This window comes from Leucopleurus acutus (assembly GCF_964270905.1).
Source record: "Leucopleurus acutus genome assembly, chromosome: 8".
Taxonomy (NCBI): domain Eukaryota; kingdom Metazoa; phylum Chordata; class Mammalia; order Artiodactyla; family Delphinidae; genus Leucopleurus; species Leucopleurus acutus.
The window spans coordinates 62848394-62992572 of NC_139151.1; the positions used below are offsets into that span (position 1 = coordinate 62848394).

The 144179-nt window shown below is 38.6% G+C and overlaps 1 protein-coding gene across 3 annotated transcripts; it reads right to left on the bottom strand.

The window, feature by feature from the left end:
• Positions 1-8129: 8129 nt before the first annotated feature.
• STK33 (serine/threonine kinase 33) lies at positions 8130-90303 on the bottom strand (the record flags this gene model as incomplete). Of its 3 annotated transcripts, XM_082844131.1 has the most annotated exons (14): positions 89844-90303; positions 88668-88781; positions 84782-84895; positions 82019-82123; positions 77170-77308; positions 74831-74919; positions 72893-72977; positions 62480-62555; positions 58303-58415; positions 57762-57847; positions 31053-31247; positions 13077-13164; positions 12613-12735; positions 8130-8239 (listed from the first exon to the last, which is right to left on the bottom strand). In XM_082844131.1, the coding sequence occupies exons 1-14, from the start codon at positions 90066-90068 to the stop codon at positions 8130-8132; spliced, it is 1662 nt and encodes a 553-aa protein (XP_082700257.1). In that variant the 5' UTR covers positions 90069-90303. The 3 variants fall into 3 exon arrangements, with proteins under 3 accessions (XP_082700257.1, XP_082700258.1, XP_082700259.1); XM_082844132.1 differs by lacking the exons at positions 8130-8239; positions 12613-12735; positions 13077-13164 and adding an exon at positions 13714-14186; XM_082844133.1 differs by lacking the exons at positions 8130-8239; positions 12613-12735; positions 13077-13164; positions 84782-84895 and adding an exon at positions 13714-14186.
• Between the last annotated feature and the right edge of the window lie 53876 nt (positions 90304-144179).

Here is a 144179-nt window from a genome sequence, read left to right on the forward strand (position 1 = left end):
CCTGGGCTGATGCTTGGCCTGGGAAGGAGTGGGTGGGAGTGGGGCAGGGGAAGCTTGCCCCATACTTTGCATTCTCACTATGCCTGGGCTCCAACGCGAGCAGTAGACACCACGGTCTGTCAGGAAGACCCTTGCCACCTTGCCTCCCAGTTAGAAACTAGTAGAAATGCAGGCACTCGGAAGAGGGGTCTGGAGACAGTGTGCCTTTCTTTGGTGCCGGGCATTGGGGTTTGAGGCCTGCTCCTCACGCAGCCCGGTCGCTGCAACCCCACAGGCCTGGGCGAAGGTCAGCCGGTCTTGCGCCCACGGTCTGCACGACTCGGACAGGCGCCATCTCCCCCACTGCCCCAAGCTGCGCTCAGGGTCACCCACTGCAGGCTCTTACGATGGCCTCTCACAGCCAAGAGCACCTCTTCACTTTTAACACCTTCCTCTGGAAAAGGCGCACCAAGATCACATCTAACTGAGCTTGCCCTGGTAACTGCAGAGAGCGTGCAGGCCAAGCGGCCAGAGAGGCGGAGACCGTGCCAGACCAGCCTGGGTGCCGGCCCCTCCACATGCTCTGGGACCCTCTCACCGGCCAGTCACTCTGGGAAGCCCTGCACGGCCCTTGGGAAGATGAGGGCTGGCATGGAGGCAGCCAGGAGGGCTCACCAGGAACCTGAAGGTCAGCGGGAAAGATGGCCCCAGAGCAGGGGGTTTGCACAACAAGTGCTCTGACAGCGGCAGAGTCTGTGTGTCACTCCCCCCGCCAAGAGCCCCGTAGGCAGGCCCAAGTCTGAGGGCCTCCACTGACCTTGACTGGGCCCTCAGCTTAGATGACTGGGCTCCATGCCGCGTGGTCTCTCATCCTCCAGGAGGCTGATCTGGGCTCGTTCTGCTGGGAAGGCAGGGGAGCAAGAGTGTGAATGGAAGCACACGAGGCCTCTGGAAGCTTCAGCTCAGAAATGACATGAGTCACTTCCAGCCACATTCGACTGGCTGAAGCCACATTCACAGGCCAGCCCGGGCTCAGGGGCGGAGAGATAGACAGTAAAGCCACTGTGAGGGTGTGGCTACACGTGGAGAGCCCAGCCACACATGGATGCTGAGAAAGCTTCCCAGGTGATGTTGGTAAGACATCCCTACTGCCACCCTCCTGGGAACCCCGGGGATAAAGGCACAGGGATGGAAGGGGGGCAGTGTCTGGCAGAGGATGGCAGTGTGAGGGCTGGGCTGAGGCCAGGCATGGCTGGGAAGAATATGAGGGAAGAAAGGTAGGGAATGGGCGGGGGGTGGGCTTGCCACAAGGAGCCTAGGATGGCCTCAGGTCCGATGGCTCAAAGCATCACCAGGTCACACTGGCTCCACTGCCACTGGGACAGACCCTCTTCGCAAGTGGCTCATCCCAGCGGCAGAGGCCCAGGCAGCAGGAAGTGGGGCCTGGAGCCCCTGGAAAAGCACAACTGTCCTGAGCTAGAAGAGCCCAAGCTGCTTCCCTCCTAGGTACATCCTGGGACTCCTACCTCCCAGCAGTGGTTGTCAAGCGGGGCTGTGACTGTAGCCTCGGGAGCTCAGGGTCCTCCTCTTGCCACCAGTCCAAGCGCGCAGGCCCTTTTCTGGCTCTTAGCCACGAATCACATGCATTGCCCTCCTCCCTGTCTTCCTTCACCCCGGGCTTCTTCACCAATGCGAAGCGATGTAAGCCTTAGAGGTTGCTAATGCTAATACTTATGTGTGCCTCCTGGCTCTCACCTGAGCTCCCAGCTGCCTCACATTTCAGTTACATGGCCTGTGGGAGGGATTCCAGAGCCCTCTCCAAGTTCCCGTGCCTCTCTCTGCCTCTGGGCTCCCACCACCTCTCACTCTGCTCTTGGGTCTACCTGAGCCCACCTCAGGGGCACTCAGAGCACAGAGCCCAGCCCGTTTGGCTCCATCCCCACCCCTTGCACTCAGGCACTTTGCAAGTCGGGAGGAGGGGTAGATCAATAGAGGCAGGGGATTGAATTAGTCTGCTTGGGCTACCATAATGAAAGAACACAGACCATGTAACCCAAACAACAGAAATGTATTTTCTCACCGTTCTGGAGGCTGGGAAGTCCAAGATCAAGGCCCAGCAGGGTTGGTTCCCAGCGAGGGCCCTCTTCCTGGCTTGCAGACCGTGCTTTCTCACCGTGGCCTCATACGACAGGGAGAGACAGGGAGTTCTCCTATGTCTCCTCTTATAAGGACCTCCATCCCATTGGATCAGGGCCACACCCATATGACCTCATTTAACCTAATTACCTCCCTCCAGACCCCACCACCAAATAGTCACATTAGGGATTGGGGCTTCAATATATGAACTGGGAGGGGGGATACAATTCAGTCCATAACAGGGATGTTGACGCAGAGGTCACGTTACAAATGCAGGGTTTCGACCATCTCGTGCACCTCTCACTTCCTCTCTCAGAGCGATGGGCGCTCCTCCCCGACCCCATAGCTCCCTCAACACTTCCCTCTGATTCAGGCCTGTCGCTCTCTTCTTCTAGTCAAGGACCCACCAAGCAGTGTTTTGCAAACAAGTGGAGGACTTTCAACGAATAACATCTTCCCCATCACGTAGCCTAAATGAAATTTCTTAGTGTGTTTCCAGAGTCTGTGGAAGATCCTGACGCCCAGCCCCCCTGAGAGTCCGCGGCACCTGAGTGCACTTGCAGGGTCCGAGCTTTCCTGAGTGGTTGTGGTTTTAATTAGCTACAGGCTACTATTAATTTAGCTTCATCATTATCCACTCAGTTGCTTGTTGGTTAACCCTGCAATGTGTAGGGATACATAGTTGCAAAAACAGGGTTCCCGGCATAAAACTTCCCACTGCCGAGGGCTGGAGGTGGGCATTCACGTTGGTGCAAACATGGAACATTTCCGTCCTGTTCCTACCTTGGAGGTACATGTTACTCACCATCCCTCCCCACATTGCAGCACAGAAAGAAACTCATTACTGGTGATGAACCCCTAGAATCTGTATTGTTGAATAACTGGCAGTGCACCATCAAGGTAAGAATAATAGAACTACTGCATGATTTTCAAGTTCACAGAGAATTGTTTTATAATCTGTTTAAGCTTATATTCATTAATAGTAAATATGCAGTTCATACATGCTGCCAGCAGCCAGCTGTCTGCAACTTACTCGAGAATTCTCTTTGTCTAGAAAATGGAAGCAGGTGGGTGAGCCTTGAGGGGAAATTCAGCTTGGAGAACACAGTCCACTGCCTGGGCACTCGGGCCACTGAAATTTCCAGACTTCCATCAGGACACGTGCACCCCCTTGCTTCCTTCCCGAGCCAGCCACCCATAAAAGTGTCCAGAGAGGCCGTGGGGGAATGAGCAGGGTCAGTGTTGTGGTTCCAACCCAGGCATCACTGAGTGATACCCAGCTGGGGCAGGGCTCTTGGGAACAGGAGTCTCGGCTGACTCTCGGGCACCTGGGTCCTGGGCAGGTGGGGCAGACAGTGAAGTCATCTGCGTCTAAGCCTGTCATGTGAGCAGCTCAAACCCGTTCCCCGAGGCAGTGAGGGTCAGAGATTGCACACGAGTGTGTGTGCTTGTGGGGTGTTACGTAAAACCTTTAGCCCGAGCCAGGAGAAGGCAGGAAGTTGCGGCACAGTTGAGAGCTCCTTCCTCCCACCTGGGTGCTTACGTCATCAGCTGGGATCTCTGCAAGTGGACGAGGTCTGCCCTAACGGGTTGTCTGGCAGCCCTTGCTTTTCATCTCTTTTAAATAAGCCATATCACGTCTTCTGGCTGCCACACACTGGCTCCTACAGTCCTTGAAGTTCCCAACACTCTGCCCGGGTAGGAAAGGCCCCTCCGTGGCAGAATCTGAAGCTGTTCTGCTAGCGTCTGTTCTCTCCTCCTTGGTGTCCCATATCCCTCGGAAGGTGGTCCATTCATCAAAATCAGTGACCTGACTGTGCCCTTTCACACCCTGTAAAATCCTCCATTTTCCTTTAAACATGTCAAATCCAAAGCAAAACCTGGAAGGTAGAAATGGTGTCCTCGTTAACCCAGAATGACCAGTAAATACCCCACAGCCCTGGATTGATGCAGTTGTCCTGCTGCCAAGGTGGGAGCACTGCAGACCCCTCAATCTTCACAAATCCTCTCTAAAAAACATTCAATCTCATTTTAAATCTCTTAACCCCCAAAGGCAGTGATGGGGACCCGTGCATGATTGATAAAGGGTATTCCAAGAAACCCAGGTCAGCTGAGGGTCTCCTGCCGGCCCCGCCCCCTGAGGGTTAGGCTCCTGCTGCAGCCTCGTAGGGAAGGAGGAGGGAAGCTGCTGGCTGAGGAGATGCTGGAGCCGCTGCCTGCTCTGCCTGTCCTGGATCTGGAAGGTTCGTCCCATGGGAGACATCCTGAATATAGAGTCCTGAGAGACCACCCAGCTCCCAGCTCCCACTTCCAACTGGGACACCTGCCTGGCTTCTAATCCAGTGGCGGCCGAGCAGCCCTTTCACTGAGCCTTGCTGTACTGAGAGGGGCTGGACCACATCCTACCCCTTTCACCCCAAAGGTGCCTTTTATTATTTCTTTTATGGACTCTGTGTTTTGAAAGATTTTGTCACCCAGAAACTTCAGGTATGAGTGTGGCCAGAGCCATTCATCACAGACAGAGATGCTCTCTCCATGACGTTCCTTGACATTTGGAAATAGCCTGCAAATCCCATTACCAGCTTTGGGGCCCAGATAGGAAGCGGAGCTGTTGTGTGTCAGGATTACCTGGGGCGCCCTGAGGCCTGGGAGAGGGGAAGGCCTGAGAGGTCTCCGAGGGCCCTCCCACCGAGTCCCTCTGTGCACAGTGACCCTCCTCCCACAAACTCCACCCCCTCCCCGCCCAGCAGCTCACATCCCACATCCCAGGCACCTCGGCACTCATCACCACCCACATCCACCACCACACAAGGCTGAGTCCGCAGCAGGGGCTACACGAGGAGGTGCCCGGGCTGCTCCGTCCCACCATGTCTCGGTGGGACACCTGCGATGTGGGCCTGGCTCTCATCACTTTGGACACATAGCATCTTGCCGGGCAGCTGCTGCCACAGCCCCTGGCTCCCCAGGAGCTGCACAGAAGCTGGGGAAGCAAAAGCCCTGGAGAGAAAAGTGAGGGGCAAGGGCCTCAGAAGTTATGGCCTGGTTTCGAGGGTCACGTCTGAGCCTCTGCTTCAGGCAAAGGGCAGCACGTGAACAAGAACACACGTGAGCAGCCCCAGGAATTTTCACGGAGGTCTGGGGAGGCAATCCTCGGACAAAGACTCAGGTTCCTGCTGGTACCAGGGGGGACGGCTCAGAGCCATTTAATTTAGGCATAGATGTTCCTGTGTCCCTGTGCTCATCCTGTTGGGAGGGCCCGGGACAGGTCCCGTCTGAGGCTGCGAGCCTCTCCTGCCCCACGGTGCCACCCAGTAGTGGGAAGCCACTAACGCATCCTCCGGCAAGCAGCCTTACGATTCAGTTTGCGCCTTCCCCCCTCTCCGTATAACTCAGTGGGTAAATAGACAGACACTTGAGGAAAGTGAGTGTCTTCCCGGCTAATCTCAGGGCTCCGTGCCACAGACTCAACCCAGGTGCACTCTCTGTCGCTCCCTGCTGGCAGCCCGCTGGGAAGGGGCTCTTCCGTGGTCACCGAGAGTCTGCCACAAGGACATCGATAGGAAAATAAAATGCTTCAGGGACACATCGTCATTAAAGCCTGTCCTAGTAAACTCAAACCAGACTGCCCACAAATCCTTGCTAATAGGAACATGACGGGCCCCAGGGATGGGGGCCCCGTGTCCAGAGGACTGGGGGTGGCAGCCACACGTGGAGGCCTGGGTTCATTTTGGATGAGCCAGAATGAAGGGCCAAGACACATGTCATCTGAGGAGGAGTCCAAGAGAAGTGGAGGCATTTAGACTAGAGAAGGCCCACAGGGCTATGGGGATACCTTCAATTCCTAAGGGGCCGTTACGTGGCAGAAGGAACAGACTTTAAATAGTTCCCAGGGGGCAACTAAGGAGCAGGTGTCAGTTAATATGAAGACTCTTCTAGCACTTGTGTGTTTCCGCGGTGGAATTCATCTGCCTTGAGACATAGGGAGCCCATCCATCCCAGGGAGCGTGTCCCCTGAGGCTGCAGGTCGGGATCCCTCCCCTGGGGGAGAGTTGGGCAGAAGAAATAGAGCAGATAGTCCATGATTCTGCAAATTTGGGCTTCAGGAAAGTATCTGGTCCATCATCTTCTCATTTACTGCTGATGCGAGCCTATCGAATGATGATTTAGCTATTGAGGGTGTTACCTATCACTATCCAGATTCGCCTAATCAACCTATAAGGAGGTTTGGCCATATCCCCTGGGGATACTTCTCCAAATGGCATTCATGTCATCCCATTCCATTCTCATCCTTGTTCTTGCCAAAGCACAGTCACTGCCCAGTTCCTGAGCGAGGGACACAGGCTGCTGGGTAACCAAGATGGTGCCTTGATGCCTGGGTCTCCCTTGGGCCCTGGGTTCTGTGACCCCTGCCCAGTGTCCAGAAGCCCTTATGCAAAAACTCACGATTAACTCTGGGTCTCTCTTCACATACTTTCTCTCCTCTAGGCCACTTTCCCCTCTCTCCATCCACCTTGATCCACTCCAGACTTTAAGTCCATCTCACGCAGCCATCTCCACTTCAAGGTCTGATGGCGTCTCAGCTTAGCCCTCTTCGGTCCACTGCCACCCCTGACTCGGTCCTCCTCAGTGAGTGAAACCACCATCAGTCTGGTTACTGAAGCCAGAAGTCATTCTTGACCCCCTGCCCCCTTTTCTTCACACTTCACATCTACTCATCATTTGATCCCATCAATTCTATCTCCAAAACATATTTCATATCCACCTATTTCTCTCCATCTTCTCTGCCACCATCTTACTCCATGTCCTCTAACCAATCTCCCACCTCTTGCTCCACTTGAGTCATTTGTTACAGAGAAGGCACAGAGATCCTTTAATCAGATGCCATTCCCCAGCTGAAAACTTGTTGATGGTTTTCTGCTGTGTTGAGAATAAACAGGTTCCTTCCCGTGGACCCTGAAGTCGTGCAGCACCTGGCCTCTGCCTCTCCCTCACCCGTGTTGTTCTGGCCTTTGGACCAAGTCCTAGAACCCAACAAGCTCTTTCCCCTTTCCTTCTTCCTAAAGCATTCTTCCCTTTAGCCTTCAAGCATCCTCAGAATTGCTCTCAGATAAGGTTTCTCTTCTGTTATTCTCTATTACATTACTCTTTCCTTTATTGCTCTAATCACAATACACAGCTATTCTACTATTTGTATAGGTCTCAATCATCTTTCCCTCCCTCTTCCAAGACTGCAAGCTCGTTAAGGGCAATGACCTTGACAGTCTTTTACATCATTTTCTGTCCAGTGCCTGTCACAGTGCCCGGCCCATAGTAGATGGTCAATAAACACTTCTTGGATGAAGGACTGAGTCTCTCAATCCAATTCTACTGAGTTCTTGGTGCAACTCCTGGTCCTTCGTGCTGGTGCTGCAGAGTGTGGTGCTGGTCAACATGGAGGAAAAAGGAGACGTGGGCAGTGGTCAGACTGCTCTTCCCCTCCAGGCAAGCAGAGTGTACTGCGGGCAAGACATCCCTGCTGAGATTGAATACGGGGGTGGGGCACCCAACAACGGTTCATGGTCAGGGACTGTGTTAAAAAAAGAGTCAGCTGAAAGTTGCTATAAAATTCAAGTGCCTGAACGACTAAGTTCTCTACTGATGGGAGGAAGGACGTCAAGCTACAACCAGGTAACTGCTTCTGGAAGGAAAACAACTCTTGTAAAAAATTACCCATTTCAATGGGCTTTGGGATCTTTTCCATTAGAAGCCCTTTCTATCAAAGTTCCAAAACAGCAATGAGGATCCTGTGTAAGAACTCCCTCTCTCCTCCGGGGACCAGCCACCGGCAGCAGACTCAGAGATGGGCGGCGGCTGGCAGGTGGCATCACCCTTAGCTGCTGGGCTTCATTCCAGAGCAGATGTTTGCCTCACCCTGTACCACAGAAGGGGTCCAAGCCTTCAGAAACAGTCTGTGCTCCCTGAAGCAGGGAGCTGTCTGTATGACGAGGAAAATCATCACTCCACCTGGCATTATCTTAAAGTGGTAAGTGGTGGCAAATGCTAGAGATACTGGAGAAGGGCGAGGTGGAGAAATGGTCCAGCAGCTGACTTGTGAACTCCATATTTTCACAGCTACATACACTACCTGATGAAGAAATATGGGAAATCAAAACATTTATAGTGATTCTTAACCCCCACTGCCCTGCGATGGGAATTACAGCACTTGGCGCCTGGTAAGCATCAATCTATCATGTTTGCACAGACAGGGCGGCTTGCGTGAATTCCTGAGGAGGCAATGGTGCCCCTTTTCTTTCTTCTGTCAAAAACATATTCAAAGGCTTCTAAAGACTGTTCCTGACAATGACCTGTTAGAGCATTTAGAACTTATTTTTATTATGCAAAGTCCTGCAGAATGCAGCTCTCCCTGGCTGCGGGTGGGTCTTACTCAAATTTATTAGCAGGCAAAATAATCCTACTCTGTTCCGAAACCTCAAGGCCCAACTTCACAAAATTACCTCGACTTTTGCTGGAAGACAGAATGTTCAGGAACCACTCGGCCTTTTGGAACTCTGAGATTGAACTTTACAGCAGTCTCAGGCCTGAACTACAAATGCCTGGAGACACACTTGAGCCTGTTGCCTACGTTCAAATCTTGGTTCTGCTACTTCTTAGCTGTGTGACCTTGGACAAATTTCTCAACCTCTCTGTGCCTTAATTTATTCCTCTTTAGAGATAAAAGAATTAGAAGAATACATGTAAAGGGCTCAGGATGGTGTCTGGCATGTGGCAAGTGCTCTGTAGATGTTGCTGCTATTATTACATTATGACCCTGAAGAGGGGCTTTAGTTAAGAGACAGTGATTGCTTCCACTAATACAGCTCAAAGTCCAGCTAACAAGGGGACTCTGATCTCTAGTAAACTCAGTGTGAACCAGTGCCTGGACCAGGAAATACTGGCTGCTGCTGCCTTGTCCCTGGTCAGACTGGAAATGCTGACTCCTGGGACGGTACAGTTGCCCCGCGGATGGAGACAGCTTTCTGTGCTGATGAGAAGAGTCTCTCCTAAACAACAGGGTGATGTCAGGATCCTGTCTGCAGACCCCGCCGTGGGTGAGAGGGTCAAAGCTGTCTCAGTCCCCCAAGGGCAGGGAGATTTATGTAACCTCTGTATCAATGCCAAGGATATGTCTGGTCTGGAGATGCTGCAGAGTCCACTTAGGAGAAGTTCATACTGGGGGGAGGGGCCTGCACTGCATCTGTGGGTCTGTCCTCTGTGCCAGGCCAGGAACCACTGCATGTTTTGTGGAGAAGGTCCTCTGAGGTCTTCACCTTGAGTTCACTGGGTCCCTCAAAGATGTCTGGGGTGGCACCAGGCAACCAAGAGGGGAAGGCTCTAAGAGAGCCAGTGGTGACACTGCCATAGCCCTATTAATCTTCCCAGTGTTCCACTGTCTCCTGTGTGTTGCTGCTTGAAGTGAGGCCACTGGGGCAGTGGTGGGAATCCGCATGGCTCCGGCTGAGGGCTGCTCTGGATAATTTAGGGAACAGAGAGAGCTGATTATACCAGCAACTGAGGAAGGCAGCCACAAAAAAGCAAGACAGACATTGCTTATGGTCTTCCTTTGAAGAACAAAAGCAAAGAAAATTGGCTCACCCATGAGAGAATGAAGTGGTAACCATGTGCTGAGCAGAAATCACAAGCCTGAGCCTGTTCACCCAGGAAAGTACAGGATCCTGAAGAATAAAACTGAACTACGCGAGGCCTCCGAATAGCGAGAAGTTTTACTTTAAAATGCTTTGTAAAGTGACGTTAGCACTTGTAGAGAAGAAACAAATGCACAGCCCAGGGAGACGTCTTGTCTTCAGGCTGCCTGTGCTTGCCCTGGAAGCCTCTGCTGAGCCCTGAGTCCACAGCCAGGAGACGGCGAGGGTAGCTCCCGTCCCAGCCTGTAGGTCCTCTTGGCTGTTACAAGTCAAGTGTGGCTTTCTTTTAGGCTCCCAGAGGCCATGGTTGGAATTTAAGACCTAAATTTCAGCCTTCTGGGTCCACACAATCTCAGATCCACCTGGGCAATGCTAGATTTATCTCACTGGGTCTAGGTTCCAACCTCAGAAATATCTCCCCTGTCACCCCCTCGCTCAAGCCCCAGTGACCACCCAAGGGCATCAGTTTGTTTCAGGAAGAACCCATTTATGCTCTCTGCTCTTCACTTTACTGTCATTTGGTAGGAGATTGGCAACCATAGACAAAGCTGCCCCAGGTCAAAACAATGCAGAACTGACAAGGGTCTGGATCACCTTGGGTGTCAGGAGGAGACAGATGGTACTCACTCAAACGGGGTAGTTGAGAATCTAACAAAGAGGCTACTTGTAAAGGTACCAGAGAGTTTAGGGAAACCCATGAAGGAAGACACAGTCCCCAGGGCAATAGCCCTGGTCTTAGCCTGAAGGGGCAGGGAACACAGCTGTGAGGGAGCGCTGCCGGCAGGAGCTCAGGTCTATAGAAAGAGAATGCAGTGACTTCCCAGTGGCCCAGCACTGGGGGAATCAAGGCCTAGACCTCTCCCCTCCCTGAGTGCCTGTTGGTGTCCCCCACTGACAGAAGCCCAGCAAAGCCAGAGGCCAAGGGAGCCTGTTAATTCACTCCTGAAAGATCACTTCTCTGAGTGGAGAGGGCAGAGCAGGGCAGAGTGGTTCTGGAGGGGCAGATGGAAAATATCCAGCCCAGGGTCATTTCCCAGAGGCCACAGCTTCTTGGTCTCCAGCCAAGTGCAGCCATTATGGAACACAACTTCCCTGGCCAATTTCAAAGCTCTGCTTACTGCTGGGAATGCGTGTTTGAACAAAGCCTTTATTCTCTATTCCAACAGCAGGGCTGGAATTTAAAAAGCTTCATTTTCAAGACTGGCTGCTTTCAATCTTTCTAACCTGGAACTTACATTTTGGAGTCAAACAGAATTATTTAAACAAAGCATTTCAGTGATAAGCACAAAGTGTTTTGAATTTTTTCTCCTTTCCCCTCCCTATGCAGCATAACATTCCTACTCAAAATGTCAGGACTATTCTGTGGCCACCTCTTACAACCGGCCTCTCTCAGCTTCCATTTCCCCAGGTCTTTGTTCTTCAGCCTGTGTCCTCACCCAGGTGTGCTGCTGTCCAGGCCACGAGAGGCCAGTCCTAATGCAGACTGGCCTAGGACAGGGACCTCTCTAATTACCCCAGGAGCACTTTCGTCCTCTGACTCCTGCTTCCGGGTTTGGCAGAACCATGTGCTGTTATCCAACCAGTCTTCCTTATTAATTACACTTTGTTCTCGTTTTGCTCCCCTGACCCCAACCCATTTTCCTGTCTTCTGTGATTTAAGTCCGTCTCTGCCATCCTCTTGTTCTCCTCGGCTGAACTTCTCCCCAGCCCCCGGCCGGCATTTATCTTTTATCATATTCCTACTGCCTTGACCTGTCTTTTACTCAAGTCAGAGTGTTGATTGGCATTTGCATTCCTTGGAAATAACACCTGCTCTGCACTGTCCTGGGCAGACTGTGTCCCTGTGGGTCATAACGAAGCCCAGCCCTCCATGCCGTGGTGCACAGGAGGTGTCAGAGTGATTATCAGTGCCCTGGAGTGGGCCTAGCAGTCACTGAAAACACATCTGAAACAGAAGAGTAACTATTTTCACAGCCATGAAAGTAAATGGAGAAAGCAAGGCCACAGATCCCCAGATAGTAAAGAGGTACACAGTTGGAAAACAAAGCTCACATACGGCCTGGCCCAAGTGTGTTCCATACAAATAAATAACAAATAGAAATAATACGAATATTCTCTTTAGAAAGAGTGAGCTAAGTCCCGGTCAAAATGATTCCATGTAGATCAAGCGAAGGTCTGCACAGAGGACAGCTAATAGAACGCATTTTCTGGTAGATGGACAGCTGGCCTGGCCTGGTGCTGGGGTGGGAAAAGGTACAGATGTACTAAAACGTTATAAAATGACTTCACCTTTCACTTAGTGCTTAGTTCTGGACCTTTGCTCAAGTTTACTGAGCAGAATCACTAATTTAAGACTGAAGAGAATGGTACAGATGAACCGGTTTGCAAGGCAGAAATAGACACAGATGTAGAGAACAAACGTATGGATACCAAGGGGGGAAAGTGGGGGGTGTGATGAACTGGGAGATTGGGATTGACATATACACACTAATAAGTGTAAAAGAGATAACTAATGAGAACCTGCTGTATAGCACAGGGAACTCTACTTCGCTGTACAGTAGAAACTAACACAACATTGTAAAACAACTATACCCCAATTAAAAAAAACAAAAAGACTGAAGAGAAATGTGGATAGAAATTTGGATACTATTCAATTTAACAAGAGTTCTCCAATACATGATAGAGAAGAAGGTATCACCATGAACGTAAGAGCAGTTTTGAACACAGGAACTATCCCATTTTCGGGCCCAGGGGAAGGACAGAATCCAAGCCACTGTCTCGGTTGGCTTTTCTGCCGGGAGACCAGTCACCTCACCTCTGCCTCTGGGAGCACCTCTGGGAAACGTAAATCTCCACTCAGCTGAGACTGGCTTCTCTGTAGGTGAACAGAATACGCTCCTCAAAGATGGCTCACTAATCCCGGATGGTTTACGGGCTCCTGGCAGGATTGGAAGTAATAGTCAGGAAGGAGAAAGACCTTGAAGAAGCTTCAACTCCAGTTTTAAAGTAAAGCTGGCAGATTCCCCCGGGGAAGCACATTGAAGGCACTGAGAAAATACTGGCCAAACTACTCAGCCAGGGGCAACATACGTCAGTGTTATCTCTGACCCATTTGGAGGCTGGACGGTGTCTTCCAAATTGATCACTAGAAGCACATCTACTACCTTCAGCCATTGAGGGGATTTATGTGCAACTAGGACCTGCTCAGCTGGCCAGGTGTGGGGCATTTTGGAGGCTTAAGTGACAATCCCACGAGGAGCTGGAATGAACCTAGGTTACTTACTTTATAAAGGCAAAAGCAGATGCAAATTGCTTCCTCAGAGCTTGTCTGTGAGGCCAAGGGAAGCATCTCTTCACCCAGTGTGACCTAGAATGACAAAACTATTTGTCCAGCTGCAAAGGAGAGACCTATAATACTAAGAGGAATGATGTACCTTCCCCTGTGTCCAGCCTCATGACCATCCCCAAAGATGTGTGCCTACCTTTGCAGCAGCAGGCCAAGCTCAAAATTTGCTTTTTAGGGCTTAGAGGACCTGATTATAGTCACCTCTTGTTCACGTAAAAATTAACGTGCGTGGGTGACATCTGGTTTTTTATTGATTCGATCGATACGTTGGGAATTTAGCAGCATGTTAATGGCAAACAGTTACAAAATCTATTTTTCTACATTTAAAATAAGCTGTCTTAAACCATCTACAGCAACCTAAAATTACAAGAACACACGTGAATGGCTGAAGCACTTCTGCTGTTACGCTTATAGACAAGTTTATTAGTAATTTCCTAACAAATCTTCTAGTGCAAAGTGCACATAATCATTTGGAACCTCCACTGAGGTTCTGGCTCTCAGTTTCCCCTACAAATAATTGTGCCTAAATGTAAGAATCTGAAGTACAACCGGACAAGTGTGCCCACAGCCTTGCTTTGAGGGCATCCACTCCTCTGAACAACTCTCGAAAACACCTTGAGTTGATTTCAGCTGCACAAGCCATCAGGCCTGTTGCTGGCTGTCCTTTAACCCCACTTTGGAGTTGACTGCTTCAATTTTAAAACTGGTGCAAACACTTGGCAGGGCTCAGGGCGGCTGAAACGCTGAAAGCTCGGCATACTATTGTCCTTTTCCCCTCCTAAACCCTCATTGCACTAGAAAGAGCAGCTCTGTTTCTGTACTGTTCAGCGTTGTTTGAGTTTCTTTTTGGTTCTAGGCAGGGCAATGGATTTAGCAGTGCCTCTGGGTGCTGTTCCTTGCCCTGAAGTCGTGGGGGGTTTCTCTATTTCTCCCTTGAGTTCAACTGAAGGGAGTCTGCTAGATATGTAACTTGAGTAACTCATGTCCGAGTCATCCATGTTTTCCTTCTTACTGGGCACAGAAGTCTTTTCATAAGCAGTGGGCTAGAAAAAAAAAAAAAAAAAAGGCCTGGATTAATTTTGCAGACACAAAGCAATCTACATCAATTCAAAGAAGCGAGGGGCTACAAAGTTGTCTAGGATGTGCAAGTTGGAGCTCTCTTCGGACGTAAGATATAAACTAATCACACTGTGAAACTGTTATTGAATGCCAAAGAAAGCTCCTTTAGCATCTTCAAGAAAACGGAATTGTTTAGTGTCTGGGATAGAGCAAACTACAGGCACAACTTCAAATCCACTGCCCTGCAAAATGAAAGTAAATACCTGGTACCATTCACAGAGGCAAGTCCATCTGGACACAGTTGTAATCATTCATCTTTCCGGATTTCTAGATGAGCTTTGACATGTGTGTGGATTCCCTGACAAGCACATCATGATTATTCTTTCTAACCTGGGTATAAAGTTGCTGCATGTGGCCCACTCCTCACATGCTCACCATTCTCTGCATTGATTCCAGGGACTGGCTTCTAACCCCAGTCACACCACTTGGGCAGGTCTGAAGACCTTTTGTAGTCTTGATGCCTCACTGTTAAATGAGGAAAATGGTATTTGCACATTTACTACATGGGCTTATTATGAGAATGAACTAAGGTGGTGGCCACGAAAGTACTCTGTGAGCTTTAAAGCACGAAACAAGTAGAAGGAATTTTAACAGGCAACTGTGTTTTCTCAGGTCACTGCACCCCACAGTGGAGGAAACGGTCTCTAATCCTGCTGTTGTGAGGGAAGCAGAGTCCATTTTGACCTTAGACCCATTTTAGAAATGCTCACTTCCCATTAAATGAAGCTGGGCATAGAGTTCTAAAATAGCAGAGAACGTCTCAGGAGACCGGCACAAGCAGGATGGGGGATGAGACAGGAGCTATAGATGCAGCGAGTTCTCATTTATAGCAGGAGCTATAGATGCAGCGAGTTCTCATTTACACAGAATGAGCTCGGAAAGGGCTCGTAAGTTTAATACTGGTTAACTGAAAGCATACACATGAGTTAATAATCAGGTTAACAATTTTCAAAGAAGGTGAAAAGATTACATATAACACAAAACAAATAAACCTGGTGTGTGCGTGTGTTGTTTTTTGATCACTCTTGTGATACAAGTGACCATGTTTTATACACAGTAGCAGTACGTATTTGTCCAATGAATAAATGAACTCCCAGGGCTGCAGCAAAACCTCAGGTCATTTATGGATTTTTGGTACCTCTATTTCGAGAAAAGAGAAAATTTACCAGATGTTTGCTTACTGCAGACAGTCCTTAAATAGGTGCTTCTTCAAACTATCATTCTTGTATGACCTTATAACAGTATATGCTAATTCTTGAGCTGGTAATTTTGCACATTGAAAAATTAATTTGTATAAATTTGGAAAAGTAAAAAGGTCCTTTTCTGTATAGATGCATTTTCTCAGGAAAATTTCTGGGTTGCTTCTCTGTGTATTCTTTCAAGAAACAGAAAACAAAATGTGTTAGCCTTCAGTAATACAGGTTGTGTCTTCTTGAAAACTCCTTACGTTTAGTAACAGGGTGAGAGTAAAACACCCCTGATGTTCCAGTGTCCAGCTAAAGACAAGCTGCTCTGTTTAGTACAGAACTGGTCCCTAGCTTGGACATTTCAATTCATAAAAATTTAAGTCACTTGACATACAAATCATTTGAAAAGGTGAATCTAAGTTTAACCTTCTCTCTTGACATTTCCACCTCTTGAGTTATCACCTGAGTAGTTGAGGAAATGGTTTTCATCATGTCCACTACAACAAATAATCTATAGAATAGGAATAGAGACTCAGTCATTTTCTTTTTAATGTGTTCATATTCATATCTGGTTTAACATTTCCATTCTTCTTCACTGTTCCATTTGCTAATTAATGTACTTGAGTCATTAAAGTAGACTCAGAAGTTGAAGTCACTGGGAAGAAATACTCAGAAAGTCTCTATGGGCAGGATTAGTGATATAGATATTGTCTTCTTTTTTTCAAAAACACTGAAGGCTCTGATTTCTTCCTGGATAAGATATCTTAAGATAATTTGCAGAATCTTCTGGCACAGTGGAAGGAAAAAGGAAACTAAACTAAACTAAGCTTCAGTGTAGGAACATATTTCTCAGTTTCATTCTAGAGCAAGATGAGAAAATGATATTACTCAGCCACATTTATCTATTTTATTTACTTATATATAATTTTTAAGTGAATCAGTTTTTAAATAGGTAGTACATCCCCATGATTTAATATTCACAGTGTTCAAAATCTCCTCCTTGCCCCCTAGTTAACTCAGCTCTGCCTCCCATCCAAGACAACGAATACTATCAGTTTACAGTGCACATTTCTGAAGAGATTTTATGGAACTTCAAGCAAATATTAGGCGGAACCAAATGGAAGTCGTCATCATTTTTGCAGGTCAAAACAGCCTAATAATGGCAATTTCATATGGTTCAATCTAATCCATATATTGACGCACTTTACTCTCACTTTTTTACACAAATGGTAGCCCACTGTAAACACTTTTTTACACCTTGCTTTTTTTTTTTTTTTTTTTTTGCGGTACGCGGGCCTCTCACTGTTGTGGCCTCTCGTGTTGCGGAGCACAGGCTCCTGACGCGCAGGCTCAGTGGCCATGGCTCACAGGCCCAGCCGCTCCGCGGCATGTGGGTTCTTCCGGGACCAGGGCACGAACCCGTGTTCCCTGCATCGGCAGGCAGACTCTCAACCACTGCGCCACCAGGGAAGCCCCCTTGATCTTTTTAAACTAACAATTATCTTGAACATCATTCCATGTCAATACATAAAAGAGCTCTCATTCTTCTTTCAGCTATGCAGTGTTCCCTTGTTTGAATGTACCATAATTTATGTAGCCAGTTCCTTGAGAATGGACATTCAGGTTGTTTCCAATCTTAACTAGTAAAAATAATGCTGCTGTGAATAACCTTGTACTTGTGTCATTGTGTACATGTGTAAATAATATATCTACAGGATATACATTTTAGAAGTAGAACTTCTGAGTTAAAAGTTGTATGGATTTGTGATTTTGCAAGACATCACCGTATTGCCTTCTACTGCAGTTGTACTAACTTATACTCTTACCAGCAACATTATGAGTACCTATTTTCTTATTTCTTTTTCAGTTTGGTATTTAATACATATTAAAACTAATATAGTCAACCGCTTTTTTGTTATTATGAATCTATTTTTTTAATTGAAGTATAGTTAATTTACAATGTGTTACTTTCACGTGTATAGCAAAGTGATTCAGTTATACATATATTCTTTTTCAGATTCTTTTCCATTATAGGTTATTACAAGATATGAGTATGGTTCCTTGTGCTATACAGTAGGTCCTTGTTGTTTACCTATTTTATACATAGTAGCATGCATGTGTTAATCCAAAACTCCTAATTTGTCTCTCCCCCTGCTCCGAGTATCCCCTTTGGTAACCCTAAGTTTGTTTTCTATGTCTGTGAGTCTATTTCTGCTTTGTAAATAAGTTCACTTGTACCATTTTTTTAGATTCCACATATAAGTGATATTACATATTTACCTTTCTCTGTCTGACTTACTTCACTTAATATGATAATCTCTAGGTCCATCCATGTTGCTGCAAATGGCATTATTTCATTCTTTTTTTATGGCTGAGTGATATTCCTGTGTGTGTGTGTGTGTGTGTGTGTGTGTGTGTGTGTGTGTGTGAACCACATCTTCTTTATCCATTCATCTGTTGATGGACATTTAGGTTGCTTCCACGTCTTGGCTATTTTAAATAGTGCTGCTATGAACATAGGGGTGCATGCATCTCTTCGAATTATGGTTTTCTCTGGATATATGCCCAGCAGTGGGATTGCTGGATCATATGATAGCTCTATTTTTAGTTTTTTAAGGAACCTCCATACTGTTCTCCATAATGGCTGCACCAATTTACATTCCCACAGTGTGGGAGGGTTCCTTTTTATCCACACCCTCTCCAGCATTTATTATTTGTACACTTTTTAATGATGGCCATTCTGACTGGTATGAGGTGATATCTCATTGTAGTTTTGATTTGCATTTCTCTAATAATTATTAGTGATACTGAGTATCTTTTCATGTGTCTTTGGCCATCTATATGTCTTCTTTGGAGAAATGTCTATTTAGGTCTTCTGCCCATTTTTTGATTGGGTTCTTTGGGGGGTTTTTTGTATTAAGCTATATGAGCTGTTTGTATATTTTGGAAATTAATCCCTTGTTGGTAGCATTGCTTGCAAATATTTTTAGTCAACCATATTTTAATTGAGCTTCAAAATCAGCCTAAAACTGGCTGCATGGAAACAAATCACAATGTTCGTTCCTTAACTCCCTGGTAACATCAATGAAAGCCTATTTACCTAAATGCAAATACTTATTGCAAATGCTTAAAAGCTTCTGTGTATATGTGTGTACCTTGTAAAATATTATGTATGTACTTTACCATTTCTCTTTGCTAATTTGCAGTTTCATTAAGTTTAGGGTGCCATTATTTAGGAATCAGAATCCTAAGAGCTTTCCTAAAGACTGAGTCTCCCTACTTAAATATCCCCTCACTAAAACCGTTCTCTGATGCTAATAAAACACGGATGAAGGCTGGCCCACATGATGCCCTTCAGGCCAAGTTACAGCTTTCTTCACCAAGAGCCAAGCCTCTCATCTCCTTGGAATATAAACAGCCAAGGCGAATTCCAACTTCCAGGCTTTTCTCTAGGATTTTTAAAAGGATTTCTTCTGTAAGTGATAGGCTACCTAAATTTTAAGTTTGTATTTTTCTTCTCTCATAGTTGATGGGATTCTTCAGGGATCTATGCTGTAACTGATGCAATTTTACAGTTTTGTAAGAAATGGAAAGTGAAATTTCCAGAGAAATGGAAAGTGAAATTGCCAAGGCTATAGAAGTTACTAAGATCTTCCAGGTCATGAAAGGCGTATAGAAGGTGATGAGCTCCCATAAGATTGTACAAAGCGGGAGAAAGATGAGAGAGGAATTTCAATATTCAGTTCTAGGGGGAAAGAGTCTATCTAAATGATCATTATCAGACTGTTGGTCATAATTATCAGTCCAAAAGAGGATCTAAAAAACACTGTAGACTGTTTTCCAAGAGAGGATTTAAAAATCATTGTAAACTGTTCTCTAAAGATACTGTTGTAATATACCATTTCACAGTGACCAAGAGAACCTGGCTATCATCAGAAAGCATCTTAGAAATCAAAGAAAAAAATTCTTCTATCCTTATTTATCATGAAGAATTCATATCTGAAATACTGCAACCAGTCTGAATAGATATAAAGGGACCAGAGAAGGTTTACAGACAGGCTACTGATGTGCTAGTGGAGGTTCACACACACACACACACACACACACACACACACACACACACACATATATATAATCACAATTTTAAAATGCAGAAGGGGTAAGATTTCAGCACTGGGAAGCTAGACAGCATCTCTGAGTGCTACAGTCAGGATGGTTACACCAGGGGTTCCCCCAAGCAGCATTTCAGTTGTTCCTCATCTTTGACAGACTCTTACCATGTGGGACTGCTGAAGAATAGTCATTCCTACTAGAGGCACAATGATAGAAAAGATGACCTTACAAGGTTCCCTCTGGTTCCATCTTTTTGTGGTTTAGCACCCTGGGCCTGATTTCTCCAGATGATATTATTAATCTTGAAATGGGGGTTCCATGTGTGCAAGGGGAGATATATAACCAGAAAAAATGGGCTAAACACAAATATTTCATTATTCACTGGCATAACTTCAACTTGATGAACACATCTGGTGATAATGGATGCAAAACCTGTAAGCTCTAGGCATATCCCTGCAAGTTAATACCAGTGCACAATTACTAGAAACTGTTACCATTTCTCTAAATTTTGAGTAAAATACATGCTATTTAAGTCAAGTGGTTTATCACCATAGCAACCATTTCTAGAGTCACACATTCAAATTATAGGCCTGCACAAGGTCCAAGTGACAGAATATTCGGATATAAGTTTTCAGCTATAGTTTTACTTGCAATGGTCACCCACTTTCTTTCACATTCCTGTGGTTTTCGGAAGGAAGAGGAAGGGGAAAAAAAAAAGCAAAGGGAAGAAGAGAAATTGACTTCCAAACATAGATTTCTTATATAAGCCTACCCACATAAAGAGCAGGGCCTTCTATGGCGTTAATGAAAACAAAATCTAACTTGTAAATTAGAGAAAGATATAAATATCTCTCTTTTCTTTTTAATTAAAGTATAATTTACATACAGTAGAATGTGCAAATCTCAAAAGTATAGTTTGATGAGTTTTGATAATGCATAGAGCTATATAACCAACACCCCAATCAAGAAATAGAACAATTACCCAAGAAGTTCCTTCATGCCACATTCCAGTCAATTCCCTCCCATCCTGGGGCTATAAGTGTTCTGACATTTTTCAACATAAATTACTTTTGTTTTTTCTAAAACTTCATATAAACAAAATAACATACAGTATGTACTCTTTTGTGCCTTGTTTCTTTTGCTTAACATGCTTTTTAAATTTTGTTTTGTTTTGTTTTGTTTTTTGCGGTACGCGGGCCTCTCACTGTTGTGGCCTCTCCCGTTGCGGAGCACAGGCTCCGGACGCGCAGGCTCAGCGGCCATGGCTCACGGGCCCAGCCGCTCCGTGGCATGTGGGATCTTCCCGGACCGGGGCACGAACCCGTGTCCCCTGCATCGGCAGGCGGACTCTCAACCACTGCGCCACCAGGGAAGCCCCAACATGCTTTTTTTAATTGAAATTTTTATTGAGATAGTTATAGATTCTCATAGTATTATACCATTTATGAGATTCATCTGTGTATTAGCAGTTCATTCCTTTTTACTGTCAAGCAGTATTCCATTGTATGAATATGTCACAATTTGTTTATCCATTCTTCTATTAATGAATATTTGGGCTGTTCCCAGTTTGGGGCTTTTTTTATATAAAGCTGCTATAAACATATTCTACTAATCCTTTTTTGAACTTACATTTGGGATTGCTGGGTAAATGCTAAGTAAATGCTTAACTTTATAAGTAACTGCCCAACTGTATTCCAAAAGGACTGCACCATTTTGTATTCCCACCAGCAATGTAGGAAAATTCCAGTTGCTCCAATATTTGCTAAAATTTCGAGTTGTCAGTCCTTTTAAATTTTGGGCATTCTAGAAAGATTGTAGTGATATGTCATTGTAACTTTTCCTGATATCATTTGCATTTTCCTGATAACTAATGATGTTGCACTTTTTTTATATGCTTATTGACTACTGATACATCTTTCTATCTGAAGTGTCTGTTCAAGTCTTATGGCCATTTAAAAAAATTAGTTGTCTTTTTATTATTGAGTTGTAGGAATTGTCTTTATATTCTGCATACAAGTCCTTTGTCAGATATGTTTATTGCAAATATTTTTTCCCTGTCTGTGGCTTGCCTATTTCTTTTCTTAATATGCTTTAGATGAGCTAATATGTTTACTTTTGCTGAAGTCTATTTTATCCATTTTTAAAGGGCTTTCTGTGTTTTAAGAAATCTTTGACTACTCTCTGGTTGGAAGATATTATCCTATGTTTTCTCATAAGAGCTTTATAGTTTAGCTTTTAAACTAATTTCTGTATACAGTGTAAGCTGGGGGGGGGGTCAAAGTTATTATTTTCCCATATAGATGTACTATTATTCTAGCACCATTTATTGAAAAAACTATCCTTTCTCCATTGAATGGCTTTGAAATATCTGTAAAATATCAACTGACCTCATAAGTGTAGGTCTCTTTCTAGACTCTCGATTTTGTTTCATTGATCTATTTATCTACTCTTAAACCAATATCACACTGTATTGATTACTGAAGCTACACAGTAAATGTTGAAATCAGATCATATAAGTTCTCCAACTTTGTTCTTTTCATGTTATTTTGGCTGTTCTAGGTCTTACATATTCCCCAATAAATTTTAGAATCAACTTGTCAATTTCTATCAGAAAAGCAAAAAGCCCTAGATTTCACTTGGGGTTGCTTTAAAGTTATAAATCAGTTTGGGGAGACATCTTAATAGTATCAAATCTTCCAATCCATGAACATGGTATATCTCTCCATATATGTCAGCCTTCTTCAATTTCACTCAGCAATATGGTGTGGGGGTTGGTATATATATTTCACATATATTTTGTTAGATCTATCACTAATATTTTATGTTTTACAATAATATGTTAAATGGTTTAAAAAGCTTTTGTTTTCCAATTGTTCATTGCTAGTATATAAAAATACAATTCATTGTTTTGTATACAAATCTTGCATCTTGCACTTTAAGTTCAATTTCTGAAGATTCCTGGGGATTTTCTATGTACACAACCATGGCATTTGCAGGTAGCCACAGTTTTATTCTTCCTTTCCAATCTATATAATTTTATTTCTTTTACTTGCCTTGTTGCATTGGCTAAGACCTGTAGTACAATGTTAAAAAAAAAAGTAGAAAGGACATCCTTGTCTATCTCCTATCTTCAGTGGAAAAGTGTTCAATATTTCACCATTAAGAATTATATTAGCTTTAGAGGGGTTTTCTTTTCTTTTGGTAAAAATCCCTTAGTATGTAAAAGAAAGTTCCCATCTGTCCCTAATCTGCTGAGGGTTTTTCTCATGCTTGAGTGTTGAATTTTATCAAATGTTTTTTTCAAAATTATTGAGATAACTATATGGCTTTTCTCCTTTACTTATTAATATGGTACATTACATTGATGGATTTTTGGATGTTAATCCAAACTGACATTCCTGGAATATACTATACACTTGATCATAATGTTATGCCTTCCTTATAAATGAGTTGGGAAATAGTCTCAATAGTTTGTGTCATAAGCTTTCTCCTCTTTCCTTCTTAAATATTTGGAAGAACTAACCAGTGAAATCATTTGGGACTGGAGTTCTCTACACCTGCAAGTTCTCAATTACAAATTCAGTTTTTAAAAAATAAGAATAGAACTATTTAAATTTTCTATTTTTGTGTATCTGTTTTGGTGTATTTTAAAGGAATTTGACCATTTCATATGTTTTCCAATGTATTAGCATTAAATGATTCATAATATGTTCTTTTAAAAATTATTTCCTTCCTACTATTTTTGTTAGGAGGGTGCTTAATTTGATGTTCTTTTTCTAGCTTATTGAGATGAAAGCTTAGTTCTTATTATTATTGCTACTGTTTTAAACAGTCAACATTATTTTATATTTACTCACATATTTACTTTTGCCAATGCCCTTCATATTTTCCTACAGTTACTTTCATCTGGGATCATTTTCTTTCACCTTGAAACTTTTCTTTTAGTATTTCTTATAGTAAGATAGGCTGGTAAAAATTCTCTCGTCTTTTACATATTTGAAAACCTTTTCATTTTTATCTTTGAAGGAAATTATCACCAGATACAGAATTCCAAGTTGGCAGGTTTTTTGTTTTGTATTGTTTTCCATTTAGCAGTTTAACAATATAATTCCTTTGTCTTCTGGCTTCCATTATTTCTGTTGAGCTGTCAAAAGTTGCTCCTTTGATGACAACGTGCCCCCACCCTCTACCCCAGATGCTTTCACAACTCTCTCTCTCTGATCTAAAGAACTAAAGGATGGAATTCAAAGCAACCACAGACACCAAAGAATAGTGAGGGAATTCCTTAAAGGAGATAGCCAGAAAGGGGGAATCCTAAATTCTGCTCAGCTAAAGATAAATGAACCAACCTAAGATTTGAACTGCTGGCTAAGAGGCAATATTCAGTTTTTATCCAATCAAATAATTGCCTGCTAAAACAGAAAGGTCAACACTTTTTGGAGGAACATAGTCAAATCAAGAGCCGGTACAACACAACTTTTCCAATGTCTAGGATACAATCCAAAATTCCTCAAATTCCTCAACAGAAATAACAATCAATAGAGACAGACCCTGAGATGACCCAGATATTGGAATTAGCAAACAAGGATTTTAAAGCAGTTATCATCACTATTATCAATGATGTAAAGTGAAAATTTATTTGGTGAATAAAGCAGCTCTCCATAAATAAATAGAAATAATAAAAAAGAACCAAATGAAAATTTTAGAATAAAATATAATATCTGAAATTAAATATTCACCAGATAGGTTTAACAGGAACATGGAGACAACAGAGCAAACAGTAAAACTGAAGACAGATCAATAGAATGTATCCAATTTAAAGAACAGATTGAAAAAAATCAATACAGCCTCAGGGACTTATTCAACAATATCAAATGGTCTAACATACCAGTAATTAAGACTCTCAGAAAAAAATAAGGAAAAAGTAATCACAAGACTTCCTAAACTTAGCAAAAGACAGAAATACAGATTCAAGAAGTTCAGCAAATCCCAAGCAAGATAAATGTGAAGCACATTCCTAGCAATATGATTGTCAAACTGCTGAAAACCAAAGATAAAGAGAGAATCTCGAAAACATTCAGAGAAAAGTGACACATTACATATACGAAAAGAACATTTCAAATGACCAGTGACCTCTTATCAGAGAATCTGGATTCCAGAAGGCAGAAGAATAACATCTTTAAAGTGTGGACCAAAATTACCTGTCAAACCAGAGCTCTGTAAACAGAGAAAACGTCCTTCAAAAATTAAGACAAAATAAAGACATTTTTAGATAAAAGAAAACTGAGCGAATTCATCACTAGCAGACATGCAATACAAGAAATGCAAAGGAAGTTCATAAGGCTGAAGGGAGATGATACTAAATGGAAGCTTAGATTTTCAGAAAGGAAAGAAGAGCATCAGAAATGGTAAATATCTGGGTAAATATAAAAGACAATTTTCCTTTTAATGTCTTGGAAATACAACTATTTAGGGCAAAAATTAAAACATTGTTTTGTAGGGTTTATAATTACATAGATGTAATACATGTGACAATTATAGCATAAAGGCAGGATAAGAGATGAGTGGAACCAAATTAATACATTTGAAATTGAAGCAATATTTTTTATAACCCAACCCAATGGGTTGGTTCTCCACAGGGGAAAATATACATAGCATATACTAGAAGCTATAATCTCTAAGGGGAGCTGAGCAGAAGCCAGGCTTGGGAGAGCAGGGAAATGATTTGAAAGGATTCACTAATATATCCCTTCAACCATAGACGTCTGGCTAAACCCGTGGTGAAACCTAAGCCTTACACGGGAGATTCTACTGGGAATAGAAGTACAGACAAAAGCCTTATTGTTTACGGAAGCCCATGAATCCAAACTAGCAACGGGAATTGCCAATAGCATTAGATCAAACAACAACAGGTCAAAATTCATGTTAGCACAATGAATAACTAGTACCTGTATTAGTCAGCTATTGCTGCAGCTATGCTACTGTGTTTGGGAGGTCCCCAGGTTCCATTATTCACTAGGAGGACTCACAGAACTCAGCATATAGTTGTACTCATTGCTATGATTTATTATAGTGAAAGGATGCAGAGCACAATTAGCAAAGTGAAAAGACACTTGAGGAGAAGTCCAGTGGAAACCATGTTTAAGCTTCTAAGAGTCCTCTCCCAGGAGTCACATAGGATGCACTTAATTACCCCAGCAAGAAGTTACGACAACACATGTGAAATGTTGTCAACCAGGGAAGCTCTAAGAGACTCAGCACCCACGGCTTTTATTGGGAGCTGGTCATGTAGGCAACCTCTGCCTAGCACCTAGCAAAATCCCAGACTCCCAGAAGGAAAGCAGGTGTTCAGCATAAACCATATTGTTTGCACAGTTTAGGCACAATTAATCATTCTTATCAGTTAATGGTAGCCACTGTTCCAAAATCTAAGTTCCCAAAAGTCAGCCAAGGGCCAACCTGGCAAGCAGGCCTTTTCAAGGATAGCAGTTTAGGCCTGCTATGTTAACTCTTTTCTGTACAACTACCTAACAAAGAACTGTAAGAGTCTCAGTATGTTATAACAATAAACATTAATTTTTGCTTGGTGGTGCTAGGCTAGACTTCAGGCTTTGTACTGGGTTCAAGTCTGTTCACAGATCTTCATAATTCCAGGAACTGTGGCTTCTGCAGTCATGTTCTTCTCACGTCAGGTGGCAGAAATACAAGAGAGCAAGCTAAATCATGCAAACAATTTTAAGGTCTCTGCTTACATCACACCTCTTAACATTTCATTTGCTAAAGTCAGTCATATAGCTAAGATCAACATTAGTGAGGTGAGAAAATATACATCTACTCTAATAGGGAGAAAAACCACATGGCAAAGGGTATGAATGTACAGATCCCTTACAGAGGTTTTAAATAATTGGGAAAAATAATCCAATCTACCACAGTGCCCTAGGGATCTCACCAAACTCAGAGGGCAAATGAGGTTGGAAGCATCATCTTACCACTTTTGAAAATGATATTTCTTAGTTTGTTCATTAGTTTATTCCCACACCTATGCCCAAAGGAGCCTTAAAGCAGACAAGAAAAAACATGGAATTTTAGCAATATTCTATGCAAGTTCTTTAGCAACATAATAATAAAATTAATAATAGCTAACATTAATGAGTGCTTACTATATGTCAAGAGTGTTACATGCATGATTTCATTTAGTCCTTGGTTGATGTCATTATTTTTCCCATTTTAGATATGAGGAAACAGAGGCCTAGAGACTTGCCCAAGGTCCTAAAGCTTATAAGTGGTGAAGCCAGGATTTGAATCCAGGCAGCCTAGATCTGGAGCTTGTGCTTTTAACCAGTAGGATATTTTAAATGGAATGCTTGGGCATATATGCTAGATTACAATGCTTCAATATTGGAGTGTAAAAGTGTGCCAGAAACATGGAAGCACCACCAAATTTTCACATGATTCACATGTGCTCGGGGAACTAAGATTTAATATGTTAAGAAAAGAAAATTTTTCTCTTACTCAACTAAAATACTAAGAAAACTTGACTTTTTCCTCACAGCAACAGGTCAATATACCACACAGTTCAACCGTTTAATTTCAGTCTTATTTAAATTCAAATATTCCTTGACTTTGAAGAACTGCTAATGAATACATTTCATTGATCAAAATAATTTTCAACGTTTCTAAGCCAGCTTGCCTTTCTACTTTCTAGACTAGATAAAGTATCTGCTACACATACCATCTCCTATGATTCTGTAAAGGCCATGTTTTTTCAGTCAAGAAAAATGATCACAAAAATCTTCCATTTTCACTAAACAAGTATATTCAAGACTGTGTTCAATAAACAATTTAACAACTAAGAAGTTTTTCCTTTATGAAGCAAGAATTCTGTAATGCAAATATACTTCTATCACATCCAGAGTTGCTAGTCCCTCCCTCTATGGTTATGGGGGGGTGCATTTTAATTACAGACATTCACTTCTCTTCAATTGTCTTCTGAGCTTAATGAACAATGAAAGTACCGTACTACTTATCGGAAATCACTAAGAATCGAACGTCGAAAGGCATGTTCCTGCAATAAGCAATGGTCTGCTAAGTGTCTCATTTGAAGATGAGTAAATGCTGCTATAGGCATTAAGTCTAGGGTCTGTCTGACAGAATAGATTAAGAACCCATTGTAGGGAATTCAGAGGGTTACCAATAACACAAAACGTTATCTAGATGTACTCAGCCTGTAAAAAACAAGATATATAAGAGAGAACACTTCTATCTTCAAAAAACGCAATTACCTAAAACAGACTAAAGGTTGAAAATGAAAAGATAAAAAAAGGACATTAACAAATGTCAACTAGTCAAAAATAAGTTTGAAAAAGTGAAGTGTGATACCTTAGTCCAAACATGAAAAATGAGGAGATACACACTGTATTTTTCCATAATGCCCAGGGCATTTGGAACTAAGGAACAGTTACTCAGAGAAAGAGGAAGGTGCTTAGTTCAACTGTTTTGGTTTTTAATAATTCCTCACTTTCTCTGCTGGTTTTTCAAGTGTTTTGCCACTTATCTAAAAAATATGATGACACTGGCTTGTGAGAAATACAAAATCAGGAGCTCTAAATGGATTTATTAGATTCTTCAGAAGAGAGAACAATGATACAATGGAAAGCAGGAACTGCTGGCAGATTTCCATTTAAAGTAAAGCCAAATTTCAAATATTTTAATGGAAAAAGAGTCATATACACCTCTTTAATTTCGTAAGTATAAATTATTTATATCAAATTATCCATATAATCTAATTTTAACAAATAAATTTTTCCCATGAGAAATATTTCAATATTCATAGAGTGATTTTTTTCTCTTTTTAAAAAATTAATTAATTAATTTTTGGTCTTTGTTGCTGTGCTTGGGCTTTCTCTAGTTGCGGCGAGCGGGGGCTACTCTTCATTGCGGTGAGTCGGCTTCTCACTGCGGTGGCTTCTCTTGTTGCAGAGCACGGGCTCTAGGAGCATGGGCTCAGTAGTTGTGGCTTGCAGGCTCTAGAGCGCAGGCCCAGTAGTTGTGGCACACGGGCTTAGTTGCTCCGCGGCATGTGGGATCTTCCTGGACCAGGGCTTGAACCCATGTCCCCTGCATTGGCAGGCAGATTCTTAACCACTGAGCCACCAGGGAAGCCCTTCATAGAATGATTTTTAATAAAATTAAAATTTCACCCTTAAGAATATTAGTTACTATATGAATCCTGTGTGGACTCAAGACTAAATGGCCTACGCTATTTTCAGTTATCACGTTAGGCCTTATACTCTACTATTTACTGTTAATGAAGATTTGAAAAAAATAAAAGAAGTAATTTCTTAACATAAACTCAACTTCAATATAATTAACAAAGTAACATATTTATTCATAAAAATCAGTGAAAAATTTAATATGGATGAGAAGTCTTTCTTTTAAGGGGTAACAATTTTCAGAAAAATTCCCAAATAAGGTAAGGTATTCCTCCCAAGATATCACAGCCAAAACCTAAGCATAGGAAAGTCCCTTAGAGGACATCCAGGGCAAACTCCTACCCGTCTTGGAGAAATTCCTGCTACAGCATTTATAACAAGTAGCTTTCCAGAGTCTGCATGAATGGTTCCAATGATTGAAAGGTAGGGTTTATTATCCATGGCCCAGCCTGTGCTATTGCAGGTGAGCTCTGATTGTGGAAAAGTTCTTCTTGTTGATGAGTAGAAATCTATATTCTTAAATTTTCAATCCTCTGAGTATAGTTCTAGCATCCACAAGAACCTCAAATTCCAATTCTTCTGTTCCCTAATTGGAAGTAGCTGAGAACAGCATGGCAAGTCCCATCACTCTGTGACTTGCAGGGGAAAGAGGAGGAGGATGGTGGAGACAAGTGACAGAGCAATGAAAAAGGAGATGGAAGACAACCAAACATTTGGTTCACAAGGATATTTTATGTCAGATTCAGTGCCAAACAGAATCCAAGACTACAAAAGACAATGTGCATATGCATGTGTATGTATGGATTTGTGTTTGTATATGTGTGAGTATACAGTAGATGCATGTATGTAATACGTGTAATGTATGTGTATACATGTGTGAGTATATATACATGTGTGTATGTATATGTGTGTGAGTATGTGTACGTATGTGTGCGTGTGCACATGTATATGTGTGTATAAAATGCCAAGTTAGCTAACAGGAAAATTTTCCAACTATATATGAGGAAATGCAAACATTGGGTTTTTAGGATATTTTTAACAAGAATATAAAATACACACATCTGCTAAGCACTGCAGGAGTTGTTAACAGACTAGAGAGGATGAAAGGGAGTCAATAAACCTATGTTTATATTATGGTAAAAATATGGTTATTTCAAAATATCTGAATAATTAAATGTCAAGCTTATTATCTAGACATTTGCTATCAAGTAGACAAAGAAGTTCCCAATGAGTAAATAAAAATCAACCAGATCACTCTACTGGGTCTCTTTCTGCAAATTTCTGACAGGATTCTTAGCATGGCACGGTGTGGGCCAGCCACGCTGCACCTTCCTGGCTGGGGGTCAGGATTTACCCTCTCAGTTCCTTTCTCCACTTGCCCCTCTCTAGGCCTTGGAGAACTGAAAGGCAGCAACTCCTCACAAGAAGTCTGGGCTCTCTGGAGGTAAATACAGCCCCCACTGGCAGCATGTTCAATCATTAAAGAAGAGCGAAGATATGCTGATTAGATCTCAAGACAAGAAAGAGAACAAACATACAGACAATTTTTCCTCAAACACAGAAATGAAAGAAAAAAAAGGGTTTGGGTAAATTGTCAGGATATCAATTTAGCAGAACACAATCTAGAATTAATCAAAATGTTACTAAATTTTATTCACCAAAAATGATAAAACTATATTCAGATCTAATAAGGTAAAATAATAAAACTATACAAACAGTTTTAGCTACCATAAAATTGGAAACGACTAACTGGATAATTTAGTAAGTCTTTTTCTAGGTAATACATAAACCCATTCCAAATTGTGTAGCCTGGTAAAATACAAAAATTATTCATCGTGACTCATTAGGCAAAACTGGCACACCACCTGTCTTTGTAAATAAAGTTTCACTGGAACATGGCCATGCTCATTCATTTGTTGCCTATGCCTATTTTCATGCTATAACATCAGAGTTGAGAAGCTGTGACAAAGACTATTACGGCCCACAAAGCCTAAAATATGTACTATCTGTTCCTTTACAGGAAAAATTTGCAGACTCCTGCCCTGTATAATCATGGATCCTAAAATAAGCATGTAGGCCACATTGCTAAATCATGATAGTTTCAAGGGAGGAAAGAACTTTACTGTCTTTATCATGCAGGTCTCCTTTGTCACAAACCATTAAAAACCAACAATAAAAAAGAGTTGCAAAAGAATGTTCCAAGTGTTGTGAAGGTATTTTACAGTTTGGAGAAATGGAACAATTGGTTCTTCCTACTTGTTTTGTTGGTTCTTCCTACCTGTTTTCCTTCCTCTTCATCTGAAGAGTTCCTGACATGGATACTTCTGCTGGGTTGGTAACCTTTCAGCTTTTCTTGACCAGACCAGTTGTTCTTTTGATCTGTTGTACTTTCCTCATCACTTCCTGGGTTATTTTTCCATTCTTTCATCATTTCTAGCACATTGGTTGGTCTCGCCGAAGAAAGTATATTGCCCTAATGTTAACAATGAATTTTTGGTGTTATAAACAGTTTAGAAAACGGAAGACTCTTACATATTTTAGTAATATAGTCTCACAAATTCAGTAAGTCACATGGAAAAATTATAACGCTGAATAAATAGCAAAACTTTGGATGCCCTTTTGAGCATACTCCTTGTACTGGCACGTCTCAGACCTCTTCACTAATACTTTTACAATATGCCAAAATTTAGGGATGGGAGAATATTCTGGTTTAAAAGAATAGTGCAGCATGCTTGTGTGAAAGAACCACTACATAGGGCAAGTTCCTGGAATCCAAAGACCCCCTTACAGTGCCGTTCCTAGAAAATTAATAGGGAAGCTGAAAGAATGAAAGAAGTTGCCCAAAGTCTACTGGGTAAGCCTATATAACATCAAAATGTTTAGGTAAAAAATCTAAATTCAGTTGATTAGTCCGGTGCCATGTCCAAGAATATAGATGTTTGACTTGAAAGCTCTTGGTTGACTGGAAGATTTCGATATAATGTGGTCATTTGATTATAATGGATTCCGTGCACTGTTTTAACCCCAGATGTGGCTATACCATACTAAAATTGACCATTTTATATTAACTATATTTTTCTCAAATATAATATTCCATTTAATGCCAAGAAATGCATGAATGCATTCTTAAATGCCTCCTGCTAGACTAGGTATGCCTTAAATAGTTTTGCTCCTAACTCAGACTAGTAGAGAAAGTTTGGACAAGAAGTTTGGATCACATTTAGATTAAAACAGGACGTTTAGGTGTGGGAACAACTATGGAGTGATCTAAGTTAATTTGATATGTGGGTGGATTGAAGCATTAAGCAACAGTGATACAGAATAGTATGAGGCCAGGCATCTTAAGGGCAGCCATCTGAGTACACTGTTGAGGATTTGTAGAGTTCAATATATTCGTGGTTAAAGACACAGACAAATATTAAGCATGGAATAGTAATAATTAAATGAGGATCATTATGCTATTCGTTCCCTGTGGTTCTTCTACGTCATCCTGTTTTAAGAAGGTCTATATTCTTACTACTTTTATAGCATCCTACTTTTGGTTGCACTTCTGCAGCCTCTACCCATTTACTCCCAGAATGCCTTTACTATGCCTTCTGCCAACCCGTAGCCTACATTTCCGTCAAGGCTCAAGTTGACAGTCATCTCCGTCAAGTATCCCAGAACTTCCAAAGATGTTGTCAACTTAAATGAAGCACAGATGAAGTCTCAGAGAGCAAAAAGTAGTTGAAATTGTTTAGAACAGCAGATAGTCTCAGAGCTCTCATCTGAATGAGTTCTGATCTTCAGGGCTCTGTCAACAGCTCTGCTTGACCCCAGTGATTCATCTAGCCTCTATTATAACTTCCTGGCTTCATCATGACCTTGAACACTAACCCACAGTGTCCAGGCTCCTGGAATACTAGTACACACAACTTTGCCTCAACTTAATTCTTTCATTAGAAAACAGAGACAATCTGACATCTATGTCTGTAATCCCGGTCCTCAATTTCTCTTCCCTGATAAACTCTCTACAAGTTAACTCTTTGGATCGAGAGTCATTTCTTCTAGGCACATGGTAGAACTTTGCTTCTCCACCTCTTTTGGAACATGATGATATGACTTGTTTTGACCAGTAAAATGTGATTTGAAATAGTGTGTATCACTTCTGGGTAGAAACTTGAAGAAAGAGTGTGTAATTTACATGTTCTCAATTTCTGCCTTAGTAACTATAGAAGCACAGAGATGGAGCCTCCACCAGCCTGGGTCCCTGAGTGAAGACAAAGTAAAACAGAGCTTGCTCCCCTCCTCCCAGCCAATGTGCAATGGAAGGCATAAACAGCACTGAGATCTGGGGGTCACCTGTTACCACAGCATAATCTAGCCTGTCCTGATATAGACAGAAGATTAAATATTTACACTCTGTAAGTCACCTCCAAAAAGCTTTATAAAGAGTGAGCCCACTACATAATCAGCATACCCAACAAAGTTGTAATTACTACACAAATCATATGCAATCAGTACCATGTGATAGCCAATTTATGTAGGCAGTCTTTGCTTTGCACAGTCCTGATATGCATGAATTTTACTCATCATGACTTAAATAATATCAGTCCCTCAGCAACACAGTTCAAATTTCAGTCACCATGGTACATTAACTATAATTGCATAAAGTTCAAACTTCACTGCTAGCTCTTCAATCCACGATCACCAGGTAAATTACAGATCTGCATCACAATCAGTGACCAATCACATCACTTCTTTCACAGTCTGTTGGTGATTGGACACTGTGCATCTGCTATTCAGTTCACACACAGACAGCAATGTGTGCAGTTGTGCTGCCTCCTTGTCTCGCAGGGAATTTGCCAACAAAAATGAAACTGCAACAAAGAAATTAAAAGTGATAATACTGGGGAGTAAAATTTGAATCAAATGTAAATGGAGTAATAGAAGAAATAGCTGACCATGGGAATGCTGCCACTGCCACTGTGAGAATCTAGATGTGCAACCAAAGGAACTTAGTGAAGGCAAACTTATCAACATAAATGAGGAAGGATGAAGATGCTTCAGAGAAAATGACACCCACAAAAAAACTTGACATTTAAAGAATTTTCAGAGATATTCAAGACATTGAAAAGACAAAGGATACAATGTTAGAAGTTGATCCAAACTTGTAAAACAGTATGACAATTCACCAAGGCATAAAAAAGATGCTCCCCTCTGTATGATAAGAAGAAGGCAAGCACTGTTTAAACTAATCTTGATAAGTTTTTAACTCCAAAATAAGATACTTTAACTCTCAATATTTCTCTCAATATTAAATTACAGCGCCAAAAATTTAGCTTTACTTTTATTTCATTCTCTCTCTGTATTTAGAACCAACAGGGAGTTTTTAATGTTTAACAAAAAATTTTAAAGGGCATGGAAAAATCACAATTTTTCCCATTGATTATTAAAATCATTTTGCACAGCTTCAGTCTGCACTATTATTATGGTTCTGCACTCCTGTGCAAAGCAAGGATTACCTGTACTATCTTGAATCTGCATTTCTAGACAGCTTTCAAGTGCTTGGTTCACATATATCAATATATACACACAAAAGCATGGTGACTGACACGCTACAAATGACTCTATTTCTTATTGCAAAGAGACTGGGGAGAAGAGCAAAAGATCTAGAATAGGGTCATTATCCCATCAAAAACACTCTACCATTTATAAATTTTTAACTATTTGCTTCCTATATTCCCTTGTGATATCAAACAGGGCACAAATGTTGGTATAGATTCCAGACTTTCCCTCTTGTCTGAAGTCCAGCCACTAACTTACCAGACTAGCCCCTTCTTGTCTGCTAACAGTTGGAGGAAGAATTGCATCAGATACTTGGACTGACCAATGAATAAGTGGCCCAGAGCTGTGTGTCATGAGCCTTCTAGGCTCAAGAGAAATTACGCATGAACCAACCAAACAAAAATGGGTGGAATTGTTAGGGCAGACACTGGAGATTGTGGAGACACCTCACCACCAAAACAGTAACCTCTGAACTCCCTTTACTGGCTGTATTAAGAGGGGTCACACCCTGAACTCATCAACCATGAAGCAGCAAATGGCAAGAAGGCAGCAGTAATAGGCTGATAATCTGAGGCTATCATAAGTAGAAAACAAACCTTTTTGTTAATAAATTTCCACTTGTTTAACTAACAGTTTGAGATGACTTCATTTTGAAAAACTGGAAAAATGAACACTCACAGAGGAGAAGCATTGGTCAAATACTAAGATTTGGATTTAATCTTAGTAGACAGGTCCTGCAAATAGGAACCCAAACATATATCCTCATCTAACAAAATTTGCCTTTTCAAGGACAGTGCCTATCAGTATTCTGTAAACAATAAGTCTTTTACAAGTATTTTTTAATGAACGAATGAATGATATGTATGAGTTGGGGTAAGATAGTATAAAACATAAAATCAGCAAAGCGAAAAGGAAACATTTTGGGTCTTTAACTTACGGTCATCATTTTCTACTTTCGTAAGTAGCTAGAACTCTTTATTTTGTAATGTTCCGAGGAATAAATTTTTTTAATTAGAAAAATTTTTTATATCTTTATAAAAAAGATATAAAAGGATGCTCAACTTCACAAAATTAATAAAATCCAAATCAAAAACAATGAGTTGGCAATTTTCACCTAATAGATGGACATAAATTTAAGTTTGATAAAACTGTGTTGGTGAGGGTATGGGAAAACAGGCTCTCTCATTTACTTGCTTTTTATGGGAGGATAAATCGGCAATAAACTATCAAAATATGTAATGCACATTCTCACAAACCAGTAATTCAACTTTTAAGAATATATTTTATAGATATGCTGACAGAGTATGCAAACATATACTTACAAGAACATTTGTGGCACCATTGTTTGTAACAGAAAAGACCTGAAACAATTTAAATATTCCATATTCATAGGGGCAAAATAATAGTGTATCCATAGTTTTGGATACAATACTGTTTTTCAAAAAAATAAGTGTATCTTCCCAAAATACATTAGATGAAAAAGAATAGTTTGCATAATATAAACCCATTTGTGAAAAGTGAATAATAAAAATGTTCAGAATGTATTTGAAAGAATACATAAGAGACTTAACAATGGTTATCTTTAGTAATTGGGAATGAGGGAATAGAGAGAGAAAGTTATTTTTCCTGCCTTGTTTACCATTTAAATCATTTACTAAGGGTAATGACAACTATTATATGACTAAAAATTAATATAAACTATGTAGGAAAAGAAATAATGTAAGTTGCAGATACTCACAAAGGACTGATAGCACCCAGTAAGATCACCAAACATGCTCTCATGGGTCTCAGTGAGGCCAAGGCAGCAGCATAGAAAGGTAGTAAGGGCTGCTGAAGTAAGCAACTCTGCACCACTTTAAAATTTTTCCTAACAAAATCATCTCAGTGATTTAGTTTTCACAAGTATAGCAAATAATGAGAATAGAGAAAATTGGTGTTGATATTCTTATTCTTTAAGAGGAAACAAACTGAGAAATTTAGTAATTTACCCTTATTCCAGAAGTGCATTTCCATTGTCTGCTAAGAATTTCTAGGTAGAGGTGCTGCTGAGCCTTCAATACTGTAATGTATATTTGAAAACTGCTCAAAGAGTTTTTCCCACCACAAGAAAAAAAATTTAAACTATGTGAGGTGATGGATATAGTAACTAAATTTATTGTGGTAATCATTTCACAATATACACATATATTAAATCACTATGTTACACATCTTAAATTTATACAATGTTATATGTCAAATTATGTCTCAATAAAGCTGGAAAAATAAAAACAAAATATATTCCAAACCAACATTCTTCAAATGGTTATGTGTACACCTCGCTGTACACCAAGAACGAAGACTTCCTAAGGGCTGTACGGGCAGGGATGGTTTGCAGGGAGTCAATTTCAAGACCCTCAATTTCCAATGACCTACTCTTTTTCAAAAGTCACCTGCTTGAGCAAGGATCTGCAGTAATTCTTTCCATGTTCTTTTCTTAAGTCAGCTTCTTACAATGCTTGTTATTGTACATATATTTATTTGTGTGTGTGTGTGAGAGACAAAAGGCTCACATCTAGAATATACAACAAACTTCTACAAATCAATAAATAAAAAAAAAACTAATAGAAGAATGGAGGAAAGACTTGCACAGACATTTCACAAAAGAAGATATCCAGAAGGCCAATAAGGATAAGTAAAGTAAAAGTGACCAATTTCATTTGTCATTCAGGAAACGCAGATTAAAACCGGACTTGAGGATATGGGGAGGGGGAAGGGTGAGCTGTGACAAAGCGAGAGAGAGGCATGGACATATATACATTACCAAACGTAAGGTAGATAGCTAGTGGGAAGCAGCCGCATAGCACAGGGAGATCAGCTCGGTGCTTTGTGACCACCTGGAGGGGTGGGATAGGGAGGGTGGGAGGGAGGGAGATCAAGAGGGAAGAGATATGGGAACATATGTATATGTATAACTGATTCACTTTGTTATAAAGCAGAAACTAACACACCATTGTAAAGCAATTATACCCCAATAAAGATGTTAAAAAAATAAAACCACAATGAGATACCATTATATATTACCAGAGTATCTAAATTAAAAATATTGATAATAACAAGCACTGGAGAGGATGGGGAGCAAAACTAGAACTCTTACACATTGCTGGTGAGTCATACAGACTGCCAAGAGTCACATGAAAAGATGCTCAAAAGATGCTCATCACTAATTATTAGAGAAATGCAAATCAAAACTATAATGAGATATCACCTCACACTGGTCAGAATGGCCATCATCAAAAAATCTACAAACAATAATGCTTGAGAGGGTGTGGAGAAAACAGAACCCTCCTACACTGTTGGTGGGACTATAAACTGGTACGGCCACTGTGGAGAACGGTATGGAGGTTCCTTAAAAAACTAAAAATAGAACTACCATATGATGATCCAGCAATCCAACTCCTGGGCACATATCTGGAGAAAACCATAATTCAAAAAGTACATGCACCTCAATGTTCATTGCAGCACAATTTACAATAGCCAAGACCTGGAAGCAACCTAAATGTCCATCAACGGAGGAATGGATAAAGAAGATGTAGTAAGTAAATAGAATGGAATATTACTCAGCCATAAAATAGAATGAAATAGTGCCATTTGTAGCAACATGGATGGACCTAGAGATTGTCATACTGAGTGAAGTCAGTCAGACAGAGAAAGACAAATATCATACAATAATGCTTATATGTGGAATCTTAAAAAATGGTACAAATGAACTTATTTACAAGACAGAAACGGAGTCACAGATATAGAAAACAAACTCATGGTTACCAAGGGGGAAATGGGGGGGAGGGATAAATTGGGAGACTGCGATTGACAGTACACACTACTATATATAAAATAGATAACTAATAAGGACCTACTATATAGCACAGGGAACTCTGCTCAACACTCTGTAATGACCTATATTGGAATAGAATCTAAAAAAGAGTGGATATATGTATATGTAAAACTCATTCACTTTGCTGTACAGCAAAACTAACACAACACTGTAAATCAACCATACTCCAGTAAAAATTAATTTTAAAAAAAGATACTATTTACCCACACCTATTCCAACACCGGCTACTGCCAGACTTCTTTTTTGCGGTACGCGGGCTTCTCACTGTTGTGGCCTCTCCCGTTGCGGAGCACAGGCTCCAGACGTGGAGGCTCAGCGGCCATGGCTCATGGGCCTAGCCGCTCCACGGCATGTGGAATCTTCCCAGACTGCGGCACGAACCCGTGTCCCCTGCACCGGCAGGCGGACTCTCAACCACTGAGCCACCAGGGAAGCCCCAGACTTCTTAATTTTTGGTTTATCTCACTGAGGTCTTGGTTTGTATTTCCCCAATCGCTAATGTGACTGAACATCTTGTCACATGTTCATCAGCCAAATGTGGGTCCTCTTCTGTAAAAATGCCTGGCCCTAAAGCAACTATACTCCAATAAAAATTAATTTTAAAAAATGCCTGGCCCTGTCTCTTTGCACATTTTCTACTAGGTTGTTTGTCCACTTTTCATTGATTTGTAACAATTATTGAGATTTCATGATATTAACCCTTTTTTGGTTTTTTGGGTTACAAAAGCCTTCTCCTAGTTTATAACCTATCCCTAAAGTGTTGTTTTATGAACAGAAGTTCTGAAGATTCATATTAAGTCAAGTTTATTCACCATTTCTTTTATGTTAGTGCCTTTGGTATCTTGCTTATAAAATCCTTTTCTACACAGTCCAAGGTCCAAAAGATTTTCACCTATATTTTCTACTAAAAGTTAAAAATAAATTTTATTATTTAAGTCCTTGATTGATTTGCAGTTGACTTTTGTCTGCAGTGTGAGATAGGAACCCAATCTCTCTCTTTTTTTCATATGGACAACCACTTATTCCAGCTCCATTTATTGAATAGTCTCTCCTTTTTCCACTGATCTGCCATACTACCACTGTCATAAAAGTTCCAGATATGCATGGATATGTTTCTGCACCTTCTATTTTATTCTACTGGTCAATTTGCTTATTACTGCAAATGATCACACTATGCTAACTAATACAGCTTCATAAGTCTTAATATCTGGTAGAGCAAAACATTCAGAAATGTTTTGGCTATTTTCCACCCTTTAAGCTTCGATACAAATTTTAGGGTCAGGAAAGTTTGTGGAATTTTGATTGGATTTGCATCATGTATGTACATCAACATGAGGAAATCAGTTTTTATGATATTAAGTCTCCTGACCTATGATTATGGTATAGCTTTACACTTTTCTTCAATGTTTTCCAATAAAGTTTCATAATTTTCCCCAAATCTTATCTTGAATTTATTTCTAGAAATGATATATTCTTGAATATTATTTTACATCTTCATTTTTTTACATTTTATATTGTTGCTTGCTAGTGAAAAGAAATACAATGTCAATCTCTTTTTTCCAGGTTTACTGAGATATAATTGATATATAACATTGTGTAAGTTTAAAGTGGACAATGTGTTGATTTGATACACTTATATATCGATGAGTATCAACCTAAATCCAGCTACCTTACTCAGCTCTTCTATTATTTCAAATAGTTTAATAATTTGTCTAATAATTTGTATATTACTGCAAATAATAAAAGTTTTCTTTCTGTTTTCCAATTCTCATGACTTTATTTTCCTTGTCTTAAGTTGACTAAGATCAGCAATGTTGGGAAAAACTATTGAAAGCTGATTTCCTTGACTAGCTTCTTATTTTAAAGAAATGCTTCTCACATTTTCCATTTAAAATGATATTTGCTGTAAACTTTTATCAGGTTAAGGAAGTTTTCTTCTATTCCTAATTAAATTATGAATGTATACTGAGTCTTATTACAAGTGTTTCCATTAAATTATCATATGCTTTTTCTCCTTTAATATATTAATGTGTGAATTTATATTTACAGATTTTTTTCCAAAATTAAACTATCATTGTATTTTTAGGGAAAATCCAACTAGATCATGACCTTTTTTATAAACACAGTTGGATCCAACTTGCTAATATGTTGTTTAAGGTTTTACATCTATATTAATAAGTAATATGGATCATTTTCCTTTTTCATAGGTTTGGTTTACAATGGTCTAATTTTGTTATACTAGAGTATACAGAATTAATACTAGACTCAAAATAAATCAGGAAAATTCTCTCTTTGGGGGCACAGGAGGAGAGTTATAAATTTGACATAAAAGTTTGGTAGAACTAATCTGTAAAATCATCTAGGCTTGGTGTTTTCCTGGTGGAAGATTTTAAACTACTGCTTCAATTTCCTTAGTAATTATATAGGACAATTCAAGTTTTCTATTTATTCTTTTTTTTTTTTAGTTTTTTTTTGAGGTGGACCATTTTTTAAAGTCTTTATTGAATTTGTTACAATATTGCTTCTCTTTCATGTTTTGGTTTTTTGGCCGTGAGGCATGTGGGATCTTAGCTCCCCAACCAGGATTGAACCTGCACCCCCTGCATTGCAAGGCAAAGTCTTAACCACTGTCCTGCCAGGGAAGTCCCTTCTATTTATTCTTGAGACAATTTTATGAAGCTGTATTTTTTGAGGAAAATATTTTTTATGAAAAGAAATTTTGTCCATTTTTCCTAAGTTTTCAGATTTATTAGTATACAGTTGGTGGTGGTATTCCCTTACCTTTTTAAGATTTATCCTTTTAATTTCTGCTTTATCTGTGCCTGTATTCCCTTTTTCCTATTAATACTATTTTTGTCTTCTCTATTTCTTTCTTATTTTTGCCAAAGATTTATCTATTTGTTGGTATTTTCAAAGAATCAAATGTTGGTCTCATTGATCTTCTCTTTTCTACCTTTCCTTTCCATTTAATTTATTTTCACTTTTACTTTGTTTTATTTTTCCTACTACTTTATTTGGGTATATTCTGTTGGGATTTTTTCCTGAGATTTTAAGTTGGATATGTAGTTCCTTTTTTAGCCTGCCTTCTTTTTTTTTTTTTTTTTTTTTGCGGTATGCGGGCCTCTCACTGTCGTGGCCTCTCCTGTTGCGGAGCACAGGCTCCGGACGTGCAGGCTCAGCGGCCATGGCTCACGGGCCCAGCCGCTACGCGGCATGTGGGATCTTCCCGGACCCGGGCACAAACCCGTGTCCCCTGCATCAGCAGGCAGACTCTCAACCACTGCGCCACCAGGGAAGCCCTTTTCTTCTTTTTTAATGTGAATACTCCAGGTGATAAGTTTCTGCTGAAACACACTTTTACTGCATCTCACAGGTTTTGATATGTTGTATTTTTATTACCATTCAGTTCTACAAATTAAAAATTTGTTCTCATTAGTATTTATTCTTTAACCCATGACCTATCTAGAAGCATGTGATTTAATTTCCAAATATATACAGATATTTAATCTTATTGGCATTGACTTTTAACTTAATTGTGCATTGTTAGATAACATAATCTGTGTGAAAGTTATTGAGACTTGCTTTCTTCCTGGCCAGTTCAATTTTGGTAAATGTTCCTTCCACATGTGGTTAAGAAAAATGTATATTCTCTAATTGATGGATGCAGAATTGTATACATGTCCACTAAAATAAGCTTGTTACCTGTGTTGTTAAAATACCCGTTTCTGTTTTCATTTGCTTTACATATCAATAATTGAGAGAAGTGCATTAAAATCTCCCACTATGATGGTGAATTTTCCAATTTCTCCATGTAATTTTGTCATTTTTGATGTATATTTTTGAGGTTATCTTATTAGTTGCATACATGTTTAAACTTATATATTTTGTTTGGATTGAACTTTTATCATTATAAAGTGACCTTCATTATCTCTAACGATGATTTGTTTGTGGCAAGGTATATTTAATTGATATTAATTCAGTTACTCAGGCTTTTTCTGGTTGGTGTTTGCCTGGTATGTTCTTTTCCATTCTTTTTCTTTCAATATTTGTGTCCTTATGCTTCAAATGTGCTTCTTGTAAATAGCACTTAGCTAGATTTTTAAAAAGTCAACCTGACCTTATGTCTTTTAACAGGTATTTCTTTTTTAAAAATATTATTTTTTCATGTTTATTTATTTTTATTTATTTATTTATTTATTATTTTTGGCTGTGTTGGATCTTAGTGGCGGTATGCGGGATCTTTTGTTGTGGCACGTGGGCTTCTCTCTAGTTGTGGTGCGCAGGTTTTCTCCTCTAGTTGTGGCACGTGGGCTCAGTAGTTGCGGGACGTGGGTTTAGATGCCCTGCAGCATGTGGGATTTTAGTCCCCCAACCAGTGATCAAACCCACATCCCCTGCATTTGAAGGTGGATTCTTTACCACTGCACCACCAGGGAAGTCCCTTAACAGGTATTTCTAACCCATTAACTTATTTGAAACTGTTTCTATCATTTAAGTTTGTTACTACAACTGTCTCACTCTTTGTATCTTTGTTAATCCTTTATTACTTTGAAAATCCATTGTCTACATCTTCCATTTTAGCCCCCTCTTGTGTACCCATGTTCTCTCTCCGTTCTCAACACTTGTCATGTGTATATTATCTCACATTTTAAGTCTGGGTTCTTATGAATATACTTTCTCCTCTTCTTCTTTGGTCTTCTTCTCTTTTTTTGGACACCAACACACTTTACTAAGGTATTTGAAGACTCTCGGTTCACATAGCTCTTGCAGTATCTACTGGATTTCTTTGACCTCCTATTTAATTACTTCTATCAAGTGTTTTAAATCTAGGACTTGTGTGGCAAACCTGAGGCCTTGTATATTTGAAAATATTTTTATCATTCCCTTTCACTTGAATGACAATTTGGATGGATATAAAATTCTAAGTTTACAGTTGTTTTCCCTGTAACACATTTAGAATTATTACTCCATTTACACTTGCATCCAATGTTGCTGCTGAAAAGTAAGATGTCAATGTGACTCTTGTTCTTTTTTATATGATATTGCTCTTTCTCTCTGGGAACATTTAGAATTTCCTCTTTGTTTTTGATGTTCTTAAATCTCATTATGTCTATTTTGTCAGTTTTTCCTTCTCTCTCCTATTTGGTAGTCTATCATCTATTTAGAGCTGAAGTCTTTCTTCTTTCTTTAATTCTGATGAATTATCTCTATTATTTTTTAAAAGATTTCCTTCTCCCTCTTTTTACTTTTTTTCCTGAGACTCCTATTATATGGATTTTGTAACTTTTACTTTCAATTCCTTATAGCTTTTCTTTATTTTTTCAATTTGTTTATCTTCACCTGTTCCCTTCTATAAAGTTCTATTAAAGTCCCACAATCTGATCATCTAGTTTTTTTAATTCATTCTTCAGCTGCACCCATTTCACTACTTATCCTATATAACTGTATCTCTATTTTAACTATTATACCTAAATGGTTCTACCTGGTTTTGCTTTATCATTTCTTGCTTCATATTATTAACATCTTCCCTTATCTCTTGTAGCATGTTCATTTTGTTGACTTCTAAATTCTTGAACTGCCTATTCTAAACTCTCCTAATGGTGTGTGAAATGTGGCCTGTTAGCTCATACTCCACAGGGAGTACTGGCTCCTCAGGAGGACAGACCAGAACCAGGCCTTCAGCCCCAGGAGCTCAAAATCCCTAGGCACCAAAGATCTGCCCCCACAAAGCAACTCCTCAGTTCAGGGTTTCAACCTTATCAAACTTCTCCTCCAAGGAGGAACAACCCAAGGAGGAGGCACTTCTAAAAGTATAACCCACCTGTCCTAGGGTGTGGAGGCCAACAGGTAAGTCAATGCCTAAATCCAATTCGCACCCATTTTCCTTAGCTTCTCACTCATGCAGGGCCTCAGTGCTGCTCTGATTTTACTTTCTACTCCTGTGAGAGGACAGGCATCAGCGTCCCGAGGCAAAGGGGAACTTGGGTTGTTTTTGTCTTCCTATTTTACTTCCTTCCCTGGCTGTAACCTCACTCATCATACATGCCAGCTCAGAATATCCCCTTATCGTCCCAGGGGTTTTGCACACTATTCTCTGAATCCTGGTATCATGAGGTTTCTCTCTAAAGTTACTCTAGGTTTAATCTTCAGAGAACATGCAGAAGTCTGTGCTAATTCAGTACCTTGTCAGGAACCAGAGCCTCCTCCAGCTGGCCTTTCACTAGGTGGTTTTTGACATATAACCCAAACAGATTTAAAGAAATGAGTGACACTGCTACATCAAAATTCCTTCTACTTGTTTATAAGGTTCTCAGTGCTTACATCTATGAAAACTGAAAACAATAATACAGTTGATGCTGAACACTGTCTCTCTCTAACATTAAGTAACATTCAATCATGGATGGATGGCTATTTGGGGGGAAATGTAGCCCTATCCATCCACTAAACAGATATTTTTCCAATACAATTTGACTTATGTTTGATAATTATTAACAATTATAATTACATTCCCTTGATCAATTATAAACAAATAATTAAAGTCACTCTTAAATAGTTTTTAAAAATTTAGAGCCCTAGGGTCACGAGAAATAAAAACAAAAATATAAATATATATTTGAGCTGTTTTTTGCAAAATGAAACAAATGATAGGGTGATTAGTAAAAAGTCTTTCATGCAAAAATATATATTACATTGGGATAAATGCAGTGGAAGAAATGCAATACAAAAACAAATTCAAAGAAATGAACGAATAATCTAAAGTTTCTTTTTTAAAAAAAATTTTTTAATTTTATTTATTTTTTTATACAGCAGGTTCTTATTAGTTATCCATTTTATACTTATGAGTGTATATATGTCAATCCCAATCTCCCAACTCATCACACCACCCCCCTCCCCGCCACTTTCCCCCCTTGGTGTCCATATGTTTGTTCTCTATGTCTGTGTGTCTATTTCTGCACCGCAAACTGGTTCATCTGTACCATTTTTCTAGGTTCCACATATATGCGTTAATATACGATATTTGTTTTTCTCTTTCTGACTTACTTCACTCTGTATGACAGTCTCAAGACCCATCCACATCTCTACAAATGACCCAGTTTCGCTCCTTTCTATGGCTGAGTAATATTCCATTGCATATATGTGCCACATCTTCTTTATCCATTCATCTGTCAATGGGCATTTAGGTTGCTTCCATGACCTGGCTATTGTAAATAGTGCTGCAATGAACACTGGGGTGCATGTGTCTTTTTGAACTATGGTTTTCTCTGGGTATATGCCCAGTAGTGGGATTGCTGGGTCATATGGTAATTCTATTTTTAGTTTTTTAAGGAACCTCCATACTGTTCTCCATAGAGGCTGTATCAATTTACATTCCCACCAACGGTGCAAGAGGGTTCCCTTTTCTCCACACCCTCTCCAGCATTTGCTGTTTGTAGATTTTCTAATGATGGCCATTCTAATTGGTGATACCTCATCATAGTTTTGATTTGCATTTCTCTAATAATTAGTGATGTTGAGCATCTTTTCATGTGCTTCCTGGCCATCTGTATGTCTTCTTTGGAGAAATGTCTATTTAGGTCTACTGCCCATTTTTGGATTGGATTGTTTGTTTTCTTGATATTGAGCTGCATGAGCTGCTTATAAATTTTGGAGATTAATCCTTTGTCAGTTGCTTCATTTGCAAATATTTTCTCCCATTCTGAGGGTTGTCTTTTCGTCTTGTTTATGGTTTCCTTTACTGTGCAAAAGCTTTTAAGCTTCATTAGGTCCCGTTTGTTTATTTTTGTTTTTATTTCCATTTCTCTAGGAGGTAGGTCAAAAAGGATCTTGCTGTGATTTATGTCATGGAGTGTTCTGCCTATGTTTTCCTCTAAGAGTTTTATAGTGTCTGGCCTTACATTTAGGTCTTCAATCCATTTTGAGTTTATTTTTGTGTATGGTGTTAGGGAGTGTTCTAATTTCATTCCTTTACATGCAGCTGTCCAGTTTTCCCAGCACCACTTATTAAAGAGGCTGTCTTTTCTCCATTGTATATTCCTGCCTCCTTTATCAAAGATAAGGTGATCATATGTGCGTGGGTTTATTTCTGGGCTTTCTATCCTGTTCCATTGATGTATATTTCTGTTTTTGTGCCAGTATGATACTGTCTTGATTACTGTAGCTTTGTAGTATAGTCTGAAGTCCGGGATCCTGATTCCTCCAGCTCCATTTTTCTTTCTCAAGACTGCTTTGGCTCTTTGGGGTCTTTTGTGTCTCCATACAAATTTTAAGATTTTTTTGTCCTAGTTCTGTAAAAAATGCCATTGGTAATTTGATAGGGATTGCATTGAATCTGTAGATTCCTGTAGCACAGTCATTTTCACAATACTGATTCTTCCAAGAACATGGTATATCTCTCCATCTGTTTGTATCGTCTTTAATTTCTTTCATCAGTGTCTTACAGTTTTCTGCATACAGGTCCTTTGTCTCCCTAGGTAGGTTAATTCCTAGGTATTTTATTCTTTTTGTTGCAATGGTAAATGGGAGTGTTTCCTTAATTTCTCTTTCAGATTTTTCATCATTAGTAAATAGGAATGCAAGATATTTCTGTGCATTAATTCTGTATCCTGCAACTTTACCAAATTCATTGATTAGCTCTAGTAGTTTTCTGGTGACATCTTTAGGATTCTCTATGTATAGTATCATGTCATCTGCAAACAGTGACAGTTTTACTTCTTCTTTTCCAATTTGTATTCCTTTTATTTCTTGTTCTTCTCTGATTGCTGTGGTTAGGACTTTGAAAACTATGTCGAATAATAGTGGAGAGAGTGGACATCCTTGCCTTGTTCCTGATCTTAGAGGAAATGCTTTCAGTTTTTCACCATTGAGAATGATGTTTGCTGTGCATTTGTCGTATATGGCCTTTATTACGTTGAGGTAGGTTCCCTCTGCGCCCACTTTCTGGAGATTTTTTATCACAAATCAGTGTTGAATTTTGTCAAAAGCTTTTTCTGCATCTGTTGAGATGATCAAGTATGGTTTTTATCCTTCAATTTGTTAATATGGTGTATCACATTGATTGATATGCGTATATTGAAGAATCCTTGCATCCCTGGGATAAATCCCACTTGATCATGGTATATGATCCTTTTAATGTGTTGTTGGATACTGTTTGCTAGTATTTTGTTGAGGATTTTTGCATCTATATTCATCAGTGATATTGGTCTGTAATTTCCTTTTTTCGTAGTATCTTTGTCTGGTTTTGGTATCAGGGTAATGGTGACCTCATAGAATGAGTTTGGGAGTCTTCCTTCCTCTGCAATTTTTTGGAAGAGTTTGAAAAGGATGGGTGTTAGCTCTTCTCTAAATGTTTGATAGAATTCACCTGTGAAGCCATCTGATCCCGGACTTTGCTTGCTGGAAGATTTTAAATCACAGTTTCAATTGCATTACTTGTGATTGGTCTGTCCATATTTTCTATTTCTTCCCGGTTCAGTCTTGGAAGGTTATACCTTTCTAAGAATTTGTCCATTTCTTCCGGGTTGTCCATTTTATTGGCATAGAGTTGCTTGTAGTAGTCTCTTGGGATGCTTTGCATTTCTGTGGTGTCTGTTGTAACCTCTCCTTTTTCACTTCTAATTTTATTGATTTGAGTCCTCTCCCTCCTTTTCTTGATGAGTCTGGCTAATGGTTTATCAATTTTGTTTATTTTCTCAAAGAACCAGCTTTTAGTTTTATTGATCTTTGCTATTGTGTTCTTTGTTTCTATTTCATTTATTTCTGCTCTGATCTTTATGATTTCTTTCCTTCTGCTAACTTTGGGTTTTGTTTGTTCTTCTTTCTCTAGTTCCTTGAGGTGTAAGGTTAGATTGTTTATTTGAGATTTTTATTGTTTCTTGAGGTAGGCTTGTATAGCTATAAACTTCCCTCTTAGAATTGCTTTTGCTGCACACCATAGGTTTTGGATCGTGTTTTCGTTGTCATTTGTCTCTAGGTATTTTTTGATTTCCTCTTTGATTTCTTCAGTGATCTCTTGGTTATTTAGTAACGCACTGTTTAGCCTCCATGTGTTTGTATTTTTTACATTTTTTTCCCTGTAACTGATTTCTAATCTCATAGCGTTGCGGTCAGAAAAGATGCTTGATATGATTTCAATTTTCTTAAATTTACTGAGGCTTGATTTGTAACCCAAGATGTGATCTAACCTGGAGAATGTTCCATGTGCACTTGAGAAGAAAGTGTAATCTTCCGTTTCTGCATGCAATGTCCTATAAATATCAATTAAATCTATCTGGTCTATTGTGTCATTTAAAGCTAGTATTTACTTATTAATTTTCTGTTTCGATGATCTGTCCATTGGTGTATGTGAGGTGTCAAAGTCCCCCACTATTACTGTGTTACTGTCGATTTCCTCTTTTATACCTGTTAGCAGTTGCCTTATGTATAGAGGTGCTCCTATGTTGGGTGCATATATATTTATAATTGTTATATCTTCTTCTTGGATTGATCCCTTGATCATTATGTAGTGTCCTTCCTTTTCTCTTGTAACATTCTTTATTTTAAAGTCTATTTTACCTGATATGAGTATTGCTACTCCAGCTTTCTTTTGATTTCCATTTTCCTGGAATATCTTTTTCCATCCCTCACGTTCAGTCTGCATGTGTCCCTAGGTCTGAAGTGGGTCTCTTGTAGACAGCATATATATGGGTCTTGTTTTTGTATCCATTTAGCGAGCCTGTGGTTTTTAGTTGGAGCATTAAATTCATTCACGTTTAAGGTAATTATCCATATGTATGTTCCTGTTACCATTTTCTTAATTGTTATGGGTTTGTTTTTGTTGGCCCTTTTCTTGTGTTTCCCACTGAGGGAAGTTCCTCTAGCATTTGTTGTAGAGCTGGTTTGGTGGTGCTGAATTCTCTTACCTTTTGCTTGTTTGTAAAGCTTTTGATTACTCCGTCGAATCTGAATGAGATCCTTGCCAGGTAGAGTAATCTTGGTTGTAGGTTCTTCTCTTTCACCACTTTAAATATATCGTGCCTCTCCCTTCTGGCTTGTAGAGTTTCTGCTGAGAAATCAGCTGTTAACCTTATGGGAGTTCCCTTGTATATTATTTGTCATTTTTCCCTTGCTGCTTTCAATAATTTTTTTTGTCTTTAATTTCTGTCAGTTTGATTACTATGTGTCTCAGCATGTTTCTCCTTGGGTTTATCCTGCCTGGGACTCTCTGTGTTTCCTGGACTTGGGTGGCTATTTCCTTTCCCATGTTAGGGAAGTTTTCAACTATAATCTCTTCAAATATTTTCTCGGGTCGTTTCTCTCTCTCTTCTCCTGCTGGGACCCCTATAATGCGAATGTTGTTGTGTTTAATGTTGTCCCTGAGGTCTCTTAGGCTGTCTTCATTTCTTTTCATTCTTTTTTCTTTATTCTGTTCTGCAGCAGTGAATTCCACCATTCTGTCTTCCAGGTCACTTATCCGTTCTTCTGCCTCAGTTATTCTGCTATTGATTCCTTCTAGTGTATTTTTTTTTTTAAGACTAGTCCTTTGTTTTATTAATTAATTAATTTATTTTTGCTGTGTTGGGTCTTCGTTTCTGAGCGAGGGCTTTCTCTAGTTGTGGCAAGCGGGGGCCACTCTTCATCATGGTGTGCGGGCCTCTCACTATCGCGGCCTCTCTTGTTGCGGAGCACAGGCTCCAGATGCACAGGCTCAGTAGTTGTGGCTCACGGGCCTAGCTGCTCCGTGGCATGTGGGATCCTCCCAGACCAGGGCTCGAACCCGTGTCCCCTGCATTAGCAGGCAGATTCTGAACCACTGCGCCACCAGGGAAGCCCCCTTCTAGTGTATTTTTCATTTCAGTTCTTGTATTGGTCATCTCTGTTTGTTTGTTCTTTAATTCTTCTAGTTCTTTGTTAAACATTTCTTGCATCTTCTTGATCTTTGCCTCCATTCTTTTTAGGAGGCCCTGGATCATCTTCACTATCATTATTCTGAATTATTTTTCTGAAAGTTTGCCTATCTCCACTTCATTTAGTTGTTTTTCTGGGGTTTTATCTTGTTCCTTCATCTGTTATATAGCCCTCTGCCTTTTCATCTTGTCTATGTTTCTGTGAATGTGGTTTTTGTTCTACGGGCTGCAGGATTGTAGTTCTTCTTGCTTCTGCTGTCTGCCCTATGGTGGATGAGGCTATCTAAGAGGCTTGTGCAAGCTTCCTGATGGGAGGGACTGGTGGTGGGTAGAGCTGGCTGTTGCTCTGGTGGGCAGAGCTCAGTAAAACTTTAATCCGCTTGTCTGCTGATGGGTGGGGCTGAGTTCCCTCCCTGTTGGTTGTTTGCCCTGAGGCAATCCAGCACTGGAGGCTACAGGCTCTTTGGTGGGGCCAATGGCGGACTCTGGGAGGGCTCACACCAAGGAGTACTTCCCAGAACTTCTGCTTCCAGTGTCCTTGTCCTCATGGTGAGCCACAGCCACACCCCGCCTCTGCAGGAGACCCTCCAACACTAGCAGGTAGGTCTGGTTCATTCTCCTATGGGGTCACTGCTCCTTCCCCTGGGTCCCGATGAGCACACTACTTTGTGTGTGCCCTCCAAGAGTGGAGTCTCTGTTTCCCCCAGGGAAAAGTCCTGCAATCAAACCCCACTAGCCTTCAGAGTCTGATTCTCTATGAATTCCTCCTCCCATTGCCAGACCTCCAGGTTGGGAAGCCTGATGTGGGGCTCAGAACCTTCACTCCAGTGGGTGGCCTTCTGTGGTATAAGTGTTCTCCAGTTTGTGATTTGATTTTATTGTGATTGCGCCCCTCTTACCGTCTTATTGTGTTTTTTCTTTTGTCTTTGTATGTGGGGTATCTTTTTTGGTGAGTTCCAGTGCCTTCCTGTTGAAGATTGTTCAGCAGTTAGTTGTGATTTTGATGCTCTCGCAAGAGGGAGTGAGCGCACATCCTTCTATTCTGCCATCTTGAACCTACCTCTCAACTGCATTTCTAAACACTTCAATTCCTGGCTGTGCCTCCCTGGGAGGATCCCTAGCAAACCCAGGTCCTGTCCACATGGATGTAGCCCCAGGTTGTCCTGAAGCCCAAATCCCAGCAAGTCCTATGGAGACTGAACTGCTGTTGCAAGGACGCTGGCCCTTTGAGTCCCAAAGCGGAGGACCTGGTGGTGCTTGAGGAGACAGAACTCTAAAGTTTCTGTTAAAGGATAATTTGTTCATAAATTTTTTAAATTGGATGAGATGGAGGTGTTATATATGTAAAAAAAAGTTAGATTTATTTTTAATTACCAACATTTACAATATATAGGAAATTATATCCCTTGTAATTATTTACATTTATGATGAAAAACTTTTAAGCTCAACCTAAAAATATCTGAAGAGATTCGTTACTTTTCAGTCTTTCTGAAATTATTCAAGCACAGACGTTTGAATATACTGTTCCAAAAAGCACCTCATTCTTCTTCCAATCTACAAAACCAGTAAGTCTTCTATACTTTTGTCTTACCCCATTTTCCTAGTCACCTGAAAAAGTTTTTATTCCTTTTACTCTTTTATCTAACATTTCTTCTTAGTTGAAAAACTGTGTTGATTATCTTTCTAATGTCTATTTCTCTCCTCTCCTCTGTTCCGTTCTCACTGCCCTCGTTCCAATCTTTATTATCTCACCTGAGTCCTATTTCAGTTCTCCAACTTTACTTGCCACTCTGCAAACCATATCACACATACTGTTGCCAGATTATTCTTCCTGAAGTTCTGTCTGCCCTGGCCAGCAATACATCCACCAACCCACTAACTGATAGAGTTGACCTGTGAAGAATCTTAGACACTTGCTACTTGTTCCCAACCTGCTCCAATGCCTATCCTGTTCTATCTCCCCATTAAGATCCTGTTTCTGCCCTTCAGCCATGATCTGTGCATAAGGATCCCTCAAATTTATTCCTAGGGCCCTTCTGGCTTCACACTATTTCAGCCAGGATACTGCATTAGAAGAGGAGCTCCCCCCTCAGAATAGCCCACAGACCCCATCCAAGTCCACTCAAATCATTCCACAAGGGTTGAAGGGACAAAGCAGAAAACAAAACTCACATAAGTTCAGCTATGATCTGGTACTTCAGTGCCTTTCAGTAGCAATACATTGTCAAACAAGTCAAATACAAAGTCTTCTCTATGTAGGCCAAGGTCTAGAGCAAAATAGCCCTAATCTGCCTTTACAGCTTAATTTCCCACTACTTCCCTTCATGTCTTCTATGATTCTAAAAAACCAGAACTACTAATATACTTCATTTTTTCTTTCTCTATATCTTTGTAAAGTTCTTTCTATCTAGAATCCCCTGCCTTCTTACCATGACTCCAACTTTAATTTCTACTTTTACCCATTTATTTAGAGTCAGTTCACATATTACCTTCACTTTAAGTGGTTTTTGTAACCCCCCTAAAGGGAATAATAGCTCTCTTCTTAAAAACCTAATAGTACTACTACTATACTATATAAATACATGTTTTATATATTAAATATAATATATATTTAATATACATTAATAAGTACAAATATGTTATAAATATATAATACATATTTTATAGAATATATATTTTATACAGTATATTTTATATATATATATATATATATATATATATATATATAAAATATGTATACACACACACACATCATATACTCATTCTCTGCCTGTGTTTTTGTTTTAAACTTTCCACTATGCTTTGGGCAACCTGTAGGAAGGGACTATGCCAGACTCATCCTTGTGTCCTCCACAGCACATAGTAGTTATTCAATAAATATTTGTTTGAATTATTAAGTATATATCAATCACTGAATTTTGAGTAAATGCCCAAGGTTCCTGGTTCATGAGCTTCCAAACATAATTCTTATTTATTAAAAAACCTTCATTAAAGAGGGCTTTCAAAGCGTATTCATATACGTAAGATAATTCAGAATTTAAGAATATATCAATAGTAAAATAAAGGTAAGAGACTTAATATATTTAGGAAGAAAATACACAGTAGGAAAAAAAATAGTTAGGTATTAGAATAATTACCAATAATTAGTTAGGTATCAGAAAATTCCAATTCTTTTACATAGAGTGTACAGGCTAAAGATTAAAAGCTAATGACCAAAGCCTAAATAACAGTTTGTGAATTAGTGAACAAGGACCCTGTTCACACATAGGAAAGAGTGTTCTGAAGTTAGACCCTACAGTTCATTACAAGAGCATTTGTAAAGTGTGACTAAAAAGCAAAGTACACTGTAATTTGTGGTAAATCACTCAATGGGAGAGACTGTGTTTTATTCATCTTTGTACCCATATAGTGCCCAATGAATTAAAATCAAAAGACACTTGTTAAAATCAACACAGACGTTTAAATGACTGTTGTCCCATTTAAAATAAGCCACCCTGCAAGACTGACGCACTATAATAATAATTTCCTTCCGTCAAAGAGCTTGCAATTGTTCCCCACTATCTATGGCAGGAAGTTAAAACTCTTTAGCCTGGGATTCAAGTGCCCTCACAATTTTCTTTCCTTTTCTAAAGTCTTATTTCCCACTTCTTTCCTTCAGGCATCTTTTTTGTCAGTCAAATTGAACTCCTGATTTCACACTTGCTTGCCTCTGTATCTCTCTGTTCATCTGGCAATTTCTTATGTCATTTATCATTTTCTTCCTTGCTTTGTATCTTATACATAGCTTGTTTTCCTTATTATATTGTAAGTTCCTCATGTCAGAGACTAGGTCCTATATGTCTTTAACTATATTTTATTACCTAGCACAGGGCCTGGCACATGGTAGGCACACACACAAAGAATCTGTTGAAGGAATTACTGAATAATACCAGTAGAGCTCAACTCCGGAAACTACTTTTTGACAAGCCGTAAAAGAAAAATGCTTTTGTTAATTTATGACAGAGTTCTTAAATATAGCAGGCATTAAAAATACTGGGGAAACTTGTTAAGTATGCAAATTCTTGGTGTTAGTTGTTACCAGGGGACTTAATACCAAGGGGCAACCATAACTATCTAATAAGGAATGAAGTCCTGAACCACTGCTGAGAATGAAAAGGGCAAAAAAGAAGAAAAGGATAAAGAGGATAACAGGCACACTCTTGGCAGTGGGAGTCATCATCAAACTCTTCCTTTGTAGTAAAGTCATTATTGGCTGTTTTTCCTTGCATCTGATCTTTGACTTTTTTTTTAAAATACCTGGGTTTTTGTTTTCTTTTTTATAAATTAATTAATTTATTTATTTTAGGTTGTGTTGGGTCTTCGTTGCTGTGCACAGGCTTTCTCTAGTTGCAGCGAGCGGGGGCTACTCTTTGTTGCAGTGCGCGGGCTTCTCACTGCGGTGGTTCCTCTTGTTGCAGAGCATGGGCTCTAGGTGTGCGGGCTTCAGTAGTTGTGGCACATGGGCTCAGTAGTTGTGGCACATGGGCTTAGTTGCTGTACAGCACGTGGGATCTTCCCGGACCAGGGCTCGAACCCGTGTCCCCTGCATTGGCAGGCGGATTCTCAACCACTGCGCCACCAGGGAAGTCCCGATCTTTGACTTTTTAAACCAGGATGACAATATCTGTTTAAGACCCATTCACTTAAATGTACATAGCGAAGCAATGATTATTTTTCTCAGAATACTTTTCAGATATGTACTGTATTTCAAAATGCACAATATATAGGTAAACCATAGAAACTTTTTATCCAATAAAGCTCTTTGAAAAGAATGTTACTATTTGTTCGGTATTGGAAGATCAGTTCTGCTTATAAAGCAGTAAGGCACTGAGAGAACTGATGTGTTCTCTTTAGATTATTTCAAACAGGATATGAATTACAGGAAGCAAGACTTCAAGTGGTTAAGAAGAAAAGAGTTTTGCCTTTCAGAAGTTTACAAAATGCCAGTATTCTAAACTTCATACACTGAACTCCTTAGGATAGTCTGATATAGTACACGCTATCTGTCACTTCTCTATCCATTTGGCAAAGACTACATAGAGACAAATGTTACAGAGGCTCAAAAATGGAGACTTCTGGAAAAATGACCAAAGCCAGAAATAAAGTTGTACTAATTAGAAAACAAATAATTAAATGGCCAAACCCGAATGTTGTGTGATGCTGAAAAGAGATAGATTTCTAAAGCATACCATCTGTTTTACAGTTTTTATTTTGCTGTACTGCAAATCTACTCAGTAGTTTTGCAATGATCTAGCTGCTAACTCATTTGCACAATTACTTTAGGCCAGAAATACTTATTGCACAGAATCATTTGAGAGTTCAACACATTCACAGAAGAGGGCAGATATAAACCATTTTTGAGTGAAGACAATTTCTTTAGTCCTTAAAGAAAATGTTATTCAAAAAAAATGATTAGAAATTGCCAAAAGAAAATCAGAATGCTATCACTATAAATTTATGGTATCTAAACCTATCTAGGCCTTCAGGGTCACCATCAACCCCTCTGTTGGCCATTCTAATGAAAACTCATTCTCATCTTGACCCCTCGGCAGCGTTTACCTGGGAGCTGACTGCTCCTGCTTTCTCAAACACTCTTCTCACTTAATTTCCTTGGTACCACCCTCCTGACTTTCCTTCTTCCTCATCAGCTATTCCTTTTCAGCCTCCACTGCTAGCTTCTCCTCTTCTAAATGTTGTAGTGTTTAAGGCAGGGTGCTGAGGCCTCTTGTCCTTTCTATCTGTATTTTCTTCCTAACTTATCTCTTCAGCCCAATGGCTTTACATGGCATCTATATACTCAGGATTCACAGATTTATATCTCCAGCTCATTATTCTCGAGTTCCAGGCTCATACATTCAATGATCTATTTGAAATCTCCACTTGAATGCTACACAGGCATCTCAAATTTAGCATGTCTCATATGGAACTCTTGACTCACCACTCTTCCCCCAGAAAAAAAAAAATCTATTTCTCCTACAGTCTTCCACATCTCAGCAAATGGCACTACCATCCAACCAGCTGTTAAAGCAAAATCTAAAAATCATCCTGATACCTCCCTTATCCTTATCTCTTATCTGATCCATCACCAAGCCCTATCAAATATACCTAAAAAATATATTACATTTATTTCTCTTCAACTCTATTGCTACCACCCTGTCCAAGCCACCATCATCTCTCAACATTACTACTGCATTATAAGCATATCATGTATCTGCAGTACCTAACACAGTGTCTAGCAAGTCATAGGTGTAAAATAACTTTCGGCATAGATAAATATTACTTAGCAATATTCCTATGTCTCTAAGACAATCTCTAATTTCCATTCTCAGACATTTTCTGACATACCTACAGATATTCATTTACTGAATCATCTACTCATCCAGCAATTATTTATTATTGTATTAATTGGTATTAGGTTTAACTGCATATTTCACAGTATCTCAAAGATGACAGACGTTTGTCTCCTGCTCATATAAAAACGTCTGGAGGTAGGCAATCAAGGGCTGGCATAGCAGCTCTATATGCTAAGAGCCCTGGTTCCTTGCATCTTGTTGCTCTGCTATCCCGTTTATAAATTCCACTCTATGATCTAATATGGCTACTTAAACTCCACCCATCACAGCTGCATTTCAGTCACTAGGGAAGAAGATGGATGTGAGGAAGGCCATACCTCCTCCATTTAAGGACACTTCCCAGAAATTGCTCCTACCTCCTCTTAGATCTCATTGACCAGCACCATAACTAGCAACGATGGGGAAGAACTAGCAAAGAAGACAAGATAGCAATGTTACCAGCTAAAAGCCAGGATCCTCATTTCCACAGAAGAAAGAGAAAATAAATACTGAGAGGTAGTAGCATCCTCTTCCAAAGTTCCTGTTGTGACCAGGTAATGTTCTGGGTACAGGGATACAAAGACCAGTAAGACGTAGGGTCACAAGGGCTTCCCTGGTGGCGCAGTGGTTGAGAGTCCGCCTGCCGATGCAGGGGACACGGGTTCGTGCCCTGGTCCGGGAAGATCCCACAGGCCACGGAGTGGCTGGGCCCGTGAGCCATGGCCGCTGAGCCTGTGCGTCCGGAGCCTGTGCTCCGCAACGGGAGAGGCCACAACGGTGAGAGGCCCGCGTACCGCAAAAAAAAAAAAAAAAGACATAGGGTCACTGCGCAAGGCATTAGTCCAATGGGGGAAAGCAATATGTAAATGAATAATTACTCAAGATTTCAAGCCAGGCAACAGACACTGTTAGAAGACCTTGGCTTTTCTGAATCCCTGAAGATTCCTTGCATCCAAAAAGTTGAAAGAGAAGTAGATGGTTCCAGTGCTTTACGTCACTAAACTATACAGACTGCTTCAATATTCCACAGCTTTAATAATGGACATTTCTCAGCTCTATTTTACTGGATTTGATACAAAAGAAAAGTTCATTTAAACCTCTATAAACATATATAAACAACTGTGGTAGTAATTTTAACAGTTTGAAAATACCCATTTCAGAAATGTGGCAACACTCAATAATTTTTTTAACTTGTCAGAAGATGAAACTAAATGACTGTTTTAAGAAGACTATATATAAACTACATGGCCAGATGAGAAGAAATAAGCAATGACAGCATGCCAAAAAGAAAAAAAAGAAGTAATACTGTAACTTACCGTTAACCACTGGTTATCTAGTAGTTCCTTAGCTGTGATTCTATGAGCAGGATCTACTTTCATAAGTTGTTTCAAAACACTTTTAGCTGCAAATAAGGGAAAAATCCTGAAAGTCTTATTTATCTCAACTATAATTAGTACCACACATTTTCCAGTTTATTTAGGATTAGGTCTGTATGATATGAAGGAAACTTCTCAGTTATAAAATAAGTATCATCAGTACCAATGGCTAATATTAAATGAAGTTTAGGGCCTAAAGTGAGGTTTTATTGCCTGGATTACCTGGTTTATGGTCTATAGTAAAAAATTAGCTAGATGATCAGCAAATTTCCTCTTCAATTCTTATTATGCATTTTCTGTTTTTGCTGAAAGTTTCAACTATAACAAGCACAGTGAAGATATCACTATTACCACAAGTAAATAGTGTATTCCTACAAGTAAATTTAATGACTAACCAGAGATCTAAAGTATCTGAGTTACTGGCTGCCTTTCTTATATTATGTATACTTGCTTTAGTAAATAATAACAAATCTATACTTACCAGAATCACTTATGGAATCCCAGACTGAACCTTTAAAATGTAGTTCTCCCTTTCTTATTAACTCAAAAAGCTTCTCTTCTGAGCTTGCCATAAAGGGTGCTTCTCCACATAATCTACAACAAAGACAGTCGTTTTGTTAAGATTTTTTAAAAAATAATCAGAATGAGGCTATTAAAAATTAAGTTTCCACAGGACTTGGAAGTAGTGGTGCTTCATATTTAAGTAAAGGAGAGAAAGAAGTGGGAACTTCTCTGGATGTAGAAATGGAAGCGAAGGGCTTTTGCAAGATCTGTGCTAGGCTCTTGTATACATTGGAACTTCCACATTTGCAAATGACCCAAAGCTCTTCCAGGTGGGGAAACACTAAAGGGTTAAAATACAGAAAGGTGTGTGAGTTTAAGTGCACAGTAATAGTGGTGGATGATAGAGGAGAAACACTTCAACGTGAGCAAAGGTAAGGTAACACCTTAAGGTACATAATTCACATTGGACTTACAGAAAGATATACAGAGTTATCAGAGTCTAACGAGAGTTATCAGACTCTAATGACCATGTAAGAGTTTTACCTGTGGTAAAACGCTACACGAATGTTAGTGATAGTAAGAATAATCCTGGGGTCTACAGGCTCTGAGTCAAAACCAAAAATCCATTAAAATGGCCACAACTCTTCAAAAATGATACATAAAATGAAGAAAATCTGAATGAGGAAAATCAGTCTGGAAGGGTGAAAGCTGAGTATATGTAACAACCAATATCAGTAAAGCCATGTGTATACAGTAAACATGGGCTTATTTGTAAATTCTGTAGTACGGGGACTATGAGTCTTTAGAATCTTTTAAAGGAAGCACCGTGCTATACTTTACAAAGAGCATGGCAAGCCTATGCTTCAATAGGTGATCTAGTCCAAAACTACAAGAACATGCTTAAAAGTTGCAAACGTTAGCCATCATCTTTATCATCAACCCCAACATCTGAGGGCAACCCTGTAGACAACAACCAGATTTTCCCAATGACAACCAGAGAGAAGTTGGACCTGGACTCATCACAGAGGCAACTCGAACTCTGTATGTCTATTCTTCAACTCTCAGGATTATACTTTTCCACTTTATTATGGAAACAGTAAAACGGCAGAATTCCATTACACTTCCCAAATGCTAGTCTATTATGTACATAAGTATAATGTATAATGATCTCCAGGTCTCTTAACAGATTTTTACTGATTTTTGTTTTTAGTCATATTTTTCTTAAAGTTCTTTAAAAACCTTTCCCATGAATATTTTTTGAATAAGTCTAAATTTGGTAAATATCTTACATGACAATGATTTTCTGGGGGGGGAGGGGGAGAGCTGTTCTCATCCTAGTAATTTATCAAACTAGGCTGGATAACGCAGCTTTTCATTTACCAATAGGTTCTTGTTAAGTGATAAATATTTATTAAATTGTTCTGCAAACTCTCATTTTAATACTTTTTATTTCTCCAGCTCATTCTGACCCTCATCTCTCTGATCTTACTTGCCTTACTACTGTTTAGTTTTAAAATGCAATAAAAAAAAGCAAAAAAAAATGGTCTTATGGACAATTACAATCTATTATAGCAAGTACAGGCCAGCAAAAGCCTGGCTCATTGAGTCTGTTAACAACCAGTGATATGCACATTCACCAATTTCTTAGCTGCTCCCACACTGCCTGACTAGCATGCAACTATATAGCTCAAGGGCTACATTTTAAAAATTCCACTTTTTTCTGTCCTTTACAATTTTATTCACACAAAATGTATCTAATGGTTGGTCAATCAGCAGCGTATGAAATTTTATGACAGCAATTTTCTGCACATCCAGAAAAGGGAATCCAAGACATGAAAAATGCCTCTTAAAGCCTTCCGATTATTTTGCTTCATAGGAATCAAAACAGCAAAAGATAGTGCCCATAAAGAGTATTTATGTCAATTTCACCTTGAGAAAGTATGTTATCATTGTCCAATTAAGTAGCAATGAAACAGGGGTAACTGATAAACAAGAAAATAACCCCCCTGGAGAAGGTAATATGTTCGCGCCCTTGTTGAAGGAAATTATCTGTAAGACCACTGGGCTCAGGCAGATTAATGAATAGGCACTGATTAGCTAAGTAAGAGTCTACTGTAAAGAAAAAAATATGTCATCATTATGATACGCAGTCACACTCAGAAGCAGAAAAATTAAAATTACATCTTTAAGTAGGAGAAAAAAATTTAAGGTATGTAATACACTATCACTTCCCTTAACACCAAATTCAAACTAAGAAGGCAGCAAATACCACATGAATGGTGTAATAAGAGTTCACATGTATTATGTTTGACTTGTGTTGTCCAGAAAGTCGTGAGAGTATAAAACACTAATTTTAAATAGTTTATTTAACTATTTAAAACTAAGGCTCAGAATTTTAATATGATTCTAATCAGCACAGAACAGTGATCAAAAACTTTGTGAATACATTTATACTTTATGCAATCTAAGCAGTGATATGTCAGCTGAGTTACAACTATGATCACAACATCCAATTTCTACTGCCCGTGTATTCCATTTCACAGGACTGTGAAAATATAACTACTGTGATGTCAATATTTAGAAACGATCTGGAAGAGGTAGTGCACAGTGAAATCTTCAATATGACCATAAAACTCATGTTGCATCAACATAAAAATGTTCATATTCACCAACAGGCAGAACAGTGACCACTAACTTTGCAGAACATCTCTTAGACAATTCACTTTAATTCAATTTAACAAACAAATATTGAGCACTGACTACATGTCTACTATTGTACCAGATACCAGGGATGCAAAGATGAATCATATCTCTGTCCTTCATGGAATTTAGAGTAAGAAAAACAGGTACAATACACATAATACAATAATTATATTCCATTATAATCTAGCTTTTAAAAGTGCAATGAGAACACAGAAAAGTGAACAATTTATTCTATCATATTTACACATGTGCAAACTTTCCTGATTAAATATGCTTATTATTTTGTTTTTCTTTCTACATTACTGTTTTACATGCATCTTCGTCTACTGCCTTAAATTCCAAAAAGTATACACATAATGAATGTAGTAACTGCTGGGGTAGAGTAGGACTTAGGGAAATAGAAGTCTTTACTGTGTGAGCTGGACACACCCAGGAAAGAGGTTAGTAGAGAAGAAAAAAGAACATCTAGGCAGAATGAACTGCATGAGCAAAGACCCAGAAACATGCAATACAGGGTGCCTGAGTCATAAGGAGTGGCCTAGAGTGTCCACCAGCACAGGGTAAGTGAATGGGAACACATATGCAGACCAAGATTAGAAAGGCACTCTGGAGCCAGGCAGTGGAAGCTTTGTGTTACGCCATGCGGGGATGCTCTGAGATTTTTCTACAGCAAGGGAGAATTACCAGAGGTTGTTAATCAGGAAAGTAGTACAATCAGATTTGTGATTTAGAAAGACAACTCTGACAACTGTGTGAAGGATGAACCCGAGGCAGGAGAACCGACAGAAAGACACTGTAATCTTCTAGAAAGGGATCGTAAGGAGAAATGATACAAGTGAAGAAAAATGAAAAATAGGTGAGGACACTTCAAAGGAAAAATACAGGCCATGGGGTTTGACTGAATCTTGAGAGTGAGACAGAAGAGAGAGCAAGAAAGGCCAACATTTTCAGTAGCATGAAGAGAAGTAGAAACAACAGAATACTCTCTGGACCCTGGGCTGAACCTTTATCTGGTTACTGCCCGCTCCTCACACGTGCCCTGTCCATCAGGTGGCTCTAGTGCCAGGTCCCAGGACCTCCCTCTACCTGATGCTCTATAAGTGAATCTCTTGAGAAAATACAAAGAAGCTTTTGTTTTGTAGCAAAGGATCAGGGAGGTGCTGAGGCAAGTTTTTCATGTGGCTCAGATCATACAGTGCATTGTAGCATTTATAGATCAATGAAAAGAAAAGCTGAAAGTTATAAATTGATTGTATTAAAAAAATACCTAATGGATGTACCTGACAACTAATAAGACACCTTTTAGAATGACTTCCCAACTGTTTCTTTAGTCGCTTTCTTAAAACTATATTGTTTAGTTTTAATTTAAAGTCTATGTAATTCTACTGTTAGGGATCATCCATTCATTTTAAGTTGTACATTTAGCAGTTGTACATTTACATTTTACTTACAAAATGTACATTATGACACCTATGCTCCAAATGTCACACTGCTGGCTATAGTCGTGGGCATTGATAACTTCAGGGGCTGCCAAATAAGCAGAAATAAAATAATATTAATAATACAATAAATGACTTTTAAATGCTTAAACACAAAGCATGAAAAATGTGCTGATGTGCTGTAATTTATTCCCCCACAGGGAAAAAGAGAACCAACAGCAGATGTTAAGTGAATAATGTATAGGCTTAACAACTGACATCGCTGTATCCTCACCCCTGCTATTTAGCTTCTGATGGAACAATGGCACACACTGTATAGCTAGATGTACAACTCTTTATCTCTTTCAAATTGTTAAGAAATGATTTTGCAAAGATTGTGTAGTTATAGTAGAAGACAACAATATCTCAGTTCTTTGCCAAAAATAGAACTGAAAACATACCTTAAGTAGATACAATTTAAAACAAGCCCAATAGGTAGAAATCTGGATTTACAGAGAAACTAAGATAAACGGTTATAAATCACTTCAGTAAAATAACAGTAGTAATAATAACATCATAGCACTCCTATGGCAGTCTGAATTATCTTCCATATTTTCTAAATGAGAAAACTAAGACAGAGAGCTCTTATAACATAACTTGATCAAAAAGCCAATTAGTCCCAGGGTGATGACTAGGATGCAGGCACTCTTGACTCCCCAACTCTGGGCTACTTACTTACAATGTGTCCACAATAGGGTTCCTTTAAACAATCTTCTCAAAGTAGAACTTTTTTTTTTACTTTGAGGTAGCACATTTTTTAATGATTAGGTTTTTTATAATGGCTGGCTTTCTAAAAAGTCACATATGATATTCCAGTAATATGTCTATTATACTTCTACAGCTAGGTAGCACCACACAGGGCCGACTGTAAGTTATACGTGGATTCACCCCTGCGTCGTTCAAGGGTCAACTGCGTGTATTTGAATAGAACTTTAAAATTGACAAAGCACTTTTGTATAGATGATGTTATTTGTGTAAATTATGTTAAGAATCATGTGACACAGGTATGTGGCCATGACTTACTTTGCCAGCGAGGATATTAAGGTTCAGGTACACATATGAAGCAACTCACCTAAAGCAACACTGTTACACAGCGCCTCCCATGTAAAAGGTGTTTTTACTTTAGAAAACAGTTTCAATCACCGCCCCCAACATACACACAGCTTTTATAACTACTAAAAGCAAATGAAATTTCATTTCCTCTGCCTATTGTTAAAGGAACTAAAAAGCAACAACAAAGGAGTTAAAAGGTAAACAGAAGAAAGAGAACAGGCTCAACTGTAGATAATTAACAAATTGAATAATTCTTCTCTAAATCACTGAAAATTAAAATTAATATTTTCCTTTAAGCAATTACTTGTATTCTTTAACTCTACTTAAACTTTTAAAATATGGAATCATTAAAGCTCAAGTTGCTCTATGGCTGCATGTCTACGACAAGGGCAGATTCCGTGATCCGATTCCCTGACAGATCTCCATGTAGGTGCATCACACAGCAGGGGCCCGGAATTTGGAGCCCTCACTCCCTCTTTCGGAGTCACCTTAATTATCAGGGGCATTTCTACTTGCACTGTCATCGCAGCTCTCACAGGGAGGCAAAGGCCAGACTGGCTGGGCCAAGAAGCCATTTAGGAAATCAGCAAAGCTCCACAAACCATCTGCCTTCTCTCTTGTTCTCTCACTTGTCTCACAGTGCAGACAACTAATAAGCAGGCATAAAACTCAGGGTGCTTGGATATATTTTCCCCATGTAACTACAGACCAGATGTCTTTTGCCAACAGGAGGATATGAACAGAATCTAAAGTAGCCTCTTCTCAAATAAGATAAAACAATTTAGAAGCTTTATGCATCAAGTAGACAAAGAAACAATGAACTAGGTATACTGCTCAGCCATAAAAATGAATAAACTACTGATATAACAACACGGGTAAGTCTCAAAATCATTACATGGAACAGAAGAAGACAGACACAAAAGAATATATACTTATGATTCAATTTATATAAATTCTAGACAAGCAAAACTAAACTAAGGTAATGGAAATCATCAGTGGTTGCTGGGGTCTGGATGAGGAATCGACTGAGAGGGACACAAAGGAAATTTCTGGGGTGATAGAAATGTTCTATATATTCACTGGGGCGGTAATTGTACAAGTATAGGTATTTGTCAAAACTCATTAAACTTTACACTTAAAATCTGTATATTTTATTATATGTAAACTATGTTTCAATAAAGTATATTTTAAAGAAAACTACTAAAAGTACAAAAAGAATCTATCAAAGCTCTGCGCTGGTGAGTGACTTTAATAACTCTCTTAGAAATCAACAGAGGAAGCAAGCACGATTAAATTAACAGTATTGAGTAGGTGGCCGAGATGGGAGAGCAGGAACACCGTGAACTTCCACAGACACACCAAAATTACCACCACTTACAGAGCAACTGTCTATAGGAATGACCTGAAAAACTGCAGAAAACAATTTCCACAACTAAAGACATAAGTAGGAACTACAAGAAGATGGATAGGAGGGGCGCAGACACAGTAGAGTTAGGACCTATGCTCTCAGATCGGCGAGCCACAGACAGGAGGAATGTCATGGTCTTGAGGTCCTCCCCAGGGAGTGAGGGCTCTTGGTCCCACAGCGGGCTCCCCAGCCCAGGGGGTCTTGCACCAGGAACACAAAGCCCCCAGAACATCTCCCTCTGAAAACCAGCAGGGCTTATGTCTGGGAGAGCTGGAGCGCTACAGCAAACAAGAGACTCCACTCTTCAAGGGTGCACGCAAAATCTCATCCACTCTGAATCCCAGCTCAGAGGCAGTACTTTGAAAATGAGTCAGACCCACTTGCTGATCTTGGAAAACCTCCCAGAGAGGGAGGGAGCAACTAGGACTCCCCCTGGGGACTGGCAGCAGCCATTTTGGGGAGTTCATTGTAACACGTGGACACTGGTGCTGGTAAGCACCATTTTGGATGCCTCCCCCTAGCTTATTAGCGCCAGGACCTGCCCCACCCACCAGCAGGCACACACCAGCCCCACACCCCCGGTCAGCAGCTGCCAAGACCTGGCCCGCCCACCAGCAGACTTACACCAGCACTAAGTCCCCCATACCATTCAGACGCCATGTGGGAACCCAGCCTTGCCCACCAGCAGGCCAGCAGCAGCCCCATGCAGTTAACCCTGCAGTAAGCCTACCCCACCTTCTAGCAGGCCCAGAGCCACTGGACATGACACAGCCTCAAATCCAACCAGGCTGGGGGCCAGTCCCACCTACCAGTGTGCTCACAGCAGTCAGCCCTACCACAGCAGAGGGGTGCATGCAGCCCACATAGGAGTTGCCCCGAGAACATATAGCTCCAGTGCCCAGAGAGGAGCATGCTGTTGGGCCCCACAGGACATCTCCTATATAAGGCCACTTCTCCAAGATCAGAAAACGCAACCAACATACCTAATACATAGAAATAGACACAGAGAATTGGGCAAAATGAAAAAAAAAAACTGCAAAAAGCACAAACACATGAAGTTTAAATAATATACTACTAAACAACCAGTGGGCCATTGAATAAGTCAAAGAGGAAATCAAAAATACCTAAACAGAAATAAAAATGGGAATACAATGATCTAAAATCTGTGGGACACAGCAAAAGTAGTTCTAAGAGGGAAGTTTATGGAGACACAAGCCTTACCTCGGGAAACAAGAAAACCCTCAAATAAACAATCTAGACTTATCCTTAAAGGAACTAGAAAAAGAAGAACAAACAAAACCCAAAATTAGTAGAAGGAAGAAAAAATAAAGATCAGATCGGAAATAAAAGAAACAGAGACTAAAAAGATATAGAAAAGAACAATGAAACTAAGAGCTAGTTCTTCAAAAAGATAAAATTGATAAACCTTTAGCAAGACTCATCAAGAAACAAGATAGAAGACACAAATAAAATCAGAATGAAAGAGAAGTTACAACCAACACCACAGAAATACAAAGTATCATAAGAGATTACTATGAACAGTTATATAACAATCAAATGGACAATTTAAAAGGAACAGATAAATTCCTTGAAATGTACACTCTCCCAAGACTGAATCAGGAAGAAATAGAAAATATGAAGAGACCAGTTACCAGTAATAAAATTGGATTAGTAATTTAAAAACTCCCAACAAACAAAAGTCCAAGACCAGACAGCTTCACAGGTAAATTCTATAAACCACTTAAGAAGAATTAACACCTATCCTTATCAAGCTATTCCAAAAAGCTGAAGAGGAAGGAGGATTTCCAAACTTATTCTACAAGGCCACTGTCAGCCTGCTATCAAAACCAGGTAAAGATACCACAAAAAAGAAAATTATAGGCCAATATCACTGATGAACCAGATGTAAAAAATCCTCAAAAAAATCTTAGCAAACCAAATTCAATAATACATTAAAAGAATCATATACCATGAGTAAGTGATATTTAGTCCAGGAACTCAGGATGGTTCAATATCTTCAAATCAATCAATGTGATACACCACATTAACAAACTGAAGGGTAAAAATCATATGATCATCCTAATAGATGCAGAAAAAGCTTTTGACAAAATTCAACATCCATTTATGACAAAAACTCTCCAGAAAGTAGGTATGAGGGAACATACCTCAATATAATAAAGGCCATAATGGCAAACCCACAGTGAACATCATACTCAATGGTAAAAAGCTGAAAGCATATCCTCTAAGAGCAGGAACAAGACAAGGATGTCCACTCTCACCACTTTTATTCAATATAGTATTGGAAGTCCTAGCCATAGCAATCAGAGAAGAAAAAGAAATAAAAGGAATCCAAACTGGAAAGGAAGAATTAAAGCCATCACTGTTTGTAGATGACATGATACTGTATACAGAAAATCCTAAAAATGACAACAAAGAACTATTAGAATAAATGAATTCAGTAAAGTTGCAGGATACAGAATTAATATTTAGATATTTATTGCATTGCTATACACTAACAACAAATTATCAGAAAGAGAAATTAAGAAAACAATCCCACATATGGATCAATGGAACAGAATAGTGAGCCCAGAAATAAACCTACACACCTAAAGTCAATTAATCTTTGACAAAGGAGGTAAGAATGTACAATGGAAAGAAGACAGTCTCTTCAACAAGTGGTGTTGGGCAAGTTGGACAGCCACATGTAAACCAACGAAGTTAGAACACACCCTCTCAACATACACAAAAAATAAACTCAAAATGGCTTAAAGACTCAAATATAAGACATGATACCATAAAACTCCTTGAAGAGAACATAGGCAAGACATTCTCTAACATAAATCATACCAAACTGTTCTTAAGTCAGTCTGCCAAGGCAACAGAAGTAAAAGCAAAAATAAACAAATGGGACCTAATCAAACTTACAAGCTTCTGTACAGCAAAGGAAACCATAAACAAAATGAAAAGATAACCTACAGACTGGGAGAAAATATTTGCAAATGATGCGACCAACAAGGGCTTAATTTCCAAAATATACAAACAGCTCATACAACACAACAACAACAAAACAAACAACCCAATAAAAAAATGGACAGAAGACCTAAATAGACATTTCTCCAAAGAAGAGAGACAGACGGCCAACAGGCACATGAAAAGATGCTCAACATTGCTGATTATTAGAGAAATGCAAATCAAAACTACAATGAGGTACCACCTCACACAGGTCAGGATGACCATCATTAAAAAGTCTACAAATACAAATAACAAATGCTGGAGAGGGTGTGGAGAAAAAGGAACCCTCCTACACTGTTAATGGGAATGTAAATTGGTGCAGCCACTATGGAAAACAGTATGTAGGTTTCTCAAAAAACTAAAAATAGAGCTGCCATATGATCCAGCAATCCTACTGCCAGGTATATATCTGGACAAAACTCTAATTCAAAAGGCTACATGCACCCCTATGTTCATACTAGCACTATTCACAATAGCAAAGACATGGAAACAACCTAATGTCCATTGACAGATGAATACATAAAGAAGATGTCATACATATATACAATGGAATACTTTGCAGCAGTAAAAAAAAGAATGAAATAATGCCATTTGCAGCAATATGGATGGACTTAAGAGACTATCATACTAAGTGAAGTAAGTCAGAAAGAGAAAGACAAATACCATAGGATATCACCTATATGTGGAATCTAAAGTATGACACAAATGAACCTATCTACAAAACAGAAACAGACTCACAGACATAGAGAAGAGACTTGTGGTTTCCAAGAGGGAAGGGGAGTAGGGGAGGGGTGGATTGGGAGCTTGGGGTTAGCAGATGCAAACTATTATATATAGAATGAATAAACAACAAGATCCTACTGCATAGCACAGGGAACTATATTCAATATCCCATGGTAAACTATAAAGGAAACAATATAAAAAAGAATGTATACATATGTATAACTGAATCACTTTGCTGTACAGCAGAAATTAACACAACACTGTAAATCAACTATATGTCAATTAAAAAAAAAGACAACAATCTCATTTACAATTGCATCAAAAAGAATACAATACCTAGGAATAAATCTAACTAAAGAGGTAAAAGACCTGTGCTCAGAAAACTACAAGACAATGATGAAAGAAATTGAAGATGACACAAATGGAAAGATATACCATGCTCATGGACTGGAAGAATTAATATTATTTAAATGACCATACTGCTCAAGGCAATCTAGAGATTCAGTGCAATCCCTATCAAAATAACAATGGTATTTTTCACAGACTAGAACAAATAATTCTAAAATTTGTATGGAAACACAAAAGACCCTCCTGAATAGCCAAAATAATATTGAGAAAGAACAGAGCTGGATATATCATGCTGCTCAATTTCAAACTATAATACAAAGTGACAGTAATCAAAACAGTATGGTACTGGCACAAAAATAGACACATAGATCAATGGAGCACAATAGAGAGCCAGAAATGAACCCACACTTATATGGTCAATTAATCTATGACAAAGGAGGCGAGAATATACAATGGAGAAATGACAGCCTCTTCAATAAATGATGTTGGGAAAACTGGACAGCTGCATGGAAAGGACTCAAAATGGACTAGTTTCTCATACCATATACAATTTAAATAACCTCAAAATTGATAAAAGACTTAAATGTAAGACCTGAAACCATAAACCCCCTAGAAGAAAACATAGGCAGTACGCTCTTTGACACAGGTCTTAGCAATATTTTTTGGATGTGTCTCCTCAGGCAAGGGAAACAAAAGCAAAAATAAGCAAATCAGACTACAACAAATTAAAAAGCTTTTGCACAGAGAAGGAAACTATAAACAAAGTGAAAAGGCCACCTGCTAAATGGGAAAAGATATTTGCAAATGATATATCTGATAATGGTTAATAACCAAAATATACCAAGAATCATACAACTCAACATCAAAAAACCAAACAACCCGATTTAAAAATGGGCAGAGGACCTGAATAGACATTTTCCAAAGAAGACATACAGAGGGCCAACAGGCACGTGAAAAGGTGCTCAACATCTCTAACCATCAGGGAAATGCAAATTAAAGCTACAATGAGATACCACCTCCCACCTGTCAGAATGGCTACCACCAAAAAGACAACAAGTAGCAGATGTTGGTGAGGATGTGGAGAAAAGCGAACCCTTGTGCACTGGTTGGTAGGAATGGAAATTGGTGCAGCCACTCTGGAAGATAGTATGAAGATTCTTCAAACAGTTAAAAATAAAACTGACATATGATCCAGCAATTCTACTTCTGGGTATTTTTCTGGAAAAAATCCCCCAAAAAACAAAAACCAAGAATTTGAAAAGATGTCTGCACCCCTATGTTCAATGCAGCATTATGTACAATAACCAAGATATGGAAGCAACCTAAGTGCCCATTGATAGACGAATGGATAAAGAAGATGTGGTTTACATATACAATAGAATACTACTCAGCCATAAAAAATTCAATCTTGCCATTTGCAACAACATGGATGGTTCTTGAGGTTATTATGCCAAGTGAAATAAGCTAGAAAGAGAAAGACAAATACTGTATGATCTTACTTATATGTGGAATCTAAAAAACAAAACAAACGAACAATATAATACAAAATGGAAACAGGTTCATAGATATAGAGAACAAATGGGTGGTTGCCAGGGGGGTGGGGGGGTTAAATTTTCTAGGTGGTTGGGATGTGTTTGATGCTCATATGAATGTGTGTTAATTTATCTAGCCTTTTGGTTTTTCTGTCTAGCTTTCTTCATTATACTAGGTAATTGTGACTTAAAGGTTTCCAACTTTTAGGAGTTTTCTCTGTGATTGAACACAGGATTCATTTTTGCAAATGTTACACTGGATATTTTGAAATTTTCTGAAAAACATAAATTATCAAAATGACTCAAGAAGATGTGAAAAACTTGAATAACCTAATATAAATTAATAATAGAAACTTTATCCCCCAAAGGGTATCAGGACCAAAAAATTTTAAGGGGAAATTTCATCAAATAATTAATGAACAGGTAATTTCTATTGCTTAAGTGGTTCATGAGCATACAAAAAGTGAAAATACTTTATTTTTAAAATGAGGATATTATAACCCTAACATCAAAATGACAAGGGCAGCTGAAAGAAAGAGAGCTACACTCAAAGTTCCTAAATAAAGTTGTGACAAATTGAATATGGCAGTACCTTAAACCAAGTGGGGTTTAATCCAAAAGTACAAGGATGGTTCAACATTTAAAAAATCTATTAATGTAATTATTTCATTAATAAATTTAAAGAGAAAAAATATATGGTCATCTCAATAGGTACAGATTTGAATAGACATTTCATCAGAGAAGATATATGAATGACTAATAAGTACATGAAAAGATACTCAACATCATTGGTCATTAAGGTAATGCAAATTAAAAATCACAATGAGATACTACTTCATAACCACTAGAATGGCTATAATTAAAAAGATAGGTAATATAAAGAGTTAGCAAGGATGTGAAGAAACTGGAACTCTCATACATTGCTAGTGCAAAGGAAAAATATTAGAGCCACTTTGGAAAACTGTTTGGCAGTTTCTTACAAAGTATAAACATAAATAATATATGACCCAGCAATTTCACTCCTTGGTAGTTACCCAAGGAAAATGAAACCACACGTCCACAAAAAAAACTTGTGCACGAGGGACTTCCCTGGTGGCGCAGTGGTTAAGAATCCGCCTGCCAATGCAGGGGTCATGGGTTCAAGCCCTGGTCCGGGAAAATCCCACATGCCATGGAGCAACTAAGCCCATGCACCACAACTACTGAGCCTGTTCTCTAGAGCCTGCGAGCCACAACTACTGAGTCCGTGAGCCACAACTACTGAAGCCCACATGCCTAGAGCCCGTGCTCTGCAACAAGAGAAGACAACACAATGAGAAGCCTGCGCACCGCAACGAAGAGAAGCCCCCCCCCCCGCCGCAACTAGAGAAAGCCTGTGCACAGCAACGAAGACCCAACATAGCCAAAAATAAATAAAATAAAGTAAATAAATTTTACAAAAAGCTTAAAAAAAAAAAAAAACTTGTACACGAATGTCCATAGCAGGATTATTCATAATAGCTCCAAACTGGAAACAATCCACATGCCCATCAGCTAATAAATATATAAACAACATACAACGGACAACTGTTCAGCAATATAAAGAAACAGACTGCAACAGGGATGTACCTCAAAAACATCATGCTATGTGAAAGAAGCCAGGCGTATAAGCCTAGATATTGCATGATCCCATTTATATGAAATGTCCAGAAACAGCCAATCTAGAGAGCTAAGGATTAGTGGTTACCTGGGGTTGGGATGGGAATGAGATTGAGTGCAAACGGGCATGAGGCAACTTTTGGGGGTAGAACTGTTCTAAAACTGGATTGTGGTGATGTTGCACAGCTCTGTGAATGTATGAAAAAAAATCACTGAATGGTACATTTTTATGGTATTTAAATTATACTTCAGGAAAGCTGTTAAAAATCACATTTAGGAAAATGGGCAACTTGGTTTATAAAATATATTTAATCAGTTCTCTCTGAAAAACCACTGGATGGCAATGAAATTGGATAAAAAATGGAAAGAAGCAAAACATACTCATGATTTTAGCATGAATTAATAAAACAATAATTAAGTTTGGGTGTATGATTACCTAAGAGACATAAACAGCTATAAGAAGAGCCCAGAGAAATAATGAAAACTATAATCTTTGAAGATAAGAACTATGAGAAATCTACTAAAACAATTAAAATTATTTGACCTAAGAAAAGGTAGCTTGATCAGGGCCATTAAGTCATGACGTGAAATTGAACTGCTCAAGTTTTAATCCATACTAGTTGTTCTACTTTTTCATATAGAAAAAGAATCATTTTAAGTCTACTAACTTACCCATATAGATAGGTGTCCCACATGTGGTCTGCAACATGGCTTCACTCCTTCCTTGCTTCTTCACCGCTAAACCAAAATCAGTCACCTAAAAGAAGAAACTCATACGGAGTTACCTGTGTTCCAGTCCCAGAATTCACTCATTCTGCAAATAGGACTTTCACCGCATTGTATTGCATTTAATTCAGGGATTCTTGAGGATGGAGGGGCTTTACTTGTATTACTAATAAGGACCTTGCTTCCCCTCTCCACCCACCCCTCCTTTTGAAGAAGAAACTTGGTAAAGAGAAGCTTGGTTTGTCCAATCTTGAGAAAACACCCATGACGTTGATTGTTCATTCCTTCTAATTAAATTCACCAGTTCAACATAGGAAGTTGTTCTTGCAAGAAGGCATTTAACTTTTTTTCAAATAAAAAAGTTATTTTTATAAAGTCCTTTCACTGTAAAATACATTCTGGCCTTAGTAAGTTTATCATCTATTTTTCTGATGCTCAAGCTATGTTCCAGTTTAAAGTGCTGTTATAAATGCAAATCATTATCCTTGTCAGCACTCAAGGAAACTCCCCCCTTTAATAATTATTTACAAAACATTATCTCTAGTAAATGCTATCTTTTCTTTATTAATATTTCCTTTGTTTTCTAGAGTATATTAATTTAAAAAATTATTACACTATTAAAAACTACGAGAAGCAAATTAACAGGAAAAAAACCACAATATAGCTACAAATACACAGGAGGCCTACTGCTGCAACTGCAGGCTTTCTGCTCAGTTCTAAATCTTGGTCATTAAACATTTGGTTATTAAATATTCAGTACGTGCCCTTGGTCTTGTCTCCCAAGTTGGAACAGCCTTGGGCTGAAAGCAGAAAAACAGGCACATTTATTGATCACACAATCAAAGATAGGCTTTTGGTCCACAGACACTGAACGGAAAGTTTCCAGTACCACATGGAGTAAGAAAATATTCCTATCAACAATGTAATATCACTATTTTTCAAAAGAGATTAATAAATTTCTCCAGGAGTGTTCACAACGATCCTACCTGGAGCATTATGATACATATCTTTCTCCACAGAAAATTTATACAGATATCAAATATATAAAAGCTTTCATGATCCAATTCAGTTCTTTGGAGAGCATTTATTCCTTTATGCACCAAATATTAATTGAGCACATACTATGCTTCAGGCACTACTCCAGGTACCAACAGTGAATGAGACACACAGAATTCCTGTTCTCGTAGAGTTTACGGTGGAAATATTTAAGAACATTTACTTTACTTGGGTAAAACAACAATGCTGTTAAACCTATTTAAATGCAACAGAGCAAGTTATTCACAGACAGCATTTTATTCCTAAATTTACACAGTCATATATTTTGAAAGCAGCCACTTTTAAAGTGCTAAGTAATAAATAATGTATCCTATCATTTATTTGACATTAAGGAACACTTAATTTGAATAAAGTCTTCAAGAATAAATACTTGGCACATTAATTTTTCTTAGGACATAAATATTAATACCCAACTTATTAAGTTTGGGTATTTTTAAATGAGAAATACAGACTTTAGCATTAATTTAGTATCAAAGGCACAGCCAAGGTGCACTTTTTCTCTAGATCTGTAACACATTTACATCAAATTACCAGGCATAATTTTGAAATTAATTAGAATTCAGAGCATCTGTTTGTTTGCTATTAACTAATGATTTAGAACTATCAAAATGAATATGTACTTTAGAAAAATTCAATAGCACCACTTAACTTGTAAAATTATTCTTGTCAGTCACAACCTCTTTTGTGAAATTTTAATTTTTTTAGCACAAGCACTTAGTTTTGGCTGTTTAAAAGCTTTCAAAATGTATCTAAAAAGAGGATGTACTTTGCCACTTCGCTATCAAACTGTTTATAGGCAAATAATTACGACCATTTCTAATATCTTACCTTTATGTTTAAGTTCATTTCATCATTAGCATCAATAAAGCTGCTTTTAACCATTATGTTTTCCAGTTTTAGATCTCTATGTACTATATCTACCAAGAAAATAAACAACAAATCAAATGAAATGGATAATGAAAAAATAGAGAGGACACAAATAGAACAAATAAATATACTTGACCAGTTAACATCCACTGTTGAAAAATTTGAGGAGGGCCAGGTGTAACCCTGCCCTCTTCTATTCCCTGATATTCAGATCCCTTTTCTCCATGTTTCTAACCTTAAGGAGCCCTTTTCTTTGGCTCCCTCACCTCTCCCCAATCCCCTGCTGCTCCAACTGACCGCTCTTCATGACAAGTGGCCTGGTAAGTATGGAAGAGGATCCTGTCCAAGGTTAGGTATTCCCTGGAGGAGGGAGACACGTGTACTTACAAGCCTGGGAAGGTTTCCCATGTCCTTCGCTCTTCAAATAGAGGATTACTTCTTTACTTCTATGCATATGTTATTGCCAGTATAAACATTTAACATACTGCAACCTGGCAACACGTATACAAACTACACTTACTTCAGTATATTTTTCTACAACATCAGTACCACTTTCCTACTCTATACATCAAAATTAAAAACAAAAACCCCTGAGACACAAAATCTCCAGTTGAACATGTCAGAGCTCAGGTAGGACTTTTATGTACATGCAAATACTCTCATGTACCAAATATTTCCTTTGCAAATAACTGATTCAGTTCATATCCATAGCAATCATTTCCCTAAACTTAAAAAGTTATAGGCATAATTTCTGGAAAAATGAAGCTGAATGAGCCCTGGACTGGCAATTATACCTAATTAGTTACAGTTCCCTTACCCAGTTCCAGCCTGCGTTGGAATTTTTATTGTTTCTATTGTTCTCCTTATCTCTTCTTACATAAATACCACAAAATTTTAATATTAATTTATCCTTATGTTTTAGTAGTGGGCAGGGCAAGTCTCTCTGCTGCCTCCGCTGTTCTTCTTTTTCATTGTTTTCTTTACTAGTCTCACCCATTTCAAAATAATTTTATCAAGTTCCATGAAAAATCCTGTTAAGATTTAGTTTGAAATTATACTGAATTTACAGCTTAATGTGGGAGAATCGACATTAGCGTAATATTAAGGCTTTGGTTTCCTGCCCTTGCAAAAATTGTTGCCCTCTGCCTGGAAAGCCCTCCCTTTTTCGTCTGAGTTTGTATTCCTCAGCTCAGGTTTTGCTTCCTCTGTGAATTCTTCCCTGACTTTCCAAATCAAATGAAGCGCTTCTTATACCTATGCTCCTTGCACTTTACATGGCTTTCCGAAATTATCATGCTGCATTACAGTTTGTTTTCTGTACTCCATCACCCATCTGCCTCTCAATTTCCTTGAGGGGCAGGTGCCTTGTCTTTTAACTTCTGTAACTCTAGAACTAACCACAATGCTGTAGGTGCTCAAGAAATATCTGCTGAATGAACCCCTGGGTTCCAGTACCGGATCTGCCACACCTAACCATGTCACTTCACCTCTCTGGAACAAAGCTTTTTCTCATCTATAAAATGAGAAGTTTCTAAAGTCACATGTAAGCCAAACTAACACTGAAGAAAAAAAAGCAGAAGCACGAGGAAAAACAGTAGCAATAACACCAAAGAACAGTAAAGCAATTAGAAGAAGTAGAATAATATTTAAATGTGGATTTTAAAGTAGTGAAACGATTCCCATATGGTACTATACTGGGGGATATGTATCTTTATACATTTGTCAAAATCCATAGAATTTTGGATTCTATGGATCCAAACTATGGATTTTGGGTGATAATGATGTGTCAATGTAGGTTCATCAATTGTAGTAAATGTACCACTCTGATGGGGGATGCTAATAACGGGGCAGGATGTGCATGTACGGGCAGAGGTATCTGGGACTCTCTGTAACTTCTCCATTTTGCTGTGAACCTAAAACTGCTCTAATAATTAATCTAAAAAATTTTAAATGCCTAGAATATATAGACTTTTAACATTATTAATATATGTGTTTTTAGAAATTTCACTTTTATTATTGATTTTCTATGTTTGATTTGATAATATTAGCTTCTTTTCAAACTGTTCTGTAGAAACATTCATAATTTCATCTTGTCTGTGTACAATGTAATTGCATACCTGCCTTGCTTCTAATTAAAATATATCTATAAAGTTAAAAAGGAAAAATTTTTTTAATTTTTAAAAGAATATCTTCCATATTAGTAGGCATTATTTCTGTGACTATGAACCCTGAATACAATTGCCCTTAAACAAAAGTGGTGTCTGCGCTCATGGAGTCAGTGAGCTGGATCCTCTTCTTACCCTTATTGTGAAGATAGGCTATAGCTGAGGCGAGACTTCGAATGATCCACCTGGTCTCATTCTCTGAGAAATGACCTTTCCTATTCAGAATTCCTCTGAGTTCTCCATCCTCACAAAGCTCCATCACAAGGTACATTTTCTGACATTATAAATTTAAAAAGAGAGACAGAGAGCACAAATTGTTTAGCTGAGGATCTTTAAAATGTTATATATGGTATACGTATAGCAGAAATATGGTTACAATCGATCTTTTCATTCAAAACTATTTGTTATCTATCATGTACAAGATACTATGCAGGATACTAGAGGAAAAAGGAAGCATAAGACACATAGTCTTTATCTTCAAGGAGTTCAGAGTTTCGCTATAATCACAATACCATGGGGTAATGGCTAACAGAAGAGGAATGTCCGAAATGTGATGAGGTTACAGAGGAGGGGAGCCTTTGCTTAAAGAATGCTCACTGAAGAGGCAACATACAGGCACGTCTGGATGACTGAATAGGGATTTATGGGTAGAGAATATGGGCAAGAACAGGCATAGCACATGGCATTTGCAGACTCCAAAGCTCAAAACAGCACTGGTGGGACTTCCCTGGCGGTCCAGTGGTTAAGACTCCGCCCTTCCACTGCAGGGGGCGCGGGTTCTATCCCTGGTCGGGAACTAAGATCCCGCATGCCAGCGCTGCAAGACTAGAAAAAAAGAAAGAAAGAAAGAAAGAAAGAAAGAAAGAAAGAAAGAAACCAGTGCTGGCAGTTAAAGAATAACAAGTATCTCAGTGTTAATAGCACTGGGAATTTGGTAAGTCAGAGAAGACTGAGATGGTGAGGGGTGAGGCCAGAAAGAACACGTTGGTGTCAGGCTGTAAGGAGTCTTGGATGTTACACAAAGGAGCTGGGATTTTTTTTTTTTTTTCCCCATATGCAATAAGGAGCCACTGAAGATTTTTTTTTTTTTTTTTTTTGCGGTACGCGGGCCTCTCACTGCTATGGCCTCTCCCGTTGTGGAGCACAGGCTCCGGACGCGCAGGCTCAGCGGCCATGGCTCACGGGCCTAGCTGCTCCGCGGCATGTGGGATCTTCCTGGACCGGGGCATGAACCCTCGTCCCCTGCATCGGCAGGCGGACTCTCAACCACTGTGCCACCAGGGAAGCCCGCCACTGTAGATTTTAAGCTGATGTCTGGAGTGGGGGGAAAGGTATGTGCTACTATCAATTCTGCATTTCTAAATGAACACTCTAACAGTAATGAGGAGCAGAGTTCAACAAACTTTTTTCTGTAAAGGCCAGATCCAGGTAGTAAACATTTTTGGCTTTGAGGAACATACACAATCTCTTGCAACCACTCAACTCTGCTGTTACAGCATAAAAGCATCCATAAACGAAACTTTATTTATGGACTTTGAAATTTAGCTTCATATAATTTTAACATGTCATGAAATTTTACTCTTTTACGTTTTCTCCAACCATTTAAAAATCTATAAAACCTGGCTTATGGGCCATAAAAGAACAGGCCACATGCCACTGGCTCACATGCTGCGTAAGCTGACCTCTGATTATAAGAGGGTAGATGTGAGGCACAGAATGGAGAAAAGAAGGAAGAAGAAAAAGATGTGAAAATACCTGGAGGGAGAAATAGTGGGACTTAGTGACTAATTGGGTATAAATCGTAAAAAGCCACAAATGAAATGCCTCTTCCATATTTTCTGTTTCTGTGCATACATATTAAGATCACCTTAGGTATTCCGATAGCCAAGTCATCTATTAAGTCAAAAAGATTCACAGTCAACTAAAATGCGTGTCTTTTTCATACCTATGCTATTCAGACACAGACTACCCTTCATGTCTCCATTCTATCCTATACCACATTTTCACTGCTGTTTTTAAGATTCTGGAATCTGATCCTATTCTATTACCACTACTAGTGCAATTTCTGTGTTCAGTCAGCAAGCACGAATACAGGAGGACAAGGCTAACAACCTTTCTTCCTATAGTCAAAATTCTGACTCACTCAATCTCAAGATGTTTAGAATTTCACAAGTAACTACAGAATGCTGCAAAGTCTAACACGTAAATAAGCTTTTGAACTAGGCCGTAGTTTTTCCACTGACAACACTGTAGGATCATGAAATGAAATGGTAAGTGAACTATTTGGAAGGCAAAGTTATATTAGCAGTGCTTACAATATAAATTGATGTCATTTTAAAATGTGTACGTTGATAAAAGTTACATCAACAGAAGTTTTTTACAACTCTTTATACAATTATTAAAAGTAACTGTGTAGAACATTTAGACTCACAGGAAACCATACATAGTCAAACTGCATGATCAGCATTACTATCTTAGCCTAACCCTTCAGGTAGCAATTTCCATTCATCCTTAAGAGGGCTTCAACGGAAGGTCTAGGCATTTGTGTGAGTTGGGAAGATGGGGAGTCAGATGTGACCTGTGTGAATCAAGGGCAAACAATACATAAAAAAGACAATCACAGATGATGGTTTCTTTGGCCTTCAAATTATCCTAGATTTGGACTCCCACTTGATGAAGTAACAGATCAGACTTACCCTCCCTCCTGAAACAACTTAAGAAATGGACAAAATACATAAAATAACAATTTTCAGACATCAGACATCCGACAGCATAGGGCAGTGATCCCTGAGAGAGGGGAAACCTACGAGGCCAGCCCCGTGATTATCCTAGCTTACTGTCTGGAGAGTTTCCAAGCCACAGAGAAGGGAAAAGGAATCCAAACAGAGCCCAGCAGTCTACATGAACTGAGGAGATGGTGCTGGGAGTCCCTGAAGGCCAAGACAACTGAAGTTCACAGAGAAGATTACCAAAGAGGAGAAATCTATGGAGAGAAGGATCCATAGATTTGCAGACAGCCCCCCCTCGACTCTTCAGCGAAGTACCAACTAGCACAGATGTATGAGGAAACTACCCAAAGTTGGGAGAAGAACCATGTGAAAAGATCAGAAGAAACAATCACTGGCGCTTACACATGGCCAGGAAGGGTTTGTATTCCCATTAGCCAGAGTGGAAAATCTCATTATTCATGGTGTAGAATACTCAAAAGGGTCTTCCCTCATTAGTCTGGAAAAATTAGCCCTAGACCAAAGGCTGCTCTGGTGCCACCTAACAAAGCTTAAAGCAAGCTTGAAAAGTATCAAACTATTTCCAATAACTTAACTATGTCCCAGAATAAAGCTCAAAAATAGTTGTAAGAGTATAAAAAATAGCCAGCACCCAATCAACAATTAACAGGCATCTAAAGAAGCAGGCATATAACGAAGGGGAAAAAATCAATCAATTAAAACTGACCTAGAAATGGCACATATGATAGAATTAAGAGAAAAGGACATTAAAGGTTATTGTAACTATATTTAAGGAGGAGGAAATAGTGAGCACGTTAAGTAGAAACATGGAAGATAGAAAAATGATCCAAAGCAAATTTCCATTGGAAGGGATAAACAGCGCATATGATGTTACAGAAAAAGAGATTACTGAATCTGAAGATATCACAATAGAAACTCTGCGAAACTAAACAGGGAGAGAAAAAAGATTGGAAAAAAATGAATAGAGCATCAGTGAGCTTTGTACAATGTCAGGCAATCTCATGTGTACTTGAGGTCCTAAAAGTAGGAGAAGGCAGAAAAAATATTTGAAGAAATAATGGCCAAGATGTTCCTTAATTTGATGAAAACCATAAGCTCACAGATTCAAGAAGTTCCATGAACCCCAAGCCAGGATACATGAAGACAACTATACCAAGGCACAACATAATGAAATTGGTTAAAACTGATGATAAAGAGCAAAACTATTCTAAGCAGATTTGAGGATAAAATAAGTCACAGCTCTAAAACTGAAAAGGTAGAGAAGCCTTCTGGCACCACTGCCATATACTGCTCCCATAAAAGGTAACTGTGGTCGCTAACATTTATCAAGCACTTCTAATGAATCAAGCATAACGCATAACGCAAGTTGACTATTGCTGCCTTAGAGACTGTCTCGAAGGAAACAAAGAACAATAGCTAACGGTCGATGAGATGTATGCTTTATATTCGCTTTCCCGTTTAATCCTTCAACAACCAAATGAGCTTGATACTATCATTAAACCAACCTTACAGATGAGGAAACTTAAGTATAGAGAGGTTGAGTAACTTGTCCATGGTCTCAGAGCTAATAAGTGTTGGAGCCAGGATTATATCGCACAGGCAATCTGATCCCAGAGTCCACGTGCATAACCACTGTATCATACTGCCTCCGAGCAGAGAAATACCCAAGCCCACGTGCATAAACAACTTGAAGGCAGAATGGCAAATAACCCAGGCTTCAGAACAACTCTAAATGGAAATTACAAGCATTGAAAGACAAGAATGAAAACATCTAGGAAAGAAGGAAGATTAAACATATTAGTTTAAGACACAGATGACAAAATATCTTCTACATAGTGCCAAATATGCCCATACCAACTCTACTATGAAGCTAGACTTGCAAAATTATGACAATATTCCAAGAGACTCTAATGGAGAACCAAGGACCAAAGCAAAAAGAAAGACACTTCTAAGGAAGCTCTGGTCACAAATGGGTTATATCTGAGGTTGTTTCAATTTTAAACATTTGTTTTCAACATGCCACCAGAAATTTCACTAAAAACGTCAATCTAATGATCAGACACTTAACTATAAGATCAACAATAAAAAGTCCTCCAGAATGCTCTCATCAATCTCCAGTGACAGACTCATGCCAAGGACATGAGCCACTGTGTCCCAAAAGGATTACTTCCCAAGGGAATGATGTTCATTTTGTAATAACAACAATTTTCAAAATGCAGCACCTGACAAAGCTTTACCTTAGGCGTCTCAAATACTTGTTCTAGATGTATAATGTGTTTGTGTTTCACACTTTTTAGGATGGTCACTTCCCGTTCAAGCAACTTCACAGCAGAGCTTCCAGCCTTCAATGATGAGGAAACATAGATTTCACATATGAATATCATTACTGCATACCTCAATATAAAAGTTAAAGTTATTTAATATTTTTCCTACATTTTCTTTAGAAGTTCCTTTTTCAAAAGATAACATGCAACTTACCTATGTGTTAAGATTAAAGTATGCCCCATCTTATCCTTTGTCCAATTTTAAGAGATATATAATTTGGCCTCAAACCACGTTTCTTGGACTGTTTCTAGAAATTAGCTACAACATGGTCTCTGTCATGTCACAAAATTATTGCAATTTTTAATAGCCTTTTTGGAATTTCCTTCAAAATCGTATTGATCCTTTGATGTTAGCATAATAAAAACAAAATCTACTTTCCCGGGACATCAATCAAAAAACGGATATAAAGAATCTGTCTCATTAAATGTTAGAATTGTTAAAATAAAATGTTTTTGTTTTACTGTTGTTTTGTTTTTATTATATTTATATACATATCAAAAGAAACAACAGGCAGTGAGATTCTACACTTAGCCCTGCATTATATTACTTCCTAGTCCCCCAGCCTCAAAAATTTGAGAGAGAGAGAAAGAGGAGAGAGAGCACGCTCGATCAAGATGGAGATGGAGATTTTGCCTTCAGACCAACCTAACTCCAATTTATCTCCTTACATGTAACCCTTAACCACACCTGACCAGGCCTTCATTCAGGGTGTAAGTAACTGTCTACAATGTCATCTAAGAAATTCCAGGAGGGCTTTCTCCACCCTAACCACCACTACCACCAACCCAGTCATCACCCCTCTTGATATCTAAATTACCATCATTATTCAAGGATAAACATTGTCCTCATTCACATGAAAATATCCCTGAAAGGGATAATAAAGTTCTTATTCCTCCCTCCTTACCCCTAACCCCTGCCCCCACCAAGTTTGGGAGAGACATAATAGTTCCTGAAGGACTGGAAAGGGATTGATCATAAGGCAAATTTTACCTAGTTAAAATTTTTCCTAGTGTCATCCCTGCTTCCAATTACCTTTACCCTTCAACCATTACCATCTCAGGAGGGATAGGAAACTGCCCACCCTCTGTGCCTCACCCATGGAGGATGAAAGTCACAGTTTAAGGTTATCCTAGAGGGTCAAGAGAAATAGTGATTGTGAGGAGTGAATTCCTATACAGACTAGATATGGAGAGTTATAACAATATCCATCTCAATCCTCTTCCTACCTCCCTCCACAAATGATTTGACCTGTATATAATGCAGTAATATACTGTCCAATTCATATACTGACTATATAACTTTATTTTACTTAGTGTCCTGAAAACTCTCAGCATCAATAGGTATGTGCAAGATTATGAATTCCTAAAGTTGCAAGCAGGCATCCTGACCATATAACCCTAAAACCTAACCCGTAACCCAAACTGGGATAGGAGCAAAGCAAAGGATATAACATCCCATTTAGTTTTTTTTTTTTTTAAATAAATGTATTTATTTAATTTATTTATTTTTGGCTGGGTTGGGTCTTCATTGCTGTGCGCAGGCTTCCTCTAGTAGTGGCGAGCGGGGGCTACTCTTTGTTGTGGTACGTGGGCTTCTCATTGCGGTGGCTTCTCTTGTTGTGGAGCACGGGCTCTAGGCATGTGGGCTTCAGTAGTTGCGGCACGTGGGCTCAGTGGTCGTGGCTCACGGGCTCTAGAGCACAGGCTCCGTAGTTGTGGCGCACGGGTTTAGTTGCTCTGTGGCATGTGGGATCTTCCCGGACCAGGGATAGAACCCGTGTCCCCTGCATTGGCAGGCGGATTCTCAACCACTGTGCCACCAGGGAAGCCCCGACAATTCATTTAGTTAATTCTAAAGATTTCTAGAAGGGCTCTGGATCTCCCTTTATTAAGATTTAATGTTACTGTATTAAACTTTAGGGGGAAATGGTATATAATTTCCTATGGCTTGTTTTAAAGAATACATAAAACCTACTATTTCCTTTTGTAAGTGTAATATTTATCATTGCAAATCCAAGGGGAAAACACCTAATGTTGTCTTTTGTTTTTCCTCGGGCATAGAAAGTGTTTTAAAGTTGATGAAACGATCAGATATAAAGCTTGAGGACTTAGATTCTCCCTTAAAAAGAAGCCCAGTTGTTCTTCACTCCAATGAAATCTAGTGAGACATACAGTGATTGCAAGTAAACAGTACAGAAGAGAGTTGGGGGAAAAGTGGTTCAAAGTGAAAGAGTAGGTAGGATGAATAAACAGAGTTAGCTACCGATGAGGAAATAGGGAATCAAAGGAAAGGCAAAGATAGGGACAAAGTATATCAGAACCACATCGGGAGAGACTACCGGGACCCATTTCTCACTAAGACATCGCTAGCCCACAGCCCTCCATCTACACATACCGATGATCAGCCCTCACCTTCAGTGCACTCTGGTAAACTTTACCTATATTTGGTTATGCTGGTTATGTTAGGTAATCCTTTCATTTACTTTTTAGTACCTGTCTACTTGAGTTTAAGAACTGGTCCCGTCCCAGAAGGCTAGAGAAATATCCACATTTCTCCAGGGGAACAGCCTAGGCCCCGGCCCTCAGGGTCGGCTGTGTTAGTGTGAAAAACTGTACTGCCTACCCCACCCTGCACTGGCACTGTGCTCTCAGTAGGACGCTGCCGATATGCCTTACCTTTTCTTTGCTCACTCTTTTAATTGCCCACTTAGTTTCTGTCTCCTTGTCAATAGCTTCAATGACCATTCCAAAGCTCCCTTTTCCCAGTATTCTTCCAAAGGTATAGATTTCCTGGATAAAAAACATGAGTTCCTTTGTCTCTCTCTGCCATTCATCAGGATCACAAATAAACATATGATACTGACAGATATCCACCCAAGGGAAGAGTGATTCTGCTCCAGGGTAAAATCAAACAGAAGACGCCCCATATTTGCTTCAATATTAATAAACACATCTGAGTTAAACAAAAATAAGTTCTGATGAATTTTATTAAATATCCTTTAGAGGAAAACCATACAAATCCTTACAAAGAAATGTAAAAAACTTCAAAAGCATAAAAGATGAACCTCTTATAAACTACAATATTAATGAAATGTCTTCATAAGAAAAAGGAGGAATGGAACATTCATACATGCAAATATATATGTGTGTGTGTAAGATACATTCAACCAAAAAATTATCACCAAACTCTGAGAGCTACACTATAAACTCAGCACATATTAACCACTGAACAACCGCTCTCCTGTTTACCAAGTAACCCTTTTTCTTTATCTTCACTGTTTCTATTAAAAAAATCACTTTTGTTGTTTTATTTCCTTTTGTTTTAGGAAAAGGAATATATGACCAAAATATTAATATAAATCAGCACTGTAAAAAAAATGAGAACCTTCCACAGTAACACTATCCAGACCAAGGATCCTTCTGCTTATCGTTTTACTCCTGCTTACAAAGACAGAATGCGTAGTCTTGCAACCAGCATTCCTCTTCATGTCGTAAAATAACAAGCAGGTAACTCATTTACACTTTCATTTCTTGTGAATTTGGTTGGAGGGAGTCAGTCTCCTTGATCTGAATCAACTCCAGGGCAGTAGCAAGAGTTTCTCGACCCATGATGCACAGGGACTAGAACAGGAGAGAACACCTGAGCTAATGCTGCTCGGGGAAGCCTCTGTTGGGTTAGCCAGCCAAAGCCTGCCTTAGAGATGCCACATTCCCTCTGCGTGACTACTTTCATCTTCACCATGCAACAGGTAAGTTACTGCTAGACTTTATGTTTTCTACTGCTTACATTCCTTTCTTACTTTTGTAAAAGAAGATCCGTATCCAACTAATTACTTACCTCCTTATGAAGGGCTTCTCTGCCTAACTCTGCACCATGGTAATTGTTTGTTTGACTTCCTTCAACATGTGTGCATTGGTCCTCAAACACTATTATTACTCTCTTGCTTACAAACATTTTGGCTCATTTTTTTCCTTCCAAGATGGTCTAGAAACACCTTATGAAGAAGCTGTTTCTTTTGTATCCTTTAAAAAGCCTGCCTGAAACCTTGTAGGCAAAATATTCATGCTTAGTGCATGGGAGGAAAAGGGAGAAGGAAGAAGGGAAGGGAGGGGAGAGAAGGGGAAGGGAGGAAGAAAGGAAAGAAGGAAACGGAAAGAAAAAAGAGACAGAGGGAGGGAAGGGGAGAGACAGAAAGGAAAAGAAAGAAGAGAAGAGAAGAGAAGAAAAGGAAAAGAAAAGAAAAATGTTCAGCTTCAACATGTTAGATTTTCCTTGGATATTTCCTTGTGATACATACTTTGGGGGCTACAAAGATGAATAAAACATAATTACTGTTTTCTCATAATTTGTAGTCTACTCAAAAGACAAGATTATTACTTAAGTCATAAAATCTTAAGTTAAAAAAAAAATACAAAATGACACTGGGGCCAGAGACCAGAGCTAAAATACTGGGAGAATAAGGGAAAACGTTATGAAAGACATGGCTTCTGAGATAGGCATGTGAGGGAACAAAGGCAAAAAAAAATAACTGAGAATATTTTTCTCTAATCCAATCACAGCAAGGAAGGCATTTCAAAGGAACAGCAGTGCAAATGTGGAATGAATGAGTGAGCTGATAAATGAACTGAATCAATAAATCAATCTAGTCAGCAAGCCAGCCAGTCAGGAACCTTCTATACATATGCATATTTGAGAGAAGTGAGAGACTGGGTACATGGAGTTGAACCCTGGAGAAGGAGCTCCAGATCTGAGGTCTTGAATGTTGTGAATGGTGACCCCCACTCAGGCAGGGCACATCCTGTCCAGGCGATTGTCCTCAGGACACTGCCTCCTGATGACTTATAATTACTTTGGCTTTTCCCTCTTCCCATTACCACTTGATAGTGAGAATTAAAGTCAAAAAACTAAGATGATTAAAATAAGACAAAACATTTTATTATATGTACCTGCAACTCCCAACTATACACTATGTAAAATGAGTTAAATCTCCACTTAAACCTTTTATTCCCACAGAACAAAATAATCTCATTAATCCCTAACCACTTCCCCAACTTTTCTTGTCCTTTAAAAATTAACCTCTCATTTCATCTCTAGACATATAGAACCACAATTTGGACACAGTATTTTAATACTGTTTATAGGATTTTTAAAATGAAGAATGGGTAGAAAAATAGTCCAACTGCCCAACTAGTTGTTTATAAATTAATCTTCTTCTTCAACTAACTGCTTTGGCATCATTACATAGTGATGACAATAAGGAGAAAATGACTTCTTGTTTGTAATAATTTTAAGAGGATGCTATTACAATGGTAACATAGATCTCTTTTTATTGACATATAAGAAGTCCATGATATAGTATAGAGTGTGAAAGCATGCATGATATGATCCCATTACGAAAAATCTGTATATGTGGAGGTGCTTACATTTATGTCTGGAAAGTTGTTCATCTAAATATTAAGAATAGTTATCATTAGGTAGTAGAACTTTGGATGACTGTAGCTTCCTTTTTTATACTCTTCTGAAATGTTTGATATCTTTAAAATGAGCCTGTCTATTTAATAGGGGAAGAGAAACTTCCACTATACCATTTAATGTTATTTCTTAAAAATATGTGTATATTTGAAATATTTTACAATTTAAACCAGGAGAAAAACAAAAACAAAAAATAGGGTAAGACTTATACATGCCTAGAAAAATGAAGTAAAGACAATAAATGTTAAAATTGGTTATGTCTGGCTCATGATTTTTATCTTCTTCACTTTTCTATCTATATTTTCCTAATTTTTCAAAACACGTACATTTTGCTTTTATAAAAGCTCTTATGGTTAAATTTAAAACTCAGTAAATTTGTGGATTTTTTTAAAATTCAGGTCTTTTGTTTACAGGGGAAGATTTAAACTTTTCAGGTCAGAAGTTCTCAGAAAGTTTTTCTGATCTCTTCAAGTAAATTGCCAAATATTTCTTAAAGTAATTTTTTAAAGTTATTTAACATTAACACAATTTTCTTCTTGTTGTTCTTGTTGCAGTTCCTTTAATCTGGTGTTAAAGGAACACATTTTAATTTCTAAAATGGTACTAATATTTAAGTCATATTTGTATATAAGAATTAGAATCCTGGGAAGAATAATATTGGTATTCATTCAGTCACAGGCTGGAAAAATATGGAGGGGTCCATGAGGGAAATTCTAGCCTCACTACTGGTCATCAAAGAAGTGAACAGCCAAACCATCTAAGTCACCTGGTCTCTGTCTGCATCCTGAATAGGTCTATACAAAGACTCCACAACTGCCCTCAGCAACAGGCAAGACCTGGAGACCAAAATGTTCTCATTTTGTCTAATAAAAATGCTCTCCACTTTAATTATTAAAGTCCATTTGCACCTCTATGAACAGAAAAAATAATTAATCTGCATTTTCTTTAGTAAAGACTTTGACATACTTAAAAATGGTAAGTTTCCTCTTTCCTTTCCTTAGAGACTTACTTTTAAATCATTTTTGCCATTAACACTGACTTAGAAGAAACTGGAAAATTTCTAGTAGCTTCAGTTTGCTCTCTATATACCTGAATAGCAGCTCCATTGTCCATCCTTATGTGAGGAACTTTTCCTTCTGTAAAGTTGCCTCGACCCCACTGTTGTTGAGATGATTTTCTCTCTACACTTGAGGTTTCTGAGGGCTTGGACCAAAAAGAAATTTTAATATTAACTTTAAGATATAATAATCTGACAAATCTTTAATGTGTGTCAAGATATTTATTGTGTACAAGACAGTTTACTGTTTTTTTCAAATTCTAAGCCCTATATAATTCATTCACTCATTAGGCTAAAAGAGGCCTTAAGAAGTTATTCAATCTAATCTCCTCTATCCAGGCAAGTCTACATGATGACTTGCATAGAAGATAAATCAGGACTTAAAATCTTTAACACCACAAAAGAAAGCAACTTCACAGCTTTCTCAATCACCCTTGTTTCAAGACATAACAGTCATCTCAAATAGGTTATACACAAAAAATTACTGGCCAGACATTCACAAAATATGCTTTGAATGAAGATAACATAGCAATAATTCACTCAGAGACACCTATATGGAAAAAACTATACCATAATACAAATCAGAAATAACAGTTTAGGGTGAAAATGTGAAAAGGGTACAAACTTGAGGGCTGAGAACCTAACTTTTCTTAAACTTACTGCTCTCTGTCTCCAAAGTTGTGCTATATCAATGACAATCTTCCATAGTGCCTCTCCTCTATAAAGGCGAATATACCAAAACCTGTCCAACTGGGTAGTCATAGATTGTAACTAATGCAAGTCTATTTTGTAAGGTATACTTGATATTCCATCTAGATAACCAGGAACTGTCTTAAGTAATAACCACCCTATATTTAACCACAACCATAAATCTCATTCTGCATCAGATGAAGAAAATGCCCCAAAATTCAGATTGAATTCAATTTGAAAACCAATTCATTTCCATATAAACCATTTTTTAAAAAAGAAGCTGGAATAACATTCTGAATTATTCATAATCCTGAGAAATCATTAATTTGGGCAGTCGTTGGAAAGAGCATAAAAGAAATTACCAACCAACTTTTCTCACCTCTTATGTAAGAAAGAAATGTTACTTTAATAGTTAAGAAGGCAATGAATTGGCTGACAAGGGTCCATGGGATATGGATGAATCTAGGGATGGGATCAGGGAATGGGACATCCACTTGTGTTGAATCTTCAATATTTACCAAATCTTTTCCAGAGGTACTATCTTTGCTGGCTTGTCTTTCTTTTTTTCTCTCTGGTGAAACTGTAAATTCTGAACTACCAGTGCTCGATGTCTGTGACATTTCCACCACTGACATTGGAGAAAGCTTTGTTTTACAAGAACATACACAAAGCACATTTCTCTGAGAAGCAGATGAACAGTTGGGGCATTTTGTGGATTTTTTACCACAGCTGCTATCAGCCATTTGCCTAACTCTTCAACAAAAGCAACTTGAAAGAAAGATGTTTCCAGTGTTTGAGGAAAACAACCAGACCAAAAGGATAAGGTAAGCTGATGACGAAAACTGTAACTTCCAAGTGGTGAGGTCCTTAGGTTAATGATGCACTAGACTTACAGTCACACATGAGAGCTGCAGATAGAAAAGAAATCACCATTTAGAAAATTCTTTCTTATCCAATCACCCTCCTAGAAATCAAAGAAAAACTAGCAACTAGCACCAAAAGCATCCTGCCTATACATGAAAGTTAATATTTACAACAAAATTAGAACATATTTCTAAAAACCAATACATTCTCATCTTCCAAAATTGAATTCTTGAACTCCAGACATTTTATTTACTTAAGAGTTGAAAGAATCACCCTCTGTACAGAATCATAAAACTGTTAAAAAAGCATGGTCTAAGGAAATTTGGTGGGTTGATATCAATTTTTTTTAATGAAGTAGAATAGAATAGATATATATGAGAGTATTTTTGCATAGATCCTTGGTAAGTTTTGTGAAACTTAAAAAAAATTATAGATAAGAATGTACAGAATGTGTGTGTGTGCATGTGTGTACACTGGGTCACAGTTTAAAATGTATTTCTTAGTGTGGGTTGTGGTAAAAAGAAAAAAGACTTAAAAATACTGATATAAAACGTACACTACTGTGGCTTCAGAAGTTAATAAGCCTTAGTCTACTTATTATCAGAGCAAAGCCATATCACACACTTTACAAAGGAGTAGATAATTTGATTTTATAAAACTATCTAATTCTAAAAGTTCAAAGGCAATATTAGAAGTATCCTCATTTTTATTCTCAAACAGAAAAATAGGAACGAGTGGGTACTATTTTCCCGAGTGAAGAACAGGTACGCCCATCATTCTACCTAACTAGAGTTACTGCAGCTGTATGGTGGCAAGTCAGAGAGATGTGAGCTGAGGAAGGAGGGGGATGTGTTCTGCAGCACATGAAAGAGAATACTTTGAGACACTTCCAGAAGGAACTGGGACTACATCGTTATGGTTTTATGCCATCCTACTTCAGGTATTACTTAAAAGTGTATTTTGAAGTCATAGATTGATAAGGCTGGGGTATATGGACTATACACCTTTGTTCTTTGTACTGGAATAAACTTGACCAGAATAGGAGTTAGATATCTTTATTTCATTAAAGAAATATATTTCCAGTTTTAATTGTCTAAGACTGATTTTCTAATCAGAAACAAGGGCTAACGTTGATCAAATCTTTATCTATTGCGATTACCATATTTTTTCTTATTAGATCTTTTGATGTGCTGTATTGAATTAAAAGCTTTCCTAATATTAAAGCATTCTTACATTTATAGTATGAACCCTACATGATCATGATGGATGATTCTTTCAATGTGCTGAAAAGTTGAAATGTTTGTATCTTGACTTTTCACAGTTATATTCATAAGTTAAACTGGTCTATAATTTTCCTTTTCACTCATCTTTGTCAGGTTTTGATACAAGATCCTGGCAGCTTTATAAAATAAATTGGGTATCTTTCCATCTCGCAATGCTTTGTAACAATCTGTATAGCATGGGAATCTACAGGAAAATCTCCCAGGCCCTTAGGATTTTATGAAAGATACTGCTAGTAGTTTATCCAATGTTTATTCCCCCATTCTTCCTTATTAACAGAATCCTGATTTTTGTCTGGGACAGCCGTATGCTAATTAAAATCCTCCATTTCCTAGCATCCCTTGCAGCTTGCAGATGGCCATGTGACTTTTGACCATGAACCTTACAGAATGAAAGCAAAGTTGTACTTAAAAGAAAACTTTATTAAAAACAGAAAAAAAACTTTATTAAAAACATCAAAAAATAGTTATCTTTTTCTTAGCTCTGTTCAGAAAGCATTTCCTTTAGTTTTTCTCTCAATTTCTCACTAAGTCATATTATCACTGTATCACTGACATTGACACAGACTGCCGAGTACTTTTTTTTTTATACTGTCCATTTTATTATTTTTTAACATCTTTATTGGAGTATAATTGCTTCACAATGTTGTGCTACTTTCCGCTGCACAACAAAGTGAATCAGCCATATGTATGCATATATCCCCATGTTCCCTCCCTCTTGCGTCTCCCTCCCACCCTCCCTATCCCACTCTTCCAGGTGGCCACAAAGCACCAAGCTGATACCCCTGTGCAATGCAGCTGCTTCCCACTAGATATCTATTTTACATTTGGTAGTGTATATATGTCAATGCTACTTTCTCACTTCATCCCAACTTAAACTTCCCCCTCCCCGTGTCCTCAAGTCCATTCTCTACATCAGCATCTTTATCCCTGGCCTGTGCCCCTGGGTTCATCAGAACTTTTTTTTTCTGATTCCATATATATGTGTTAGCATATGGTATTTGTTTTTCTCTTTCTGACTTACTTCACTCTGTATGACAGACTCTACGTCCATCCACCTCACTACAAATAACTCAATTTTGTTTATTTTTATGGCTGAATAATATTCCATTGTATATATGTGCCCCATCTTCTTCATCCATTCATCTGTTGATGGACACTTAAGTTGCTTCCACGTCCTGGTTATTGTAAATAGTGCTGCAATGAACACTGTGGTAAATGACTCTTTTTCAATTATGCCCAGGGTATATGCCCAGGGTATATGCCCAGTAGTGGGATTGCTAGGTCATATGGTAGTTCTATTTTTAGTTTTTTAAGGAACCTCCATATTGTTCTCCATAGCAGCTGTATCAATTTAGATTCCCACCAACACTGCAAGAGGGTTCCCTTTTCTCCACACCCTCTCCATCATTTATTGTTTGTAAATTTTGGGATAATGGCCATTCTGACTGGTGTGAGGTGATACTTCATTGTAGTTTTCATTTGCATTTCTCTAATGATTAGTGATGTTGAGCATCCTTTCATGTGTTTGCTGGCAATCTGTATATCTTCTTTAGAGAAACGTCTATTTAGGGCTTCTGCCCATTTTTGGATTGGGTTGTTTGTTTTATTAATATTGAGCTGCATGAGTTGTTTATATATTTTGGAGATTAATCCTTTGTCTGTTGATTTCTTTGCAAATATTTTCTCCCATTCTGAGGGTTGTCTTTTCGTCTTATTTGTAGTTTCCTTTGCTTTGCAAAAGCTTTTAAGTTCCATTAGGTCCCATTTGTTTATTTTTGTTTTTACTTCCATTAGTCTAGGAGGTGGATCAAAAAAGATCTTGCTGTGATTTATATCAAAAAGTATTCTTCCCATGTTTTCCTCTAAGAGTTTTATAGTGTCTGGCCTTACATTTAGGTCTTCAATCCATTTTGAGTTTATTTTTGTGTATGGTGTTAGGGAGTGTTCTAATTTCATTCTTTTACATGTAGCTGTCCAGTTTTCCCAGCACCACTTGAAGAGACTGTCTTTTCTCCATTGTATAACCTTGACTCCTTTGTCATAGATTAGTTGACCACAGGTGCATGGGTTTATCTCTGGGCTTTCTATCCTGTTCCATCAATCTATATTTCTGTTTTTGCGCCAGCACCTTGTCTTGATTACTGTAGCTTTGTAGTATAGTCTGAAGTCAGGGAGTCTGATTCCTCCAGCTGTTTTTTTCCCTGGTTTGGCTATGTGGGGTCTTTTGTGTCTCCATACAAATTTTAAGATTTTTTGTCCTAGTTCTGTAAAAAATGCCATTGGTAATTTGATAGGGATTACATTGAATCTGTAGATTGCTTTGGGTAGTCTAGTCATTTTCACAATATTGATTCTTCCAATCCAAGAACATGGTATATATCTCCATCTGTTTGTATCATCTTCAATTTCTTTCATCAGTGTCTTATAGTTTCCTGCATACAGGTCTTTTGTCTCCCTAGGTAGGTTAATTCCTAGGTATTTTATTCTTTTTGTTGCAATGTAAATGGGAGTGTTTCCTTAATTTCTCTTTCAAATTTTTCATCATTAGTGTATAGGAATGCAAGAGATTTCTGTGCATTAATTTTGTATCCTGCAACTTCACCGAATTCATTGATTAGCTCTAGTAGTTTTCTGGTGGCATCTTTAGGATTCTCTATGTATAGTATCATGTCATCTGCAGACAGTGACAGTTTTACTTCTTCTTTTCCTATTTGTATTCCTTTTATTTCTTTTTCTTCTCTGATTGCTGTGGCTAAAACTTCCGACACTATGTTGAATAATAGGGGTGAGAGTGGACAACCTTGTCTTGTTGCTGGTCTAAGAAGAAATGGTTTCAGTTTTTCACCATTGAGAACGATGCTGGCTGTGGGTGTGTCATATATGGCCTTTATTATGTTCAGGTAGGTTCCCTCTGTGCCTACTTTCTGGAAAGTTTTTATCATAAATGGGTGTTGAATTTTGTCAAAAGCTTTTTCTGCATCTATTGAGATGATCATATGGTTTTTATCCTTCAATTTGTTAATACGGTATATCACATTGATTGATTTGTATACACTGAAGAATCCTTGCATTCCTGGGATAAACTCCACCTGGTCATGTGTATGATCCTTTTAATGTGCTGTTGGATTCTGTTTGCTACTATTTTGTTCAGGATTTTCGCGTCTATGTTCATCAGTGATATTGGCCTGAGGTTTTCTTTTCTTGTGACATCTTTGTCTGGTTTTGGTATCAGGGTGATGGTGGTCTCATAGAATGAGTTTAGGAGTGTTCTTCCCTCTACTATATTTTGGAAGCATTTGAGAAGGATAGGTGTTAGTTCTTCTCTAAATGTTTGATAGAATTTGCCTGTGAAGCCATCTGGTCCTGGGCTTTTGTTTGTTGGAAGATTTTTAATCACAGTCTCAATTTCAGTGCTTGTGATTGTTTATATTTTCTATTTCTTCCTGGTTCAGTCTCGGAAGGTTGTGCTTTTCTAAGAATTTGTCCATTTCTTCCAGGTTGTCGATTTTATTGGCATATAGTTGCTTGTAGTAATCTCTCATGATCCTTTGTATTTCTGCAGTGTCAGTTGTTACTTCTCCTTTTTCATTTCTAATTCTGTTGATTTGATTCTTCTCCCTTTTTTTCTTGGTGAGTCTGGCTAATGGTTTATCAATTTTGTTTATATTCTCAAAGAACCAGCTTTTAGTTTTATTGATCTTTGCTATTGTTTCCTTCATTTCTTTTTCATTTATTTCTGATATGATGTTTAAGATTTCTTTCCTTCTGCTAATTTTGGGGGATTTTGTTCTTCTTTCTCTAATTGCTTTAGGTGTAAAGTTAGGTTGTTTATTTGAGATTTTTCTTGTTTCTTGAGATAGGATTGTATTGCTATAAACTTCCCTCTTAGAACAGCTTTTGCTGCATCCCACAGGTTTTGGGTCATCCTGTTTTCATTGTCATTTGTTTCTAGGTATTTTTTTATTTCTTCAGTGATCTCTTGGTTATTTAGTAGTGTATTGTTTAGCTTCCATGTGTTTGTATGGTTTACAGATTTTTTCCTGTAATTGATATTTAGTCTCCTAGCATTGTGGATGGAAAAGATACGATTTCAATTTTCTTAAATTTACCAAGGCTTGATTTGTGACGCAAGATATTATCTTCCCTGGAGAATGTTCCATGAGCACTTGAGAAGAAAGTGTATTCTGTTGTTTTTGGATGGAATGTCCTATAAATATGAATTAAGTCCATCTTTTTTAACGTGTCATTTAAAGCTTGTGTTTCCTTATTTATTTTCATTTTGGATGATCTGTCTATTGGTGAAAGTGGGGTGTTAAACTCCCCTACTATGATTGTGTTACTGTCAATTTCCCCTTTTATGGCTGCTAACATTTGCCTTATATATTGAGGTGTTCCTATGTTGGGTGGATAAATATTTACAATTGTTGTATCTTCTTCTTGGATTGATCCCTTGACCATTATGTAGTGTCCTTCTTTGTCTCTTGTAACATTTTTTTTTTTTTTTTTTGCGGTATGCGGGTCTCTCACGTTGCGAAGCACAGGCTCCGGACGCACAGGCCCAGCAGCCATGGCTCATGGGCCCAGCCACTCCACAGCATGGGGGATCCTCCCGGACCAGGGCATGAACCCACGTCCCCCGCATCGGCAGGTGGACCCTCAACCACTGTGCCACCAGGGAAGCCCTCTTGTAACATTCTTTACTTTAAAGTCTATTTTATCAGATATGAGTATTTCTACTCAAGCTTTCTTTTTTTTTTTTTTTGCGGTACTCAGGCCTCTCACTGTCGTGGCCTCTCCTGTTGTGAAGCACAGGCTCCAGACGCGCAGGCTCAGCAGCCATGGGTCACGGGCCTAGCCGCTCCACGGCATGCAGGATCTTCCCGGACCGGGGCACGAACCTGTGTCCCATGCATCGGCAGGCAGACTGTCAACCACTGCACCACCAGGAAAGCCCTCGAGCTTTCTTTTGATTTCCATTTGCATGGAATATCTTTTTCCATCCCCTCACTTTCAGTCTGTATGTGTCCCTAGGTCTGAAGTGGGTCTCTTGTAGACAGCATATATATGGGTCTTGTTTTTGCATCCATTCAGCCAGTCTATGTCTTTTGGTTGGAGCGTTTAATCCATTTACATTTAAGGTAATTATCGATATGTATGTTGCTATTACCATTTTCTGAATTGTTTTGGGTTTGTTTTTGTAGGTCTTTTACTTCTCTTGTGTTTCCTGCCTAGAGAAGTTCCTTTAGCATTTGTTGTAAAGCTGGTTTGGTGGTGCTGAATTCTCTTAACTTTTGCTTGTTTGTAAAGGTTTTAATTTCTCCATCAAATCTGAATGAGATCCTTTCTGGGTAGAGTAATCTTGGTTGTAGGTTCTTCCCTTTCCTCACTTTAAATATGTCCTGCCACTCCCTTCTGGCTTGCAGAGTTTTTGCTGAAAAATCAGCTGTTAATCTTATGGGGTTTCCCTTGTATGTTATTTATTGCTTTTCCTTTGCTGCTTTTAATATTTTTTCTGGTATTTAATTTTTGATAGTTCGATTATATGAATCTCGGCATGTTTCTCTTTGGGTTTACCCTGTATGGGACTTTCTGCACTTCCTAGACTTCACTGAGTATTTCCTTTCCCATGTTAAGGCAGTTTTCGACTATAATCTCTTCAAATATTTTCTCAGACTCTTTCTTTTTCTCTTCTTCTCCTGGGACCCCTATAACTTGAATTATGGTGTGTTTAATGTCATCTCAGAGGTCTCTGAGACTGTCCTCAATTTTTTTCATTCTTTTTCCTTTATTCTGCTCCCTGGCAGTTATTTCTACCATTTTATCTTCCAGCTCACTTATCCATCCTTTTGCCTCAGTTTTTCTGTTATTGATTCCTTCCAAAATTTTTTTTTTTTTTGGTATGTGGGCCTCTCACTGTTGTGGCCTCTCCCGTTGCGGAGCACAGGCTCCGGACGTGCAGGCCCAGCGGCCATGGCTCACGGGCCCAGCCACTCCACAGCATGTGGGATCCTCCTGGACCAGGGCATGAACCCGTGTCCCCTGCATCGGCAGGCGGACTCTCAACCACTGTGCCACCAGGGAAGCCCCCTTCTAGAATATTTTTAATTTCAGTTATTGTGTTGTTCATCACTGTTTGTTTGCTCTTTAGTTCTTCTAGATCCTTGTTAAATGTTTCTTTTATTTTCTCCATTCTGCTTCCGAGATTTTGGATCACCTTTACTATCATTCTGAATTGTTTTTCAGGTATGTTGCCTCTTTCATCTTCATTTATTTGGTCTTGTAGGCATTACCTTTCTTCTTCATCTGTAACATATTTTTTTGTCGTTTATTTATTTATTTTTTTGATGGGTGGGCCTGTATCCCTGCCTTACTGGTTGTTTGGCCTGAGCCGCCCAGCACTGGAGTTTGCAGGCAGTTGGATAGAGCTGGGTCTTGGTGCTGAGATTAGGACCTCTGGGAGGCCTCACTCCAATTAATATTCCCTGGGGTCTGAGGTTCTCTGTTAGTCCAGCAGTTTGGACTCAGAGCCCCCACCATAGGAGCTCAGGTCCAACCTCCGGCCTGGGAACCAAGACCCCGGAAGCTGCGTGGCACGGAAAAAAAAGAAAAGAAAAGAAAAAAGGAGCAGTACAATATCAAAGAGTAAAAAACAAATAAAAGTTGAAAGATAAAGAATATATTAGGAAAAGTAAAAGTATAATTGAAACAACTGCAACAAGGTAAAATAAAACCACAACAGAAAAAAGAAAAGAAAAAGGGGGCGGGGAGTGGGGGAACAAGCCAAAAGGAGAGAACAATAACAAAGCATAATGAATAAAACAAAATTATAAAAATAAAAATTTATTAGGAAAAATAAAAATATAAATGAATCAACAACAATGAATCAAGATAAAACAGAACCCCAATCTAAGAGGAAAATAGAAAGAAAAATAAGTCTTAGCTACAGGGGTGGAGTTTAGGCTGGGGGGGTGGAACTTAGGCAGGGGCAGGGTTTAGGGTGGGGTGGGACCTAGGCCGGTCGGGGGGTTGATATTTGAGCTTGGGGCGGGGCCTAGGCTCAGGACCCACGCAGCCGAAAAGGCCTTGGGGGCGGGGCCTAGGCGGGGCAACATTGAAGCATGGAGCCGGGCCTCTGCCTTGGACCTGCGAGGAAGGGGAGAGGCAGCATGTGGAAAGGAGGGCCTCTGGAGTGTGGAGTTCCGGAGTTTGGAGGTAGGGCCCTGGGTGAGGGCGTAGGGGCAGGGCTTGGGCTCTGCGCGGCAGGAGGGAGGCTCTGAGGGCAGAGGATTAGGTCCGGGAGCCCAACAGGCTCCCCGGTGCCTAAGTGGACAGGGAAAGCACTGGCCCATTCCCTTCCGTTCCTCTGCGCCCCTCCTGCACCGTCTCCCCCTGGGTCTCCCTCTACTTCACTAGGCCCCTAACCGTGGGTGGGTCCCGCTGGCCATAGGAACTCCTCCCCTCCCCCAGCACCCCTCAGGGGTGCTGTCCCAGAGGTCCACCCTTTACTTTTGCTCCCCCTTCACTCCCTCCCACTCCCTCAGGACGCGCGTGGCTGAAGGGGGCTAGGTGGTCAGGGGAAACCTGGCCACGTTCCCTTTTGATCCTCTGCCCTCCCAGTGGTTACCCAATTTCCCCCTTCGGGCGTGGGATCCCTTCCCCTCCCCCAGCCACCCCTCAGGGGCGCCAGTCCCGTCCCGCCCCCACTTCTCCTCCCCCTTCACTCCCCCCACACCCCACATCCTACCCGGTCACTGGGGTTTCCTCCTGTCCCCTTAGGTGTCCGTGGTACCCCACCAGTGCCTGGTAGGTGCCCTAGTTGTGAGGAGACGCGAATTCCGCATCCTCCTAATATGCCATGTTGACTCCGCCCTCTGACGAGTACTTTCTTGCTTCAGTTTCTGACATATCCATTGCCCTAGAAGTATTTGGTAGCTATATTCAGAAAGCATAGGAGTTCCTGGTACTCACTGACAAGCTACATTTCTACTCGCCAACTTACTATTACATTTGCCAGCGTAATGTTCTACTCTCTTACCCCAGCAGGTCTAAAACAATAGGTTGAATAGCTGCATGCAAAATTTCTTGACAAGGATTGGATTTCGAATTTAATTTCTTTTTGGCTGGCTGAATTCCAATTATTTTAGCTTAAAAACCAAAATAGAACAAACGTTTACTCACATTTCTTTCTTTTTCATTTATGAATTTATCTGAAAGATTTGTTACTAAAATAAATCTACTGTCGAGCAGGCCAAATGATGTCATTCATATTTTAGGGGCATAAAATGAATCAGGTATTGCAAACTTAGCATATCTTTATGTAAACACAAAGATGAATAGCTCTTCTTCTATAGAATCATGGAATTACATTTAAACAGGACTTTTGATATAAAAAATATATCAGAAAACCAAAGAAACTTCTAACATAATAGTGTTTCTTTGTGTCTCCAAAGACTGGACATGCATAGGTATTAAACATATGCAAATAAATAAAATAAGGTCAAATCATGTCAATGCTTAACTAACATGTGAGCTCTCCTTTGGCTAAGGTTTTCATTTTATTTTCAGGAGTAAGACAAGTCAATGGAACAACTCTGATATGGAAACTCTCTGAGCTTTCATTTAAGCATAAAAAGGTCTCTTATGCACTGGCCCTCTAAGATACACTTACAGTAATTTCCTCAAGAAAATGCACACAAGAATGGTTTTATGAGATATAACTAGCTACAATTTTCTTCCCCAAAAGCAATTTTTTAGTTTTCTTTGCTAAGACTGTGTCTACAAGGAACCTAACCGTCAGTCAATTCAGTAAAAAATGTGTTCTATTCAAGTGAAGAAAAAAACCTTATGGATTGTCTGACGATGCAGACCAAGCAGAATGACTGTATATTCACTTTTCAACTACTTGTTTTCATAACATGCTTACAGAACCGAAATAGGGGCCAAATGAGCTTTCTAGATCATAGTGTTGTTAATTTTAAATGAGACGAGCACTTGTTTACTATTTCCATTAAGGTCATGATTAGGGAAACCGGTCTGTGTTGTCTTATGAAAGGATCTACAGTATGTTTAAATTTTACATTATTTCAGACATTTAAAAAATGTTTAACAGCTAATGCGTGCTATCAGTTTTTAAATTTTAATTTGCATAATATTCCTCACTGATTAAGCTCTAATCTGAAGGGACAATCTTAAATGTGGTCCCCATCCTGACAGTTTAAGGTAAGAACAGAGATTTTACCAAGAAAGTTTGGCTTAAAGAGGCTGGAGAGGGCTCCCCTGGTGGCGCCTGCCGATGCAGGGGACACGGGTTTGTGTCCCGGTCCGGGAGGATCCCACATGCCTCGGAGCGGCTGGGCCCGTGAGCCATGGCAGTTGAGCCTGCGCGTCTGAAGCCTGTGCTCCGCAACGGGAGAGGCCACAACAGTGAGAGGCCCACATACCGCAAAAAAAAAAAAAAAGAGGCTGGAGAGACCCTCTCCCTGATTCTTTCCTGTTATTATCCAGTATCTTTTCCCCATGTATTGATACATTATAAGCAACCTGAAGTCAGGGACATTTATGCCAGCTCAGAATTATCCTTGTACATAATAGACACTCAACGAAAATTTCTGAGTGTTCATTTTGTGGGGAAGAGCCAGAATCACAAATCACTTAGGCAGAAAAATAGGCAGGTGTACAGAAGAGTTATCAAAGAAAGGAGGGGGTCATGTGGAGGAGGAAAAACTCAAAGGGAATGTCAGGGTTCCCTTCATAGATGTGAAGAGGGTTAGGCACAGGAATTAGAGTTCTGCACGATTCAAAGAGCCTGCATGCGAATTTAAGGCTGATACAAAGGACTTCCTAACATTTAGAACTGTCAAAGATAAAAGGAAAGACTATTTCCATCACTACAAGTGTCCAGGTAGAGGTTGGAAGGTCAGCTAGCAAGAAACCATAGATGATATGTAAGCATAGACTAGGATGTCTTGAGGTTCCTAGTCCTAAAAGTCTACAAAGATGAATCACTCCTTCTAATGATCAACTGAGGTGGATGGAACAGACATTTAAAGGAACCGAAGTGATAGGTGACCTCACCTCTACTGTGGAGGTTTCAATTTTATAATGGGGATCCCGCTTTCCTACCGCAGAGCAGGCCAAACTGGTTACAGCCCCAAAACTCACCTCAGCCAATCTGAATTTCACCTTTAACAGAGCAGCGCAGCCAAGCTCTACCACAGGCACAGGGTGATAGTGAGGAGGAGGAAGCGGATGAGGCGCCAGGCTGGAGGAGTAGTGCTCAGCTAGAAAGGAAAAAGCTAAATTAAGTGAGAAAGAAAAGACACTGTAAGAAAACAGAAGTAAGTCTATCTTCCCACTCATTAAATCAGAGGATAATAGGTGAAGAGTGAGTAAATGGGCCCAAATGTAGCTAAGGCAGCCAGAAAACACAACATTGCCAAGAAACTCTAGGAGAGAAGAAGAACCACTCAGAGAACTGTGGCATGAACACTCAGCAGTGCTCCATCCAGGAGGCTTAAAAGAAAATACTCCTCTTTTCCCACTTTACTGAGGAAAAATTGATAAATAAAATTTTAAGGTACTTAAAATACACAACATGATAATTTGATAAACGTATATGCGAAAGGATTCCCCCTCATCAAATTAATTAACACATTCACCATCTCATGTATTAGATACAAACTTTCAGTTATAAGATGAAAAAGGTCCAAGGATCTAATATATAACATGGTGACTACTGTTAACACTGTGTTTACTACATAATTGAAATTTTCTACGAGACTAGAATTTAAATGTTCTCATACACAAAAGGAATCTTAATCCAATTAGCAACAGATCAATAAGTTTAAGAATTTGATGGCAAATCTGAAAGTTATGCTAGCTTCATTTATCAAGCACCAATTAATAATTTTGGATTAATAAGATCTATTAATGTAAAACCGTGTGGCCAGAGATCTTTCTTGTATGTCAAATATTCGCAGGAGTATTGAAAGAGAGGAACTGTCCAAAGCCAGCAATTTCCATGAAACTAGTTAGTTAGCTAAGCAAAGTGTGATATAATGCTCCAACCTAGATGTTTCATACCATATGAGAAAAGGCATTCTGACCCCCAAGGTCATTGCAAATACTGGGAACACAATTTAGAGGTATCCAGGCAACCTTCATCTTGTGGCCAGGTGTCTGAAAACTTGACAACTCCAAAGAGTCGGCAACAAAACACCAACAACAGATTCCATGATCCCCGTTTTTTTTTTTTTTTTTTTTTGCGGTACGCGGGCCTCTCACCGTTGTGGCTGTGGTCTCTCCCGTTGCGGAGCACAGGCTCCAGACGCGCAGGCTCAGCGGCCATGGCTCACGGGCCCAGCCGCTCCGCGGCATGTGGGATCCTCCCAGACCGGGGCACGAACCCGTGTCCCCTGCATCGGCAGGTGGACTCCCAACCACTGCGCCACCAGGGAAGCCCCTGATCCCCGTTTTGAAGTTTCTGTATAAGTAATATTAATTTAAGAAAACAGAAAACAACAAGAAAAGATACTTCTCTTAACTGTGAGCCCCTCTTCCCCTCCTGTAGCCCCTCCAGGAAGTATGTTCTATTCACCTTGTCGTCTTGTATCCAGTAAAGGCTTCCATTATTAAATAAGGATTACTGATTGAAAATCATTCACTGATTGATAGAAACAGTATTTTCGAGCCTACAAACATAATATGCAATATAATTGCCTAGAGTAAGAGAGCCAGTGGTTTATCATGTAAACAAATAATATCCTTGAGGAAGTCTCCTGGCCAAAAAACTGCACTACAACCCAACCCTCACTCTATCTTGAAGCTCTCATTCTAGAGCAAAACACCAAAACCCCCATACCAAGCCTGACCCCAATCCTGTAGTCTAAATTTCCACCTACTTCTGAAAGTTTCCCTATCAGACAAGATGTTATAACTACACTCCCAAACTTATGTTCTATTCCAGACTTTTCGTTTTCAGGAATCTCAAAGGATGCATAGACACAAATATTTATTTCAGTGATAAACCATATTATCAAACTCTAAGGGTTTCTGCTCAGTCTCCAACAACTACAGGCCTTGGTCATAAACCTTATTATTACTCAGATCCTCATATTCAACAAAAGGTCACTATTTTTGGCAGATGATGTAACCAACAATAACTGGTTCATGTTTCTTTCATGTAAAACATGCATGTCATAGACAAGACCAAAAAAATTCACATGATATATATGTTAACTTTCTCAGGCTCCCTAGTCAAACCACCTCAAGTAAGGATACTTATTTTTGGAAAGAGCCTGTTTTCTTCACTCCTAATGATGAGCCATTTATCTGCAGCACACAAACCCCAGACTTATAGCCAGAACAAAAGCATTTAGAGTGTCGTATCTCAGGCGTCAATGTGGCATGCCTGTTAATTACAGCAAGACAGGAAAGACAGGGGAAATAAGACCTAAAAGGCACTTACTGGCAAGAGTTCTGTACGACTGGCCAAGAAGAGTGTCCAGAGGGCAGTAATGAGTTAAGCAAAGAGCACAAGAGGTCGAAGTAGAACAGACCAACTAAGAATCCAGCCATCTAACCGTGTATGTATGTATTCAGCAAACATTTTCTGAATAACTGTTATATACCAAGGATTGTATTGGGTGCTGGGAATAAAGAGATTATCAAGACATGGGCCTTACTAATAATGATTATGATAAAGATAATGATCAGCATATACAAAGTACAAAAGTGATATAAAAGAGGAAGTAACCAGGGAAGTAATATAATCAGGTGGGAAACAAAATTTTAGAATGATAGAGATCAGGATTCAAATCCCACCTCTACTAACTAGCTCTGTACAAATCGGGATACGTAAAGAGGAGTTAATAGTAACTATCTTAAATGATAATTGTGAGGACTAACTACAAAACATTTGTAAAGTGCCTAGAAGTTTGCCTGGTACATATTATTGCTTTAAAAAATCATTATCCCTCACTTGCTGAGGGAACGGTCACAAGTTTCATGGGATAAGTGATATTCAAACTAAGTCTCTTTTTTCGTTCTTTTTTATTGAGGTATAGTTGATTTACAATTACTATAATTAGTTTTTATAATTATATTAGTTTCAGGTACATAATGATTCAAAAATTTTATAGATTACACTCCACTTACACTTAAGATAAAATATTGCCTATATTTCCTGTGCACTACAATATATCCTTGTAGCTTATTTTATACATAGTAGTTTGAACCTCTTAATGCCCTAACTATATCTTGTCCCTCCCCTCTTCCTTCTATATCTGTGAGTCTCTTTGTTTTGTTATATTCATTCATTTTATTTTTTAGATTCCACATATAAGTGATAAAATACTGTATTTGTCTTTCTCTGTCTGACTTTTTTCACTAAGCATAATACCCTCCAGGTCCATCCATGCTGTTGCAAATGGCAAAATTTTCATTTTTTATGGCTGAGTAGTATTCCATTGTATATATGTGTCACATCTTCTTTATCCATTCATCTGTTGATGGACACTTAGTTTGCCTCCATACTTTGGCTATTATAAATAATGCTGCTACAAACATTGGGGTACATATATCTTTTCAAATTAGTATTTTCATTTTCTTTGGATATATACCCAAGAGTGGAATCACTGGATCATATGGTAGCTCTAGTTTTAGTTTTCTGAGGAACTTCCATACTGTTTTTCACAGTGGCTGCACCAATTTACATTCCCACCAACAATGTACAAGGATTTGCTTTTCTGCAAAACCTCATCAGCATTTATTATTTGTGGCTTTTTTGATGACAGCCATTCTGACAGGTGTAAGGTGATACCTGATTGTAGTTCTGATTTGCATTTCTCTGATGATTAGTGATGCTGAGCATCTTTTCATGTATCTGTTGGTCATCTGTATGTCTTCTTTAGATAACTGTCTATTCAGGCCTTCTGCCCATCTTTTAATCAGATTCTTTTTTAAAAAAATTTATTTATTTTATTTTATTTATTTTTGGCTGCGTTGGGTCTCCATTGCCGCGTGTGGGCTTTCTCTAGTTGCGAAGAGCAGGGGCTACTACTCTTTGTTGCGGTGCTCAGGCTTCTCATTGCGGTGGCTTCTCTTGTTATGGAACACAGGCTCTAGGCACGCAGGCTTCAGTAGTTGTGGCACACAGGTTCAGTAGCTGTGGCTCGTGGGCTCTAGAGTGCAGGCTCAGTAGTTGTGGCACACAGGTCCAGTTGCTCCATGGCATGTGGGATCTTCCCGGGCCAGGACTCGAACCCATGTCCCCTGCATTGGCAGGATTCCTAACCACTGCGCCACCAGCGAAGCCCTGTTTTTTAGATATTGAGTTGTATGAGCTGCTTGTATATTTTGGATATTAACCCATTATTAGTCATATCATTTACAAATATTTTCTCCCATTCAGTAGATTGTCTTTTTGTTTTGTCAATGGTTTCCTTTGCTGTGCAAAAGCTTTTAAATTTAATTAGGTCCCATTTGTTTATTTTTGCTTTTGTTTTCTTTGTCTTAGCAGACAGATTTAAAAAAAATGTTGCTACAATTTATGTCAGAGTGTTCTGCCTATGTTTTCTTCTAGGAGTTTTATGGTTTCCAGTCTTAACATTTAGATTTTTAATCCATTTTGAATTTATTTTTGTATATGGTGTGAGAAAATGTTCTCACTTCATTATTTTCCATGTAGCTGTCCTGTTATCTGAGCACCACTTATTGAAGAGACTGTCTTTTCTCTATTGTATATTCTTGCCTCCTTTGTCACAGATTAATTGACCATAGTGTGTGGGTTTATTTCTGGGCTGTTTATTCTGTTCCATTGATCTATGTGTTTGTTTTTGTGCCAGTACCATACTGTTTTGATGACTATAGCTTTGTAGTATAGTCTGAAGTCAGGGAGCATGATACTTCCACCTCTATTCTTCTTTCTCAAGATTATTTTGGCTACTTGGGGTCTTTTTTGTTTCCATATAAATTTTTAAATTATTTGTTTTAGTTCTGTGAAAAATTTCATTGGTATTTTGATAGGGATTGCACTTGATCTCTAGATTGTCTTGGGTAGTATGGTCATTTTAACAAAATTAATTCTTCCAATCCATGAGCATAATATTTCTTTCCATCTATTTGTGTTGTTTTCAATTTTTCATCAGTGTCTCATAATTTTCCAAGAACAGATCTTTTACCTCTTTAGATAGGTTGATTCCTAGGTATTTTATTACTTTTGATGTGATGGTAAATGGAACTGTTTCCCTAATTTCTCTTTCTGATAGTTCGTTCTTAGTGTATAGAAATGCAACAGATTTCTATATATTAATTTTGGATCCTACAACTTTACCAAATTCATTGATGAGCTCTAGTAATTCTCTTGGTGGCATCTTTAGGGTTTTCTGTGTATAGTATCATGACATCTGCAAACAGTGGCAGCTTTACTTCTTCCTTTCCAATTTGGATTCCTTTTATTTCTTTTTCTTGTCTGATTGCTATGACTAGGACTTCCAATACTATGTTGAATAAAAGTAGCAAGAATAGACATCCTTGCCTTGTTCCCAATCTTACAGGAAATGCTTTCAGGTTTTCACCGTTGAGTATGATGTTAGCTGTGGACTTATCCTACATGGCCTTTATTATGTTGAAGTATGTTCCCTCTACACCCACTTTCTGGAGAATTTTTATCATAAATGAATGTTGAATTTTGTCCTTTTTCTTCATCTATTAAACTAAGTCTTAAAGAATGAATTGGAGTTCACTTGGTGAACAAGTCAAGGAAAGGCTCTCTAGACAGGGACACCAGCACATGCAAGGGCTCAGAACCTATGGTTCAAGAAGAGTGGAAGAAGGTGATTTCCATTTAAAGGCAAGAACAATGGGAGAGAGAAAGCCAGGCACTAATTAGCCACAGATTTGGAGTGAAGAGAGAGTAGCCACCAAACTGCCAACACTAAGTCCTCCAGCAAGCATTTGCAGCTTAGGCATGGAAGGGACAGAGGGCTTCAACGTATGCTGAAAATATAAACTGTAAAGTTCTAAAGTATGCAGAATAAGTCCTAGACAGTACAATCAATCCAAATCTACTGCCGTATGAACAAATTAGAATTTAGTGACAAATTAACTACAGTCAGTGTTTCAATGTGATGGAAATATATGGCTTATTTCTAATTAGTTCCAGAATAACAAAAAATACCGAGGGAGCCTTCCCACTATAACTTCCACAGAAAAAGAAAAATATTAAGTTATTTATTTTATACACACACGCATACATCCCTACTCCAAATTCAGCACTACTGCAAACAAAGCTACATCAGTCCCAAAAAAACAGAACAGCAGTGTTCTACCATTTGGTATAAAGACCCCAAATTTCTAAACAATTTATGAGCATTTAAATCTCAGAAGTCTTCTCAGACAATGGTTCCATTTTACACGTACAGAATATTTTAAATGAAATTTGTTTGCCCTTGGTAGTCAGAAAGAACCTGAGCTTTACCATTAGACCAAGGTTCAGATTCCTCATCAGTGACTTAACCTATGTGGTCTCACCTTCCTTATATGCAAAGTATATAGACAGTGTCTGTATACCTACATGGCAGAATCGTTATAAGGATAGGATATAATGTATGTAAAATCCTGATACATTGTAAGCTTTTAATAAGTGGAGGTTTTTATGATTATTATGAAACTCTGCCAAAACCCAATAGCAATAGATGGTAGCATCAGAAAATTATTTTATCAGCCATAATCTCTCAATCTAATGCTCCAAATATTGTTCTACATGGTTTCCAAGATACAAATTGCCATCAAATCAGCTCGTAGCTTAGAATGTAACCTCATGGGAGCCTGCTCTAGATATATGCAGTTGAGTTGTAGAGGGAATGGTTTGCTAGATTAGCCTACAGGCAGCTTGTTAAATGTTAAATTCTGAATGCTACAGGCACTCAAATATCACATTTATAAGAATTTTATTTTTAAAATATGTAGTGCTGAATATCAAGAACGTTTTAGCCTAGCCAAGACCACAGCCTCTCAAAATATTACTACTCTGTGTTATACCTTAGCAACTGATCAAGAAGGAATAATATATAATTGGTTAGGTTTTCAGAGAAAAAAAAGAGGTGTCTGTATCCACAGATTTATTTACTTGGTGAGTTTCCCAAACACTGCAATGGAACTGTAAAAACAATGTGATTAAAATCGATAGAGCACATCATTTGCTGATACTGTTGCCCAAGAAAAGGCAATAAGCCTTAGGCATGTTATTACTAGATTACACAATTTCACTGACAGGTTCAAGATTTTTAAAAGCAACTGAGAATACAGAGTATTTCTTTTTTGGAGCCAAGGGATTTTTTGTCTTCAATTAAAAGAAAATCATCATTTCTCTCTTTTTTTATCATGAAGATTTTAAATGTCCTCTATAACATTTAAAAAATAATATTAATATTTCATTTATTTCCAAAAATAAAAATAGATTGATGATCCTGATTAAAATTAAACTGAAAGCTACTTTTGTTTAACAATACTATATCCAACCACACATCCATTTCACAAATATTAGAATAGTTCAGGGAATAGTGGTTATAGGAGGATTATTATTTCTTCAAAGTCCATGCAGAAGAATATGAACGTCCAAATATATGAATTTCCAAACCTCTTCTGCAAAAATGATCAATGACTCTTTTTTCAGGTCTTAGTGATGAAATGACAAATTTTAAAACAGGCCTTCAAATTCAAAGAATGCTACATTTCAAAGTATGCTTTTTAATCAGATAGCAAAAGTTAGTCATGTAGACATAAATTCATTTGGTAAAAAGTGACCAAATAAAACTGAACCTAAAATCAGTAAGACTTTTACTCTAGTCAGATGTTCTACTATACTACAAACAGAAAACTGCAAAAGTTTTTGATTGCTTTATACTGAAAATTCCAAAGTAGAAACATTCTTCTGTAGCATGGGAAAGCTGATGGTATCAACTATGTAATTTTATCCTTATGATAAAAAAAAAAAAAAGTTGACCTGAAATGTTGAGATAATTTTAATCATGAATCCTGATAGGATATACAGTGCTAGGCTCACAGAAATAAATTGACCAGGCATTAGGTCTACATTTACCAGCTTTTACCAAGTGAACAGTAAAGTCTATTCAGGGGAGCTTAGGTCTTAGACTTATACCAGATGTAGATAATTTTAAGAAGAAAATCTACAAAACACCACATACTTTCTTGTCACTGAAGTGCATACATATATAAAAGCTTTATGTTCTAAGGTACATTAAAAGATGCTCAGTATTGCTAATTATTAAGAAATGCAAATCAAAACTACAATAAGGTATCACCTCACTCTGGTCCAAATGGCCATCATCAAAAACTCTACAAATAACAAATGCTGGAGAGGGTGTGGAGAAAAGGGAACCCTTGTACACTGCTGGTGGGAATGTAAATTGGTGCAGCCACTATGAAAAACAGTATGGAGGTTCCTTAAAAAATTAAAAATAGAGCTACTATATGATCCAGCTATCCCACTCCTGGGCATATATCCAGAAAAGATGAAAACTCTAATTCAAAAAGATATATATACTCCAATATTCATAGCAGCACCAGTTACAATAGCCAAGACATGGAAGTAACCTAATGTCCATCGACAGGTGAATGAGTAAAGAAGATGTGGTATATATATAATGGAATATTACTCAGCCATAAAAAGAATGAAATATTGCCATTTGCAGCAACATGGATGGACCTAGAGAAAATATCATGAGTGAAGTCAGACAGAGAAAGACAAATATTATACCACTTAAATGTGGAATCTAAAAAATAATATTAATGAATTTATTTACAAAACAGAATCAGACTCAAAGACATAGAAAACAAACTTATGTTTACTTAAGGGGAAAGAGGGTGGAGAGGAATAAATTAGGAACATGGGATTAACAGACACACACTTCCATATAAAGAATTGATTAAAAAAACAAGGATTTACTGTATAACACAGGGAACTATACTCAGTATCTTCTATTAACCTATTATGGAAAAGAATCTGAATATATATATATATATCCATATCAGAATCACTTTGCTGTACACCTGAAACTAATACAATATTGTACATTAACTATATTTCAATTTTTTAAAAAAGCTCTATGTTCTAAATACCTATTGGAATAGATAGCTTTATTAACTGAATAATACAATTTTCCTTAGTTCCTCTCTCTCCCTTGGTCTCCACATTCAACAATGCTATTTCCAAAACACTTCTCAAATCGATCTGACTTTCTCCATTCCAAATGTCTACACCAATATTATCTCTTGCCTGGAATACTGCAAGAGCTTCCTAACTGGTCACTCTGATTCCAAGTCAACCCTCTCATGCAAAGCATTCTCCATACTCTAGCCAAGATGCTTTTTCTAATATGCAAAACTCATCATGTTTCTTCCCAACAAAAATCGCTTCAGTGTGATATGGCCCCAGTTTACCTCTTCAGGCTTAACTGATTCTACTTCCTCAATGTAAAGTTTTCCAACATACAGAACTTCTTTCATTTCCTGCAATTCTGTGCTTTCTGTAGGCCTTCCTACATGCACTCTCAGCCTGGAATACTCTTTCCCATTCTTCCCTTCATTGTTAAAATTTCTGCTCTACCTGCAGATCTCAGCTTAGACATCATCTCCTTTGAAATTTTCTTGATGTCTTGAGTTTCAGTTGAGTGTATGCCTCTCCTTTGTGCATGTACTTGCTCTAGCATACTCGGAACTGTATGTGTCTGTGTCCCTCCCTATACCCAAAGTTCCCTGAAAGCAGGGATGGTGTCTATATTGCTAGCTATTGTCTCCCCAGTGAAGGAGTGACAAAAAGAAATGCGCTTTTTAGAAAGCATGTTCTACCTGCAGTATAGAAAATGTATGAAAGGCAGAACAAGACTGGAGACATAGAGACAAGAAAGTATTACAATAGTTTAAGCAAGACAGAAATGTGGTCCTAATTAGGAAAGCAGCATCAGGGATGGGGAAAATAGATTCTACAGATATTCAGGAGGTAGAGTGATCGAACTTGGTAACTGATCACCTATGACCATGCTAAGACACAAAGTCAAAGAGGACACTGAAGTGGAGATGTCTAAGAGGCAGTGGTTACATAAGTCCAAAGATAAAAAGAAATCTGGATTTAAAACTTGGAGTTAAGAGTTATGTCATAGAAGAGGCAATTGAAATCACAGGTATAGGTGAGATCACCCAGGAAGGATGTGTGGAATGGAAATGGAAGAGAGTCAAGGACAGAACTTTCAGAAACATCAAATTCTAAAGGATAATCAGAGGAAGAGAGTCTACTGAACAATGGAAAAGAGTATCCACAGAGGCAGAAAAGAGGGTATTTAATGAAGGAAAGACTGGCAAAAGCCAGGTGGCTCAAAACTTTCAAGGAAGATGAGGGCTGGAAAGTTTTATTTTAAAATTAAGTTATGGGGTATTGTTGGCAAAAATGGCAGATTAGGGACCTCCAAAATTTTGTTCATCCATAAAAGCAATGAAAAAGCTGACAAAATTATTAGAATAAACTATTCCAGAGCTCTGGAAATTAACCAAAGCCTTGCAGCAACACAGGAAGCATTTATTTTTAAGTCAATAAATAGTTGTATCTCAGGAAGAACAAGAAGCTTTGTGACATTTTAACTTCCCTTACTCCCATCCCCCATTCTCATCTCTGCAATAGTCTTGAAAAATAATAGCCCACATTCCTGGTACAGCCTAGTAGTCACTGGGTAGAGCAGAATGGAGCTGGAGCCCTTTCAAATCCTCATTCCCAAAGAACTGTCATTATTTGATCTTTCTGATGGTTCCCTGGAAGACCCCACTTATAAGTCAGTCTGTAATTGACCTGACTCAGAACTCACCTAGTATAAAAAAGCCTTCTCCCAAGGGGCATTTGTTGAAAACAGTTACAAGCAAGTGTTCTAACTTCACAGCTGCCTGAGGAAGTAGTTACTACTTGGAGCAACAATAAACTAACCAAAAAGTTTAAAAGAAACAGCTGAGAAATATTCACCCATAGGGGCTTTGAAAAACTTCAACACAGAAGAGGGTGTGGAGGAAAGGGAACCCTCTTGCACCATTGGTGGGAATGTAAATTGATATAGCCACTATGGAGAACAGTATGGAGGTTCCTTAAGAAACTAAAAATAGAACTACCCTATGACGCAGCAATCCCACTACTGAGCATATACCCAGAGAAAACCATAATTCAAAAAGATACACGCGGGCTTCCCTGGTGGCGCAGTGGTTGAGAGTCCGCCTGCCGATGCAGGGGACACAGGTTTGTGCCCTGGTCTGGGAAGATCCCACAAGCCGCGGAGTGGCTAGGCCTGTGAACCATGGCCACTGAGCCTGCACGTCCGGAGCTTGTGCTCCGCAACAGGAGAGGCCACAACAGTGAGAGGCCCGTGTACTGCAAAAAAAAAAAAAAAAAAGATACACGCACCCCAATGTTCACTGCAGCACTATTTACAATAGCCAGGACATGGAAGCAACCTAAATGTCCATCAACAGAGGAATGGATAAAGAAGATGTGGTACGTATATACAATGGCATATTACTCAGCCATAAAAGGAACAAAATTAGGTTATTTGTAGAGACATGGATGAACCCAGAGACTGTCATACAGAGTGAAGTAAGTCATAAAGAGAGAAGTAAGTCATAAAGAGAAAAACAAATACCATATATTAACAGATATATGTGGAATCTAGAAAAATGGTATAGATGATCCTATCTGCAAAGCAGAAACAGAGACACAGACATTCAAAGGTATGGATACCAAGCGGGAAGGGGAGTGGGATGAATTGGGATGAATTCATTTTGCTGTACAGTAGAAACTAACACAACATTGTAAAGCAACTATACTCCAATAAAAATTAATTTAAAAAAGAGAAAAGAAAAGCTCCAACATAGTCTTGGGAATCTAGGAGACCACACACACACATAGGTCTGTACACATGGAAAAGGAAAACTTGAGAAGCCCCTAAGCTCTCATCTCTGTCTGACCTTGAGGCTCTGCACAAGCAGGAACTGACGGTTAAGACAGAGCTGTCATACACCTTGCTAAGTGCTGAAGGTGCACCCCAACACGCACATAGAGCTCCTCAGCAAAGACTGGTGATTTGTTGGTCACTCTTCCAATCACTAGCTCACCACTAAGCTAAACAAGCAGAGACATCAGTGGCCACACAAAGCAAACAATACAGACTTCACATAATTAGTTCAGAAAAGTCACTAAACAAACAACTACTACAACAACAACCAATAGAAAAAAAAAAAACCCTGGGGATGGGAGAGGATCTCCCAATCAAAGTTGCCACGTTATTTAAAATGTCCAGTTTTCAACAAAAAATTATGAGCCATGCGAAAACAAACAAACACACAAAAAACCCAAGAAAGTATGGCCATATAGAAGAACAAAAGCACTTAACAGAAACTGGCCCTGAGGAGGCCCAGATGCTACTACACAAAGACTTTAAATGGGCTAATTTAAATATGTTCAGGGCTTCCCTGGTGGTGCAATGGTTAAGAATCTGCCTGCCAATGCAGGGGATACGGGTTCGAGCCCTGGTCCGGGAAGACCCCACATGCCGCAGAGCAACTAAGCCTATGCGCCACAACTACTGAGGTTGTGCTCTAGAGCCCACAAGCCACAACTACCGAAGCCCACGTGTCACAATTACTGAAGCCCATGTGCCTAGAGCCCATGATCCTCAACAAGAGAGGCCCCAGCGTGCTGCAACTAGAGAAAGCGCATGTGTGGCAACGAAGACCCCATGCAGCCAAAAATAAATAAATTAAATAAATAAATAAATATGTTCAAAGAGCTGCAAGAAACCATGTCTAATGAACTAAAAGAAAGTATGTGGTTATCTCCCCAAATAGAGATTATCAATAGATATATATAAATTATTTTTTAAAAAATCAAACAAATTCTGGAATTGAAAAGTACAATAACTGAAATGAATATTTCATGAGAGATGCTCAATAGCAGATTTGAGCAGACAGAAGAAACAATAAACTTGAAGATACATGTCAATGAAGATTATCTAGTTTGAGAAACAAAAGTAAAAACAATAAAGAAAAATAAACACAGTCTCAAAAACCTGTGGAGATACCATCAACTGTACTAATATAAGCATAACAGTCTCAGAAGAAGGGGAGAAACAGAAATGGGAAGAAAGAATACTTGAGGAAATAATGGCCAAAAACTTCCAATTTGATGAAAAACATTAATCGCCACATCTAGAAGCTCAAAAAACTCCAAGGAGGATAAACTCAAAGAGATCCACACCTTGACATATATTAGCCAAACTGTCAAAAGACAAAGAGAATTTTGAAAGCAGCAAGAGAGAAGTGACTTATCACATTCAAGAAATGTTCAGTAAGATTAACAGCTGTATTCTCATTAGAAACAGAATGAAGGAAATGGAATGACATATTCAAAGTTCTGAAGAAAAAAAAAAAACCTATCAAAAATTCTAAATCCAGCAAAAACTACTCTTCAAAAATGAAGTGAGTAGCCTAAGGCCAGAATTATATTGATAACAAAACAGTCAGAGACATCACATAAGTGCACACACACACACACAACTAGAGATCAATATTCCTTATGATTGATGATAAATGCAAAACCCCTCAACAGAATACCAGCAGCATATACCACCAAAATACTAAATCAAGCAGCATATGAAAAGGATTACACAATACTATGAGACGAGGTTGATCTCAGGAATACAAGGTTGGTTCAACATATAAAGTCAATATAATACACCATATTTATAAAATCCAGGGAAAATAAACACATGATCATCTCAATACCTGCAGCAAAAACATTTAACAAAATCCAACACTCTCTCAAGATAAAAACTTTCAACAAACTAGGAACAGAAGGGAACTTTTTCAAACTGACAAAGGGCATCTACAAAAAACCCATAGCTAACATCATAGTTACTGGTGAAAGACTGAAAGCTTTTCCCCCAAGATGAGAAACAACTCAAGGATGCCTACTCTCACCACTTCTATGTAACACTGTACTGGAGGTTCTAGCCTGGAGAGCACTAAACATGAAAATAAAATAAAAAGCATCTAGATTGGAAGGGAAACTGGAAAAGATTACCTCTATTTGCAAATGACATGATCCTGTATATAGAACATTCTAAGGAATACACACACACACATATGCACACACAAGCTAATAAACAAGGTTAGCAAGGCTGCAGGATACAAGATCAATATACATAAATCAGTTGTATTTTTATACACTAGAAATGAAAAATTAGAAAATAAAATTAAGAAAATGATTTAATCCAATAATATCAAAAAACAAGAGTAGGGGCTTCCCTGGTGGCGCAGTGGTTGAGAATCTGCCTGCTAATGCAGGGGACACGGGTTCGAGCCCTGGTCTGGGAAGATCCCACATGCTGCGGAGCAACTGGGCCCATGAGCCACAATTACGGAGCCTGCGCGTCTGGAGCCTGTGCTCCACAACAAGAAAGGCCGTGATAGTGAGAAGCCCGCGCACCGCGATGAAGAGTGGCCCCCACTTGCCACAAGTAGAGAAAACCCTCGCACAGAAATGAAGACCCAACATAGCCATAAATTAATTAATTTTAAAAAAACAAGAGTAAATAACAAAATAAGTACAAGACCTGTACACTGAGAACATAAAACTCTGTTATAAGAACTTAAAGAAAAAAATGAAAAGACACTTTGACTTCATGTGTTGGAAAACCTAGTATTGTTAAGATGGCAATACTCCTCAAATTGATCTACCAATTCAATGCAATCACTATCCATTTCCAGGTGTCTTTTTTTCCTGCAGAAATTGACAATCCTAAAATTCATATAGAAATGCAAGGGACCCAGAATAGACATAATAATATTGGAAAAAAGATCCCTTCAATATAAAAGGAAATAACATGGAATATTTACATATAATTTCAATGCAAGGCAGAAAACAAACGTGTAAAGCACAAGATGGAAAGAACAAGCTCTTCCAACTTGGGTAATCAAAAACTAATTTATCAAAGAAGATATACAAATGCCGATAAGCACATGAATAGATGCTCACTTTCTTTAGTCATTATTGTAATGCAAGTGAAAACCACAATGAGGGACTTCCCTGGCAGTCCAGTGGTTAAAGCTCCGTGCTTCCAATGCAGTGGCTGCGGGTCCAATCCCTGGTTGGGGAACTAAGATCCTGCATGCTGTGTGGCACAGCCAAATAAAAAAAAAAGGAAAAAGAAAACCACAGTAAGATACTAACTCACACTCACCAGGATGGCTACAGTTAAACAAATAAACAAAACCAGAAAATAAGTGTTGGAGAGAATGTGGAGTAACTGGAATGCAAAATGGCATCACTGGTGGGAATGTACAATGGTGTAGCCATGGAAAACAATTTGATAGTTCCTCCAAAGTTAAACAAAGGGTTACCATATGACCCAGCAATTCCTAGGTATAGACCCAAGAGAATATGAAAACATATTACACAAAAACGTATACACAACTGAACAGAGCAGCATTATTCATGGCACCAAAAAAGTTAGAAACAATCCAAATGTCTATCAACTGATGAACAGATAAACAAAATGTGGTATGTGATATACATATAATTTATATATATTTATATATATATAATTCAGCCACTAATATATGTACAATGTGGGTTAACCTTGAAAATATTATGCTAAGTAAAAGAAGCCAGATTCAAAAGGCCACATATTGCATGACTCTATTGACATGAAATGTCCAGAATAGGCAAATCCGTAGAGACAGAAAGTAGATTAGTGTATGTCAAAGCCTAGGGGAGGGGAAAGGGTGACGATGCGAAGTGACTGTCAGTGGGTCTGAGGTTTCTTTTTTGGGGAGAAGAAAATGTTCTCAAATTAGAAGGTAGTGATGGTTGTACAACCATGGAGTAGTACACTTTAAAGTGGTAAATTTTTAAAAAATTAAATTGTCCCTGAAAATTTGCCAAGATTAACTTAAGTAAATTGATGGGGGCAGACTAAATATGAATTTTTCTTGAAAGGCAAGGCATTTGGCCACTTATCTCAAGCTTTGTCCACACAGCATCAAATGTTAATTGAAAAGTAGGGGAATTCCCTGGTGGTCCAGTGGTAAAGAATCTGCCTTACAATGCAGGGGGCATGGGTTTGATCCCTGGTCAGGGAACTAAGATCCCACGTGCCACGGGGCAACTAAGCCCATGCACCACAGCTACTGAGCTCACCTGCTTCAACTAGAGAGCCTGCATGCCGCAAACTACAGAGCCCATGCACCCTGGAGCCTGCGTGCCACAACTAAAGAAGAGAAAACTCTCATGCCACAACTGAGAGAAGCCCGCATGCCGCAAGGAAGAATCTGCGCACCACAAAGAAGATCCTGCGTGCCTCAATGAAGATCCTGCGTGCCGCAACTAAGACCCAACACAGCCAAAAATAATTTAAATAAATAAATAAATCTTTAAAAGAAAAAAAAAAAGAAAAGCAGGAATTCAGTCTATCTTACAGCTTTACCTAATTTCAGGGCCCCGTCATACCTATGTGAGGTCTTCTGTCTAGCAGCCCTGCCCAAAGAAAGAGCCTTACTGAGCAAAATTCCCTAGGCCAACTAGCCCTCCAGCTTAGCTCTCTGCCCTTGAACAGTGCAGTGTTCTTTCCATTACACCATGGACTGCCTAGGTTCAAGTCCTGGCCACTTACTAAATCTGTGATTTAAATCTACTTAATCTACTTTTGTGCTTTAGTTTCCTCATTAGTAAATTGGGATAATAAAGCATCTTCCATAGGTTATTATGAGGATTAAATGAATTAACCCATGTAAAATGCTTACACTAGTGCCTGATAAATTGTAAGCACTCAACACACGTTGTGGGGTAATGGAACAGGGAATGAGTCTAAATCATGACCAAACCGCTCACGTTATGCCCCAAAGATTCTTTGATAAGTTCTATGGTAAAGGTAAAGGTAAAGGTAACAGTGAAGGAGGAAAGATAGTACATATCCATGTCAAACTCATTTGACCTGATCCACAATAGCAAATATATTTTTACCTTATGACCCAGTACACACACATACACACACACGCATGTATATATACAGTGAAATTAATGTTTAATAAAAATACCCTTAGTATTTATAATAAACTCTACTTGTTATTCTTGTCTATTCTATTCCCAGTTTTTAAAAAATCTTGTCACAGCACCCTACTATCACTCCACTAAATTGATTTTACTACCCAGTAAAATTTGGTCCAAAGTTTGACCAAATTGTTATTGAAAAATATGAATATGGACATGTGACCAACTAACTTTAACACAAAGAAGAATGAATTAAGTGCCCAGTTAAGGTTGCTATTGTGGGAACACAGAAGAAGTTAGTAATTTTGACTGGGCCACCCAGGATCCACTGCATACAACTATGGACACAAATGGAAACTCAAACAATAGGAATTAAGGATTGGTCATAGTTAATCTCCCTTACACTACTATTTTCCCAATCTGGGTGGAAAACAAGCTGCTAAAATATTCGATACACTAACTAATGGCAAAGCTTAGACATAAACTTGAGAGCTGTTATCTGATTTGTCAATTAGATAATGTTGTTTCTCTTGTCCCTTTACTCTCATCCCTTTACTCTCACCCTCATGGGGTTGGGATGAACACCCAACCCCATGGAGTCCCCAATGGCCAGTCACTAGTCCACTCACTGTCCAAAGCACCTGCCTTTGCCCCTATCCAGATTTCCAAGGTGCTCAGGTGTTCTCCAGTCCCCAGTTTTGCCTCAAGTCTGCCACACAGTTTCCCCACTTCCCCACCACTATATGGCATTGGTAAGCAGTATCAAAACTTAGCCAAAATCTGTTCTATATGCTTTGGAGAGGCAAAAGGAGAGGTACTAATTTACCACATATGCAATTTCCATCTGCAATGAATGGGTAAATTACTGCTTAATCCATTGATCTTGCCATATCCAGATGCTGAAAGAACTATCAGGTATCTAAAGATTTTGAGTTTCACAGATGAATAGGCTTCCCAGAATTCAGCTTTGTATGTACTATATGTACTGTGTAGTATATTTTGATTATATCCAGAAAATAATTTTGCTCTAACAGGATAGTCTATATAATTTTTTTTAAAAGTTACCATGGTAAATTTGTAGGACCACTACTAAAATCACTTTACTATTATCACAATGGCAGTTATATCTATTTATTCAATCATTTATTTAATAATGTTGGTCAAGTTCTACTATGTGCAAGGAATTATGGGCCCTATATAGGAAACAAAATAGTGAAGTCCTGGATCCTTTCAATCTAAAAGGAAATATCAATAATACGGCATATGTACAAATAGTTTCAGTGCAAGGCACAAAACAAAAGTATAAAATACAAGATGGAAAGAGCAAGCTTTTTCAACTTGGGTAATCAAAAACTAATTTATCAATTCCAAATTATGGTTTACCAAAGTTTAGATCACGTTTAACTAGTAACAAATAGTTTATATACCCTTGAAATAAGAAAACAAAATGTCTGAACAGGGCAATTCAGCAAAAATATGACTTATGATGTGGGAAAGCATTTCAGCCCAAGGCAATAGGAAAGAATATCCATTTCACTCCAGAAGAGGGCAGAAGTTTCTACACAGGAGGTCAGGAAATGTGGAGAAAAGATTCCTCCCTAAATAGGAGCTTAAAATGAATGAGCATCAAGACCCCAACCAAGTTTACTATTTACTACAACATATTCAAATATTAAATGGCATGAACTGATCTACACTAAGTATAATTCCTATTTAAAGGATAAGGGTTTAGTTATTAAATCTTATCTTTTGGGGGAACTCTATAAGAAGAGACATTTTTAATGAAAAACTTCCATGTAAACTGTAGTTGATTTCCATTCTTTATATGTGTAGGAATATTTCATTCCAAAATTTTCAATGAAATCAACACTCCAAGCAGAACAGTTAAGCCATAAAAATACACACAAATACAATAGGGGTAGAGTTAAAATAAGCATATTATTTATTAAGCATTTTCCATTAGGTCCTGAGGCTGGTGAAAGTGGGGGCTGAAAAGGTGTGCTACATCCCTCCTGCTCCCTAGGATGGAAGAAAGCCTTTGCATCCAAGGAGACAAGACTGTGGGTAGCATCATGGTACCTTGAAATGGAATGAGAATGTATAATAATCAGCACTAAACAAAGAATAAAAAGCTAATCATAGTCTGAAACAAGTATTACTAAACTATTTTTTTTTTAAAGCAACTTAGGTTTGAGAAGGTCAGGCCTGAGGAGACAGCAGAAGGAAAAGCATTTAAAGCACTTATGTGGGGAATCAGGAAGTAAAAGCACCCTAAAGTAAAAAGCAAACTTACTGGTAAAGGAAGAAGAGAGGGTCTTGGTGTGGAAAATAGTTAGAATTTTATTTTCTTATAGTAGTAGAGAAATATGTACTTATTATATATGTTGGAAAAATGAAAGACCCTCCCTCCCCACCAAGAAAAAAACTATTTGGAAATTTAGAAATATTTTCCAAAATGCTTTGATAAAACAAAAATCAAAACTGAAATACAAACTCTCAAGAAAACTGTGAAGAGGAAAATGTTTCCTACCAAACTTACAAGGAACAGTGAAGGTTATACTCAGAAGAAATCTGACGGCTTCAAATGTATTTCTTATACAAGACGAAAAATGAAAAAGAAAATTAACCTAGTGCTCACGTTTAGCAACTAGGAAAAGAACAATTAAATAAACAGAAAGTAGGAAGAAAAGATGAAAAAGGGTAAAGCTTCAATTAATGAAACAAATATCTCAAATAGTAGAATGAATAAATCTAAAGACTGATTCTTTGACATGATTAATAAATAAAATTAAATTAAAGAAAATTGAGAGCAAAAATAAATATATAAGATTCAACTTGATCATGGTGTATGATCCCTTTTATGTGTTACTGGATTCAGTCTGCTAATATTTTGCTGAGGACTTTTGCATCTATATTCATCAAAAATACTGGCCTGTAATTTTCTTTTTTGGTAGTATCTTTGTCTGATTTTGGTATCAGGGTGATGGTGGCTTCACAGAATGACTTTGGATGTGTTCCTTCCTCTTCAATCTTTTGGAAGAGTTTGAGAAAGATAGGTATAAGTTCTTTGTATGTTTGGCAGAATTCCCCCGTGAAGCCATCTGTCCTGGACTCTTGTTTGCAGGGAGGTTTTTTTAATTATTATTACAGATTCTATTTCACTTCTAGTGATTGGTCTGTTCAGATTATGTTTCTTCTTGGTTCAGTTTTGGCAGGCTGTATGTTTCCAGAAACTTGTCCATTTCTTCTACATTGTCCATTTTGTTGGTATATAACTGTTCATAATATTTTCTTATGGTATTTTGTATTTCTGTGATATTGGTTGTTATTTCTCCTCTTTCATTTCTTATTTTGTTTATTTGGGTCCTCTCTTCTTCTTGGTGAGCTTGGCCAGAGGTTTGTCAATTTTGCTTATCCTTTAAAAAAAATAGTTCTTGGTTTTATTGAGTTTTTCTATTTTTTTAATCTTTATTTTATTTATTTCCTCTCTGATCTTTATTATTTTCTTCCTTCTGCTGACTTTAGGTTTTGTTTGCTCATCTCAGTAGATGCATAAAAAGCATCTGATAAAATTAACCATCCATTCATGATAAAAACTCTTGCCAAAGTGTGTATAGAGGGAACATATCTCAACATGATAAAAGCCATTGATGACAAACCCACAGCCAACATAACACTCAATGGTGAAAAGCTGAAAGCCTTCCCACTAAATTCTGGAACAAGACAAGGATGCCCACTCTTACAACTTCTATTCAACATGGTATTGGGAGTCCCAGCCACAGCAATCAGACAAGAAAAAGAAATAAAAGGTATCCAAATCGGAATAGAAGAGGTAAAATTGTCCTTATATGCAGATGACATGATACTCTATACAGAAGACCCTAAAGACTCCACACAAAAAGTATTAGAACTGATAAATGAATTCAGCAAGGTAGCAAGATACAAGATTAATAAACAGAAATCTGTTGCATTTCTTTATACTAACAATGAAATATCAGAAAGAGAAAGTAAAAAGAAAATCACATTAAAAAAAATACCTAGGAATAAACCTAACCAAGGAGGTGAAAGACTTATATGCAGAGAACTAAACATTGATAAAGGAAATCAAAGATGATTCAAGGAAATGGAAAGATATCCCATGTTCTTGGATTAGAATAATTAATATAGTTAAAATGGCCATACTACCCAAAGCAATCTACAGATTTAATGTGATCCCTATCAAATGAAAATTTTCACAGAACTAGAACAAATAATCCTAAAATTTATATGGAATGATAAAAGACCCAGAATTTCCAGAGCAATCCTGATGAAAAAGAACAAAGCTGGAGGCATAATGCTTCTGAACTTCAGATAATACTACAAAGCTACAGTAATCAAAACAGCATGGTATCAGCACAAAAACAGACATATAGATTAATGGAACAGAATAGAGAGCCCAGAAATAAACCCACACACCTACATCAATTAATCTTCAACAAAGGATGCAAGAATATACAATGGAGATAACACAGTGGTGTTCAAAAAACTGGACAGCTGCATGTAAATCAATGAAGTTAGAACACTCCCTCACACCATACACAAAAATAAACTCAAAACGGCTTAAGGACTTAAATATAAGACATGACACCATAAAACTCCTAGAAGAGAACATAAGCAAAACATTCTCTGACATAAATAGTAGCAACGTTTTGTTAGGTCAGTCTCCCAAGGCAATAGAAATAAAAGCAAAAATAAACAAATGGGATCTAATCAAACTTATAAACTTGGAAACCATTAACAAAATGAAAAGATAACCTATGGACTGGGAGAAAATATTTGCAAATGATATGACCAACAAGGGCTTAATTTCTAAAATATACAAACAGCTCATACAACACAACAACAAAAAAAAAACAACCCAATAAAAAAAAGGGACAGAAGACCTAAATAGACATTTCTCCAAAGAAGAGAGACAGATGGCCAACAGATACATGAAAAGATGCTCAACATCACTAATTATTAGAGAAATGCAAATCAAAACTACAACGAGGTACCACCTCACTCCAGTCCGAATGGCCATCATCAGAAAGTCTACAAATAACAAATGCTGGAGAGAGTGTGGAGTAAAGGGAACCCTCCTACACTGTTAGTGGGAAGGTAAATTGGTGCAGCCACTATGGAAAATAGTATAGAGGCTCCTTAAAAAAACTAAAAACAGAGTTGCCATATGATCCAGCAATCCCATTCCTGGGCATATATCTGGAAAAGATGAAAGCTCTAATTCAAAAAGATACATACATCCCAATGTTCAAAGCATAACTATTTATAATAGTCAAGACATAGAAGCAACCTAGGTGTCCATCAACAGATGAACTGATAAAGAAGATGTGGCATATATATATATATATATATATACACACACACACATACATACAATGGAATATTGCTCAGCCAGTAACACCATTTGTAGCAACACGGATGGACCTAGAGATTATCATACAAAGTGAAGTAAGTCAGACAGAGAAAGACAAACATTACTGTATATGATATCACTTATATGTGGAATCTAAAAAATAGTACAAATGAACTTACTTACAGAACAGAAACAGACTCACAGGCATAGAAAACAAACTTATGGTTACCAAAGGGGAAGGTGGGGAGGGATAAATTGGGAGTATGGGATTAACAATGCATGCTACCATATACAAAACAGAGTAAACAACAAGGACCTACTGTATAGCTCAGGGAACTATATTCAATATCTAATAATAAACTATAGTGGAAAAGAATCAGAAAAAGAAAAAATATACATATAAAAGATTCAGAGTATAAAAGAAATCATAAGCACAGATGAGAAAGCCATTAAGATAATTATAAAACAATAGTATTTGCAATTCTATGGTAATTTTCCTAGTTACAATGACTGCATAACAAACTACCCCAAAATTAGTGGCTTAAAACAACAGTTATTTTATTATGCTCACAGATTTTATCAGTCAGGAAGTCAAGGAGGGCTCATCTAGGCTAGAGTCTCTCATGTGACTGTACTGAGATGCCAGCTGGTTTGCAGTCCTCTGAAGGTTCAATTAGACTGTGTCCAGAATGGCTTACTCAGCTGGCTGGCAATAGACGCTGGCTGATACCTGGGAGCTTACACATGGCCTCTCCAGTATGGTAGGCTCAGAGCAATCAGACTTTTTACATGGCAGCAGACTTCTCCCAGAGTGAGCATCCCTGAGAACTGGATAAAAACTGCATGGCCTTTTCTGAACCAGCCTTTGAAGTTACCTAGTATCACTTCCACCATACTCTATTGGTTGAAGTAATAAGCCTGCCTAAATCCAAAGGGAGTGAACATAAATCCATGTCTTGATAGGAATGTCAAAAAAATTGTAGAAATGTTTTAAAACCATCACAGCAACAAATCTGAATGCTAGAGGAAATCAATAAGTCTGGAGCAAAACATGAATTCCCAGTCATGACCCAAAAAGAAGTAGAAAGCTTGAACAGATCAAATGCCATAGAAAAGACAGGAAAAGGGATTAAAGATCAGCCATTAATTAAATGCATCAGGTAGTTTCACACTTGAGTTATATGTAACTTTTAAAGAGAGAAGTACCATGTTATTTAAACTAGAGGATCTCAAAGTTTAGTGAGCACCAGAATCACCTTATCAACTGGTAAACATGCAGATGCCTGGGCACCATCACCAGAGATTCTGATTCACTTAAGTCTAGAGTATGGAACAAGGATCTGCATTTCCAACAGGTGATGTTGATACCATTTTTCCACAGATAAATTTTGAGTAAGAGTGATTTAAACCAGTTAGCAAACTATGACTTGTTGGCCAAATGTGGCCCACTGCCTGTTTTTATAAATAAAGTTTTACTGGAATACAGCCATGCTCATTCATTTACATATTGTTTATGTCTACTTTTGCACTACAATGAGAGTTGAGTAGGTGCAATAGAGACTGACCCACAAAGCCTAAAATACCTACCATCTGGCCCTTTGCCAAAAAAGTTTGCTAACCCTTGCCTAAACCACTGTATTATTCTACCTCATTATATTTTCCCTTTTCCAACCTTCAGCAGACTTTTGGTATCTTCTGTTGATACTAAAGGTTAAGGTGCAAAACAAATACAACAAATAGCTTTCATGTCACATGCATTCAGTTCACGACCTGGATCACCACGTTGAAGAGGATGTGAAACTGTCCAAGCTCGGTGAGGAAGAATGTTGTGATTGATTAGAGATGTCTTCCATGGGCATCTACTTGCTGAGCCTGATTATAAAGTATACAAGTTTTAAGAATCTTCTAAAAAAACTGTTGGATAACAGCAACAAAATTTGGAAAGAATGCACACATTTTTAACTACACCATTAACAATGTATCAGATTTTGTTCCAACTGCTGTGGAAGTTATTGTAATAGTATTAAATATTTCACATTCATAAAAAAGTGAAGAAATAAAATCATTTTGTGATTTTATTAGACTGTAATACAGACCAATTTTGTCATTTTTGTACACAAGATTTCTGAGATTGATGTCTGCTCTTGGAAGAATACTAATACTGTTTCAAATGCTATGAGCCTATATTTTATCAGTTGAAAAATGTTCCTGTTATTAAGATACCTTTCAAAGATCCTCTCAACTTTGGGGGTGATTTTCGCACATTAACACCATTTTCCCATGATGTTATTTCTAAAATAGTGACCCAGAACATACCAATAAGGGAAATGACATTTTAAGATTTGCATATTTACATTATTATTTTAAAGGAAAATGTGTATTTTTTTTGTTCTAGGCAAAAAAAAAACTGTACAAGAAAATATATGTGTATGCTTGTTGTTCTAGGCAGGAAAAAAAATTGCAGATGAAAATTTCCAATGTGGGCAAGAAACAGTTAAATACTAAACCCCAATAAAGCAGGAAGTAAGCAGGGCTGCCATGAAGCCCAAGGATGGTGGCACAGGAGAACTAACCACAGAGCAGAGGTCCTAGGGGAACAAGGCAAGGGTAACCAGGCATACCCAGACGTGAGTTTTTCTTACCACTGTATTATTCCTTGCATTAACAAAGCTTGGCCCACAGAAAAAAACTCAATAAACATTTGTGGCAGGAAGGACAGAACGCATGAAAGGTGAAAGGGAGAGAGGGCAGAAGTTCACACAACAAAGCTGCGGCTCCATTCGAATTACCAGATGGTGGTTATAAAGAACAGTTGGGGAAGGTAACTGGTAATAAATAAGTTTCTCCACTAAAAATGAAGACGGCCGGGTAATCAGCCTCCAGTTGCTAAGGGTCTGATGTGCTAAGATCCTAGCGAAGGACACAATGCCTCCTGACATATCAGAAGCAAGTGTTTCTCTTTCCAGTTCCTGTGCACTGACTCTAAATACTATAAAGATAACTATATACCCAGGAAGAATAAGGATCCTCTGAGACTTTTAACCTTGATATGCAAGAGGAAGTTTTATTTATTATGTGGGGTCTCTGGTCTACAACACTGTATTAACAATACCTAGCAAGATAAAGCGAGGAAGGGCAGAAGATCTACTGCGTAGCTGATGATATTTGGTATGCTGGGTGAAATGTATCAGCAAAACTAGATAACTCCAAATTTTATATGGCATAGAAGTTTTTAGAACTGGGAAGTCCATGTATATGCCTAAAGACTGTGAATCTCCTGAAAATGTATACAAAACATGTGTATGTGCATTTTTCTGAGAAAAGAGTCCAATACTTTTCCAGAGTGCCAAAAGGTCCACAATCTACCATACCCCCTTCCCAAAAATATTAAGAATCACAACTGCAGTGATTCACAAACTAGATCATTTGTGGGACACAACATTCTAAAATTAAATATAAAAGAATATATGAGAGTATAACACTTGTCATAAAGGTATTATTTCTTCAAACTTGCTTCAGGGGTGTGTGTGTGTGTGTGTGTGTGTGTGTGTAGCAAGGTAAATTTTTTCACACTGAGGTCTGGGTCAAAATGTTTGAAAGCCACTGCTCTAAGGCATGAGAAATGTATATACACAACTCTGTAACATACTAAATCATCATCCATTGAAAACAATTAGGTGATCTGTGGTTCCAGTGGGTATTCTACTGTTTTGAGTGACACATGATCCACCAAAACAAAATTACTATTATTAGAGAACTGCAATCTGCAATACTCAGAAATGAAAGTATATCTTACACGGTCCTATTGATCTTAAGGAGACCAAGGACTACAAAGAAGTTGCCTTTGAAAGGACCCTGCACACTGGGTGTTTCTGAGAAAATGTGAAAAACTGAATTAAGTGTTTAGGAATGAGAAAAGTGCAAATATGTTCCCTGGGATGACAGAATCCTCTAAGCATCTCAGAAATATATCAGGGAAGGGAAGAGTATGGAAATTCATCCCTAAACCTGGTACAGCAATGAGATCTAGAAAAATTATTATTCTTTTATACAAAAGAGTATGGTAAATTTGCCATGACAGCTTGGGTTTGGGGATGTCACTTTAGTCCCAATTACCAGTAACTGGTACTGTCCACTATTCTCTTCTAAGCCTCAATACAAGAAACATAAATGGTCCAGGTATTGAATTACTTGGCTTATTGTCTAAAATACTACTAAAGCAATTTGTAGATTTGAGTTGTCCCAATCAATGCAAAAATTTCAAAAGTATCACTAGATTCTGCATAGCAAGACCACTACCTTCCTCAATCTACAAAAGACTAAAAGTTACCCCTCTCAGATAGGTTCTGGCTTGTGGTTCAAGCATACCTGAAATCAAAAGTGAAGTACCATACTGAGATACTCCATCCCTCTTCCCCTGCTTACCTCCCAGAATGCTTGGAGCCAGGCTTATATCTCCTGGGCAGGAGACTAGAGCCAGTGAGGAATCACTGGAGAAACTGCCTGATATACGTGAAAAGGTGCACAGGTATTGACATACTGGGATTCTTCCCCTAATCCCAGCAGCCCCCAGGAAAAGAGCTTAGATCATTACCAGGTCACCTTTACTAGTTGACACAGAGCTTGTGATGCAATTTTAATACCTCATTCTCAAATAGGAAAACATACACAAGGATAGCTAGACATTTTATGAAAGTCTCAAATGTGAAAGAGAACAAAACAAATGGAGGAAAAGGAACTCAAAAAAAAACAGAGAGAAGGCCAGGAGCAAAATTATACCATATATAAAAAAAAAAATCCTCTGAGAGTTAAAAGATATCGTATCCATGAAATAAGAAGCTACAATAAAAGAACATTCAGAAACCAGCAGGAGTCCTTCAAATCTAAAAAGTTTATTTTAAAAATTAAATAAAGGAGTTAGAAGATAAATTTGGAAAATGTCTTAGAAAACATACCAAAATGACAAAAAGATGGAAATGGGAGTGAATAGGTGAGAAAATTAAGGATCAGTCCAGGAGGTCCAACATTTGAATAACAAGAGTTCAAGCAAAAAAGAATATAGAACATGAAAGAGAAGAAATTATCAAAGAAATAATACATATAAACCTTCCCAGGAGTAAAGAACATGAATTTCCAAATTGAAAGAGTCCACAGATTTCACAGAAAAATTAACGAAAAATGATCCACATCAATAATCATAAAATTTCTTGGAGGCTTCCCTGGTGGCGCAGTGGTTAAGAATCCGCCTGCCAATGCAGGGGACACGAGTTCCAGCCCTGGTCCAGGAAGATCCCACATGCCGTGGAGCAACTAAGCCCACATGCCACAACTACTGAGCCTGGGCTCTAGAGCCCGCAAGCCACAACTACTGAGCCCGCGTGCTGCAAATACTGAAGCCCGCGCACCTAGAGCCCATGCTCCACAACAAGAGAAGCCACCACAATGAGAACCTCGTGCACCACAATGAAGAGTAGCCCCCGCTCGCCACAACTAGAGAAAGCCCACATGCAGCAACAAAGACCCAACACAGCCAAAAATAAAAAATAAATAAATTTTTAAAAATAATAATAATCATAAAATTTCAGAAAACCAAGAATAAAGAGAAGAAAGATTGGTGAGGTACCTTCACAATGGCTGGGGGGGGGGGGGGAAGGGGTCAGGCTGATACCACCTGAACCTATTGATTAGTATTAGTCTCACTAAAAGTGGGAAAACCAGACACTACATGTCTGATGATGTGATGCAAAGCTTAAGATGTGAGACAATAGAAAATATACAGCACCACTTACGAAGTATTATTGTTTAATAATTGAACTAGAACTTAATCAAGCATAAATCTAAATACTAGTGAGTTTTTTTTATTTCAACTGTTGTATTTTTGAGTACTAAAATATCATTTGGTTATTCTTATATCTTCCATTTCTATGCTGAGATGTTCTATCAAGGGAAACAGTAAGGGTAAATCTCGTCATTTTAGCAGTCATAAGTATATTTTTATAGAGTACTTTGTTGCCACTAAGTAAAGAAAAAAGCCAATAGCAAGAATTTTTGGAAAAACAAAGAGCTCAAGAACACAGGCAATTTCCCACGAATTTTGCAGAGTGACCCAAACCGACAAGATGTGTCCTGCACTAATGTCTGGTGTTCAACAAATGATGAATGAATGAATGAATGAACACGCATGTATGCACATCTCTACAGATGTTGAAAGAGGAGCAGAATGTCCAGCCCTTTTAAAAGGTGCTACGTATGGTCACCTTATCTTTGATAAAGGAGGCAAGAATATACAATGGAGAAAAGACAGCCTCTTCAATAAGTGGTGCTGGGGAAACTGGATAGCTACATGTAAAAGAATGAAATTAGAACACTTCCTAACACCATACACAAAAATAAACTCAAAGTGGATTAAAGACCTAAATGTAAGGCCAGACACTATAAAACTCTTAGAGGAAAACATAGGAAGAACACTCTATGACATATATCACAGCAAGATCCTTTTTGACCCACCTCCTAGAGAAATGGAAATAAAAACAAAAATAAACAAACGGGACCTAATGAAACTTCAAAGCTTTTGCACAGCAAAGGAAACCATAAACAAGACCAAAAGACAACCCTCAGAATGGGAGAAACTATTAGCAAATGAAGCAACTGACAAAGGATTAATCTCCAAAATATACAAGCAGCTCATGCAGCTCAATATCAAAAAAACAAACAACCCAATCCAAAAATGGGCAGAAGACCTAAATAGATATTTCTCCAAAGAAGATATACAGATTGCCAACAAACACATGAAAGAATGCTCAACTTCACCAATCATTAGAGAAATACAAATCAAAACTACCATGAGGTATCAACTCACACAACTTTGGCCATCATCAAAATATCTATAAACAATAAATGCTAGAGAGGGTGTGGAGAAAAGGGAACCCTCTTGCACTGCTGTTGGGAATGTAAATTGATACTGTCACTATGGAGAACAGTATGGAGGTTCCTTAAAAAACTAAAAATAGAACTACCATATGACCCAGCAATCCCACTACTGGGCACATACCCTGAGAAAACCATAATTCAAAAAGAGTCATGTACCACCATGTTCACTGCAGCTCTATTTACCAATAGCCAGGACATGGAAGCCACCTGAGTGTCCATCGACAGATGAATGGATAAAGATGATGCGGGGGAGAAGGCAGAAGATGGCGGAAGAGTAAGACGCGGAGATCACCTTCCTCCCCACAGATACACCAGAAATACATATACACGTGGAACAACTCCTACAGAACACCTACTGAAGGCTGGCAGAAGACCTCAGACCTCCCAAAAGGCAAGAAACTCCCCACGTACATGGGTAGGGCAAAAGAAAAAACAGAGACAAAAGAATAGGGACGGCACCTGCACCAGTGGGAGGGAGCTGTGAAGGAGGAAAAGTTACCACACACTAGGAAGCCCCTTCGCGGGCGGAGACTGCGGGAGGCGGAGGGGGGAGCTTCGAAGCTGCGGAGGACTGCACAGCAACGGGTGCGGAGGGCAAAGCGGGGAGATTCCCGCACAGAGGATCAGTGCCGACCGGCACTCACCAGCCCGAGAGGCTTGTCTGCTCACCCGCCGGGGCGGGCGGGGCTGCGAGCTGAGGCCGGAGCGCAGGGAGAGGACTGGGGTTGGCGGCTTGAACATAGCCTGAAGGGGTTAGTGCACCACAGCTAGCCGGGAGGGAGTCCGGGGAAAAGCCTGCACCTGCCGAAGAGGCAGGAGACTTTTCCTTCCCTCTTTGTTTCCTGGGGCGTGAGGAGAGGGGTTTAAGAACGCTGCTTAAAGGAACTCCAGAGACGGGCGCGAGCCGCGGCTGAAAGCGCGGAATCCAGAGACGGGCGCGAGCCGCGGCTGAAAGCGCGGAATCCAGAGACGGGCGCAAGCCGCGGCTAAAAGCGCGGACCCCAGAGGCGGGCGGGAGACGTTAAGGCTGCTGCTGCCGCCACCGAGGGGCCTGTGTGCGAGCACAGGTCACTCTCCACACCCCTCTTCCGCGGAGCCTGTGCAGCCCGCCACTGCCAGGTTCCCGGGATCCAGGGACAACTTCCCCGGGACAGCGCACAGCGCGCCTCAGGCTGGTGCAACGTTACGCCGGCCTTTGCCACCGCAGGCCCGCCCCGCACTCTGTGCCCCTCCGTCCCCGCCGGCCTGAGTGCGCCAGAGCCCCCAATCAGCGGCTCTTTTAACCCCATCCTGTCTAAGCAAAAAACAGACGCCCTCCAGCGATCTACATGCAGAGGCGGGGCCAAATCCAAAGCTTAGCTCTGGGAGCTGTGAGAACAAAGAAGAGAAAGGGAAATCCCTCCCAGCAGCCTCAGGAGCAGCGGATTAAAGCTCCACAATCAACTTGATGTACCCTGCATCTGTGGAATACCTGAATAGACAACCAATCATCCCAAATTAAGGAAGTGGACTTTAGGAGCAAGATCTATGACTTTTTCCCCTTTCCTCTTTTTGTGAATGTGTATGTGTATGCTTCTGTGTGAGACCTTGTCTGTATAGTCTTGCTTCCACCATTTGTCCTAGGGTTCTATCCGTCCATGGTTTTTTTAAATATTTTTTCTTAATAATTAATTTTAATAACAATATTATACGTTACCTTCGTTCTTTCTTTCTTTCTTTCCGTCCTTCCTTCCCTCCTTTAGACAATGAATCATCCCAAATTGAGGAGGTGGTCTCTGACAGCAAGATTTAGGATTTTTCCCCATTTACCTCTTTTAGTGAGGGTGTATGTGTATGCTTCTGTGTAAGATTTTGTCTGTATAGCTTTGCTGCCAACATTTGTCCTAAGGTTCTTTCCGTCCCTTTTTTTTTTTTCTAAATAAGAATTTTTTAATTCAATAACTTTATTATACTTTATTTTATTTTTACTGTATCTTCTTTCTTTCTGTCTTTTTTCCTTCTTTCCCTCCTTCCTTCCTTCCTCCCTCCCTCCCTCCCTTTCTTTCCTTCTTGCCTTCTTTCCTTCTTTGCTTCTTTCTTTCTTTCTTCCTTCCTACCCTCCTTTCCTTCTTTCTTTCCTCATACTTCTACTAATTCCCTCTACTTTTTCTCCCTTTTATCCTGAGCCGTGTGGATGAAAAGCTTTTGGTGCTCCAGCCAGGAGGCAGGGCTCTGCCTCTGAGGTAGGAGAGCCAACTTCAGGACACTGATCAACAAGAGACCTCCCAGCTCCACATAATATCAAACGGCGAAAATCTCCCAGAGACCTCCATCTTAACACCAGCACCCAGCTTCACTCAACGACCAGCAAGCCACAGTGCTGGAAAACCTATGCCAAACAACTAGCAAAACAGGAACACAACCTCACCCATTAGCAGAGAGGCTGCCTAAAATCATAATAAGGCCACAGACACCCCCAAACACACCACCAGACGTGAACCTGCCCACTAGAGAGACAAGATCCAGCCTCATCCACCACAACACAGGCACTAGTCCCCTCCACCAGGAAGCCTACACAACCCACTGAACCAACCTTAGCCACTGGAGACAGACATCAAAAACAGGAGGAACTACGAACCTGCAGCCTGCAAAAAGGAGACCCCAAACACAGTAAGATAAGCAAAATGAGAAGACAGGAAAACACACAGCAGATAAAGGAGCAAGATAAAAATGCACCAGACCTAACAAATGAAGAGGAAATAGGCAGTCTACCTGAAAGAGAATTCAGAATAATGATAGTAAGGTTGATCCGAAATCTTGGAGATAGAATGGACAATAGATTGGACAAAATCCAAGAATCAGTTAACAAGGACCTAGAAGAACTAAAGATGAAACAAGCAACGATGAACAACACAATAAATGAAATTAAAAGTACTCTAGATGGGATCAATAGCAGAATAACTGAGGCAGAAGAACGGATAAGTGACCTGGAAGATAAAATAGTGGAAATAACTACTGCAGAGCAGAATAAAGAAAAAAGAATGAAAAGAACTGAGGACAGTCTCAGAGACCTCTGGGACAACATTAAACGCACCAACATTCGAATTATAGGGGTTCCAGAAGAAGAAGAGAAAAAGAAAAGGACTGAGAAAATATTTGAAGAGATTATAGTTGAAAACTTCCCTAACATGGGAAAGGAAATAGTTAATCAAGTCCAGGAAGCACAGAGAGTCCCATACAGGATAAATCCAAGGAGAAATACGCCAAGACACATATTAATCAAACTGTCAAAAATTAAATACAAAGAAAGCATATTAAAAGCAGCAAGGCAAAAACAACAAATAACACATAAGGGAATCCCCATAAGGTTAACAGCTGATCTCTCAGCAGAAACCCTACAAGCCAGAAGGGAGTGGCAGGACATACTGAAAGTGATGAAGGAGAAAAACATGCAGCCAAGACTACTCTACCCAGCAAGGATCTCATTCAGATTTGATGGAGAAATTAAAACCTTTACAGACAAGCAAAAGCTGAGAGAGTTCAGCACCACCAAACCAGCTTTACAACAAATGCTAAAGGATCTTTTCTAGGCAAGAAACACAAGAGAAGGAAAAGACCTATAATAACGAACCCAAAACAATTTAGAAAATGGGAATAGGAACATACATATCGATAATTACCTTAAATGTAAATGGACTAAATGCTCCCACCAAAAGACACAGATTAGCTGAATGGATACAAAAACAAGACCCTTATATATGCTGTCTACAAGAGACCCACTTCAGACCTAGAGACACATACAGACTGAAAGTAAGGGGATGGAAAAAGATATTCCATGCAAATGGAAGCCAAAAGAAAGCTGGAGTAGCAATTCTCATATCAGACAAAATAGACTTTAAAATAAGGACTATTAAAAGAGACAAAGAAGGACACTACATAATGATCAAAGGATCGATCCAAGAAGAAGATATAACAATTGTAAATATTTATGCACCCAACATAGGAGCACCTCAATACATAAGGTAAATACTAACAGCCATAAAAGGGGAAATCGACAGTAACACATTCATAGTAGGGGACTTAAACACCCCACTTTCACCCATGGACAGATCATCCAAAATGAAAATAAATAAGGAAACACAAGCTTTAAATGATACATTAAACAAGATGGACTTAATTGATATTTATAGGACACTCCATCCAAAAACAACAGAATACACATTTTTCTCAAGTGCTCATGGAACATTCTCCAGGATAGATCATATCTTAGGTCACAAATCAAGCCTTGGTAAATTTAAGAAAATTGAAATTGTATCAAGTATCTTTTCTGACCACAACGCCATGAGACTAGATATCAATTACAGGAAAAGATCTGTAAAAAATACAAACACATGGAGGCTAAACAATACACTACTTAATAATGAAGATATCACTGAAGAAATCAAAGATGAAATCAAAAAATACCTAGAAACAAATGACAATGGAGACACAACGACCCAAAACCTGTGGGATGCAGCAAAAGCAGTTCTAAGGGGGAAGTTTATAGCAATACAAGCCCACCTTAAGAAGCAGGAAACATCTCGAATAAACAACCTAACCTTGCACCTCAAGCAATTAGAGAAAGAAGAACAAAAAAACCCCAAAGCTAGCAGAAGGGAAGAAATCATAAAAATCAGATCAGAAATAAATGAAAAAGAAATGAAGGAAACAATAGCAAAGATCAATAAAACTAAAAGCTGGTTCTTTGAGAAGATAAACAAAATAGATAAACCACTAGCCAGACTCATCAAGAAAAAAAGGGAGAAGACTCAAATCAATAGAATTAGAAATGAAAAAGGAGAGGTAACAACTGACACTGCAGAGATAAAAGAGATCATGAGAGATTACTACAAGCAACTCTATGCCAATAAAATGGACAATCTGGAAGAAATGGACAAATTCTTAGAAATGCACAACCTGCCAAGACTGAATCAGGAAGAAATAGAAAATATGAACAGACCAATCACAAGCACTGAAATTGAAACTGTGATTAAAAACCTTCCAACAAAGAAAAGCCCAGGACCAGATGGCTTTACAGGCGAATTCTATCAAACATTTAGAGAAGAGCTAACACCTATCCTTCTCAAACTCTTCCAAAATATAGCAGAGGGAGGACCACTCCCAAACTCCTTCTACGAGGCCACCATCACCTTGATACCAAAACCAGACAAGGATGTCACAAAGAAAGAAAACTACAGGCCAATATCACTGATGAACATAGATGCAAAAATCCTCAACAAAATACTAGCAAACAGAATCCAACAGCACATTAAAAGGATCATACACCATGATCAAGTGGGGTTTATTCCAGGAATGCAAGGATTCTTCAATATACGCAAATCTATCAATGTGATAAACCATATTAACAAATTGAAGGAGAAAAACCATATGATCATCTCAATAGATGCAGAGAAAGCTTTTGACAAAATTCAACACCCATTTATGATAAAAACCCTGCAGAAAGTAGGCATAGAGGGAACTTTCCTCAACATAATAAAGGCCATATATGACAAGCCCACAGCAAACATCATCCTCAATGGTGAAAAACTGAAAGCATTTCCACTAAGATCAGGAACAAGACAAGGTTGCCCCCTCTCACCACTATTATTCAACATTGTTTTGGAAGTTTTAGCCACAGCAATCAGAGAAGAAAAGGAAATAAAAGGAATCCAAATCGGAAAAGAAGAAGTAAAGCTGTCACTGTTTGCAGATGACATGATCCTATACATAGAGAACCCTAAAGATGCTACCAGAAAACTACTAGAGCTAATCAATGAATTTGGTAAAGTGGCAGGATACAAAATTAATGCACAGAAATCTCTGGCATTCCTATATACTAATGATGAAAAATCTGAAAGTGAAATCAAGAAAACACTCCCATTTACCATTGCAACAAAAAGAATAAAATATCTAGGAATAAACCTACCTAAGGAGACAAAAGACCTGTATGCAGAAAATTATAAGACACTGATGAAAGAAATTAAAGATGATACAAATAGATGGAGAGATATACCATGTTCTTGGATTGGAAGAATCAACATTGTGAAAATGACTCTACTACCCAAAGCAATCTATAGATTCAATGCAATCCCTATCAAACTACCACTGGCATTTTTCACAGAACTAGAACAAAAAATTTCACAATTTGTATGGAAACACAAAAGACCCCGAATAGCCAAAGCAATCTTGAGAACGAAAGAAGGAACTGGAGGAATCAGGCTCCCTGACTTCAGACTATACTACAAAGCTACAGTTATCAAGACGGTATGGTACTGGCACAAAAACAGAAAGATAGATCAATGGAACAGGATAGAAAGCCCAGAGATAAACCCATGCACATATGGACACCTTATCTTTGATAAAGGTGGCAGTAATGTACAATGGAGAAAGGACAGCCTCTTCAATAAGTGGTGCTGGGAAAACTGGACAGGTACATGTAAAAGTATGAGATTAGATCACTCCCTAACACCATACACAAAAATAAGCTCAAAATGGATTAAAGACCTAAATGTAAGGCCAGAAACTATCAAACTCTTAGAGGAAAACATAGGCAGAACACTCTATGACATAAATCACAGCAAGATCCTTTCTGACCCACCTCCTAGAGTAATGGAAATAAAAACAAAAATAAACAAATGGGACCTAATGAAACTTCAAAGCTTTTGCACAGCAAAGGAAACCATAAACAGGACCAAAAGACAACCCTCAGAATGGGAGAAAATATTTGCAAATGAAGCAACCGACAAAGGATTAATCTCCAAAATTTACAAGCAGCTCATGCAGCTCAATAACAAGAAAACAAACAACCCAATCCAAAAATGGGCAGAAGACCTAAATAGACATTTCTCCAAAGAAGATATACAGACTGCCAACAAACACATGAAAAGATGCTCAACATCATTAATCATTAGAGAAATGCAAATCAAAACTACAATGAGATATCATCTCACACCAGTCAGAATGGCCATCATCAAAAAATCTAGAAACAATAAATGCTGGAGAGGGTGTGGAGAAAAGGGAACACTCTTGCACTGCTGGTGGGAATGTGAATTGGTTCAGCCACTATGGAGAACAGTATGGAGGTTCCTTAAAAAACTACAAATAGAACTACCATATGACCCAGCAATCCCACTACTGGGCATATACCCTGAGAAAACCAAAATTCAAAAAGAGTCATGTACCAAAATGTTCATTGCAGCTCTATTTACAATAGCCCGGAGATGGAAACAACCTAAGTGCCCGTCATCGGATGAATGGATAAAGAAGATGTGGCACATATATACAATGGAATATTACTCAGCCATAAAAAGAAACGAAATTGAGCTATTTGTAATGAGGTGGATAGACCTAGAGTCTGTCATACAGAGTGAAGTAAGTCAGAAAGAAAAAGACAAATACCGTATGCTAACACATATATATGGAATTTAAGAAAAAAAATGTCATGAAGAACCTAGGGGTAAAGCAGGAATAAAGACGCAGACCTCCTAGAGAACGGACTTGAGGTTATGGGGAGGGGGAAGGGTGAGCTGTGACAGGGCGAGAGAGAGTCATGGGCATATACACACTAACAAACGTAGTAAGGTAGATAGCTAGTGGGAAGCAGCCACATGGCACAGGGATATTGGCTCGGTGCTTTGTGACAGCCTGGAGGGGTGGGATAGGGAGGGTGGGAGGGAGGGAGACGCAACAGGGAAGACATATGGGAACATATGTTTATGTATGACTGATTCACTTTGTTATAAAGCAGAAACTAACACACCATTGTAAAGCAATTATACCCCAATAAAGATGTTAAAAAAAAAAAAAAAAAAAAAGAAGATGCGGCACATATATACAATGGAATATTACTCAGCCATAAAAAGAAACAAAATTGAGTTATCTGTAGTGAGGTGGATGGACCTAGAGTCTGTCGTACAGAGTGAAGTCAGTCAGAAAGAGAAAAACAAATACTGTATGCTAACACATATATATGGAATCTAAAAAAAATTAAAAAGGTTCTGATGAACCTAGGGGCAGGACAGGAATAAAGACACAGACATAGAGAATGGACTTGAGGACACGGGGAGGGGGAAGGGTAAGCTGGGACAAAGTGAGAGAGTGGCATTGACATATACACACTACCAAATGTGAAATAGCTAGTGGGTAGCAGCTGCATTGCACAGGGAGATCAGCTCGGTGCTTTGTGACCACCTAGAGGGGTGGGATAGGGAGGATTGGGAGGGAGACGCAAGAGGGAGGGGATATGGAGATATATGTATATATATAGCTGATTCACTTTGTTATAAAGCAGAAACTAACACAAAACTGTAAAGTAATTATACTCCAATAAAGATGTTAAAAAAAATAAAAAGATGCTAAAGAGGGGAGGAACTAAAGCTATAACTCCTAACAGGGAGCCTCTAAAAGTTAGGCGTCAGGAACTGTTTCAGGTGATAATGATAGGACAATGAACCACTACTGGCCAATTAGCCATTCTGACAACAGGAAGGTATATAAAAGCTAAGAGAAATGTTTCCAAATATACTGATGATATAAACTGGTATGATTGAGTTTAAGAGTTGTCCAGGGACTTCCCTGGTGGCGCAGTGGTTAAGAATCTGCCAGCCAATGCAGGGGACACGGGTTCGAACCCTGGTCCAGGAAGATCCCACGTGCTGCGGAGCAACTAAGCCCGTGTGCCACAACTACTGAGCCTGCGCTCTGGAGCCTGCGAGCCACAACTACTGAAGCCCGCGCACCGCAACGAAGAGTAGCCTCCACTCTCCGCAACTAGAGAAAGCCCACACGCAGCGATGAAGACCCAATGCAGCCAAAAATAAATAATAAATAAAATAAATTTTAAAAAAAAGAGTTGTCCAAAATCTGTTCTCCCTTTGATGTTCAGCCATATCCAAGAAATGTCAGATCTAGCCAGAAGGATTTCACTACTGAATGATATGGCAAGTTCACAGAAAAGGCATTCTTATATTGATATCAAGCTCAGTCCTCCAGGGGCTTAATGATAATCTCTGGACACTATGCTGCATCTCAAAAATTTTTCTTTCAGTGGAGGTGATGGACCTCTCTGTCCCAGTCTAATGAGGACATTAATAATCATTTGGGAAACAGGGTATCAGTGAATAAGGTGGACTAAGACAGCTCGCCAATATGGTGGAGATTAAAAAGTGACTTGGAGACTCACCAAACCAAACTCTCAGCAAAAACGGGTTACATTCCACAAAGAGGCGAGGATATTTTCACTTTTAGCCTAAGCAATGGAGCACCCGTAAAACATCAGTACCAGTAAGGGCAAACTACCCTAGGTTTGGATTACAACAGGACAGCAAAAGATCTGAAGAATCTACCTGCAATTGTTTCTTTGCCCCCTAGCAACTCGTGCAATAATTACTTGACATTAATACAGTCATGTGATTTATTTGGCACTTAACTAACAGGAATATGTATAAAACAACTCGGGGAGGTTACCGTATCTCTTTTATAGCTAACTCATAACTAAAGTAATACACAAACAAAGGCTAATATAAATTTTAAGCTTCTATAGATTAATAAAGAATATTTGATATATCATCCTTCAGTGAGCCATAAACTAAACATTATATGCTCAATGTAGGTTCTAAACAACATTTACAATGGAAAATAGACAAAGCAAATCAGGGCCCCAAAAGAATTCAATTCAGCTTTATACCTTTAAGATAGGAATGGGATTCAATTATATCAATTACTTGAGAAATGTGTACAATTTTCAATGAGCATATTATTTTAAAACTAACCTAATTTACTAATGAAAGAACAAGAGGCTTTTCATCTCTCCTTTTCCATAGAGAGTTTTTTCTTAACTAGTTTTCAGTTTCTTGACTCAGTAGTGTAATACAATTTTACATTTCCTGCTTTATCTGCTGAAGCAAGATAACTCACTAGCTATTGTCCAGATAGATTTTCATTTCACCCAGTCCATAGTTTTATACAAAGTGAATTTCCTAACTTCAGAGAACTTAACAACTATTCCCAATGAGAAACTCTTTAGGCAATGCCAGGAACCCCATGCAACCCCATGAAAGAAATTCTGCTTAACTACAATATGAACAACTCCTTCCTAAATAGCTTTTTTCACAAACTTCAGTGCATTAGGTATGTTCCATCCATATCTTTCTATCATTGTATATTTTGAAATAAAAAAATATATAAAATGATACAGCCCTAAGTCAGTTGCTCTTTTACTTTCCATTTGTTTCAAATGTTTCACAACTTAAGTCTGTGATATTACAATCCCCTCCAGAAGACTTAAATAGTATTAAAATACTGCTTTCAATTTAAAGGGCTAAATATCTGGAAAATTAAGGTCACAATGTTAGAGAGTCTAATGGAGTATGGATTTCTGCTTGAAGTACTTCAACCAGAAACCTCAGCAATCTTAAATCTGTCTCTCCTGGATATAATAAGTTTTAAAGCTTTGAATGAAGTTTTGGAATATGTTTCACAACTTTCATAACTTTAGAAAAGGATGCTGCAGAGAAGCAAAGAGAACAGTTTCTACAATAATAGAATTTTTATGCAGGACCAATAAGCTACAGAGCCTTTAAAACAAAAGATGAATAGGATCATTTTTAAAGGAGGAAAATAACAAGCATTAGAAGGTTTCTTTGTAAGAATTTGTTTGTAGGTACAAAGTACTTTTTAAAAGATCAAGAAATAGTAGATTATTTGATCCCAGGTGTCATAAATCCTATAGAATCATGATTAAATCAACTGTTAATTTTAAAATATATGGTTTTTATTTCAGTTATTTCTATAGGTAATACGGCTAGTTTCATATTCCATTATAAAACCTAAGTCATTTTTCCAGATAGGGCACTACCTGGGAAGTATTGAAAGACCAAATCACATGAAACATGTACAACATTTGAAATAGGGAAACAATGCAAAATACATTTCAAAAAATTTGCTTTTAAAATGTTCATTTAGAATAGTGGTTCTCAACCAGAGGTGATTTTGCCTTCCTGGGGACACTTGGCAATACCTGGGGATATTTTTAGTTGTCACAACTAGGGGAGTGCTACTGGCATCTAGAGGTTAGAAGCCAAGGATGCTGCTAAACACCTGCAATGCATGGGACAGGCCCACAACAAAGAATTATCCAGCCCAAAATGGCATTAGTGCCAAGGCTGAGAAACCTTGACCTAAAACAATACCAAGGACACTATCAAATGTGCTTGAACAACGAACAAATATTTGCTGAATGCATGAATGAATCTTAATAAGCAAAATTACTTCATTTCTACTTTTTATAGCTTCTTATTATCTCTATCAATCTGATTCTGCCTAATACAGACTCTATTTCTATTCTCAAGATCTTTAGCTACTCATTCATCAGATTCCCCTGTGATGTCAAATATGATGACATGAAACCACATGTCTATCAAGGATCTTGCCATGTGATATGGTTGCAAGGGAATCCAAAACAGGGACACTATATTGACCATTTAATTGTCATTCAAATTAGCAGATGAAAACATTTTCAAATGCTTTCAGTGATTAAGAGCTCAAAAATACATAGTTTTTAACTACAGGAATTAAAACACTATTATTTTATTTGGCCACATTTGTTGATAAACCAAGGTATTTCAAATTTATATTTCAAGACTAAACAATTAAAACAAACAGTCTTCAGCAAAAACTCATCATGTGAACAGTGTAACTAGGAAAGGTTAAAAGGCCCATATGATCTTCCTAAATAGTAATTCACAATTCCCAGGTCAAAACAATCTTAAAGAAAAATTTTAAACTCTAGGGTCCCGAATTTACTCTAATATGAAAACTGCATCCAGAGAGGAAATCAGATTTTTAAGTTTTTTTAATCCAGATTTATATGTATCCTTAACTGGTATTTATTTAGAGATTTCTTTTTATTAACAAATACCTAGAATCATGATTGTATCTGAAAAGAAGAAGTACAGATATTTTTTTTCCTTATAACTTAAAAAATTTTTGTTTTACTACACACATAATAATTTTGTAAGAAAAGTAAATGATATGGTCAAAGAAAAAGAGCCTTTGATAATTCACATACACGCCTCAATTTATATAGAATCATATTATTCAAGGGTTAAATTTTAAGAATAGAGTTAATCATAAAGATATGAAATTTCTAAATGATTTCTTTTTAATGAATGTGCCACTTATATAAGGAGGAGAAGTGAATAAAACTGAAAGAGACTTATAAAGAAATGCTTCTAGCCAAAACAATAATGTTAAATGAATTACAAATACTAAATCAATCATAAATATTTACACATTATTCTGCAACTATACTTTGTTTTACTTGTCCTTGGAGACAAATGTTTCTATGAGAAATCTTGTATATTTAAATATTGCCTGAGATAATGTTATTTCAAAAAAAAAAAGCCCAAGAATTACATCAACTAAAGCCATGACATGGTCCTATAGTCACAGATTGAAGAGCAGTCTAAAAGCTGTTCAAATGTTTATTCAGACAGAAATAAAGGGCACAGCTTCTCAAAGGAAAATGGCTTTTAATAAAAGCTTATAAACAGAAAGTTGTCCACCAGAGGTATAGGTCCAAATGAACCAATGAAAAAGGAAATTCTATGCGGGATTATTCCAAACTCATTTAAAGTCACATGCACTTGGAAAACCCAAAACAATCAAAATAAGTACATTATCTAGCCATGCTTTCAAATCTATTTCTCCCCGCTGGGTACCAACAACTGGAGAGGGTGTTCATTTGTTCTTTTTGTTCTTTTTTACAGCTAAATGAGCATGCAAACCTTCAAAAGAGTGGCAAAAATGGAAATGACAGCACCATTTATGAATCTAAAATAATCTCTGTGAATCAGTGTCAGTGAAATGGGCAAAAAGACATATAAACATCCCAAGTGAGTAGTATCTCTGTAAGAAAATCAGAATTTGGGATGACCAACGTTACAAAGGATTTTTGTTTATATCAATCCCTTGAAGCATTTGTTTAGAGGCCACTAACAACTGTCTAAGAGCAATCTAGCAACCAACAACTAACTCATAAATCCCTTCCAAAATTTTTTATTTAGACCCTACCGTACGCACGGGACTCTGTTAGGCACAGTAAGAGAAGCAAAGACTTGTCCATCACAGACTGGCCTCAAGAAGCTTACAAGTCTAGTGGGGAAGATAAGACATGACTAGAAAGAACTTCAAAACAAAATAAAAAGGGTGAAGTGCTTAAAGAGCAGTAAAAATAAAGTGTCTTAAGAAGTCAGAAGAAAAAGAAGTG